At 42.1% G+C, this 121,896-nt stretch overlaps 1 protein-coding gene across 2 annotated transcripts; it reads left to right on the top strand.

The window, feature by feature from the left end:
- Positions 1-1,406: 1,406 nt before the first annotated feature.
- On the top strand, positions 1,407-69,492 carry SCARA3 (scavenger receptor class A member 3). Of its 2 annotated transcripts, none has more exons than XM_049865692.1 (6): positions 1,407-1,847; positions 32,588-32,644; positions 34,037-34,156; positions 54,121-54,219; positions 55,186-56,229; positions 67,628-69,492. In XM_049865692.1, exons 1-6 carry the CDS (start codon positions 1,841-1,843, stop codon positions 68,077-68,079), a joined length of 1,779 nt encoding a protein of 592 aa, XP_049721649.1. In that variant the 5' UTR covers positions 1,407-1,840; the 3' UTR covers positions 68,080-69,492. The 2 variants fall into 2 exon arrangements, with proteins under 2 accessions (XP_049721649.1, XP_049721648.1); XM_049865691.1 differs by having other exon boundaries at positions 32,546-32,644.
- Positions 69,493-121,896: the final 52,404 nt, after the last annotated feature.

Genomic DNA, 121,896 nt, shown 5'->3' with positions numbered 1-121,896 from the left:
TTAGTTGCTGTTCCATAATGTTATGTATGCAATGTAATGTAATCAACTTCCATAATGTAATCTAATGTAATGCAATGAATCAATCAGTTAGTTGCTAGGGGTGTTTTCTTAGATGTGGTCTGCCTCCAGATATTTTGGCAGAACTCACTCTTTCTCTCTCTCTACTCTGTATCCCCTGATCTACGGATTTTGGGATGTGAGCCTGCAAGAAGTTTCCAGCCTGCCACCTGAGCTACAGATTTTGAACTTGTCAGCCACCCCACAATCATGTGAGCCAATTCCTTGAAGTAAATTTCCATTCATTCATTCATTTATATATATCTATATCTGTATCTATATATCTATATCTCACTGGTTCTGGGGGCGGGATGAGGATGTGGAGAAGCGACTGGCCATAGCAATCAAAAGAGACCAGGCTGTGGTTTCTCCCTGAACCTTCCTGCCCTAACACTCATCTCACTTCAGTACCATTACTCGCTTAATTGTTGGCTTTCCCAGCCAGAATGAAACCCCATGAGGACAGGAACCATGTCGACTTGTTCAACACACTCCCCAGAGCTTAGGACACAGCCTGGTACATGGAAGGTGCTCAGTAAATGTTTGTTCTATCAATGAAGAATGACATAATGAGAACCCTGGAGGAGAACCTATGACAAGAGTCAAAACTCCTTGTTTGAAGACAGTTCCTCTTAGATGTCTCCAGAGAGGTCTGCAATAATTTTTTACACCAGAGGCCCCTCCATGGGCATAATCACAGAATTGGGGAGCGCTTGCTGCCCAATTCTTTCCCTTAGAAAACTGAGTCTTGGAGACAGGAAGTGCCTGGCCAAGGTCATTTAGCCAGGGAGCGGCAGATCTAGGGTGACCAAAAGTCCTGTATTGCCCCGGTTTGAGGGGTTTCCCGATGCAGAACTTTCAGTTCTAAAACCAGGACAATTTCTGGCAAACCGGGAAAGTTGGAGCTGAGGCTGGAACCCAGGAATCCTTCCTTCTCCCGCTCCCTTTCCCCTAGAGATAGGTGAGGAAAAAAAGCTCAGGGGTAAAATAACGGAGTTCCGCCTATTCACTACGACGGTTCCAATAGTGAAAACAGCTGCTCTAAGAAGACCCTTCCCAGCCAGTCGCCAGCGCAGCGGCGTCCTGGGGTTTTGTGGCAGCCAGGATTCCTGCAGCAGGGCGGGGAGGCGGCGCGGGGCTAGCGGGGTAAGGAGAGCCAGAGCTCGGAGCTCGAGTCTAGGCGTCTGGAGTGGAAAGCGCGGCCTCGGGACCAGGGTTCGAGGCCCTCCACCCGGGCCGAGGGCGCCGAGGGGCGGGCGGCGCTCGGAGCTGGCAGGGCGCGGCGGGGCGGGCCCGGGCGGGCCGAGGGGACCCGGCGGCGGCACAAAGAGGCCTGGCCGCGGCAGTTTTGAAAATACCAAGGAAGTTGATCTGGGCCGGGGCCCAAGAAGTGACGAGTTAGAGAGGGAGGAGAGGGAGGAAGCGCGAGGCGAGGAGGCCGGGCTCAGTCCTGGGATCGCCGGCAGCTAGTGGGAGGCGAGCGCTGTGGAGGGCTCCGGGCGGCGGGATGCGCGCCCTGGGCGGCGGGGTCCCGCGCTAGGCGCCCGGTGGAGGCGCCCCCAGGCGGCTAGACCCGCGGGACCCTCCCTCAGCCCTCGGCCTGCGACCCTGGGCCGCCGAGCATGACTTTGGCTTCGCACCCACCCACGCGGGCAGCGCTTAAGGGGCGGCGACCGGTTGCCCTTTAAGGACCCTCAGGATTCACTCTGGGTCACTCCATCGAGAAAGCCTCAGGCCGAGCAGCCTTCAGCGGGTCCCCCCTGAAGCCCCGGCAGAAGGGACCATGAAAGGTAAGCCCCGGGCTGGCCAGGGTGGGAATTACTAGGGTGAGATCCTCGGCGGCTGCCCCCACCCTCTGCCCAGGAGGCAGAACTGAGAGTAGGAGAAGACTCAGGGAAGAAATTTAGGGGTCATCCCCCGGCCTTTTTAATCATACTGAGAAAGTTAACTTATTGGGAGGAGAGGGCCCCGAAGTCAAGAGCAAAGGAGAGAGGAGAGGGAAGCTGCAGAAAGTCGACACACAACCCCCTTCACAGTGCTGTTCTCAGCGTGCATTTCTCTATGCCTCAAAAACAATTTTAAATCCCAAAGAAGTTTCCGATGCCTTTATCCAGTCAGTGCAGAAAGACATCACCAGCTCAACCTTCTAGCAGTGTAAATCCCCACTCATAGGACTGATCTCAGGGTCTCCAGCAGCCCCCACCTAGCCTTCTCCAAAATTCTGCTCAAGGAACTTCAACCCCTTCTTCCCCAAGAGAAGACTGCTGTGTCAGAGCTCCTCAGCCCAGGCCCTGCACTTCCCAACCTTTGAACCTTGGCTGACCCTCCCTCTGATTTCCTCAGGATGAAACAGCTGGGGAAGGCCTGTGGCCCAGACCTGAGATCTCCCCAGGGTACCTGAGTCATCACCAAAGCAGTCCTTCAGTGGGTTCTCAGGATGGAGACAAGAACCACACTTGGTTCCATGTGGTGTTCCTGGGCCTGGCTTTCTTGAGGCCCAGGCAAGCCTGCCTGGTCTTCAAATTCATTTTGAGTTTAGGGGAGAGGCAGGCTTTGGAGTCATCATATGTGGCAGGGAGAACCTTTGAGCTTTTTGCATGCTATCTTCCATGTGTTTTAAGAGAACTTCCGTAGCATCCCTGATGGATAATTATGCTCCTAGCAGTGAGAAGCTGACCACCTCATTAACTTTTCAAACGTTGGAACTGAAAAGGACCTTCAAAATTATCTGCAGGGCTTTAAAGTATATATACTCTCAGGTGTTGTTGAAGAATATATAGAGGGCAGAAGCGGTGGGACTGAGACCTCTCATCCCTGTTTCAACCAGAGCAACTCTGTTTGTCTCTTTTACATATAAGCTTCTAAAGGTTCATTGCAAATAGGAGTTCCACAGACAAAACTCTGATTGAATCTAGCTTCCATATTGTACAGTTGAGGAAACTGAGGCCTGAACAGCCAGGATGAGCTTCATGGCTGTGCAGCCTGTGCAGTCACGTGTAGCCACATGCTTAGAAGGGCCCCACATTTGTTTGAATGACCTGATGTTGTCTTCTTGAAATTCTTAGTAATTTTTATACTACTGGGCCTCACAAATTATGTAGCCAAACCTTTGGACAGGAGAAGTGACTTGTCCAAGATCCACATAGTGAGACTAGAGCCCAGGGTTCCTGACTTCTAGCCCAGAGCACTTTCTAATACACCCCTGCCTCTGTGTTGCTTCCTCCCCTCTGGCCTCTGGCATGTTTTGTCTGTGCTTTCTGATGGTCTTGCCATCTCTTGAACTGCCTGGGATGAGGCAAGCAAGTTATAGTCAACCCAGGGAGTTCCCTTGGCATACAGAGAGGAGCCTTACCCACCAAGCTCCTGATCTTAGCTACCATATCTATGGAGCAGTATACTCACCAGTTAGCAGGCCCTAGATTAGCAGTCTTTCCAGAAGCTTCAGGAAAGGTCTTAGACCCCATCTCATCACAGGCTTTGGGGTCACACTCCTCTGGACCTTAATGGTGATAGTAAGACATTACATATTCTCAGATTGGTTTTGGCTCTACCAACATTACAAACACTATAAGAGAAAATATTATGAGATAGACAGGCAGGGCCAAAATTCTCTGAAATTAAGGAGCTATACATCTCCCAAGGAGGAAGGAGTCAGTGATATACAGAGACTTACCTTTCTGAAACTCAGTGAAGCAATTCTATTCTTCTATAAGTAGGAGAAGGAGCCCTGGGGGAGCAATGGTTAAGTGCTTGACTGCTAATTGCAAGGTAAAGCAATGAACCTACCAGCGGCTCTGCAGGAGAAAAGACCTGACAATCTTCTTCCATGAAGATTACAGCCTAAGAAACCCTATGGGGCAGCTCCATTCTGCCGTATAAGGTCACTATGAGTCTGAATCAACTCAAAAGCACACACAATATAGTAGGAGTCCCTGGATGGCGCTAATCGTTAAGCACTGGACTACTAACCAAAAGGTTGGCGTTTCAAACTCACCCAGAGGCACCTTGGAAGTAAGGCCTGCTGATCAGCTTCTGAAAGGTCACAGCCTTGAAAACCTTGTGAAACAGTTCTATTCTGCACACATGAGGTCACAATGAGTCAAAATCGAATCAAAGGCGACTAACAACAACAATATGTGAGAGAAAAGAGCTGGTGTAAATGAGTATTCAGGAGGTGGTACCCAAGGACAGCTTGAAACATTCTGTCTAGTTCCAGGATCCTCCTTGCCTGGTGGTTGGGAAGCTTATGGGATTCTTTCTAGAAGCAAGTCCCGCCCCCCCCCCCCCCAGCTCCTTTTTCTTCACTCTGAACCAAAATCCTCACCATCCTGTGGGACAGGATTTTGAGTCCACTGAGGCCTTCAGGGCAACACTCCTGTATTTTTTTTCTGCGGTCCCTGGGAGACCTGCAATGATCTCCTGTTATATCCCTGAGGCTGAGGCTGCAGAGATGCCCAGGGGAGGCAGAGCACTGATTCCCAGGGTAACTCTCCCTAGAGAGCATTCCCTCAGTCCTCCTCGCCAGCCAGGAATTCTGCCACCTCTACCTGAAATGGAAACAGCAGAACAGACAGCAAATATTTGGCATTTGGATCTATAGAGTATGAAGAGTCAGGACTTTTTTCACCCTCATGGAAAAAGTAAAGTGTTTGGCAAAGCTGGGCAGCCTCTTCCAGAGCAGCCCTTCCCTGAGAGGAAGCTGGCTTCACATGTTCCTGGAAAGCCCCCGCCAATCTGCAGATTTACATCTGTTGGCAAAGAGTCAGTTCCCCGCTCAAAGCAAATACTGTGATGTTATGTTTTATGGGGAGAGGGGGCGTTGGTGGAGAAGGTACTTAGAACAAAAAAAACACGCTTGTCAAGGAGCACTGCCCCCCACTGCCCACGGCTGGGGCCACTCTATCAGCCAAGCTTGTTTCCAACCCAAGGCCCCTCCTGCCACCAGCAGCCCTCCCAGGCAGCCATCTCTTGAAGCAAACCTGCACCTGGCTCCAGCTGGTGCCCCTTTCACGAGTGCCCTCTCACACAGCAACTTGGTGAAGGGCCCACCCCAGAGTTTCCTGCTGGATTGTCTGAGCCATTGACAGCCACTCATGGAATTGTTTACACACCTCCCATGAGAGGGGCCTGAACTGGGAACCCTCCTAGCTAATATGAGGCTGCCACCCCCTCAAGAAGCAACCTGGTACTCTGTGAAGATCACTGATTTGAGAGTAGAAGACATGGGCTCTAGGCCCCATGGGAGGCTCTGTTCAAATCATTTTCCCTCTTTAGGTCCCATTGTCCTTCCGGGTGGTCCCCAGGCCCCTTTCCTGCTCTGATGTGCTGTGATTGACCCAGGAGTACCACTTGGAGACAGGATGTGACTTGGTAGAGATGGTTGGAAGCAGGTCTGCTCCATGGGCCACTCCTTTGCCCCTGAGAGATTTCTCCTCAGCTGCCATGAAGAGGGCAAGGCCATACCCTGCTTTTCTCCAAGAGTGGGTGTATTAATCCTGCCCAGCAACATCCCAGTGCAATGCCCATACCACGTGAGCAAAGGGCAAGCAGGGAGGGGAGGGGGCTGTAAAAAAAAAAATAAAGCAATGTTATCCCAGGAAAAATCTACCTTACACAGCTTGGCTGGAAGCAGATTATATCCAGTCATGAGTGGGCCCCATGATCTGCATTGGCAGACTGGGTATCCTTTGAAAGCCTGACCTCTACACCCAAACCTCAGGGCACTGGAAGAAACCTGGGGCTAGAAGAAAAGGAGTTGAGGTGGCAAAGACAGGGACAGGTTACCCAATAAGCAAGGTATGTGTGGGCTTACTTTGCTATGGTAAAAAAAAAAAAAAACAGGTAAAATTGTGCACTACGGATTAGTAAGTAAACAGAAGTAAGCCCATGTGTATCTTGCTTAATATACATATATGTATTTTTGTGTGTATATATATTTTTTCCCAGAACAAGACTGTAAAGTCCACAGGGTTGTATGAGACTAAGAGTTTCACAAGGATGGGAGCCTTGTCTGCTTTTTCACTGTTTCATTCCTGGCATTTAGGAGGTGTTTACTGAATTTGTTCAGTAAGTGAACATAACATATCTGATCCCCCACTGGGCTGAAATCCTTAGAGGCAAGAATCATAGCATTGCATATCCAGAACCTAACACAGGTATTCAATAAAGATCCAGGCTTCTATTTAACAAACATTTATTGAGCAACTGCCAAATACCAGGGCTTGTACAAATTGCTGTGAAAAATATAAAGAAGAGCTCAGACACTGCCTTTCTCTCAAGGCGTTTACTCTTTACTAGGATACTTAAAATATATGCACATACTGCTCAAGAAAGATTGAAAGTGGTGTCATAATAGAGGTCCCAATGAGAGAGTTTGTGGGTAGTATTGATTCTTTTCCTATCTCTCCTTTGCTGCCCTTCCTCTGGGAGAGTTTAGGGGTTTCAGCCACAGACTGCTTGTCTACTGGGCACCTGTTCCTTGAACAGTCTCATCCAGCCTTGTAGTTTTGACACATGGGATTAGGCCGATAATCCCAGATCTACTTCTCTGGGCTCCAGATCCATATTTTTTCCAAGAGTACTCTGAACATTTCTAGTTAGTGGCCTGCAGACACCTCCTTTAACAGATGAGATACCTTCACCTCCCCCTGAACAGAAGCTAAAAAATTGGATATTTTGGGATGTTGTTGCACACTTTTCAGTCAGCAAACATGTATTGAGCATCTGCTTTTTGAGAGAAGGCACACTAGCTCAAAAATAAGCAACGGTGGCTCCTGCCCTCAAGGCAGAAAAACACATGTACACCTAAGAAGAGAACTAAATAGTCAAGATAGATGAAGCAAAGGAGTATATGAGTGGTATCTACAATAGATATAATAGGAATTCCCAGGCGTGAGAGAAAGAGAGCATTTAAAGTAGAGGCAATTCAGAAAGGCTGAAGGGAGGAGTTGGTGGGGGGAGGGGAGATTGGGATTGAGTCAGTCAAGGGACAGTCAGGGGAGGCCAGAAATAGTGTGAGAGAAAGCTGGGCACTAGGACATCGTGTAGGACTCAGAGAGTGGTGGAGAGAGAGATTTGGCTGGAATAGATGGTTTGCCTAGAGATGCAAGGAGCCATGTGATTAGGAAGGTCTTGAATGCCAGGCTAAGAGCGTCCAATTTTGTCCTGTTGACAGTTGAGAGCCCCTGGCAGGATTTGAGCAGGAGAAGGCTGGTTTACCACCTCTCCCTTGAGACTTTCTGTAGTGATTTTAGCCCACATTGGGGAATCTCTACTCTTAGAGAGTGGGAGGAAGAAAATGAGCCTGTGAAGGCGCCAAGAGGATTGACTAGAGACACAGGTGAATTATGACGGCAGTGTCATGGAAACTGAGAAGAAAACATTTCAAAAAAGGAGGAAATGGTCAACAATGTTGAATGTTATACAGCAAGCATAGGATTATTTGATTATTAGAAAGTCAGATTGCATTGGGTAAATTTGAAGCAAAGGTATAGAGAAGGCTGTTGTTAAGTAAGTTTCAGAAAAAAGGAACTAAGGCATTAAAGTGAGAAGCAGGGCTGGATACAGAGAATTTTTCAATGTAGGGATGGCTTGTGCTTAAACTTGAAAGTATAGGAAAAGAAGAGAATGGAAATGGAGGGGGCACAGTGATAAGGAGGGAAAAGTGAGTGGGATTTGCGTTGGAAAGAGCAAAGGCTTCTCTTTCATTGAGACCTAAGGGGAATGAAGAAAGGCCTGGTAAGATTGTATTTAAGAAAACCCTACAGAGCAGTTCTACTCTGTAACACATTGGGTCACCTTGAGTCAGTATCAACTGGATTGCAACTAAGAACAACAACAAGGGAACAGAGAGAAGACTTTTTACATTACTAGTTGCATTTAATCTTTATGATTTTATGAATACATACTCATTGTCAAAGAAAAAATGTAAAAATTCAGAAAAGGAACATACGGTAAACATTCTTTCAGACATCTTTCTGGGTAAATTTGCACCCGGAGTTTTTGGGAAAACTATGGGATAGGGAAGATTATACTGTCCATGTTATTCTGTGGTATGTATTTTAAACTTTCAGCAATAGGGTATAGATATCTTTCCCAGGGAGTAAATATAGATCTACCGTATCCTTTTTAATAGTTGCATAGCATTCTGCAGTATGGCTCTATAATAATTTATTTAATCAATTATGGATGGGCATTTAAGCTCTTTACATTTTTTTCTTCAGGTTTATTATTGCATGCAATGATAATCTTTACAAATATATTTTTATGTAGTTATATAATTATCTCCTTAGAAATTTTCCTAGGAGGGGGATTGCTGAGACAGAGGACATGCTCATTTGAAGTTTTGGAATAAGTACCATACTGCCTTCCAAACTCATGAAAGGGTCTGTTTCCCGAGACCCTCACCCACACTGGGTGTGAGGCATGGGCATCTTCAGGAAGTGTCAAAGCTACAAGACTGGATGAGACTGTTTATAAGCATCATTAGGGGAAGGCAAAGAAGTTTAAACCTAATGGTTTTGATCTTTTCAGTAAAGTGGGTGGTGAGCTCATCTTTGGAGAATGAGGTGGGCTGAGAGGAAGAGAAACTCAAGAATAGCAAGTGAGGATTCAGATGGTAGGACTTTGTAGGGTCAAGACGCAACACTTTCTGACATGCTCCTACAGTGCTGTGCTTCCCTAACCCAGTGCAGAGAAAACAGGGTGAGGAGTGAATGAAAAAATGAGAAAGCTAAAGGCACCAGGGAATTAAAGCTGACCCTGGAGGCTTAGGCCGTTCTTGGAATTCAATGTAGCTGATAGCCTGGGTGAAGTAGGAAGTGTAAAAGTTTAATGCTGTGGGAATTAGGGAAAAAAAGCTGGGGAGATGTACAGAAAAAAGCTTGAAGGGCAGACTGATTCCCACCTGAATATAGACTTGCCACAAAGGAAGCTTGTGGGGAGGAGTTGCGGGCAGGAAGGTTCTAATGAAAACAATTTTGCAACCTTAATTATAGCATTCTCAGACCTTAAACTATAGCTATTCTGTAATTTTAAATATAGCATGGACTCCTGAGAAGACTCTGAAATTTTTATTTTTACTGACCCAATTGGCTGTTTTGAAAACCCACTCTGTTAACTCTACAGAAGATAATCATCAAAATATGTTCCTTGAAATTCCCAAGAAAGACCTTTTATTCAGTTCCTCGAATCTCTCCCCTTTTGCTGACTCTTATGGAAAAATGCAGTCCCAGAAAAGCTAAAGAGTGAATCAGCAACACATTTTTGGTCAACCAAAAGAAAGTCACACCTGGTGACCACAGTTGAGTTAGCAGTTGGTTAACAGCTCCAGGCTCTGGAGAGGTGAACCAAGCTCAACCCCAACACAATCAACAACCACACTTAGCAATGTGCCAAGACATGTACCTTTAATCAAGCTTTCTACGTAGCTCTGTGGGAAATGGAAAACACAGTAGTTCCCCTCTTGTGCTTGTCCTTCTGGTGTTTTAGTTGGATATTATGATCTTAGATACGAAAGGAACAGAGGCCCTTTAAAACCTTCAGTGGTTACCACTACATTATGGGCCTGGGCTTGCAACACTGGCGTTCGAAGGATATTTGTTTTTTTCCAAGGACATTGCCTGTGAATTTGGGCAGCAATCACTAGATAAAGAATAGGGCCTAACTGTGTCTTCACCAGGTAAATTGTAGGGCTGACTTCTTTATTACAGTATTATTGGTGTTGTTAACCACTGTTGAGTCAGCCCCTGACTCATGGCAACCTCATGCACAATGATATCAGACTGTTGTAATCCACAGGGCCTTCACTGGCTGATTTTCAGAAGTAGATCACCAGACCTTTTTTCCTAGTCTGTCTTAGGCTGGAAGCTCTGCTGAAAGGTGTTCAGCATTTTAGCAACACACAACCCTCCTCCGACAGATGGGTGGTAGTGCCACGTGAAGTGCGTTGGCTGGGAATCAAACCTGAAAGGCGAGAATTTTACCACGAAACCACCAATGACCCCCTTATTACAAGGACCAAAGCCCATTAACTCGCTCATCACCCTTGGGGCCTCTGATAAATGAGGAGGCAAAAACTGGATCATAAAGTCTTAGATATTTGCTTTGCCATAATTCCCAGAGCAGCGTGCTACCCCAAGTTTATCCCAAGAGAACCTTTCCTGGAGGTTTGTAGGCCCAGGCATTACAATTTCTTCTCCAGTGTCCTCTCTCAACTCCATCCCTCCTGTTGCAATAGGCTTTATTTTGGAACAAGCAGAATGAAAAATGGAAGAAAAAAAAACAAAAGTAGGCAACAGAGGTAATTCCTGATTTGGGTCCTCCTAGAAACTTAACTTCCCTTCAGACACTCATGTCTATAATATGACACCTTCACCCATTCCAGACACCCAACGTCCCATAACATTTTACACTAAGATGTTCTTCAGTTTTTAGCATATCAAAAGTCCTGCATTACATGGATTTTTGTATTTATGTATGACACAGGGAAGAACCAGGGCCTTATCTTAGAGGGCCATTCAAATGCAGGTAGTATTCTAAAGCAATTAACTGGAACACCAATGGAAAAAGATAAGGTCTTTTTCCCCCATTAACAATAGCTGTTATAGCTTTAGGAAAGGAATATCATATCCTTCATTCTGCTTCTGAGAAAGGGAGGGAAGCAGATCCAAAATTTTGCTGCATTTGTCTCTTCCCTCCTTAGTTCATCCCTTTTCGCTTCAAACATTAGACCTCTGTGCGTTCATTTTAAGTCCTTTGCATCCTCAATACATTAATATTCCCCAACACTCCCTGTTGTGGTTGTTGTTAGCTGTCATCAAGTTGGCCCCCGAATTCCCATGCACAAGAGAACTGGACCATTGTGAGCCATAGGGTTTTCATTGGCTGAGTTTTTGGGGAGTAGATTGCCAGGCTTTCTTCCTAGTCTGTCTTATCTGGAAGTTCCACTGGAAGCTGTTCAGGATCATAGCAACACACAGGCCTCTACTGTCAGACAGGTGGTGGTGGCTGCACATAAGAGGTACTGGCTAGGAATCAAATTCAGGTCTTCTGCATGGAAGGCAAGAATTCTCCGACTAAACCACCACGAGGAATTCTGAGAAAGACTAAACCATATTTTAAATCATGAATTTTACATGCACACACACACACAAACTCATAGCGACCCCATGTACAACAGAACGAAACACTGCTGGGTCATATGCCATCCTCACAATCATTGTTATGCTTGAGCCCTTTGTTGCAGCGACTGTGTCAATCCATCTTGTTGAGGGTCTTTCTCTTTTTCGCTAGCCCTCCTCTTTACCAAGCATGACATCCTTCTCCAGGGACTGGTCCCTCCTGATAACATGCCCAAATTATGTGAGATGAAGTCTCACCATCCTCATTTCTAAGAAGCATTCTGGCTATATTTCTTCCAAGACAAATTTGTTTGCTCTTTTGTCAGGCTTTGGTATATTCAATATTACTCGCCAACACAACAACTCAAAGGTGTCAATTCTCCTTCAGTCTTCCTTATTCATTGCCCAGCTTTCACATGCATTTGAGGCGATAGAAAGCACCATGGTTTGGGTCAGGCACACCTTAGTCCTTAAAGTTACATCTTTGCTCTTCAACACTTTAAAGAGATCTTTTGCAGCAAATTTACCCAATGCAATGCATCGTTCGATTTCCTGACTACTGCTTCCATGGCTGTTGATTGTGGTTTCAAGTAAAATAAGTCCTTGTCAACTTCAATCTTTTCTCCATTTACCATGATGTTGCTTATTGGTCCAGTCGTGAGTATGTGTGTTTTGTTTATGTTGAGGTGTAATCCATACTGAATGAAGTCTTTGATCTTCATCAGTAAGTGCCTCAAGCCTTCTTCACTCTCAGCGAGCAAGGTTGTGTCATCTGCATAATGCATGTTGTTAATGAGTCTTTCTCCAATCCTGATGCCCCTTTCTTCTTCATATAGTCCAGTTTCTCGGATTATTTGCTCAGCATGCAGATTGAATAAGTATGGTGAAAGGATACAACCCTGATGCACACCGTTCCTGATTTTAAATAACACAGTATCCCCTTGTTCTGTTCCAATGACTGCCTCTTGATCTATGTAAAGTTTCCTCCTGAGCACAATTAAGTGTTCTGGAATTCCCTTTCTTCTTAATGTTATCAATATTTGCTATCATCTACACAGCCAAATGCCTTTGCATAGTCAATAAAACACAGGTAAACATCTTTCTGGTATACTCTGCTTTCAGCCAGAATCCATCTGATATCAGCAATGATATTGCTCATTCCATGTCCTCTTCGGATTCTGGCTTGAATTTCTGGCAGTTCCCTGTCAATATGCTGCTGCAACTGTTTTTGAATGATCTTCAGCAAAATTTTCCTTGTGTGTGATATTAATGATATTGTTCCATAATTTCTGCATTCTTTGCAATGTGCATACCTTTCTTTGGAATAGGCATAAATATGGATCTCTTCCAGTCGGTTGGCGAGGTAGCTATCTTCCAAATTTCTTGGTATTGATGAGTGAGCACCTCCAGCACTGCATCCATTTGTTGAAACATCTCAACTGGTATTCGGTTGATTCCTGGAGTCTTGCTTTTTGCCAGTAACTTCAATGCAGCTTGGACTCCTTCCTTTAGTACCATTGGTTCTTAATCATATGCTACCTCCTGAAATGACTGAATGTCAACCAATTAGTTATGGTACAGTGACTCTGTGTATTCCTTCCATCTTCTTTTGATGCCTCTTGAGTAGTTCAGTATTTTGCCCATAGCATCCTTCAGAATTGCAACTTGAGGGTTGAATTTCTTCTTTAGTTCTTTCAGCTTGAGAAATGCCTTCTTCCTTTTTGATTTTCTAACTCCAGGTCTTTGCACACATCATTATAATACTTTGTTTTCTCGAGCTACCCTTCGAAATCTTTAGTTCAGCTCTTTTACTTCATCATTTCCTCCTTATGCTTTAGCTACTCTACATTCAAGAGCAAGTTTCAGTCTCTTCTGCCGTCCATTCTGGTCTTTTCTTTCTCTCCTGTCTTTTTAATGACCTCTTTCTTCATGTATGATGTCCTTCCACAACTTGTCTGGTCTTGGGTCATTAGTGTTTAATGAGTCTAATCTATTCTTTTTTATTTATTTATTTATTTTTAAATAACTTATTAAGCTTCAAGTGAACGTTTACAAATCCAATCAGTCTGTCACATATAAGTTTACATACATCTCACTCCCTACTCCCACTTACTCTCCCCCTCTTGAGTCAGCCCTTTCAGTCTCTCCTTTCTTGACAATTTTGCCTGCTTCCCTCTCTCTCTATCCTCCCATCCCCCCTCCAGACAAGAGTTGCCAACACAATCTCAAGTGTCCACCTGATATAAATAGCTCACTCTTCATCAGCGTCTCTCTCCCACCCGCTGACCAGTCCCTTTCATGTCTGATGAGTTGTCTTCGGGGATGGTTCCTGTCCTGTGTCAACAGAAGGTCTGGGGAGCATGGCCGCCGGGATTCCTCCAGTCTCAGTCAGACCATTAAGTTTGGTCTTTTTATGAGAATTTGGGATCTGCATCCCACTGATCTCCTGCTGCCTCAGGGGTCCTCTGCTGTGCTCCCTGTCAGGGCAGTCATCTATTGTGGCCGGGCACCAACTAGTTCTTCTGGTCTCAGGATGATGTAGGTCTCTGGTTCATGTGGCCCTTTCTGTCTCTTGGGCTTTTAGTTGCCGTGTGGGCTTGGTGTTCTTCATTTTCCTTTGCTCCAGGTGGGTTGAGACCAATTGCTGCATCTTAGATGGCTGCTTGTTAGCATTTAAGACCCCAGACGCCACATTTCAAAGTGGGATGCAGAATGATTTCATAGTAGAATTATTTTGCCAATTGACTTAGAAGTCCCCGCAAACCATGTTCCCCAGACCCCCGCGCTTGCTCCGCTGAGCTTTGAAGCATTCATTTTATCCCGGAAACTTCTTTGCTTTTGGTCCAGTCCAATTGAGCTGACCTTCCATGTATTGAGTGTTGTCTTTCCCTTCACCTAAAGCAGTTCTTATCTACTGATTAATCAATAAAAAACCCTCTCCCACCCTCCCTCCCTCCCCCCGTCGTAACCACAAAAGTATGTGTTCTTCTCAGGTTTACTATTTCTCAAGATCTTATAATAGTGGTCTTATACAATATTTGTCCTTTTGCCTCTGACTCATTTCGCTCAGCATAATGCCTTCCAGGTTCCTCCATGTTATGAAATGTTTCAGAGATCCGTCACTGTTCTTTATCGATGCGTAGTATTCCATTGTGTGAATATACCACAATTTATTTACCCATTCATCCATTGATGGACACCTTGGTTGCTTCCAACTTTTTGCTATTGTAAACAGAGCTGCAATAAACATGGGTGTGCATATATCTGTTTGTATGAAGGCTCTTGTTTCTCTAGGGTATATTCCGAGGAGTGGGATTTCTGGGTTGTATGGTAGTTCTATTTCTAACTGTTTAAGATAACGCCAGATAGATTTCCAAAGTGGTTGTACCATTTTACATTCCCACCAGCAGTGTATGAGAGTTCCAATCTCTCCGCAGCCTCTCCAACATTTATTATTTTGTGTTTTTTGGATTAATGCCAGCCTTGCTGGTGTGAGATGGAATCTCATCGTAGTTTTAATTTGCATTTCTCTAATGGCTAATGATCGAGAGCATTTTCTCATGTATCTGTTGGCTGCCTGAATATCTTCTTTAGAGAAATGTGTGTTCATATCCTTTGCCCACTTCTTGATTGGGTTGTTTGTCTTTTTGTGGTTGAGTTTTGACAGAATCATGTTGATTTTAGAGATCAGGCGCTGGTCGGAGATGTCATAGCTGAAAATTCTTTCCCAATCTGTAGGTGGTCTTTTTACTCTTTTGGTGAAGTCTTTAGATGAGCATAGGTGTTTGATTTTTAGGAGCTCCCAGTTATCGGGTTTCTCTTCATCATTTTTGGTAATGTTTTGTATTCTGTTTATACCTTGTATTAGGGCTCCTAGGGTTGTCCCAATTTTTTCTTCCATGATCTTTATCGTTTTAGTCTTTATGTTTAGGTCTTTGATCCACTTGGAGTTAGTTTTTGTGCATGGTGTGAGGTATGGGTCCTGTTTCATTCTTTTGCAAATGGATATCCAGTTATGCCAGCACCATTTGTTAAAAAGGCTATCTTTTCCCCAGTTAATTGACACTGGTCCTTTGTCAAATATCAGCTGCTCATACGTGGATGGATCTATGTCTGGGTTCTCAATTCTGTTCCATTGGTCTATGTGTCTGTTGTACCAATACCAGGCTGTTTTGACTACTGTGGCTGTATAGTAGGTTCTGAAGTCAGGTAGGGTGAGGCCTCCCACTTTCTTCTTCTTTTTCAGTAGTGCTTTGCTTATCCGGGGCTTCTTTCCCTTCCATATGAAATTGGTGATTTGTTTCTCTATCCCCTTAAAATATGACATTGGAATTTGGATCGGAAGTGCGTTAAATGTATAGATGGCTTTTGGTAGAATAGACATTTTTATTATGTTAAGTCTTCCTATCCATGAGCAAGGTATGTTTTTCCACTTAAGTATGTCCTTTTGAATTTCTTGTAGTAGAGCTTTGTAGTTTTCTTTGTATAGGTCTTTTACATCCTTGGTAAGATTTATTCCTAAGTATCTTATCTTCTTGGGGGCTACTGTGAATGGTATTGATTTGGTTATTTCCTCTTCGGTGTTCTTTTTGTTGATGTAGAGGAATCCAAGTGATTTTTGTATGTTTATTTTATAACCTGAGACTCTGCCAAACTCTTCTATTAGTTTCAGTAGTTTTCTGGAGGATTCCTTAGGGTTTTCTGTGTATATAATCCTGTCATCTGCAAATAGTGATAACTTTACTTCTTCCTTGCCAATCCGGATACCTTTTATTTCTTTGTCTAGCCTAATTGCCCTGGCTAAGACTTCCAACACGATGTTGAATAAGAGCGGTGATAAAGGGCATCCTTGTCTGGTTCCCGTTCTCAAGGGAAATGCTTTCAGGTTCTCTCCATTTAGAGTGATATTGGCTGTTGGCTTTGCATAGATGCCCTTTATTATGTTGAGGAATTTTCCTTCAATTCCTATTTTGGTAAGAGTTTTTATCATGAATGGGTGTTGGACTTTGTCAAATGCCTTTTCTGCATCAATTGATAAGATCATGTGGTTTTTGTCTTTTGTTTTATTTATGTGATGGATTACATTAATGGTTTTTCTGATATTAAACCAGCCTTGCATACCTGGTATAAATCCCACTTGATCAGGGTGAATTATTTTTTTGATGTGTTGTTGGATTCTATTGGCTAGAATTTTGTTGAGGATTTTTGCATCAATGTTCATGAGGGATATAGGTCTATAATTTTCTTTTTTTGTAATGTCTTTACCTGGTTTTGGTATCAGGGAGATGGTGGCTTCATAGAATGAGTTGGGTAGTATTCCCTCATTTTCTATGCTTTGGAATACCTTTAGTAGTAGTGGTGTTAACTCTTCTCTGAAAGTTTGGTAGAACTCTGCAGTGAAGCCGTCCGGGCCAGGGCTTTTTTTTGTTGGGAGTTTTTTGATTACCGTTTCAATCTCTTTTTTTGTTATGGGTCTATTTAGTTGTTCTACTTCTGAATGTGTTAGTTTAGGTAGGTAGTGTTTTTCCAGGAATTCATCCATTTCTTCTAGGTTTTCAAATTTGTTAGAGTACAATTTTTCATAATAATCTGAAATGATTCTTTTAATTTCATTTGGTTCTGTTGTGATGTAGTCCTTCTCATTTCTTATTCGGGTTATTTGTTTCCTTTCCTGTATTTCTTTAGTCAGTCTAGCCAATGGTTTATCAATTTTGTTAATTTTTTCAAAGAACCAGCTTTTGGCTTTGTTAATTCTTTCGATTGTTTTTCTGTTCTCTAATTCATTTAGTTCAGCTCTAATTTTTATTATTTGTTTTCTTCTGGTGCCTGATGGATTCTTTTGTTGCTCACTTTCTATTTGTTCAAGTTGTAGGGATAGTTCTCTGACTTTGGCTCTTTCTTCTTTTTGTATGTGTGCATTTATTGATATAAATTGGCCTCTGAGCACTGCTTTTGCTGTGTCCCAGAGGTTTTGATAGGAAGTATTTTCATTCTCGTTGCTTTCTATGAATTTCCTTATTCCCTCCTTGATGTCTTCTATAACCCAGTCTTTTTTCAGGAGGGTATTGTTCATTTTCCAAGTATTTGATTTCTTTTCCCTAGTTTTTCTGTTATTGATCTCTAGTTTTATTGCCTTGTGGTCTGAGAAGATGCTTTGTAATATTTCGATGTTTTGGACTCTGCAAAGGTTTGTTTTATGACCTAATATGTGGTCTATTCTAGAGAATGTTCCATGTGCGCTAGAAAAAAAAGTATATTTTGCAGCAGTTGGGTGGAGAGTTCTGTATAAGTCAATGAGGTCAAGTTGGTTGATTGTTGTAATTAGATCTTCCGTGTCTCTGTTGAGCTTCTTACTGGATGTCCTGTCCTTCTCCGAAAGTGGTGTGTTGAAGTCTCCTACTATAATTGTGGAGGTATCTATCTCGCTTTTCAATTCTGTTAAAATTTGATTTATGTATCTTGCAGCCCTGTCATTGGGTGCGTAAATATTTAATATGGTTATGTCTTCCTGATCAATTGTCCCTTTTATCATTATATAGTGTCCTTCTTTATCCTTTGTGGTGGATTTAAGTCTAAAGTCTATTTTGTCAGAAATTAATATTGCTACTCCTCTTCTCTTTTGCTTATTGTTTGCTTGATATACTTTTTTCCATCCTTTGAGTTTTAGTTTGTTTGTGTCTCTAAGTCTAAGGTGTGTCTCTTGTAGGCAGCATACAGATGGATCGTGTTTCTTTATCCAGTCTGTGACTCTCTGTCTCTTTATTGGTGCATTTAGTCCATTTACATTCAGGGTAATTATAGATAAATAAGTTTTTAGTGCTGTCATTTTGATGCCTTTTTATGGGTGTTGTTGACAATTTCGTTTTTCCACATACTTTTTTGTGCTGAGGCGTTTTTCTTAGTAAATTGTGAGATCCTCATTTTCATAGTGCTTGACTTTATGTTAGTTGAGTCGTTATGTTTTTCTTGGTTTTTATCTTGAGTTATAGAGTTGTTATACCTTTTTGTGGTTACCTTATTATTTACCCCTATTTTTCTAAGTAAAAACCTAACTTGTATTGTTCTATATCGCCTTGTATCACTCTCCATATGGCAGTTCAATGCCTCCTGTATTTAGTCCCTCTTATTGATTATTGTGATCTGTTACCTATTGACTTCCATGATTCCCTGTTATGTGTATTTTTTTTTTTAATTAATCTTAATTTGTTTGTTTTTGTGATTTCCCTATTTGAGTTGATATCAGGACGATCTGTTTTGTGACCTTGTGTTGTGCTGATATCTGATATTATTGGTTCTCTGACCAAACAATATCCTTTAGTATTTCTTGTAGCTTTGGTTTGGTTTTTGCAAATTCTCTAAACTTGTGTTTGTCTGTAAATATCTTAATTTCGCCTTCATATTTCAGAGAGAGTTTTGCTGGATATATGATCCTTGGCTGGCAGTTTTTCTCCTTCAGTGTTCTGTATATGTCGTCCCATTCCCTTCTTGCCTGCATGGTTTCTGCTGAGTAGTCAGAACATATTCTTATTGATTCTCCCTTGAAGGAAACCTTTCTTTTCTCCCTGGCTGCTTTTAAAATTTTCTGTTTATCTTTGGTTTTGGTGAGTTTGATGATAATATGTCTTGGTGTTTTTCTTTTTGGATCAATTTTAAATGGGGTTCGATGCGCATCTTGGATAGCTATCCTTTCCTCTTTCATGATGTCAGGGAAGTTTTGTGTCAGGAGTTCTTCAACTATTTTCTCTGTGTTTTCTGTCCCCCCTCCCTGTTCTGGGACTCCAATCACCCGCAGGTTATCCTTCTTGATAGAGTCCCACATAATTCTTAGGGTTTCTTCATTTTTTTAAATTCTTTTATCTGATTTTTTTTCAGCTATGTTGGTGTTGATTCCCTGGTCCTCCAGATGTCTCAGTCTGCATTCTAATTGCTCGAGTCTGCTCCTCTGACTTCCTAGATTTCTACATGTTGTCTCTCTATGGATTCTTGCAACTTATTAATTTTTCCAGTATGTTCTTGAATAATCTTTTTGAGTTCTTCAACAGTTTTATCAGTGTGTTCCTTGGCTTTTTCTGCAGTTATCCTAATTTCATTTGTGATATCATTAAGCATTCTGTAAATTAGTTTTTTATATTCTGTATCTGATAATTCCAAGATTGTATCTTCATTTGGGAAAGATTTTGATTCTTTTGTTTGGGGGGTTGGAGAAGCTGTCACGGTCTGCTTCTTTAAGTGGTTTGATATGGATTGTTGTCTTCGAGCCATCACTGGGAAACTAGTTTTTCCAGAAAATCCGCTAAAAAAAAAATGCAGTCAGATCCCTATCAGAGTTCTCCCTCTGGCTCAGGCTATCCAGATGTTAATGAAGCCACCTGGGGAGGGTGGGGGAGGGAACAGAGAGATAGGAGAGTAGCACCTCAGAATATAGCCAGAGTTGCTTGTCTTGCTTGGAATGACTATTATATCTGAGAATCCCGCGGGCGCGTCGCCTATGTGTGCTGGCTGTGTGGAGTTTGCCCCCGGGGGGTCTGGCCCACTGGAGTCACGGTCAGATCCTCCGCTTCCAGCCCCACGCCCAGCGTCAAGGCTCCCCTACTGGGACGGTGCACTCTCGTCTCCAAAATCAGTCGCTGCCTCCCGGGGACTTCTCGTCCCTCCAGCCACGTGGCCGTGCCACCCGCGAGAACCAGTTTGGCCTCCTCCCAGGGTTAGTTCAGATGGGTGGAGCAGCTCCCCGTGCTTGTGCCGTAACCAAGTGTCCCTGCTGGGATGCTGTTCTCCCCGCTCCAATACCAGTCGCTGCCTCCCGGGGACTTCTCCTACCGGCTGCGTCCCACGCCGCCCGCACGACCCGGCTGGTCCCCTTCCCGGGGTTAGTTCAGGGGGGTGGAGCAACTCTCCGTGTTTATGCCGTACCTGTGTCCAGTCCAAATCCCTGCGGGACGGTTCCCCGGCTCGGATGCTGCTCTTTCTGCTCCAAGACCAGTCACTGCCTCCCAGGGACTTCTCCTACCGGCTGCGTCCCACGCCGCCCGTGGAACCGGCTGGTCCCCCTCCCGGGGTTAGTTCAGGGGGGTGGAGCAGGTCTCTGTGTTTGTGCCGTACCTGAGTGGTACGCTGGCTCCAGGCTCTGGAAACAATCGCTGCTTCCCCGTATTAGTTCGTTCTCCATCTCTAAATCTGTGTTTGTTGTTCAGGGTTCGTAGATTGTTATGTATGTGATCGATTCACTTGTTTTTCCGTGTCTTTGTTGTAAGAGGGATCCGAGGTAGCGTCTGCCTAGTCCGCCATCTTGGCTCCGCCTCCTAATCTATTCTTGATATGGTCTCTAAATTCAGGTGGAATGTACTCAAGGTCATACTTTGGCTTTTGTGGACTTGTTCTAATTTTCTTCAGCTTCAACTTGAACTTGCATGTGAGCAACTGACGATCTGTTCCACAGTCAGCCCTGGCTTTGTTCTGACTGATGATATTGAACTTCTCCATTGTCTCTTTCCACAGATGTAGTTTATTTGATTCATCCATATTCCACCTGGCAAGGTCCATGTGTATAGTAGCTGTTTATGTTGTTGAAAAAAGATACTTGCAATGAATAAGTTGTTGCTTTTGCAAAATTCTATCATGGATGTCTGGTGTCATTTCTATCAACAAAATCATATTTTCCAGCTACTGATCCTTCTTCTTTGTTTCCAACTTTTTTCTTTTTTTAATTATTATTGTGCTATAAGTGAAAGTTCACAAATCAAGTCAGTCTCTCATATAAAAATTTATATACTCCTTGCCATATAATTCTAGTTGCTCTCCCCCTAATGAGACAGCACACTCCTTCTACTCCACCCTCTATTTCCGTGTCCATTCAGCCAGCTTCTGTTCCCTTCTGCCTTCTCATCTCCTCTCCAGACAGGAGCATCCCACATAGTCTCATGTGTCTACTTGATCGAAGAAGCTCACTCCTCACCAGTATCATTTTCTATCTTACAGTCCAGTCCCTATCTGAAGGGTTCGCACTGGGAATGGTTCCTGTCTTGGGCTAACAGAAGGTCGGGGACCATGACCTCCAGGGTCCTTCTAGTCTCAGTCAGACAAGTCTGGTCTTTTTACGAGAATTTGAGGTCTGCATCCAACTGCTGTCCTGCTCCCTCAGGGATTCTCTGTTGTTTTCCCTATAACCAATGACTGTCAGGGCAATCATCAGTTGTAGCTGGGCACCATCTAGTTTTCCTAGTCTCAGGCTGATGTAGTCTCTGGTTTATGTGGCCCTTCCTGTCTACTGGGCTCTTAATTACCTTGTGTCTTTGGTGTTTCTCATTCTCCCTTGTTCCAGGTGGGTTGAGACCAATTGATGCATCTTAGGTGGCCACTTCCTTATGTTTAAGACCCCAGACACCACTCTCCAAAGTGGCATGCAGAATGTTTTCTTAATAGATTTTATTATGCCAATTGACCTAGATGTCCCCTGAAGCCATGGTCTCCAAACCCCCACCTCTGCTACGCCGGCCTTCGAAGCATTTGGTTTATTCAGGAAACATCTTTGCTTTTGGTTTAGTCCAGTTGTGCTGACCTCTCCTGTATTGTGTGTTGTCTTTCCCTTCACCTAAAATAGTTCTTTTCTACTATCTAATTGGTGAATACCCCTCTCTCTCCCTCCCTACCCACTGGTGTAACCACGAAAGAATATTTTCTTCTCTGTTTAAACTATTTCTTGAGTTCTTTTAGTAGTGATCTCATACAATATTTGTTGTTTGGCAACTGACTAATTTCACTCAGCATAATGCCTTCCAGATTCCTCCATGTTATGAAATGTTTCATGGATTCATCATTGTTCTTTATCAATGCATAGTATTCCATTGTGTAAATATACCATGATTTATTTATCCATTCATCTGTTGATGGGCACCTTGGTTGCTCCCATCTTTTTGCTATTGTAAACAGTGCTGCAGTGAACATTGGAGTGCATATATCTATTCGTGTAAGGGCTCTTATTTCTCTAGGATATATTCCAAGGAGTGGGATTGCTGGATTGAATGGTAGTTCTATTTCTAGCTTTATAAGGAAGCACCAAATCGATTTCCAAAGTGGTTGTACCATTTTACATTCCCATCAGCAGTATATAAGTGTTCCAGTCTCTCCACAACCTCTCCAACATTAATCGTTTTGTGTTTTTTGGATTTCTTTTTTTCTAGCTTTCACATTCCAATCACCAGTAATTATCAATGCATCTTGATTGCATGTTTGATCAATTTCAGACTGCAGAAATAGGTAACAATCTCCAATTTCATCATCTTTGCCCTTAATGGTTAGTGTGAAAATCTGAATAATAGCTATATTGACTGGTCTTCCTTTTGTTGTTGTGTGCCCTTGAGTCGATTCTGGCTGATAGCGATCCTATAGGACAGAGTAGAACTGCCCTATAGGGTTTCCAAGAAGTGGCTGGTGGGTTCAAACAGCTGACCTTTTGGTTAGCAGCCTGAGCTCATAACCACCTTGCCACCAGGGCTCCATGGTCTTCCTTGTAGGTAGGCATGAGGTCTTCCTTGTAGGCATATGGATATTATCCTATCACTAACAGCTTTGTAGTTCAGGATAGATCTTGAAATGTTTTTTTGAAGATGAATTCAATACCATTCCTCTTCAATTTTTCATTCTTGGTGTAGTAGGCTGTATGATTGTCCAATTCAAAATGGCCAGTACAGCCCATTTCAGGTCACTAATCCCTAGGATATCAATGTTTATGCATCCCATTTCATTTTTGATGACTTCCAATTTTCCTAGATTCCCACTTCATACATTCTACATTCCTATTATTAATGGATGTTTGCAGTTGTTTCTTCTCATTTTGAATCACACCACAGGAGCAAATGGAGTTTCCAAAAGCTTGACTCCATCTACATAATTAAGGTTGACTCTACTTTGAAGAGGTAGCTCTTCCCCAGTGGTATTTTCAGTGCCTTTAAATCTGAGGGGCTCATCCTCTGGCACTATATTAGCCAATGTTTAGCTGCTCTTCATAAGGTTTTCACTGGTTGATTTTTCCAGAAGTAGACTGCCAGGTCCTTCTTCCTAGTCTGTCTTAATCTGAAAGCTTAACTGAAATCTGTCCACTATGGATGACTCTGTTGGTATTTAAAATACCAGTGGCATAGCTTCTAGCATCATAGCAACACACAAGCCACTGCAGTTCAACAAACTAACAGATTTTATATATATATATATATATATATATATATATATATATATATATATAAAAGCATTGCCATCAAGTTGATTCCAACTGATAGCAATCCTGTAGGACAGCGTAGAGAACTACCCCATAGAGTTTCCAAGGACCGCCTGGTGGATTCAAACTGCTGACCTTTTGGTTAACAGCCATAGCACTTAACCACTATACCACCATGGTTTCCGTATATATATATATATGTATATATGTGTATATATGTGTATATATGTATATATAATATAAATGTACTTTTGATTAAAACCAGCAAAACCTAACAATTAACTAATGATGCAGGCCTTCTCAATCAGTCGGTAGACTTACCTTTACTGAACACCCACTATGTGATCATCCCTGTGTTGAATGAGGCATAAGAAAGGTTTCCTGACCTTAAGGTGATGACAACCTGCTGGGGAGGCAAGACGTGTAAACAGATGTCAGGACTGGGTAGAAAGGATATCTCCTAGTTCTGTGGCCTTTCTGAGCTGGGGATGTGCAACTCAGCAAATACCCTGTGTGTACATTTGGATCATGCTTCAAATCCCTGTACATTGAGGAACCACTAACTAGCTGTCCAACCTTGGAAGTCACTTAACCTCTCCAAGCCGTTGTATCATGTCATAGTTGGATTATGTGATTTTTAAGTTCCCTTTCCACTCTCTCAATCTATGGTTCTCTATCACTATAAAAATGTTTTCAAAGTCCTGTGTGCCCAACACTGAATCGGATTGCCCAAGAAGACATGAGAATAGGCATGGGAGACGGTAGGAGGAGGAATATTCTTTTCCTCCCTCTGTCAGCCCTGCTTGACTCAATGTAAAGGGAAGTATGGAGGTGGGGCCAAGATGGCGGAGTAGTCAGACACTTCCGGTGGTCCCTCTTACAACAAAGACCCAAAAAAACAAGTGAATCCATTATGTATATGTCAGTGCAAAGGGAAGTATAGATTCCTGTCTAATCAACCATCCTCTAATCAGTTACTGCCTCTGTCTTCAAGCCAGGCTTTTGTCAGTTCTTTCTGACTGTGTCTTCATCCATACTCCGACTGTAACTATCTTGGTGTAATGTGAATGTAATAAGGCCAGCTTTTAAAGGAACCTCACAAATGCTTTGGATTATGTTCTTGTTAAAGTAAGCAAGACTACAGTGGAGAGTTGCTGCATCAGTCCAAATATAGGTAAATCAGGGGTCCCCAGGGCCTGTGGTTGGGTGCTGGTGAACAGGAAGTCCAAAGGATTAGAAGGAGGAGAATACCTTCTTGGGGGTAGGGGGGTGCCATGAGTAATGGAGCTGAGATGTCAGCAAAGGGAATACAGCCAAAATGTAGTCTAGAGAGAGCTGACATCCATGCTGGCAACTGTCATTTTCCTTCACATGGGCTGCTCCATGAAGTACCGGAAAAGAGTCTTTATTAATTCCCACTTGCTAATGGTTGCCAATTTTTCAGGCTCTCAGTGGAACACAAAGTTATGACAAAGCTGTGTGCTGTTTGAGGGGGTGTTTGGTGAAGGTCAGTGTCAGTCTTGCTTGATTTAAAGCTTCCCAGATTTTCTGCAAAGCCATAAACAGTAAAGTGACGAATTTGGCCCTGGAGCCAGAACGGGGGGAGGCCCAACTACAAGGGAGGTCAGGAAAGCACCACCAAGGAATGGAGAGAAACTAGAAACATGGACAGGAAGGAGGGGAGGCATTTCTGCTTCAAGGAAGGGAAGGAATACCTCCCCGAGGGGGACAGTGGCAGTGGTAAATGCGAGAGTCAGCAGAGCAGTTCTGGCTGAGATCATCTGGGGGTAAGAGAGCATGGCTCCTAGGGATGAGGTTTTGGTTAGGTAGAGCACAGAGGCACCAAGGAATTCCAGCCTGACTTAGCTGGGGCATTAGTTTGTGGGAAAGTGGAAGGGGTCGTAATCCTGGTAACATCCCAGGAAAAGCTGTCCTCATAAACTGTTGGCAGATTGATGATGGAATAGCAGCCTAGACACAAAAGAGGGCTGGAAAGTTTGGTTTCTTAGGATACATATAAAGGTTCAGTCATACCCCACACATCATCCTTCCAGTCCTCCTTCCATCTGCCTCTTTACTCACCCCTCCCCCCACACACATGCACACACACATGTACACATAGAGGCAAACACACTAGTTCTATCAGAGAGCAGCTACCTGGCATCTGTTGTTGTGGCAAGGAAAACTCAACCAGGATTCAGAAGGGCTCTGCCGCTAGCTGGCTCTCTGACTTTAGTCAGGCATTTATAGTCCTCTGCCCCCCAACTCAGTTCCCTCACCTATAAATTGGGAGAATAATTTCTCTCAGGCTAGTTGTAGGGATCAAATGGGATAATGGATGTGAAAGTGCTTTCGTAACTTTAAATTCCAAGTATCCACCTCCCCAAACTGAAATCAGAATCTCTGGGAATGGGCTCCTGGCCTTGGGATCATGAAAGCTCCTCCAAATAATTCTATGTGTAGGCAAAGAACCACTACCATAACGCACAATACAAAATCCTTCATAAGTTCATTTAAAGTTGTGTTCATTGAGCAATAACTTCCCTTGCCAGCCACTGTATGAGGTGCTTTGGATAAAGCAGAGAGCCAGGCAGACATAGTCCCTACCCTTAGAACATAAACAGTAGGAAAGATAGCTGTTGAGTAAATAATTAAAGGTATATTGTGCCTACAAAGGCAGAATACAGAGCATATGGAAGTATATAATAAGGGACTTAATCTAGTCTGGGAGGTCAAGGAAGATTTTGCTGTGGAAGTGATGTTTAAACCTTGACCTGGAGGATGAGCAGGAGACATTCCTGGTGATAACGATGGTATCTTTAACTTGGGGCCATCTCTAGTCACTGAGTTCACTCAGTGCTGCCTTAGCTTAGCAAGTATTCCTTTTACCTTCCGTGTTAAATAATGATCACAGCAGCAGTGGCTCAGCTGTACTTGGGAAGTGAGGTTGCAGGTGCTAAAGAGTCCCAGGATGCTAACAGGTCATTGTTAGACGGCTCTTAGGCTCCATGATATGCTCAGTCATTTGCAGGGCCCTCTTCATTTCTGCCCTCTCACGTTGTAGTTGCAGAAGCAAGACTTCTCAGCATTTAGAAGAGGCTTTGCTCATTACCTTGAAGTGGGAGTAACAATAGTAGAAAAGATTTCTTGGTTTAAATCTTGGCCTTACCACTTATAATATGTGTGATGTTAAGAAACATTCTTAACTTCTCTGAACCTCAGTCTTTTTGTCCACAAAAGTGATGCTTCAGACTGTAAATTTTATAGGGTTGTGTGAAGATTGCCTTGAGGCAAGTCCCAGCACTTCATTGTATTAAAGGCCAAAACAAAGAAAAAAAATTTTTTTAAACTTGGAGCTTCTACTTCTAGCAAGGTGGTTATTATTGTTAGGTCTGTCAAATCAATTTTTGACTCATAGAGACCTCATGTGACACGATAGTACTGCCATCGTGTTTTCTAGGCTATAATCTTTATGGGAGCTGATTGCCAGGCCTTTTTTCCTTGGAGCCATTGTGTGGGTTTGAACTGCCAACCTTTTGGTTAGCAGCTGAGCACTTAACTGTTGTAACACCAGGCTCCCTTCTAGCACTACAGGCTTAAAAATATTTTTGAATTATAAACTTTAGGTGCTAGATAAACTGCAAAACATACATAGCTTAAGTCAAAAGAAAACAGGAAAATCCCCAAGGACCAAATAAAACAAGCAAAACAAGAAATTCAGATTAAGAGCTGGAAGCAGACAAATAAATACAGAAGTTGGATATCGGGAACAGAGTCTTGGGTGCATGAGAGAACAGGGGAGAAAAGGCCATGAGTCATACAATGTAGGCAGCCAGACCAAAGCCCTCCAGCATCTAGCCAATACTCTGGAAGACACCTCTCCCAGGCTGCTGCTTCACCAGGTCACAATGGGACAGCCATTCTGGTTGTTATGGTCCTGCTCCTTTCTGAGCAGTCACAGCCTTTCTTCTGGTTGGTCAGTGCCCACAAATACCTGTTCAGCATTTTGACTCTTACCCGAGGCTAGTCTGCTTATTGAAAAAAAAGATAGATATAATTCATCTGCCAAAAAGAGCTGACAAGGAAACCTCGTATCTTCAGAGACTCCCTGTGAGAGAAGAGGCTGTCTTGGGTAAGCACAGGTCTGCCCTCACATGAGCCTGGGGCTCCAATTTATATACTCTGTGCACCCTTAGGTGATTCAACCTAAGAAACTAAACTGAAAGGGTCCCAGATTGGTAGCTTCCCAGGCCCTTGGCAAAAGTCAAGGAAATCCCCTCTGGAAGAACAAGTCTTAAGTACAGACCCCTCAGGATTCTACTCTTTAATCAGGGGTACAATGTGAATGCCTCCACCTTCCCCCAGTGTTGTGCACTGTGGGGGCCCTGGGAGCAGTGTACAAACAAGTTTTAGAAATGAATACATTGAAACATCTGCAAGATGTGAGATGAAATGTTATGTCATTGTAAAAATTTCACATAAAAAGAAAAGCCCACAACTCAACAGAAAAATGTTGTTGCTGTTAGGTGCCGTTGAGTCAGTTCCGACTCATAGCAACTGAACGCACAACAGAACGAAACACTGCCCAGTCCTGCGCCATCCTTACAATCATTGCTATGCTTGAGCTCATTGTTGCAGCCACTGTGTCAATCCACCTCGTTGAGGGTCTTCCTCTTTTCTGCTGACCCTGTACTCTGCCAGGCATGATGTCCTTCTCCAGGGAATGATCCCTCCTGACAACATGTCCAAGGTATGTAAGATGCAGTCTCACCACCCTTGCTTCTAAGGAAAGGAGCATTCTGGTTGTACTTCTTCCAAGACAGATTTGTTCATTCTTTTGGCATCCGTGCTATATTCAATATTCTTCACCAACACCACAGTTCAAAGGCGTCAACTCTTCTTCGGTCTTCCTTATTCATTGTCCAGCTTTCACATGCATATGGTGTGATTGAAAATACCATGGCTTGAGTCAGGCGCACCTTAGTCTTCAAGGTGACATCTTTGCTTTTCAACACTTCACAGAGGTCCTTTGCAGCAGATTTACCCAATGCAACGCGTCTTTTGATTTCTTGACTGCTGCTCCCATGGCTGTTATTGTGGATCTGAGTAAAATGAAATACTTGGCAACTTCAATCTTTTCTCCATTTATCATGATGTTGCTCATTGGTCCAGTTGTGAGGATTTTTGTTTTCTTTATGTTGAGGTGCAATCCATACTGAAGGCTGTGGTTTTGATCTTCATTAGTAAGTGCTTCAAGTCCTTTTCACTTTCAGGAGGCAAGGCTGTGTCATCTGCATAATGCAGGTTGTTAATGAGTCTTCCTCCTATCCTGATGCCCAGTTCTTCTTCATATAGCAAAGTTTCTCGGATTATTTGTTTAGCATACAGATTGAATAGGTACGGTGAAAGGATACAACCCTAACACTCATCTTTCCTGACTTTAAACCAATCAGTATCCCCTTGTTCTGTCTGAACAAGTACCTCTTGATCTATGTAAAGGTTCCTCATGAGCACAGTTAAGTGTTCTGGAATTCCCATTCTACTCAATGTTATCCATAATTTGTTATGATCCACACAGTCGAATGCCTTTGCGTAGTCAATAAAATGCAGGTAAACATCCTTCTGGTATTCTCTGCTTTCAGCCAGGATCCATCTGACATCAGCAATGATATCCCTGATTCCACATTCTCTTCTGAAACCAGCCTGAATTTCTCCCAGTTCCCTGTCAATATACTGCTGCAGCTGCTTTTGAATGATCTTCAGCAAAACTTTTCTTGCATGTGATATTAATGATATTGTTCTATAATTTCTGCATTCAGTTGGATCACCTTTCTCGGGAATAGGCTTAAATATGGATCTCTTCCAGTCAGTTGGCCAGGAAGCTGTCTTCCATATTTCTTGGCATAGACGAGTGAGCACCTCCAGCACTGCATCCGTTTGTTGAAACATCTCAATTGATATTCCATCAATTCCTGGAGCCTGGTTTTTCACCAATGCCTTCAGAGTAGCTTGGACTTCTTCCTTCAGTACCATTGGTTCTTGATCATATGCCACCTCTTGAAATGGTTGAACATCAACTAATTCTTTTTGGTGTAATGACTCTGTATATTCCTTCCATCTTCCTTTGATGCTTCTTGCATCGCTTAATATTTCCCCCATAGAATCCTTCACTATTGCAACTCGAGGCTTGAATTTTTTCTTCAGTTCTTTCAGCTTGAGAAACACCGACAGTGTTCTTCCCTTTTGGTTTTCTATTTCCAGTTCTTTGCACGTGTCATTATAAGCCTTTACTTTGTCTTCTCCAGCTGGCCTTTGAAATCTTCTGTTCAGGTCTTTTACTTCATCATTTCTTCCTTTTGCTTTAGCTGCTTGACATTCATGAGCAAATTTCAGAGTCTCCTCTGACATCCATCTTGGTCTTTTCTTTCTTGCCTGTCTTTTCAATGACATCTTGCTTTCTTCATGTATGATGTCCCTGTTGTCATTCCACAACTCGTCTGGTCTTTGGTCACTAGTGTTCAATGCATTAAATTGATTCTTGAGATGGTCTCCTAATTCAGGTGGGATATACTCAAGGTCATATTTTGGCTCTCGTGGACTTGCTCTGATTTTCTTCAGTTTCAGCTTGAACTTGCATATGAGCAATCGATGGTCTGTTCCACAGTGGGCCCCTGGCCTTGTTCTGACTGATGATATTGAGCTTTTCCATCGTCTCTTTCCACAGATGTAGTCAATTTGATTTCTGTGTGTTCAGTCTGGCGAGGTCCATATGAAAGAAGGTATTTGCAATGAAGAAGTCATTGGTCTTGCAAAATTCTATCATTTAATCTCCGACATTGTTTCTATCACCAAGGCCATATTTTCCAACTACTGATCCTTCTTCATTGTTTCCAACTTTCGCATTCCAATCACCAGTAATTATCAGTGCATACTGATTGCATGTTCAATCAATTTCAGACTGCAGCAGCTGATAAAAATTTTCAATTTCTTCATCTTTAGCCTTAGTGGTTGTTGTGTAAATTTGAATAATAGTCGTATTAACTGGTCTTCCTTACAGGCATATGGATATTATCCTATCACTGACAGCATTGTACTTCAGGATAGATCTTGAAATGTTCTTTTTGACGATAAACGTAACATCATTTCTCTTCAAGTTGTCATTCCTGACGTAGTAGACTATATGATTGTCTGATTCAAAATGGCCAATACCAGTCCATTTCAGCTCACTAATGCCCAGGATATCGATGTTTATGTGTTCTATTTCATTTTTGACAATTTCCAATTTTCCTAGATTCATACTTCATACATTCCATGTTCCGATTATTAATGGATGTTTGCAGCTGTGTCTTCTCATTTTGAGTCATGCCACATCAGCAAACGAAGGTCCCAAAAGCTTTACTCCTTTGAGGCCATTAAGGTCAACTGTACTTTGAGGAGGCAGCTCTTCCCCAGTCGTCTTTTGAGTGTTTCCAACCTGGGGGGCTCATCTTCCAGCACTATATCAGACAATGTTCCGCTGCTATTCATAAGGTTTTCACTGGCTAATGCTTTTCAAAAGTAGACTGTTGGGTCCTTTCTAGTCTGTGTTAGTCTGGAAGCTCAGCTGAAACTTGTCCTCCATGGGTGACCCTGCTGGTGTCTGAATACCAGTGGCATATCTTCCAGCATCACAGCAACACGCAAGCCCCCACAGTACAACAAACTGACAGACACGTGGGGGCAACAGAAAAATAGGTAAAGGCTAATATATACAATTCATGGAAAGGAATGGCTAGTAAGCATTTGAAAATGTGCAGTCTTACTAATAATTTTTAAATGTGCAATTTAAAATGCAGATGCTTTGAGTTAAACTTGTAAATATAATTATTTTTTATGATAATACTCAGGAGGGGGACACTAGTAAATTAGTATATATTCATACGCTGTGGGTAGAAGTATAAATTTGTATACCCTTTCCAGATGATGATTTATTCATTATTAGGGCATTAAAATGTTCTTCCACTCATTTCATTTGTTTAGGGGGCCATTTGTATATATCTTTTGTAATTTGTCTGTATATATCTTTTCATTTTTCTATACGATTTTTGTTCCTTTGTATCCTCAATTTTTAAAAGTTCTCTAAATTTGCTATATCAGCTCTTTATCTGTGATACCTGTTATGAATATATTCTCCCAGTTTGTCATTTGTCTTTTGGCTTTACTTATAGTGTTTTTTTTGCTTTTGCCCCATGCCAAAAAAAAAAAAAAAAAAAATTTTTTTTTAATGTAGTCAAGTGTGGTTTTTAAAATCCCCTCTACAGATACCTCTTAAACAAAGTAATTCTAATCATTCGCTTGCATCCCCCACTTCCTAGAGTCCAGCCAGCCTTTCATGCCTCAAACACCCTCCTGAGGATTTGGTTCATTCTGCTGTGTTTTATCCTTCTTCCTCCTCATAGTTCATAACAGGCCAGGTCTTCCAAGGAGGTGTGATGTGTATGGGGGCTAGAACAATCTCCTGAATGAAGGAATACATAATTTACATGTTATTATGACCCAAGAGAACAAGCACAGAACTGGGCTTCAGACTTGAGAGCTTCTTTTTCCTACAGCTCCTTCAGATACCCTGGCAGGTCCTGGGGGCAGTCAGAGGCAGAGGTCTGTGCCCCTCTTGTATCTGGTTGTGTCATTGGTTCTCGTCCCTGCAGCCCCACAGCTGGGTGGGACCCCGAGTCTTGGTGGGGTCTGTGCTAGGCCAGATTTGCCCTTCTTCTAGAGAAGAGGAGTTCTGCTTTAGTCACCATTGTGTTGGCAAATGGAAGGGAGTTGAGCAAGATCAAACAAACCAATTCTTTTATTTCTTACTCCACTCCAAGGGGTCTGAGCAAGGTGCAAAAAAAATACCTGGCCTGGCCTGTTTCTTTACCAGCTTGTGGGTGATCATGAAATCTTACCCAGAGGCGTTTGGACATCCCATTTCCTGAATCTTACCTCTTCACTGCTTTCCTCTGTTTATAGTCAAGTCACCTGGCACTTCAGTGGGCTGACTCAGACCCAGGGGAGGGGCGGGCATGTGGGTGAAGACCAGTCAATGAATGGGGCAGCTGGAGAGGGCTGGGTGTGGCTCAGGCTTGGGCCCCCAGGCTGGGGTCTGACGGCACTGGCTCCACCACAGTGAGGTCGGACAGCGGCGACGGAGATGCATTGTGTGTTACAGAAGAGGAACTGGCTGCTGAAGACGAGGATATGCCGCCCTTCCTGTGCACACAGGAAGGTAAGAGTCATGGGGGGCTTCCCTCTGCCTTCTGATCTCCCCTTCTTCCCTTCCCTGTTCCCAGGGAGGTCTCTGTATGTGACTTCAGAAGCCTGGCTGCCCTTTCCCCACTGCTTTCTGGAGGGTGAAGGGGCAGAGTTGGGTGGTCCTGGGTCTCACAGTACAGATGAAGTGAAAGCTTGACACAAGTGAAAGGGCTTCTATGGGGGCCTGTCAGTGACCTCTGTCCCCTCCACTAGCCAGGCATCCAGTCCCTACACCTATATTTTAGCTGGCCTAGAAATGTCCTCTTCATCATATCCCATGCCAACCAAGTGGACCATCTTTCTCCTCAGGCCCTCAGATCCCAGCCTGGCATTTAGTTAATCTGAGCTGTTATTTGGAGTAGGGACTCTCAGTACAGACTACAGCCATAGTTCCCAACCTTGGTTGCACATTGTAATTGCCCAGGGAGCTTTAAAAAAAAAAATACTGATTCCCAGGTCCAACCCTCAGAAATCTTTAATTTGATCTGGAGTGTGAACTGGGTACCAAGATTTCTAAATGCTCCAAGGTGATGTGCAACCAAAGTTGAGCTAGGCTTATGAATTTCATAGTTGGGGGCATTGCTGCATTTCTGGAGTCAACCTAATGGGCATTGGCTGTCTACCAGAGGAGCCAAGTGCACCTGGCTCTCTCCTTCCACCATACCAAGAACCCAACTGGTAGACTGTAGCCACTCATTTGGATTCCAGGAGAACTGCTGGTTACCTGCAAAATTTGAGAACTTGGTGAACAGCTTTCCTGATTTGCCCAGGACTGAGGGGTTCCTGTGACATGAGACCTTCAGTGCTAAAACCCAGGAAGTCTTGGACAAATTGGGACAAGTTGGTCACCTAAAGTGAAACAAGGCTGGCTACCTCGTTTTGTGAATTATAACCAGTTGCCATTGAATAGATTCCAATTTATGGTGACTCCGTGTGTGTCAGAGTAAAACTGTGCTCCATTATGTTTTCAGTGGCTGATTTATGGAAGTAGATCGCCAGGGCCTTCTTTCAGGCCTCTCTGGGTGGACTTGAACCTCCAACCTTTCAGTTAATAGTTGAGCACATTATAGGGCAAATCTAGAGGGTAGAGGTGTTTTCCCCCACTGTGGGCTGAATGATGATGACCCCATATAGAGAAAGTGGTAGGTGCAGGGGTAGATGGAGTTTTTTGAAGCCCCTGACTCTTGAAAGCTCTAGAACCTAGAGAAAAGGAAATAAGACTGAAGGTTGAGAACAACTCGCCTTCTGAGCCTGATGTGAAATGTGATGAGACAGGCCACAGCAGGAAGATGGAATTGATGACTCTTTAGCTGCTGCGGGCTCAGCTGCTGGCCTAAGCCCCTTCCCTCCGTCTGTCCCCCTAAAGGCCGACCGGGGCCCCACTGCAGCCGCTGCCAGAGGAATCTGTCCTTACACACGTCTGTGCGGATCCTTTACCTCTTCCTGGCCCTGCTCCTGGTGGCTGTGGCCGTGCTGGCCTCCCTGGGTAAGTGTGGCTCCCAGAAGCATCTAGCCGGCCTGGGGTTCACCACGCCAGGCTGGAGGGGAGTTTCTGTTCAGGGGTGAGGCACTGAAAACACCTTCAAAGACAAACTGACCTTGGTGGCTCAGGGCCTGAGAACCAGCTTCTTTCTGACTAGGGCATCTTAATGCCAAATCCAAACTGCAAAGACTGGCTTCTAATTTCTGTCAAGGCTGTGTGGCCTTCAGTGAGGCACTTCCCCTCTCAGGAACCCTGTTTCCCATTGTTAATGAGACCATAGAACAAGATCAGGGGTTCTCAATTTCAGTTGCACATTAGAGTTATTAGCTTTAAAAATATTGATGCCTGGTTCCCACCCTGAAACCCTGGTGGCGTAGTGGTTAAGAGCTACAGCTGCTAGCCAAAAGGTTGGCAGTTCTAATCCACCAGGCACTCCTTGGGAACCCTATGGGGCAGTTGTACTCTGTCCTATAGAGTCGCTATGAGTAGCAATCAACTCGACCCCAAGATTAACGGAATTATAACCTCTGAGGGTGGGGCCTAGGCATCAGTATTTTGAAGATGGTTCTATTAGTACATCCAGTATTGAAAATTCCTGGGTCAGGTGATTGCTAAGCCCTTTCTATGGTCTATGTGTGTGTTTCGCAAAGCACATTTAGAGGTCTAAACCAAAACCCAAAAACCAAACTTGCTGCTGTTGAGTTGATTCTGACTCATAGCGACTCTATAGGACAGAGTAGAACTGCCCCATAGGGTTTCCAAGGAGTGACTGGTGGATTCAAACTGCCAACCTTTTGGTTAACAGCCAAGCTCTTAACCACTGTGCCACCAGGGCTCCCTTAGAGGTCTACTTACATCAGAATCACCACCAGTATTTGTTAAAATGCAGATTCCTGGGCCCCACCCTGACTTTCTGAATCACAGTCCTACAGGTAAGGCCTGGGGATCTGAAGTTTGGTGCTTCTCACAGGTACTACAGTTTGTATGAACATGATAGCTGACCCAGGTGATGGTGTAGAGACAGATTCAGGTAACTTCTACCTTCTGGAAGCTGTTTATGGTAAACTGATTAAAACAAGTGTGGTGCTTTCTCACTGTAATCTCCTTCCATTTGTAGCTTCAAATCAGGGCTTCGAACTGGGTCGTTGTGGTTCAACACTCTGCTGAGAATTGCATTCCCACCAAGTTCCCAGGCAATGTTAATGCTGCTGATTAGGGAATCAGGACCAATTCTGAAAGCCACTGGTAGAGCAGTGGGTCTCACAATTTAGTATACATAAGAATCACCTGGGAATCTTGTTAAACTGTCGATTCTGATTCAGTATATCTGGGGTGGAAATGCAAGTTCTCAGCAGGGGTTCAAACTGGAAGTTCCTGTAAAGATAGTCAAAGGAGGTATTTTTTACTACTATTTACAGGTGAGAAAACTGACAAATTAATAGCAGGTGAGCAGGTTTAGAACTCAGGCCTCCTGATTCCTAAAAAAACCCATTGCCGTCAATTTGATTGCAACTCATAGCAACACTTGACTCCTAGAACAGGGTTTTTCCTTTATGTTATTCCCTAACCAGCAGCATTAGCATCACCTGGGAACTTGTTAGAAATGCAAATTCTTAGCAGGAGTTCAAACCAGAATGAACCTGGTCAGGTCCAAAGGCCAGTTTCAAATGTTGAAAATCTAGACTCCTTTACTTAGTTAAGCCAATAGGTTTGTTTGTTCCAATCTAATAGGTATTAGAGGCAAGGCTGGGACTAGGGTGAGGGAAGCAAAACACCAAGGGTGTCTCTCACTCTCTGGGGCAACCCTGTACTTCGGCAACCCTAAGTGTGAGTTTCTCCTTAAAATAAGACACCTAGCCCTGTCCCTGGTTAGAGATGTTCAATAACCAGCTTTTGTGGCTTGTAGGCCTAGGCAAAAGGCCAACACGTTAATGATTTGATAGACACTCTAGTCATCTCCCAGTAATCCCAAAGGCCTTGCTCAACCCAACAAACCAAAGACTTACTATGTGCCAAGTATTAAGAATATTAAGGTGAGGTCAGTTACATTTGCTACCTTCAAAGATTTCACCATCAAAAGGAGTGGTTCTCAAACTTGCCTGCACATTAGAATTTCTTGAAGAACATTTATAAAATACCCTATGCCAGAACCCCACTCCAGAAAAATTAAATCATAATCTCTAGAGTAGGGCCCAGGCCTTAACATTTTTTATGAGCACCTTAGGTGGCTCCAGTGTGGAACCAGGTTTACAGACCACTGATCTCAAGAATTTCCCAAGTACCTCACTCCCATTCATCCCCACCTTTCTCTGCTAATTCACCTCACAGGGCTTGATCCCCACTGTTGTCAAGTTGATTCCGACTCATAGGGACCCTATAGGACAGAGCAGAACTGCCCCATCGGGTTTCCAATGCTATAAATCTTTACAAAAGCAGATTGCCACATCTTTCTTCCAGTGGATGGTGGGTTTGAACTGCCAGCCTTTTGGTTAGCGGGCAAGCACTTCAACCACTGCCTTACCAGAGCTCTCTTCACAGGGCTTAGCCCTGCAGAAAATGGCCAACATCCTGTACCAGAGGAGGGGAGGAGCCACAGTCCTGGTAAAAGTTCCTGGTCAGCCCTTTCAGGGCCTCAGCACCTGGCAACTGAGGGACCTGGAAACACTAATAAAGTTCCAAAAGCCACCATCCAAGGGCCTAGAGAAGAGCATAGGCACCAATGCACTGCATAGGGGACAGACACTTAACTGAGTGCCCACAGTGTGCCACACTGTCACATACATGATTTCCTTGAATCATCTCAATAACCCCATGGAACAGAATTTCACGTATGAGGAAACAGATCTGGGAAGATGAAATAATTTATCATCTAGAGTGAATGGGCAGAGATAATAAGAATTGGGGGGTATTTATGCACCCAATGACAGAGCTGCAAGATACATAAAACAAACTCTATCAGCATTGAAAAGTGAGATAGACAGCTCCACAATAATAGTAGGAGACTTCAGCCCACCACTTTTGGTGAAGGACAGGACATCCAGAAAGAAGCTCAGTAAAGACATGGAAGATCTAAATGCCACAATCAACCAACTTGACCTCGTAGATATATACAGAACACTCCACCCAACATCAACCAACTATACTTTCTTTTCTAGTGCACATGGAACATTCTCTAGAATAGACCACGTATTAGGTCATAAAGCAAGCCTTAGCAGAATCCAAAACACTGAAATATTACAAAGCATCTTCTCTGATCATAAGGCCATAAAAGTGGAAATCAATAACAGGAAAAGCAGGGAAAAATAAATCAAACACTTGGAAACTGAACAATACCCTGCTCAAAAAAGACTGGATTATACAAGACATTAAGGATGGAATAAAGAAATTCATAGATCCAATGAGAATAAAAACACTTCCTATCAGAACCTTTGGGACACAGCAAAAGCAGTGCTTAGAGGCCAATTTATATCAATAAATGCACAGATCCAAAAAGAAGAAAGGGCCAAAATCAAAGAACTATCCCTACAACTTGAACAAATAGAAAGAGAGCAACAAAATAAATGCACAGGCACCAGAAGACAACAGAAAATAAAAATTAGAGCTGAACTAAATGAAATAGAAAACAGAAAAACAATTGAAAGAATTAACAAGACCAAAAAATAGTTTTTTGAAAAACTGAACAAAATTGATAAACCACTGGCCAAACTGACAAAAGAAAAACAGGAGAGGATGCAAATAACCCGAATAAGAAATGAGATGGGTGATATTACAAGAGAACCAACTGAAATTAAAAGAATCATATCAGATTACTGTGAAAAATTGTACTCTAACAAATTTGAAAACCTAGAAGAAATGGATGAATTTCTAGAAACACACTGCCTACATAAACTAATACAAACAGAGGTAGAACAACTAAAAAGACCCTTAAAAAAAGAGATTGAAAAGGTAATCAAAAAAACTCCCAACAAAAAAAAGCCCTGGTCCGGACGGCTTCACTGCAGAGTTCTACCAAACTTTCAGAGAAGAGTTAAAACCACTACTACTAAAGGTATTTTGGAGCATAGAAAAGGACGGAATACTACCAAACTCATTCTATGAAACCACCTTATCCCTGATACCAAAACCAGGTAAAGACACCACAAGAAAAGAAAATTATAGACCTATATCCCTCATGAACTTAGATGCAAAAATCCTCAACAAAATTCTAGCCAATAGATTCAACAACATATCCAGAAAATAATTCACCATGACCAAGTGGGATTCATAGCAGGTATGCAGGGATGGTTCAACATTAGAAAAACAATTAATGTATGTAATCCATCACATAAATAAAACAAAAGACAAGAATCACATGATTTTATTGATTGATGCAGAAAAGGCATTTGACAAAGTTCAACACTCATTCATGACAAAAACTCTCAGCAAAATAGGAATAGAAGGAAAATTTCTCAACATAATAAAGGGCATCTATACAAAGCCAACAGCAAACATCACCCCTAAATGGAGAAAGCCTGAAAACATTCCCACTGAGTTCGGGAACCAGACAAGGATGCCCTTTATCACCACTCTTATTCAACATTGTGCTGGAGGGCCTAGCCAGATCAATTAGGCTAGAAAAAGAGATAAAGGGCATCCAGATTGGCAAGGAAGAAGTCAAAGTATCTCTATTTGCAGATGACATGATCTTATACACAGAAAACCCTAGGGAATCCTCCAGAAAGCTACTGAAACTAATAGAAGAGTTCAGCAGAGTATCGGGATATAAGATAAACATACAAAAATCAGTTGGATTCCTCTACACCAACAAAAAGAACATTGAAGAGGAAATCACCAAATCAATGCCATTTACAGTAGCCCCCAAGAAGATAAAATACCTAGGAATAAATCTTACCAGAGATGTAAAAGACTTATACAAAGAAAACTATAGTACACTGCTGCAAGAACCAAAAGAGACTTACATAAGTGGAAGAACATGCCTTGCTCGTGGATAGGAAGACTTAACATTATAAAAATGTCTATTCTGCCAAAAACGATCTATACATTTAATGCATTTCCTATCCAAATCCCAAGGACATTCTTTAAGGAGATGGAGAAGCAAATCACCAATTTCATATGGAAGGGAAAGAGGCCCCGGAAAAATAAGGCGTTACTGAAAAAGAAGAACGAAGTGGGAGGCCTTACTTTACCTGATTTTAGAATCTATTATACCGCCACAGTAGTCAAAACAGCCTGGTACTAGTATAACAACAGATACACGGACCAATGGAACAGAATTGAGAATCCAGACATAAATCCATCCACATGTGAGCAGTTGATATTTGACAAAGGCCCCAAAACAGCTAAGTGGGGAAAAGACAGTCTTTGTAACAAAAGGTGCTGGCATAACTGGGTATCCATCTGCAAAAAAATGAAACAAGACCCATACCTCACTCCCTGCACAAAAACTAACTCAAAATGGATCAAAGACCTAAATATAAACTCTAAAACAATAAATATCATGGAAGAAAAAATAGGGACAACGTTAGGAGCCCTAATACGTGGCATAAACAGTATACAAAACATATGAGGAACGTAGAAGAAACACTAGATAACTGGGAGCTCCTAAAAATCAACCACCTATGCTCATCCAAAGGCTTCACCAAAAGAATAAAAAGACTACCTACAGACTGGGAAAAAGTTTTTAGGTATGACATTTCTGATCAGCGCCTGATCTCTAAAATCTACATGATACTGCAAAAGCTCAACTGCAAAAAGACAAATAACCCAATTAAAAAACGGGCAAAAGATACGAATAAAACACTTCACTAAAGAAGATATTCAGGTAGCTAACAGATATATGAGGAAATGTTCACTATCATTAGCCATTAGAGAAATGCAGATCAAAACTACAATGAGATTTCATCTCACTCCAACAAGGATGGCATTAATCTGAAAAACACAAAATAATAAATGTTGCAGAGGCTGTGGAGAGATTGGAACACTTATACACTGCTGGTGGGAATGTAAAATGGTACAACCACTTTGGAAATTAATTTGGTGCTCCCTTAAAAAGCTGGAAATAGAACTACCATATGATTGAGCAATCCCACACCTTAGAATACATCCTAGAGAAATAAGAGCCTTTACACGAACAGATATATGCACACCCATGTTTATTGCAGCACTATTTGCAATAGCAAAAAGATGGGAACAACCAAAGTGCCCATCGACAGATGAATGGTTGAACAAATTATGGTATATTCACACAATGGAATACTAAAAAAAAAAAAAAAAAACCCAGTGCCGTTGAATCGATTCCGACTCATAGCTACCCTATAAGACAGAGTAGAACTGCCCCATAGAGTTTGCATCGATAAAGAACAGTGAGGAATCTGTGAAACATTTCATAACATGGAGGGATCTGGAAGGCATTATGCTGAGTGAAATTAGTTGCAAAAGGACAAATATTGTATAAGACCACTATTATAAGAACTTGAGAAATAGCTTAAACTGAGAAGAAAACATTCTTTCGTGGTTACAAGAGGCAGGAGGGAGGGATGGTGGGAGAGGAGCATCCACTAATTAGATAGTAGATAGGAACTACTTTAGGTGAAGGGAAAGACAGCACACAATACAGGGGAGGTCAGCACAATTGGACTAAACCAAAAGCAAAGAAGCTTCCTGAATAAACTGAATGCTTTGAAGGCCAGCGTAGCAGGGGCAGGGGTCTGGGGATCATGGTTTCAGGGGACATCTAAGTCAATTGGCATAATAAAATCTATTAAGAAAATATTCTGCATCCCACTTTGAAGAGTGGTGTCTGGGGTCTTAAATGCTAGCAAGCAGCCATCTAAGATGCATTAATTGGTCTCAACACACCTGGAGCAAAGGAGAATGAAGAACACCAAGGACACAAGGGGATTACGAGCCCAGGAGACAGAAAGGGCCACATGAACCAGCGACTACATCATCTTGAGACCAGAAGAAATAGATGGTGCCCGGCTATAACCGATGACACCCCTGAGAGGGAACACAACAGAGAACCCCTGAGGGAGCAGGAGAACAGTGGGATGCAGACCCCAAATTCTCATAAGACCAGACTTAATGGTCTGACTGAGACTAGAAGGACCCCAGTGGTCATGGCCTCCAGACCTTCTGTTGGCCCAGGACAGGAACCATTCCCGAAGCCAACTCTTCAGATTGGACTGGACAATGGGTTGGAGAGGGATGCTGGTGAGGAGTGAGCTTCTTGGATCAGGTGGACACTTGAGACTATGTTGGCATCTTCTGCCTGGAGGGGAGATGAAAGGGTGGAGGGGGTTAGAAGCTGGCGAGAAGGACACGAAAAGAGAGAGTGGAGGGAGGGAGCGGGCTGTCTCATTAGGGGGAGAGTAATTGGGAGTGTGTAGCAAGGCGTATATGTGTTTTTGTGTGAGAGACTGACTTGATTTGTGAACTTTCACTTAAAGCGCAATACAAATTATTAAAAATAAAAAAGAATTGGGGAGGTGAGTAGTGTGTGTTTAAGAGAATCAAGGGAGACCTTTGTTGTTACTTTTAGTGGCCCAGACTCATGGCAGCCCCACGCACTATGGAACTGCCTCGTTCTGAGCCATCCCCACGATTTGTTGCAGATTGGGGTATTATGATCCATAGGGTTTTCATTGGCTGAAATTTAGAAGTAGATCACCAGGAATTTCCTTTTTTGTTTTCACCTCCAGCCTGGGTATCCCAAGCACCTAGAACAGGGCCAGGACCAACTTGGCCTGGTTGGTAGGTACTCGATGTTTGTTGGATGGGTGACTATAAATTTGTGGCATCATGATATGAATAGTCCTAGCCAATGCTTTGTGGTCAGGACTGTGGCCAAAGAAGGTTGGGTAAAATCGGTCTTTCTGTTATTGGACATAGAAAATCATTAATCAGTATTCATTTAATCAAGTATTTTTTGTATACCTACTACATATTACTACATATAGGCCAAGAACTATACTAGATAACTGGGCATATACTGCTTAATAAAACACAGGCCCTGCCTTCAGGGAGTTTTTAATCTAGAGAAGGGTTCGAGAAACTATTTCTTAAAAAGCTAGATAATAAATATTTTAGGCTTTTCAGACCATGCAATCTTTATCACAATGAAACTCTGCCACTGTCAAGCAAAAGCAGCCATAGACAATATATAAATGAATGGGGATGAGTGTATTCCAATAAAACAGGCATTGGGCTGGATTTGGCCTGAAGGGTGTATTCCTGACCCCTGATCTAGGGCAATTGGAAACCCTGGTAGCATAGTGGTTAAGAGCTATGGCTGCTAACCAAAAGGTTGGTAGTTCAAATCCCCCAGGTGCTCTTTGGAAGCCATATGGGGAGTGGTTCTACTCTGTCCTATAGGGTCACTATGAGTTGGAATCGACTCTACGGCAATGGGTTTTTTTTTTCTTTCTTTCTTTCTGGTTGGTCTAGGGCAATAGTTTATGAACTTTCTTGATTGTGTACCCCATCAGTAAAAAATTGATTTAAATTGTATTTAAAAAAACGAGGTGGATTGAGGAATGTTTAAAAGGGTAAAATAGATGAACAGGTATATGATAAAGCAAATAGAGCAAATGTTACTTGTAGAGTCTAGGTGGTGGACACATGGGTATTCCGTGTAAAAATCTTTCAAATTACCTGTTTGGAAAAGAAAAAAAAAAATTGATAGGCTCACACCTCTAAAATATACCTATTTATTTATAAATTATATGAGTACTATACAGTATACATTATAAAACACAGGCTTTTTAAAAGAATGATAAAAAAAAATAAGGTCTGGAGGTAGAGCCAACATGGCACCCTAGGCAGACATATCATGCCATCCCTCTGCAGCAGAGACCAGAAAAACTAAGTACAAGAGATAAAATGTCAATCCTGGAACTCTAAGCATCAAATGAAGGGGAAAAGAACTAGATCAAACACAAAATGGAAGATGAAACTGAAGGAAAACAGAGAATGAGGAGAGATACAGAGTGGATGTCCCCTGCCAACTAACACGGTACAGTGTCGCCATCTGAGAACACAGCCAGCAATAACCCCAGACAGAGAGTACAGAAAGGCAACTTCATGGAGCTCCCAACAGGAGACAGAGCACTTTGTAACAAGAGAAACATGCTTTCCCACCCGTCACCCTTCTGCTTCATACACTACACCCTTCCCAACGGGCGACGCTGTACTGCTCAGCTAGAGAACTACCAGCCCACCATCACCCAGGGTCCAACCAGCCCCCACTCACCGGCTCCTGCTGCACCATTTTTCCCCTTTCTTTCTCCCACCTAGACCATTTTTTCTTTTTCCCTCTTTTCTTTTCTTTCTTTCCCCCACATAGCCCTGTATGCCACCCCTCCTTCCCACTGTCTTCACTGTGCTGTCATAGATAGAGCGTCCCCAGCTCAGGCTAGCTGCCTCACTGGGCCTGCACTGCCCCTCCCTTTCTGCCACTTGACCAGCTGCTGAATAGTGGGAAGTGAGTCAGTACCACTCCCTGTCTGACACCTCTGCCTATCTGGGGAGGGGGATGTGAATGCTCCCACACAGCTGGACCAACAACAGGAGGCAGACAGCGCCTGCCCAGTCCGCCCTCAGCCATCTTGCCAAACTAACATACAGTGGACTGTACAAACAAACGAATGGACTCGTCCTGCCTGTTGCCCTCCTGCGCAACTGGACAGATTGGTGAGAGCTATCGGGCCCACAGATGTGCAATCAGCAATGTATGCCTGGCCCACCCACCCTGACATATCAAAACAAAACAAAGCAGCAGGATGAAACAAATAAACATACAATCAATAAAGAAAACAGTACCTTAATGTCTCGGAGACAGCAGACAATATCAACACATGTAAAAAAGCAGGATAAGATAGCTCCAGAGAGTGACCAAAATAAAGAATCAGATGACTTCTGGTAGAAGAAAAGGCAGTGGAAATACCTGATATGGAATTCAAAAAACTAATATTTAGGACTCTCCAAGAGATTAGGAAAGATATAAAGGAAAACTCAGATGAAACCAAGGAAAAAATAGTCAAGATCATGGAAAACACAGACAAAACCAACAAAAACATAGCCAAAATCAAGGAAAACACAGACAAAACAATAGAAGAATTTAGAAAAATAATACAAAAACAAAACATCAAATTAAGTAAACAACTAGAAATCACACAAAACAACTAAAAATCCAAAAGATAAACAGCAAAATTTCAGAAATGGACAACTCAATAGAAGGTTTTAAGAGCAAATTTGAAACAACGGAAGACAGAATCAGTGAGATTGTAGACAAATCCATGGAGCCTCTATGAGGAAAAATCAGAAAAAAGAATGAAGAAAACCTAAGAACTATGTGGGACACAATCGAGAGCAAAAATTTGAGCATCATCAGAGTTCCAGAACAGGAGAAGAAAATTGAAAACACAGAGAAGATTGTTGAAGATTTGCTGGCAGAAAACTTCCCAGATATCATGAAAGATGAAAAGCTGACATTCCAAGCTCAAAAAACTCTATATAGGATAGATCTCAAAAGAAAGTCACCAAGGCGTATCATAATCACATCTGCCGAAACCAAAGACAAAGGAAGAACCCTGAGAGCAGCTTGAGAACAAGGAAAATTCATTTACAGAGGGAAAACAACAAGACTAAGCAGCTATAACTCTGCAGAAACTATGCAGGCGAGAAGGCAATGGGATGACATATATAAAACTTTTAAAGGAAAAACAGCCAACCAAGAATAACATATTCTGTAAAACTCTTTTTCAAATACAATGGCAAAATTGGAATATTTCCAGATAAACAGAAATTAAGGGAATTCATAAAAAAACAAACCAAACTTACAAGAAATATTAAAGGGATTAAGAATCAACAACATCAGGTAGCAACTGGAGTCCAGGACACAGGACAGTATCAGCCAGATACCAACCTAGGTAAAGAACTCTCAATAATAACACAAAGAGAAACAGAGACGTCAGTCTGTAAATGATGACAACGTCAAAACAATAAAAGAGGGAATAAATGGTGTGGGAATAAAACTTTCAAATGGAGAGGAAGTCAAGCCAATATCAAATAATAAAAGACTGGTTCAAACTTACGAAGATAAGGGTAAATTTCAAGGTAACCACGAAGAAAGGTAACAAACCTAAAAATCATCAGAATAAAAAAGAAGTAAAACACAAAGTCTCAGTAAACACAAAATCTATAATAATGAAAGAAAAGAAAACAAAAGGAAAGTAAGAAAACAAAAGGAAAGTAAGAAGAACAAAGAAAATGTAAGCATAACAGTATGACACCAATAAGCATACCTACTGATAATCATACTGAATGTAAATGGCTTAAATGCACCTGTATAGAGACAGAAAGTGGATTTAAAAAAATGGATAAAAAAGTATGACCCTTCAGTATGCTATCTACAAGAGACACACCTTAGACACAAAGATATAATAATATTAAAAATCAAAAGATGTTGTATATCACACAACCAGTAACCAAAAAAAGGCAGGAGTGACAATACTAATCTCAGGTAAAATAGATTTTAAGGTAAAATGAACCATAAAGACAAGGAAAGACATTATATATTGATTAAAGGGACATTCTACCCAGAAGACCTAACCCCTAATAAATATCTACACACCCAAAAGCAGGGCTCCAAAATATGTAAAACAAATGCTAACAGCACTGAAAATAGAAATAGACAGTTCTGCAACAATAGTAGGAGACTTAAACACACCACTCTTGGTAAAGGACAGAACATCTAGAAAGAAACTCAACAAAGATACAGAAGATCTAAAGGTCAAAATCAACCAACTTGACCTCATAGACATATATAGAACACCACCTAACAGCAAAACAAAGAGCTGGGGATAGAAAACCAAGGGGGAAGAACACACTCTGCATTTCTCAAGCTGAAATAACTGAAGTAAAAATTCAAGCCTTGAGTTGCAGTAGTGAAGAATTCTGTGGGGAAAATATTAAATGTCGCAGGAAGCATCAAAAGAAGATGGAAGGAATACACAGTGTCACTATACCAAAAAGAATTGGTCGATGTTCAACCATTTCAAGAGGTGGCATATGATCAGGAACTGATGGTACTAAAGGAATATGTCCAAGCTCCACTGAAGGCATTGGTGAAAAACAAGGCTCCAGGAATCGATGGAGTATCAATTGACATGTTTCAACAAATGCATGCAGTGCTGGAACTGTTTACTCATCTATGCCAAGAAATTTGGAATACAGCTACCTGGCCAACCGACTGTAAGAGATCCATATTTATGCCTATTTCCAAGAAAGGTGATCCTGCTGAATGCAGAAATTATTGAACAATATCATTAATATCACACACAAGTAAAATTTTGCTAAAAATCAGTCAAAGGTGGCTGTAACAGTATATTGACAGGGAACTGCCAGAAATTCAGGCCAGATTCAGAAGAGGACGTGGAACCAGAGATACCACTGCTGATGTCAGGTGGATCTTGGCTGAAAGCAGAGAATACCAGAAAGATGTTTACCTGTGTTTTATTGACTATGCACAGGCATTCAACTGTGTGGATCATAACAAATTATGGATAACACTGAGTAGAATGGGAATTCCAGAACACTTAATTGTGCTCATGAGGAATCCGTATATAGACCAAGATACAGTTGTTCGGACAGAACAAGGGGATACTGTTTGGTTTAAAGTCAGGAAAGGTGTGCGTAAGGGTCGTATCCTTTCACCATACCTGTTCGGTCTGTATGCTGAATAAATAACCTGAGAAGCTGTACCATATGAAGAATGGGGCATCAGGATTGGAGGAAGGCTCATTAACAACCTGCGTTATGCAGATGACACAACCTCGCTGGGTGAAAGTGAAGAGGACTTGAAACACTTACTGATGAAGATCAAAGACCATAGCCTTCAGTATGGATTGCACCTCAACATAAAGAAAAAAAAAAAAACCCTCACAACTGGACCAATAAGCAACACCATGATAAACAGAGAAAAGGCTGAAGTTGTCAAGGGTTTCATTTTACTTGGATCCACAATCAACAGCCATGGAAGCAGCAGTCAAGAAATCAAAAGACACATTGCACTGGGCAAATCTGCTGTAAAAGCCCTCTTTAAAGTGTTGAAAAGCAAAGATGTCACCTTGAAGACTAAGGTGCACCTGATCCAAACTATGGTATTTTCAATAGCATCATATGCATGCAAAAGCTGAACAATGAATAAGGAAGACAGAAGAAGAATTGATGCCTTTGAATTGTGGTATTGGCAAAGAATATTGAATATACTATGGACTGCCAAAAGAACAAACAAATCTGTTTTGGAAGAAGTACAGCCAGAATGCTCCTTAGAGGCAAGGATGGCAAGACTATGTCTTACATACCTTGGACATGTTGTCAGGAGAGATCAATCCCTGGAGACGGACATCATGGTTGGCAAAGTACAGGGTCAACAAAAAAGAGGAAGACCCTCAACAAGATGGAGTGACGCAGTGGCTGCAACAATGGACTCAAGCATTACAATGATTGTGGGCATGGCACAGGACCAGGCAGTGTGTTGTTCTGTTGTACATGGGGTCACTATGAGTCAGAACTGACTCGACAGCACCTAACAACAACAACCCAACAACAGCAAAGTATACATTTTTGTCTCAAATGCACATGAAACATTCTCCAAACTAGACCATATTTTAGGCCCCGAAGCAGCCGTCAATAAAATTCAAAGCATCAAAATAATACAAAACATTCTCTCTGATCACAATGCCAGAAAAGTAGAAATCAATAACTGAGAGAGCAAGGAAAAAAAAAAAAAATCAAATACATGGAAACTGAATAACACCTTGTTTAAAAACAACTGGGTAATAGAGGAAATCAAAGAGGGAATAAAAAAATTCATAGAATTAAATGAGAATGAAAATACATCACACAAAAACCTTTGAGACACAGCAAAGGCAGTGCTCAGAGGTCAATTTATAGCAATAAATGCACACATCAAAAAAGAAGAATGGGCCAAAATCAAAACATTAGCCCTACAACTCAAACAAATAGAAAGAGAACAGCAAAAGAAGCCCACAGACGCCAGAAGAAGGGAAATAATAAAGGTCAGAACAGAAATAAATAGAGAACAGAAAAACAATAAAAAGAATCAACAAGATCCAAAGTTGGTTCTTTTGAAAAGATCAACAAAATCAACACACCATTGGCCAAATTGACAAAAGAAAAACAAGAGAGAAAGCAAAAAAACCCAAATAAGAAATGAGATGGGGGAAATTACAACAGACCCAACTGAAATAAAAAGGATCATAATAGATAGGTGAGATAGAAAATCTAAACAGACCTATAACAAGAGAAGAGACTGAAGAGGTAAAAAACAAAAAACAAAAAAAAAACTCCCCCACCACCCCCCACAAGAAAAAAAAACAGCCCTGGTCTGGAGGGTTTTACTGGAGAATTCTACCAAACATTCAGAGAAGAGCTCACACCAACACTACTCAAACTATTTCAGAGCATAGCAAAGGAAGGAATACTCCCAAATTCATTCTATGGAGTCAGCATAGCCCTGATACCAAAGCCAGGCAAAGACACCACACACAAAAAAGAAAATTACAGACTAATATCTCTCATGAATATAAATGCAAAAATTCTCAACAAAATTCTAGCCAATAGAATTTGGCATCATATAAAAAAATAATACACCATGACCAAGCGGGATTCATACCAGGTATGCAAGGATGGTCAACATTAGAAAATTAATCAATATAATCCATCACATAAATAGAACAAAAGAAAATAATCACATGATCATCTCAATCAACTCAGAAAAAGGCATTTGACAAAGCTTACCACCCATTCCTGATAAAAACTCTCAATAAAATATGAATAGAGGGGAAATTCCTCAACATAATAAAGGGCATCTATACAAAACCAACAGGCAATATCATTCTCAATGGAGAGAGGCTGAAAGCATTCCTCCTGAGAATGGAAACAAGACAAGGATGCCCGTTATCACCACTCCTGTTTAATATTGTACTGGAAGTCCTAGCTAGAGCAATAAGGTAAGAATAAGAAATATAAGGGCATCCAAATTGGAAAGGAAAAAGTAAAACTATCTGTAGTGCGATTAGTTACTTTTGTGTGTGGCCTTTCTAGCCATGGTCTTGTAACTCTCACACAGATGATTGTGTGATAGGGTAATTGTACCCTATCAAGAAGACTGTTCGGTCTTGCTTTAAAAGAGAGCCAATTCCAGAGCAGAGCAAGGGAGCCCACCATTACCAAAGAAGGAGAGGCCAGCAGGAGAGATCTGGCAGCAGGAGACAGTGCAGTGGGTTTCCCAGCCCACACAGGGAGAAAGCTGAATGCCTTTGGGCAGAGACATGCCTGTAAAACACGGCTGGAAAAAGGCTATCCTGAATGAAGAACTGTATCTCGAGTGTTCCTGAGTCTGAATTGTAACTGTTACTTCCCTAATAAACCCCGTAATTGTGAGTATGGTCTGTGAGTTCTGTGCGGCCATTGCAATGAATTATCGAATCCAGTAGAGAATGTTGTGGGAATGACAGTTGGTGTCAGACTTAATAAAGACAGTGGAAAGAGGAGGCTTGTCTGACCTCTGCCTCATAGGAATCAACCTTGAGCTATTCATCCTGAGTAGCAGGATATAGGATCAATATGTGAAAATCAGTTGAATTCCTATACACCAACTTCAAAAAGGAAATCAGAAAAATGATACCATTTATAATAGCCCCTAAAAAAATACTTAGGAATAAATCTAACCAGGGATGTAAAAGACCTATACAAAGAAAACTACAGAACACTATTGCAAGAAACAAAAAAAAAAGACCTACATCAATGGAAAAACATACCATGCTTATGGATAGTAAGACTCAACATTGCAAAAATGTCAATCCTGCCCAAAGCAATCTACAGATATAACACAAACCCAACCCAGATATCAACGGCATTCTTTAACGAGACGGAAAAACTAATCACCAGCTTTATATGTAAAAGAAAGAGGCCCCGGATAAGCAAAGCATTATTGAAGAAAAAGAACACAAAGTAGAAGGCCTCATACTGTCTGATCTCAGAACCATAGTCAAAATATCCTGGTACTGGTACAACAAAAACACATAGACAAATGGAACAGAATCGAGAACCCAGATATAAATTCATCCACCTACGGTCAGCTGATATTTGACAAAGGGCCAAAGTCCATTAAATGGGGAAAAGACAGTCTTTTTAACAAACGATGCTGGTAAAACTGGATATCCATCTATAAAAAAATGAAACAGGACCCATACCTCACCTCATACACAAAAACTAACTCAAAGTGAATCAAAGGCCTAAATATAAAACCTAAAATGGTAATGACCATGGAATTAAAAATAGAGGCAACACTAGAGGCCTTAATACATGGCATAAATACAATACAAAGTATAAATAACAGTAGACAAACACCAGAAGAGAAACTAGATAACTGGGAGCTGCTAAAAATTAAATATTTATGATCATTAAAAGATTTCACCAAAAGAGTAAAAACAGAAGCTACAGACAGGAAAAAATTTATTGGTTATGTCATATCCAACAAGGGTCTAATCTCTGAAGTCTACAAAATACTTCCATACTTCAATAACAAAAAGAGAAATAATCCAATTAAAAAATTGGCAAAGGATATGAACAGACATTTCACCAAAGAAGACATTCAGGTGGCTAACAGACACATGAGGAAATGCTCGCGATCATTAGCCAGCAGAGAAATACAAGTCAAAACTACAGTGAGATACCATCTCACCCCGACATTGCTGGGACTAAAAAAATTTTTTAAAATAACGAATGTTAGAGAGGTTGCAGGGAGTTTGGAACTCTTATGCCCTGCTGGTGGGAATAGAAAATGGTACAACCACTATGGAAAACAATATGGCATCTGCTTAAAAAGCTAGAAATATCATATGCTCCAGCAATCCTACTCCTAGGAATATATCCTAGAGAAATAAGAGCTGCCACACCAAAAGACATGTGCACATCCATGTTCATTGCAACATTATTCACAATAGCAAAAAGATGGAAACAAACTAAGCGCTCATCAGCAGATGAATGGATAAACAAACTATGGTACATACAACAATGGAGTACCACGCAATGATAAACAACAGTGATGAATCCACGGAACATCTTACAACATGGATGAATCTGGAGGGCTGGGTGAAATAAGACAATCATGAAAGGACAAATATTGTATGAGACCACTATTATAAAAACCCCTGCAAAAAAGGTTTACACATAGAAAAAAAAAATTTTGATGGTTTCAAGGGAGGGGAAATCACTAACTAGGTAGCAGACAAGTTAGCTTTGGTGAAGGGAAAGACAACACATTATATAGGGAAGGCAGCACAAATTGATCAAGGCAAAGTCATAGAAGCTTCCTAGACACATCCAAACACATTTAGGGGCCCAGTTACTGGGGCTGAGACTGGGCACTATGGTCTTGGGGGACATCTAGGTCAATTGGCATAACATAGTTCATAAAGAAAATGTTCTACATCCTACTTTGGTGAGAAGTGTCTGGGGTCTAAAAAGCTGCAAGCAGCCATCTAAGATACATCTATTGGTCACATCATGTTCAGAGCAGAGGAGAATGAAGAAAACTAAAGACGTAAGGAAAATATTAGTCCAAAGGACTAATGGACAACAGGAACCACAGCCTCTACCAGCCTAAGCCCAAAAGAACTAGATGGTGCCCAGCCACCACCACTGACTGTTCTGACGTGGATCACAACAGGGGGTCCCAGGCAGAGTGGGAGAAAAATCCAAATTCACAAAAAAGACCAGACTTGTTTTTACTGGTCTGACAAAGATTGGAGGAACCCTCGAGACTATGGCCCCCCGGACACCCTGCTAACTCAGAACTGAAGCCACTCCTGAAGTCCGTCTTTCACCAAAGATTAGGCACGTTTATAAGACAAACAGTAACACACATGAGGAACATGCTTCTTAGTTCAATCAAGTATATGAAACCAAGTATAAGAGCAAAGATGAGAGGGCAGGAGGAAACAGGAGAACTGGATGAATGGAAACGAAGAACCCGGGGTGGAAAGGGAAAGGGGGAGAGTGCCGACACATTGCAGGGATGGCAGCCAATGTCACAAAACAACTTGTGTATAAATTTTTGAATGAAAACTAATGTGTGCTGTAAATGTTCACCTAAAAGACAATAAAATTAAAAAAAAAAAAAGCTCTAAAAAGTAAGGAAAGGAACCCTGGTTGCACAGTGGTTAAGCTCTTGTCTGTTAACCAAAAAGTCAGCAGTTCAAACCAACCAGTCGCTTCAAGGCAGAAAGATGTGGCATCTGCCTCTATAAAGATCACAACCTTGGAAACCCTATGACGCAGTTCTACTCTATCCTATAGGGTCTCCTTGAGTTGAAATTGATTCCGTGGGGTTGGGCTGTTTTTGTTTGCTTTTTAAAGTAAGAAAAATAGACAAGCAAACAAATTAGTATGTAATTACAAATGGTGAAATGCGCAATGAGGAAGTGAGCACGGTGGAGTGTATGTACTGAACCCTTGGCTGTCGGCTCAGAGGTCAACATTACCGAGCCCTAGAATAGGAGTCAAAGTCATTCAGTCTCTCTACATCTCTTTTCTCCCATTATACATGAATCTTAATTGGCAGAATAATAAATATTGTAAACTGTAAAGCACTAGTCTAATATAACCATGTGTAATTATTTTTTAGGCTCTCTCAACATGTCGCTGTTGCTAGTAAACTCCTCGATATACAAACCCCTCTGAGATGTATGTTAATTAAAGCCCAGAGATCCCAAATAACTTGAAATCATAGAATTTTGGAGCCAACACGAACTTTAGATGTCATCTAGCTCCATACTCTCACTTTACAGATGATTAAGTTGAGCTCCAGAAAGCTTAATTGAGTTGCCCAAAGTTACCCAACAGATTTGAAGCAGATATGGAACTAGAATCTGTGTTGCCCAACTCTCTTGTTAGTGCTAACTCCATGCCCCCACACTTGACCTTCAGGAGAAGCACCTTGCCCTCCTCTCACTAACCAATCCAGCCAGGCAGCGGCTAGAGAAAGCCAGGAGTCCTGCTGCCTACCTGTGCTCCAACCACTGGCCAACACTGACCCTTTCCACTGGGTGTGAGGCTGCAGGTGGATGTAAACCAGTGTAACCGTTCGTGGGGGGCAATTTGGCGACTTGTATCAAGAACTTCAAAAATGTTAATACTCTTTGATTCAATAATTCTGCTTATAGCAATTTATCCTAAGAGAATAATCATATACACACATGATTATATACAATGATTATTTCCAGGATCAAGCCTGCTTATATTTACACATCAGGCTTTATTTATAGAATCAGAAAACAAGGCACCTCAAGTGTCCCCAACAATAAGAGATTTTTATATAATTTGCTGAATCATTTATATAGACTATGATACAGACATTCAAAGTAATGATTTTAAAGACTATTTTTAATTCTCATTGTGAAAAAGTACAATACCAAAAAAAAGCAAAATAAAAAAATAGACTAGTTATTCAGAAATCCCAATTTTAGTTTTTTTTTTTTTCTGTAAAAAAGTATATGCATCTATGTATGTGTGTGTGTGTGTAGAATGATTGTGGGTGTAAATAAAATTAGAATTACACGAAGATATTGATGGCAGTTATCTCTAGGTGGTAGGATTAAGGATATTTTTAAAATATTTTTTTCTGAATTTTCCCTTTTGTATCCTCTGATCAAGTCCTATTACTAAAATCTGGGGAGAAGAGTTTTGTTTCGTTTTGTTTTTTAAAGGGATATGTGGCAAACGTGGCCATAAGAAGCATGTTTCCTTATCGCCTCTAGGAAGCCTCATAAAAGAAGCTTGAATGGTTTTGGTGGCGGATAGAAATAGCTTCTCAGCACATGACTGTGGTTACTCTGAACTAGGACCCTGCTCAGTATCTCATCTGAATTTCCCTACAGTTTTTAGGAAAGTTGACTCTCTCTCAGAAGACATCTCCTTGGCCCAGTCCATTTATGACAAGAAGCTTCTGTCTATGCAGGAAAATCTCCAAGGACTGGGTAAGTGTCCAGTGTCCAGATGTACTAATGGCCATAATGTAAGGCCAGTATAAATTGGGTGGAGTGAGGGCTCCCCCTTCTCATGCACTGGCGCTCTAGAGAGCAGCACCCCACCAACCTTCTATGCACAGATGATGCACAGACAGCCACGGATCCATGTTTCCTTCTCCAACTGGAGAACCACTCATCTGAGGGGCTGCTGTCCTGGCATACACCAGGATTGGGGTAGGGGGTTTTGTGAGGGGCACAGCTAGCATCCCACAGACCCAGCGAGAATCCACAGGAAGAGAAGGAAGCCAAATATAGTCACATTCCCAAAATATCGTAATCATCTGAAATTATTTTTGAGGCCTCTCTATGCCTTCTTACAAGTCAGCCTTTGATTCATCACCGCCTTTAAGCTTTGCCTCAACTCATGATGCTTTGTATGTCCAGCTTAAACAGGGAAGCTGTTCAGAGAGATTGAGACAAATAAGCCATAAGAGAAGGGTTAGAAGTGGTCTTCTCTGATGAAAGTCCTGGCTCTGCCACTTCTCTGTGCCTCTGTTCCTTATCAGCCACAGGATGTAACTCCTGTACCACCTTTTCTGCCAGTTCACTGTAAGAGGATTGAATAAGATAACAAATATTAAAATATTTGGAAAAATTTTTAAATAAAGTGTAAATGGGAGATCCTTGGCAATCTCAGAAATGTTATGAAGATACATTCTTGAAAATTTGGTAGTGAGATGGATAAAATGTCCCGAATTCTACATTTCAGGTCATAGTAATGACATTTGATAAAAATGAGATTCCATAGAGATGGTAAGGCTTCCCCAAGAAGGATTTTACAGCGGGGTTTAGGAAAAGAAAGATGGTTGGGAAGCCACCTACCCACTCATTATGCTTTGAAATATTTAATTTAAAGAAGCAGTGTTTATCCCATGATTCCTTGACAACTCAAAATTTTGTCTGTTTTTCATGAAGATTCAAAATCCCTGAGCAACTGCTCTTTCTGCCATGAGGTTGGGCAGCTGGGGCAAGAGATCCGAAAACTGCAGGAGGAGCTGGAGGGAATTCAGAGGCTGCTTCTGGCCCAGGAGATCCAGTTGGACCAGACCTCAAAGGCCCATGAACTGCTGTCCACCACCAGCAGTCAGATCACCCAGCAGATGGGCAGTTGTTCCTTCTCCATCCATCAGGTCAACCAGTCCCTGGGGTTCTTCTTGGCCCAGGTGAGAGGCTGGCAGGCCACCACAGGTGGCCTGGACCTGTCTCTGAAGGACCTTGCCCAAGAGTGCTATGATGTCAAGGCTGCAGTGCACCAGATCAACTTCACCGTGGGGCAGACTTCAGAGTGGATCCATGGGATCCAAAGGAAGACAGATGAGGAGACCCTGACCCTACAGAAGATGGTCACTGACTGGCAGAACTATACCCGGCTCTTTAGCAGCCTACGCGCCACCTCAGCCAAGACAGGAGAAGTGGTCAAGAACATCCAGACCACCGTGGGGGCTTCCTCACAGCGCATCAGCCAGAATTCTGAGAGTATGCATGACCTGGTGCTGCAGGTCATGGGCTTGCAGCTGCAGCTGGATAACATCTCGTCCTCCCTAGATGACCACGAAGAGAACATGCACGACCTGCAGTACCACACCCGCTATGCCCAGAACCGGACAGTGGAGAGGTTTGAGACACTAGAAGGACGCATGGCTTCTCACGAGATTGAGATCAGCACCATCTTTGCCAACATCAATGCCACTGACAACCATGTGCACAGCATGCTCAAGTACCTGGACGACGTGCGGCTCTCCTGCACACTGGGCTTCCACACCCATGCCGAGGAGCTCTACTACCTGAACAAGTCAGTCTCCCTCATGCTGGGCACCACGGACCTGCTCAGGGAGCGCTCCAGTCTGCTGAGTGCCCGGCTAGACTTCAACGTCCACAATCTTTCCATGATCATGGAGGAGATGAAGGCAGTGGACACGCAGCATGGAGAAATCCTTCACAATGTCACCATCCTACGAGGTAAGACCCAGATCCAGGGCTGCTACAGAGGTCCCAGAGGGCCTTGGTGCTCCTGCAGCCTGGTTTTAAGCAAAAAACCATAGCAGGCTAATAAAATCCTGTAGCAAAAGCCTAGAGCAACTTGTAACTTTAAGAAAAATAGTTGCAGACCTCTCGTGTAAAGGGTGTTATGGCTCCTAACTGTGCCTCGCACACAAATTTGGATTTTAATATAGAGGATTTGTTTGTGTCCAGGTAGAGAAATAGGCAGACCTTGTGTTTGTGTTTCAGGGGAGTTCCTGGTTGGTGCAAACAGTTAATGTGCTTAGCTACTAACTGAAAGGTTGAAGCTTTGAGCCCACTCAGGGGTGCCTTAGAAGAAAGGCTTGACAGCCTACTTCTGAAAAATTAGCCATTGAAAACCCTGTGGAGCAGAGTTCTATTCTGACACACATGGGGTTGCCATGAGTCAGAGTGGACTCAATGGCAGTTGGTTTTAGCCTTTTGGAGACTCTGTCTCCTCTTACTTTCTCCCTTCCCATCCCCTTATTAGCACTCTCAACCATTCTGTCCCTGCCATGCTCATCAGCCTGATGCTGTCTTCTTCTCCCACACCTCCACATGCCTCCACTATCCAAATCTAATCTCAGCAAGAGACCTGATAATATCTTTCACACTTAAATTGAGAAGATAGAAAGTGATCAATGAGTTCCGCCCCCACAGGGGAATTTGTATTTTAGGTGAAGGGACGCTGAGTGGGGTTATATCTTGTAACTTTCAGGGATTAGCAAAATACATTTGGGGCAGGGGGGAGGGAAGCAAGAATTTCTTGATATTTTTCAAGCCCTGTCCAGTAAATGTTTTAATATAAGCCTGAAGACAATGCTATTCGTTTGATTGATATGGGTTTTCCTTCTGGACTAGATCATGGCCAACCACTTTTCTAAAGTTAGAAAGGTAAGGAAGAGAAGCAAGCAATTTATAGGTTCCTGTAATGTGCCAAGTACTTTACACATTAATTTATACATTTACTCAACAGGAAATGTGATGAACGCCTACTACGTGGTAGGCACTAGCTTGTGGAAGGGATCAAAGGGAAACAAGACAGCCTGGTCCTTACCTTCATGACTTGAAAATCTGGCAAGGGGCAAGTAATGAGGCAATCTTAATACAGTGATAGGGAAGCACATAGGATGAGCCCCAACCCATTCATATAAGGTGATCAAGTGATATGAAAACTAAGACCTAAAAGATGAGGAAGAGAAACTCAGGTGCAGGAAGGTGGGGTAGGTGGGCAGAGCAGTTCCCGGTAGAGGGGACAATACATGCAAAGGCCCCAAGCAGACAGTGTGTGGCACACACCGTCTCCTTTAATTCTCACTGACCCTGCAACTTTGAACCCAGAAAGCCACAGACGAAGAACTTGATATCAAATAATGAGGCCTAGCCAATCACATAGCTAGAAAGGAATGGACACAGGATTGAAATTTAAGGCAGTTTAGATCCAAAGTTCCAAGCTGCCTTGAGTGGCCCTCTTCTCCGAAGTCACATAAACTCCTGTCCCTCTTAAAGGACTTGAACAAACTCGATATCTGTTTCAGTGACAGTACAACTACGCTCCTGTCTACTCCCTACCAAATTCTCCAACAATGGGTTAACCTCTTCCTCCTCTTGGGGCAACTCTGCCCCCAACTGACCCGTAGATTCTGTGTTACAAGTGAGTTATCTGACCTATTCTTTTGGTTAAGTTACTTGAAATGCACTGTGGCTTCTAATTATGAGTATTTTACTCTGAGATAAACAACACTCATTACCTTTTCATTCTAGTCCTTCTCAGCAGGATATTCACTCTGTCTTTCCAAAAGTTTTCTTCCTGGAAAATGGTCCAAAATACTCCTAATCTGGATTTCTTTACATCAGAATTTGGACAGCTACACCCAGGTTCCATGGACCCCTTCCCCAGGAAGTGTGTATCTCTGTGGGAAGACAGGTCAGCAGATCTTGCTCTAGGGACTAGAATAAGTAGCAACTGACATTTGACAGTCCTAGAACCTGTAGTTTACATTTGGGGGCCCAAATATCTGGGCCTGACCATCTAGGGAACATCAAAGAAGTCTCTTACTAGAAGGAAGGAGACCTCATGATTCCAGACAGCTCTGTTCTCACCACAGAGCTCAGACTTGGAACCACCTCTTTGATTCTCTGGCTCTCTTTAACGATTTAGTACTAAGCCTTTTTGACTCCATTTTATGTCATTGAGCGTTTCTGCTGCCACCAGGGCTGATTTTTTCTTTAACCTAGGTTGGTTGGAAGGAAGATCCAGTCACCTTTGCCTGTTGTTACATTTTTGCAATTAAACCAGCTATTGCATATTTCTGTGGTAACCGAAGTCTTCTCACAGTATTTCACCTAAATGTGTATCTGCATGACCTCTAGTGCACACTGTTCCAACGAAGAGCATTATTAGATAATTCTTATGGTTCAAGCTCTGGCAATTTTGTGTTTTTGTTGCATTCATCCTAAGAATAAATTAATATAAAGCTTTCCTGTTGACGAAGCCTGTTCGCACACTTTGTTCCATTTCAGCCTCACAATGACCCTTGTACAGTCGACAACGCAGGTATTGGTATCTTCATTTTACAGATAGGTAGCCTGATACTGGGGGAGATTGAGGACTTAATTTAAAGGAGAGATTAGCTCTGGTGGTGGCAGCAGAAATGCTCAATGACATAAAGTGAAGTCTACAAAGGTTTGGGACTAAATAATTACAGAGAATCATATATGATTTAAAGCCCTGAACCCTCACCATGGCTCTGAGATGCAAAAGTCCAGTGCCAAGCCAGAACAGGAGACACTGAAAGTGTGAGCACACAAATACCCAAAGGACACCTCTGCTCAGGTTCTGCTTAGGCACAGGGTGCTAGATGGAGAGTAGAGGAGAAGAAGGAGTAGGTAACAAAATGATGGCAGGGTAACCATTTTTGATCCCCATTCTAAGTACAGCCCAACAACAGTCATGGGACTTTCTATGTGTTACAGCCCTGATATATGACAGTCTTCTTGGAAGGGTCTCAGCTTAGCTTGAGAGCACAGGTGGGACATCCATTTGGGCTCCATCTGACTCTTGGCTTGACCTCTGGCACATCTGCTTACATTGTGTCTTTGGCTAACATCCTTCCTGATCATTAAAGTCACAACATGTGAAATCTCTCACATCTGAAAGAAAATTTCAGGGGCCAAATGTGTGTCCTTCATCCTGCAAGGACAAACATTCATTCATCCACAGACAGGTGTTGACAGGCTCTGATGCTGGAGCTGGAAACGAGGTCTCCCGCTAGCCACAGCCAAGCTGCCTTTCTAGAATAAAGGGAGAGGGAGAGGGACAGGTCTGGCCACAGCCAAAGCAGAAGGTGCCAAGAGCTGACTGATGGGCTGTGACTATTAAACTGCCTGGGAAAGAAGCAGGCCTTCTAATTTGCTGTGAGTCTTTAGGCAGAATGCTTATCTCCAGGCCTCCTCTATTGTTGTTTGTTATTTTTATCTATAAATGAAAGAAAGAGCAGCTGATCTCTAAGACCTCTTCCAGCTCTGTGATTTATTATGAGCCTCCATTTGCTCAACAGGAAGCATGTGGCACTTTCGTAGTATTTGTGCCTCTCATATAACATTTATCTCTTCCTACTCTAGGATAAAGGATAAAAAAAAAAAAAATTTTTTTTTTTTTTGGAAGAGATAAATGGCTATGCTAGACAGTGTCTGTGCTAGGACTATCCTTTGGGAACTGGAGACAGACTTATTACCTGAGTCACCTTGGGGAAGGCTCTTGGCTATTTTCAGCTTAGTTTCCTCATCCACAAATAGGAATATTGATGCCTGCCCCGTCTATCCCATGGGGTGGTTGTGAGGATCAGTGGTAACAATGGATGTGAAAAAGTTTTTGTGAAATATAAACGGATGTCCTAATATAAGGGATTGGAGTCCCTGGGTAGTACAAATGGTTAACACACTCAGCTGCTAACGAAAAGGTTGGAGATTCAAGTCCACCCAGAGGCGTCTTGGAAGCAAAGTCTGGCAATCTATTTCTGAAAGGTCAGCCATACACAACCCTATGGAGCACAGTTCTACTCTGACACACCTGGGGTCACCACGAGTCAGAATTGTAGCAATTTTTTTTTTTTTTTTAATGTAAGGGATTATTATAAATCTAAATTGCTTGATGGCAGGGTTCTTGTCTTACTCATCAAATACCCAGCAAAGTGCCTGGCCTTTCGAGGTACTCAAAAAATGTTTGCTCAGTGAATGAAAGCGTGAATAAAGCTGAGGATAATCAAAAAGGGCTAGATTCAGAGGGGTTAAATCTGCAAGCTCGTTCCAGAAGCACCACCCTCTATCCCATTCCCACACCCCAGGTGTGTAGACGTTTTCATGTCAAAAAGGAAAAAGCAGAAAATGTCATATTATTCTCTGATTTAGACCTGCCTAGGGAGGTTTTTTTTTTTTTAGGGAGGTTGGTTTTTTGGGAGGGAGGTGGCAGTAAGAAAAATGCCTGCAGTGGAAGGTTAGTAGCTTTGCTTGTAGTTGAGCAGAAAAATTTTCGTTGGCACTTTCAGGTAGGTGCGGGAGACCTCATCATGAGACTTGGCCTATCTCTGGTACAACTGACTTGTAGGGCATAGCTCCTGAGAAGTGTTTACCAGGATCCCACCTCTTTGTCTGGTCTTGAACTTCCATTATTGTCCCCCCAGCACCATAAAATTGCCCCCTGGTCTACTCAGTATCTCCGTCCCATGCTGCTTAAAGCCAATGCATGCATGGCTGTCTTGTCTCTTGGATGGATCTTCAATGTCTCGGTGGCCCCGAACTCATTTTTGTCTCCCCAGCCTGTGAACCTGCTGAAATCTCTACTTAGCTTCTCAGCCTATTAGATGCAGCTTTTTGTTTGGCTTGTCAGCCTCTCTGTCCAATCCAGTTGTTGTTGTTAGGTGCCGTCAAGTCGATTTTGACTCACAGGGACCCCATACGACAGAGTAGAACTGCCTTATAGGGTTTTTTGGCTGTAACCTTTATGGAAGCAGGTCACCTGGTCTTTCTCCTGTAGAACCTCTGGGTGGGTTCGAACTACCAACGTTTTGGTTAGCAGCTGAGTGTTTAACAGAAATGCCTTGAGAGGAAAAGCTACATGGAATGTCAGGCTTCCTTCAATGAGTCTCCTTTCCCTCCAGAATCTCGGCCGTTGGTATCTCTCCAATGCCTTCAGGAAGATGGCTTGGAATTTTTTCTAACAATTCTAGTGGGAGGCTGCTACAACCTGGTCCACCACAGGCAGAAGTGGAAGTCCACTGATGTTTTTTAATGCTTCTCAGGTAACAGCAGCCAGGATTGAGAGTCCCTGACCCAGGCTAATATTCTTTATTAATAATGTTTTTATTTTATTTTATTTATTTATTTTGTTGTTGTTGAGAATATATAGGCTAATATTCTTACTGAACGAGGGGAGCTTGAGGTCCAAAGAGGGACAGAGACTTACCTAGCCACCCAATTTATTAATACCAGAGCTGGAACTCAGACGTGGGCCTCCTGATTTCCAGGCCATGTCCCTTCCATCGCATCAGGCCAGTCTCCCAAGAGTCCCCTTGTCAGTCTCCATTTCTCCTCTCCCCTTGTAAGCTGGCCAGCTGCCTCTGACTGTGTGATCCACTGGGGTCCCTTCTGAGAAGCTTGGCACTTCTGCCCAGCCCCCACCCTGCCCCATTCGGGTATACATGGAGCAGACCACCTACTTGCCCCAGACATGCAGTCAGTTGTGGCTCGACCCTAATGGGCTTGGATTGCTTAATTACAGCCTATGGCTTCCTGAGTAATTATGGACCTCCCCAGGACTCCAGCATGCTCTATTCCTCTCCCACCCTGTACCTCATCCACTGCTGCTGGCATTTCCTCCTTTGTCTTAAATGTCCCCTGAGGCTCAAGGCAGCAGTTAGACCTCCCTCCTTTGCCCTTTACCCATGTGGATATAAACATCTTGTTGGATGTGTCAGGGGCACTCTGTCCTGGGAGAGCCTTGGTCAGCCTCACTCCACATTCTTTCCGCCTTCACTAACCACTGAATTACAGTTGTTGACTTCCTCTTCAGCCAGACCCAGGTCCCTCCCAGCTCTCCAAGCTCTGACCGCATGATTCACAGCAGGCCTAGGGGGAGGCTCATCTCACCTGAAGAAGACAGTCCTTTAGATGACCCTTCCCTGCTCTGTAGGGAGCCCTCAGCACCCTTCAGAGAAAGGCTCTGAGGTTTTCTCCCTCTTTCAGGCAGCACCCAGGGCAAGAGGGCTCATGTATGAGAAAATGAGAGGCTGGGAAAGGGACAGGACCCCCTGCAGCTGGGTGTGTGGAGTGTGGGGGAAGGAGTACTGGGTTCAGAGTCACTACTTACTGACTGGGTGATCTTGGGCAAGTCGCCATCTCTCCACACCGCTGTTTCTCATCTGTAAAATGAAACAACAGTCTCAATGTACAGTACCTAGAACACAGTAAAAAAAAAAAAAAAAATTGTAGTGATATGCCAGATTCTGCGTCCAGGCTGCGAGTGGGAGGCATGGCCCCCACCTATCCTTCAAGGGCTCCACAGTCTTACAGGGTCCAATAGATAAGCACCTAGGGTTTGTTTTCAGTACACTCTCACTGTCAGAGTTAGACTGTGCTCCATAGGGTTTTCAATGGTTGATTTTTTGGAATAGACTGCCAGGCCTTTCTTCTGAGGCACCTCCGGGTGGACTCAAACCTCCAGCCTGTCAGTTAGCTCCTGAGCACTTAACAATTTGTACCACCCAGGGACTTCCAGGATGCAGTAGACACAAGTGTTAGCTGCTTTCATCAATCTTCCCCTCTCCACACTGTAGGAGAAGAGAGTAGGCAGGACATGGTGCAGATAGAGATTCAGGAGCTGAAGTGAGCCAAGGGCTGACTACTGTGAGGCCACTGTAAACACCCCAACAGGAGGTGGGCTCCATGACCAGCCTGTGAAATGGCAGAGGGAGGCTTCCGTCTGCAACATGAGTGTCTGTCAGTAGCCCACACAAGTGCCTGTGAGACTCAGGCCCTGGATGAACTCCACTGGGCTCTCAAAGGTGGGATCGGTGGTATCAGCTGTGACTCGAGGAAGTATGGATAGGAAGGTAAGCTTTTTTCTCACTCCACACCTACTCAGGGCTGTAGCCCCAGGCGAATGAGGTGCAAGCTGTCACAGTGGGCTTTTGCACAAACTTCCACCAGAAATATGTGGGGGGCTCAGCCTTTCCCATCCAGGGGAGGGGGCTACAGAGCTTCTCTCTCTTCAGAAAGAGAAGCTGGAGGGGGTTGGTGTGGAGGAGGGAAGAGAGAAGAGCTTTACGCTTCTACCTTTTCTCCTCTCTACCAACAAACCAGCCAACCAGTTGCCGTGGAGTTGATTCTGACCCACGGTGACCTCATGTGTGTCAGAGTAGAACTGTGCTTCACAGAGTTTTCGGTGACTGATTTTTCCGAAAGTCGATCACCAGTTCTTTCTTCTGAGGTGCCTTCGAGTGGACAAAAACCTCCAACCTTTCAGTTAGCAGCCAAGAGCATTAACTGTTTGTGCCACCCAGGGGCTTCTTTTCTACTAGGATAAAAACCCTTAGAGAGCCTCAAAGCTGGCTGCTGTGCTCCTCAGTAGGCCAGGAAGAGAGGTCACCTACTGAAGATGATGATATAGGAAGGAATGGGACCCCAAGGAGGAAGAAAGGGGCTTTAGCTGGACCCCAGGGCAGCAAGGGAAGGGCATCTTTGTAAAGACTTCTCTCAAGCTTTTCCTGAGTCAAAGCTGGAAATGGAGATGACTGACTCGTCTACCCAGAGGTCAATAGGTGAAGCCAAAGAAGTGGTTGGGCTCTTCTGTGAGTAGAGAGGGTGCAGAACCAGGGAGCTAGGAGCAAGCCCTGGGGAAGCCCACATTCTCAGAGCAGGCAGAGGAAGAGCCAAAAGAAGGGGATAGAAAAGAGCAGGCAAGTGCCTGTAAAACCAAGGCAGGAGCATGTCCGCAGGAAGGGTAGTCTTAGAGCTAGACCGGCCCTTAGAAGCTGTGAGGTCCAGTGCTCATATCTAAAGATGAAAAACTGAGCTCTAGAATGGGAAGGGACTCAGCTGGCGTGGCTCCACCACCCTCTGGCTCCCAGCTCTGTGCTCCTTGCACCACCCACACGCAGACCCTGGGGACCTTTCCACCTCTGAATAGCTCTCTGCTTTTCCAAACCTCAGCTGGCAAGGTGTCAGGACAAAGTTAGGGTGAAGACAGACTGTGGCATCACCAGTTCCCAGCAAGTCCTGCCAGTCTCAGGGAGGCAGTCCTTGTGAGGGCACCCCCATGTGCCATATGACTCTGGCAGCTGTACTCCCGGGAGGCTTGCTGTGGACCAAAGGGCAGATCCTGCTTCCTGGCTTCCCAGAGGCCAAGCTACTACCACCCCAGCCAGCCCCACCCCCTGCCCCCAGCCAACCTGATGACAGACAGAATTCCAGCCTTGGCTACTGGCAGGCCATGTGAGCCATGCGTTGCCACATCCCTGTGGGTGGGAGGTGGCGATGGGATGGGTGGTGGCAGGGAACAGACCTAAAGGTTTTTATTGGCTCTGGTGAGGCTGACTCTCTCTGGGCTCTGGTTTCCAGTTTAGGTCATAATAGAGAATAGTATTCACTGGCACACCATTGTGCTTAGAAACACCCTGAGAGGAGACAGAGAGAGGGAAGAGTAGACCCAAGGCAGGGGGAGGGGAGGTCGGGAGGGCAGCAGGTAGCTGGGCCACAATCTCCAGCTGCCATGTCTGCATCAGATGGGGAAGGGACCCTGGCGCCACAGCACTGGGTTATGGCACTCAGAGGGCTCCCCACTCACCCAGCACACAGAATCCCTGCTCTCTGAGAGACCCACCTGGGTTCTAGTTTCTGCTCAGAAAGACAGAGAGATATGATTTCACCTCTGTGGGCATTAGTTGCCTTCTCTGTAAAAGGAAAGAATTGAACCAGGTCCCATCTAGCTCAGAAAGAGTATAGGTCTCACAGAGGCCCAGGTGTGGGCACTTGGCTTCATCTCCCAGGCCAACCCTGTGGTTCACTGGTCTCAACAACTCTCCCCACTGATTCCTTGCCCAGATACCTGTAGAAAGCCAGGTCCTTGCTGTGCCTCTGCCTCATGACTATTAAAACCCTTGTTCTCCCACAACCACCATCCTCATGAAGCCAGGCAATTCTCTTTTCCTCTGTATCTAACATGCCTTTGGTAGAATGACAACCACAGGATTGATCCCGCTCTGGGAGATAGTGACCCTCAGACTTGTCCAGTGAGAAGAACATTAAGTTATCCGACATCTGGCTTGGCACTGAACTGGGTTCATTAAGGAAGGACCATATCTCCATCTTGGCATCTCCCACAGGCCCTAGTACAGAGCCTGGTCTGTAGCCAGTGTCTACAACTGTCTGAGGAATTGCCTTCACCAAACCCGAGTCACCTAGATTTTCTCCTACGTCATCTTCTAGAAGTTGTATAGTCTTTTATCTTACATTTGGGTCTATGATCTATTCATTTTGAGTTAATTTTCATGAAAGATGTAAGCTCTGTATCTAGATTCTTTTTTGTTTTTGCACATGGATGTCCAGTTGTTCCAGCACCATTTGTTGAAAAGTCTCTTCTTTCTCCATTGGATTGCCTTTGCTCCTTTGTCAAAGATCAGTTGACTATATTTGTGTAGGTTTATTTCCGGGCTCTTTATTCTGTTCTACTGACCTATTTGTCTACTCTTTTTTTTTTTTTTATTCACCAATAACACACTGTCTTGGTCACCGTAGCTTTATAATAAGTCTTGAAGTTGGGTACTATCAGTCCTCCAACTTTTTTCTTCAGTGTTTTGTTGGCTATTCTGGGTCTTTTGCCTTCCCATATCAACTTTAGTTTGTCAAAAGCCACAAAATAACCTGCTGGGATTTAAATTGGGATTGCACTGAATCTATAAATCAAGTTGGAAAGAGTTGACAGCTTAATAGTATTAAGTATTGCTGTATGTGAACATGGAGCCCTGGTAGCATGGTAGTTAAGAGCTATGGCTGCTAACCAAAAGGTCTGCAGTTCAAATCCACCAGCTGCTCCTTGGAAGCCATATGTGGCAGTTTTACTCTGTCCTATAAGGTAGCTATGAGTTGGAACCAACTCGATGACACCCAACAACAACAACACATGAACATGGAATATCTCTCCATCTATTTAGATGTTTTTTGATTTCTTTCATTAGTTTTGGTTTTGTTCATATTAATCTTCTGTGTATTTTGTGAATTTATACCTAAGTATTTAATTTTTTTGGTGCTAATGTAAATGATGTTGGTGTTTTTAATTTCAAATTCCAATTGCTCATTGATGGTATATAGAAAAGCAATTGACTTTGATCAATTTGGTATCTTGCAACCTTGCTATAATCACTTATTCCTGTTTTTTGTTAGTCTTTTAATTCTTTGGGATTTTCTTCATAGACAATCATATCATCTGCGAACAAAGACAGTTTTCTTTCTCACTTCCCAGAGTCACCCTCTACAAGCATATACTGAGCTCTCTGCCACATGCCAGACTCTGTGACCAGGCTGGGGATGGGCGGCGTGGCCCTCACCTATCCTTCAAGGGCTCCTCAGTCTTGCAGGGTCCAATAGATGAGCACCTAGGATTTGCTTTCAGTGTACTCTTACTTCTCTCTCTATGTACTAAATAAAAGATTCAGAAAGTAGTAGCCACAAGAGCTGAAAGAAGAGTCTAGAGAGATCAGGGTAGGCTTCCTGGAGGAACTGCCCTTTCTGTGAGCTGTTGTGTTCCCACATACTCAGACTGGTGTGCTTCTGCTTCTGACACCTCTCTTTCTTGGCTTTCTCCTCAATATCACCTAACTCCATCCCTGCTCCTGGATGCCTAAGTGGTCACAGATAGAGCCTGTGGGTGAGGTGGGGAAAGTACAATGGTCAAAGATCATGAGAAGAGGGAGAGGCCAGGCTGACCTCTGGAGCAGGAAAGGCAATGCTGGATAGCCTTGGCCTTTTCCCACAGTGGTCCAGCTTTCTCAGTCTCCAGCTCAGGTGCGTGTGTGTAACCATGGACAACCCTTGGAGTCAGAATAATATCTCATGGAATCCTCTCACTAGGCAGGTAAGTATTATCATCCCCACTTCACAGATGACAAAGCAGATTCAGAAGATCAAGGAATCTGCCCAAACTCCCAAAGCTAAGTGGTGCCAGGCCTGGGCTTTGTGTCAGTCTGGTCCTAGGGCTGTGGCTGTACCCCACTTCCTCTCTGTTTATAGAAAACCTCATGAGGGCAGGTTCATAAAGCAGCCCCACATGGAGTGACTTCTCCCCTTTTCTTTCCAATCATAGGTATCCCTGGCCCTCCAGGACCAAGAGGACTCAAGGGAGATATGGGTGTGAAAGGACCTGTTGGCAGCAGAGGACCAAAAGGAGACCCAGGCAGCTTGGGCCCCCCAGGGCCTCAGGGTCCTCAGGGGCAGCCTGGGGATGCTGGACCTGTGGGAGAACGGGGGCCAGTTGGCCTGCGAGGTGTCCCAGGCCTCAAAGGCTCAAAAGGCAGTTTTGGAACTGGAGGACCAAGAGGACAGCCAGGCCCCAAAGGGGATGTGGGGCCTCCAGGGCAAGAGGGGCCCCCAGGGCCAGAGGGGCCCCCAGGGCCTCAGGGAAAACCGGGGATTGCAGGGAAGACAGGGTCCCCAGGCCAGCAGGGGCCCATGGGGCCTAAGGGAGAGCCAGGGATCCAGGGTCCCCCTGGCCTCCCTGGGCCCCCAGGCCCACTAGGCAGCCAGAGTCCCTACTGAGGAGGGACAGCCCAGGACACTGCCACACAGAATGCCAGGAAGGGGGTGAGAGCAGCGTGATCCCCCACAAAGCCTCACCCAGAGAATAGCTGTGGTCCTTTGATCCCATTGGGGAGCCCCCCAGGGATAACCCTGCAACTTCGGGCTCCCCAGTAGTGACTGAACCATAGGAAAGCAGCCCCCCCACCACAAGTACACACACACACACACACACACACATTTCCTTGCAGGTCAGGGGTTGCTGACTGGGGTTCCCTGGCTGGGCAGGAGGCGAGGGCAGCAGAAGACCCCCTTCTCCTGTGATGGAGCCTACCAGGGAAGTGGCTACCTCGAGAAGGAGGTCTTGAATCTACCCCTATTCTACTCTTCCCAGCATCTTCACACCCATCCTAGCTAGCAGTTGCCTGGGGCTCACATTGTTTAAAAGACCCAGCAAAACCTTGCCAGGAGATTATGCTTAAAACTCAAGGGACAAGGTGGATTTGGCAACTGCAAGACCCTCTCCATCATCATGGGACCAGAGTCCTCAGGTAGTTGCCCCCTGCCTCACCTGGGACAGTAGGACCCCATCTGACTGACCATTCTCAGGCCCTGAACATGGTGCCCCCGACAAGTTCAGCATTTTGTCCATGTCTCTCAGGAGCAGCCCACAGGAAATCCAAGCAAGAGTTTCATTTGCACAAGGAAAATATCCAGGTCCTGGAACATTCTGCCAAAGTGGCAGCCAGCTCCCAAGAAAGGCCGCTGAAGCTGGAAGAAGGGAGGGAGGCCGAGGTGAGCATGTAGGTGCTGCGTCCATTGGGGCTCTCTGCACAGCTGTCTGCCCTGCCCCACAGAAGGCTGCCGCTTCACTGGGGAAGACCAAGCTGAAGAAGGCTGTCCCTGATCCCAGTGTGGCTATCCACACTGGTACCTGGGCTCTCCTTCTGCCCACAGCTGTATGCTGGCCTTTCCACACCCTGGCCCAGAATGGCCTGAACCCTCTTTATGAGCAGAAGACTGCTCTAGGAGTGGGAGGTCTCACCACACAAGGGCCTGAACTCCACCAGACGCTCACTCGATGTCAGCACCTCAGACTTCCTGCACAACTGGCAGAGGAGCCCGGGGACGCTCCCCATGGCAGGTGAAGGCCTGAGGGCCTGGTTCCCTCAGGCTGAACTCCCTATAGAGCTGCCCTGCCTTTAAGGTCAGATTCAGACCACCCCTGATGTGGGGGTAGGGAGCTGTCTCCTCCCAAACACTGACTCAGCAATGAGCCCTTTCTGCAGTTCAAAAAGCCTTCATGTCACCTTTGTTGTTGTAATGGATGTGCAACTGGTTTGTGTCACCCACCCACCCCCTACTGCCATGCAATTCTCTTGTCTACATATGATATCATACAGCATAGTATTACTGCCTCAATAAAGAACTGTTTCTATGAGCGTGGTGTCTTCTGGTCTTTTCTGCCCACTTAGGGGGTGGGCATGATGCCTTCAGGGGACCCTTGTCATATTGGCCTTTGAAGGGGAACCAGTGAAAGAAGGGTCCCCTACGTATTCAGTCTCACTCTGGAACCTGGGAGTAAGCCCCTGACCCCTCAGGCAAAAACACAATTCTGCTAGGAGTTCACAGAGATCATGTGGGGACCAGGGACCCGGAGTGCCCAGAGGGAGTTACACCTAGAGAACAGGAGCCACGTGAGGAACAAAGTGTGCCTTACTAATGGTGCACCATGGCCCTGTATCTCTCTTTGGTTAAAATGGGACTGGAGAACAGCACAGGCCTGGACACCTGGGTGATGCCTCTTGGTTCTTTCTTCCTTTCGTCTCTAAGACAGAGATAGAACTGAAAAGGAGGAATGACCAGGTCATACCTACCAAAGGGCCTGGCTCATCTGGTCTGCAGAAGAGAACAGAGGGACTGGGAGTCAGCGGGGCAGCAACAGGAAGCAGGAGCCCAGGAGGGAGCCCCACCCTAGGGTGCTGACTTTTGAAAACCAGTAACTTCTCTGGGTGATGTAAATGGTTAACATACTCAGCTGTTAAGCCAAAGGTTGGAGGTTTGAGTCCCCCCAGAAGTACCTTGAAAGAAAGGCCTGGCAATCTACTTCCAAAAAATCAGGCACTGAAAACTGTATGGAGAACAGTTCTACTCTGACGTACATGGAGTCGCCCGGAGTCAGAATCAACTTGATGGCAACTGGGTAACCTGGTTTGCTAGTAAAACATGGCCTAGTGCAAGCCCTAGGCTGTTTTTGTTCGTTTGTTTTTTGAGGGGGATACTTAGCAATGGAAGTGAGCAGAGGGGTAGAAGAATACGGATGGGGCAGAATGAAGGCACCACATACAGACTGCATAACTTAACCATCTGTGGTGTCCCTCCACCTCACCAAGCACCCATGATCCATGATGTGTTGAACACTGAGTTAGGCCCTATGGGGGTTACAGGGAAGAACGAAGCTAAAGCCTGCCTTGCTGGGCTCACCCTGTAGTAGGAGAGAAGTACGCATAGTAAAAGTAGCTACCCAACTAGAGCTGTGGGTGGTGGATGCTAAACTCCTGGAACAGACCAAAGGGCTGCAGGGGAAGGAGTCCTGTGGGCAAATCTGACAGATGAGACTGGGCAGGTCAGGGAAGGCATTGTGACAAAGGTGATAGGCCTGGAAGGATGGAAGCAATGCAGAGGCAGGAAGGCCATTCGAGTACTGCCAGTTCATAGTCTGAGTTGCCAAGCAAACATCTAGGAAACTCAAACTATTCCTTTTCCAGGGTGGGGTGAAGAGCATACCTGCCAGCAGCCATTTGGGGCAGGCCAGCATGAAGGTGGGTCCTGGGGTGCCAGGTCAGGTAACTAAGAGCAAGAAATGCCTGAGTTCAAAGGTCAATCCATCTCCTGGAGTCCAAATCCAGGAAAACTAGATTTGTAATCGATTTCAAGGAGTGACTTTGGGGTCATAGTGAGAGACAAGGCCATAAGGATCAAAAAATGAGTAGGTTCAAAAACATAAAAGTAAAGGCATAAGAAAAACTCATGAGTCCTGGACAATTGTCATAAACTAGTCCCTGGCCATGTGATCTGGGGGCATCGGCTTGATTTAAAGGCACAGGGTGGAACCAAATGCCATTGAACACACCTGTACAGTCACCCCACCCTAAGGCCCAGGCTTCTGATTTTTCTGGTCACAGAATTCCCTCAAGCTCAATCAATGAAATAAGGAAGAGGACATTAATGATAAGGATTAAACAAACAACAAAAAAAATTGTTGCTGAGTAGATTCTGACTCATGACCACCTCATGTGTGCATAGAACTGCTCCATAGGGTTTTCAAGGGTATGACTTTTTGGACACAGATTGCCAGGCCTTTCTTCTGAGGCATCTCTGGTTGGATTTGAACCTCCACCCTTTCAGTTAGCAGCCAAGTGCTTAGCTTTTCGGACCACCAGGGGCTAATGATAAGGATTGTTGTTGTTGTTGTTGTTGTTGTTAGGTGCCGTTAACTCAGTTCCAACTCATAGCAACCCTATGCACATAGAATGAAACACTGCCCAGTCCTGCGCCATCCTTACAGTCGTCGTTATGCTTGAACTCATTGTTGCAGCCACTGCGTCAATCCACCTCGTTGAGGGTCCTCCTTTTTTCCACTGACCCTGTACTTTGCCAAGCATGATGTCCTTCTCCAGGGACTGATCCCTCCTGACAACATGTCCAAAGTAGGTAAGACGCAGTCTTGCCATTCTTGCTTCTAAGGAGCATTCTGGTTGCACTTCTTCCAAGACAGATTTGTTCGTTCTTTTGGCAGTCCATGGTTTATTTAATATTCTTCACCAACACCACAATTCAAAAGTATCAATTCTTTGGTCTTCCTTATTCATCATCCAGCTTTCACATGCATATGATGTGATTGAAAATACCATGGCTTGGGTCAGGCACACCTTAGTCTTCAAGGTTACATCTTTGCTTTTCAACACTTTAAAGTGGTCTTTTGCAGCAGATTTACCCAATGCAATGCGTCTTTTGATTTCTTGACTGCTGCTTCCATGGCTGTTGATTGCGGATCCAAGTAAAATGAAATCCTTGCCAACTTCAGTCTTTTCACCAATGCCTTCAGAGCAGCTTGGATTTCTTCCTTCAGTACCATTGGTTCCTGATCATATGACACTTCTTGAAATGGTTGGGCATCGACTAATTCTTTTTGGTATAATGACTCTGTGTATTCTTTGCATCTTCTTTTGATGCTTCCTGTGTCGTTTAATATTTTCCCCATAGAATCCTTCACTATTGCAACTCAAAGTTAAATTTTTTCCTCAGTTCTTTCAGCTTGAGAAATGTTGAGTGTATTCTTCCCTTTTGGTTTTCCATCTCCAGCTCTTTGCACATGTCATTATAATACTTCACTTTGTCTTCTCCAACTGGCCTTTGAAATCTTCTGTTCAGTTCTTTTACTTCATCACTTCTTCCTTTTGCTTTAGCTGCTTGACATTCATGAGCAAATTTCAGAGTCTTCTCTAACATCCATCTTGGTCTTTTCTTTCTTTCCTGTCTTTTCAATGACCTCTTGCTTTCTTCATGGATGATGTCCTTGATGTCATTCCACAACTCGTCTGGTCTGCGGTCACCAGTGTTCAATGCATCAAATCGATTCTTGAGATGGTCTCTAAATTCAGGTGGGATATACTCAAGGTCACATTTTCACTCGTGAACTTGCTCTGATTTTCTTCAGTTTCAGCTTGAACTTGCATATGAGCAATTGATGGTCTGTTCCACAGTGGGCCCCTGGCCTTGTTCTGACTGATGATATTGAGCTTTTCCATCATCTCTTTCCACAGATGTAGTCAATTTGATTTCTGTGTGTTCCATCTGGCGAGGTCCATGTGTTTTGGTGGAAAAAGGTATTTGCACTGAAGAACTCATTAGTCTCACAAAATTTTATCATTTGATCTCTGGCATTGTTTCTATCACCAAAGCCATATTTTCCAACTACCAATCCTTCTTCTTTGTTTCCAACTTTCACCTTCCAATCACCAGTCATTATCAATGCATCCTGATTGCATGTTCGATCAATTTCAGTCTGCAGCAGCTGATAAAAATCTATTTCTTAATCTTTGGCCTTAGTGGTTGTTGCGTAAATTTGAATAATAGTCGTATTAACTTGTCTTCCTTGTAGGCATATGAATACTATCCTATCACTGACAGCATTGTACTTCAGGATAGATCTTGAAATATTCTTTTCGACGATGAACGCAACACCATTCCTCTCCAAGCTGTTGTTCCCAGCGTGGTAGACTATATGGTTGTCCAATTCAAATGGCCAATACCAATCCATTCCAACTCACTAATGCCTAGGATATCAATGTTTATGCATTCCATTTCATTTTTGACAATTTCCAATTTTCCTAGATTCATACTTCATACGTTCCATATTCCAATTATTAATGGATGTTTACAGCTATTTCTTCTCATTTTGAGTCATGCCACATCAGCAAATGAAAGCCCCGAAAGCTTTACTCCACCTATGTCATTAAGGTCAACTCTAGTTTGAGGAGGCAGCTCTTCCCCAGTCATCTTTTGAGTGCCTTCCAACCTGGGGGGCTCATCTTCCAGCACTATATCAGACAATGTTCCACTGCTATTCATAAGGTTTTCACTGGCTAATGCTTTTCAGAAGTAGACTGCTGGGTCCTTCCTAGTCTGTCTTAGTCTGGAAGCTCAGCTGAAACCTGTCCTCCATGGGTGACCCTGCTGGTATCTGACTACCGGTGGCATAGCTTCCCGCATCACAGCAACACGCAAGACCCCACAGTACGACAAACTGACAGACATGTGGGGGACTGATAAGGAAACAATAGGTAAAATCAGGGCCACAGAAACCGAAGTACAGCTAGGCCTCATGGTCACTAGAGGTAGAAAGCTGCCAGAGTCTAAAGCTTGTCTCTTGATTTCAGAGAACTGACTTGTGTCATCTCTGTCTCTCAGGGGCCTTTGATCTTTCCTTTCTGCATCACTTTGTCTCTTTCTCTTGACCAGCATCTTCTGTTTGCACTAAGTCCAGCATAACAGGTCTAATGTTCACCACCAATGGACTCAGCCCTTCAATTCCCATTTCCCAATTCCTGGGAGAAAAATCTGATTGCAACCCCTTGGGTCAGGGATCTACCTCTGATCCAATGAGCTGTGATCATGGGAGGAAAGGGGGAGGGAGAGGGTCATATGGTAAAAACAGACACAAGAGCAAGAGTATGAGCAAAGCTGGCAATGAAATCCATGGCTGGCAATATAGAAATAGGAGATTAATAATTACTATTATAACAACAACAGGAAAAATGATTGAGGAGTTACTTGTCAATAGAATACCATTCTAAGCATTTCATCCTCATTACAACTTTAGAATGTAGAGAGTATTGTTATCCTCACTTTATAGATGAGGAAACTAAGGTTTGGAGTAATTAATGAACTTCCCAAAGTCACATAGTGAGTTTTTAAACATACCTGTGTTGAAACTAAGAACCACCACTTATCAATGGAACTTTGGGAAAGTTATACAGCTTCTTTGTGTTTCTGTTTCCTCCTCTATAAAATGGGGATCATAATTTAACCTGCCCCACTGGGTTGATGGGAATATTAGGGGAGATGATTTTCTTGGCCAATTGCCTGGCAATGCTTAACACTCCATAAGCATCAGCCATTATCATTATCATCCTCGTCAAACGGACCTAAAGCTTCTTCAATTCCAGTGGGCACTCGCCACGCTTCTCTGCAGATGAGTGGCCATAGCTCAAGCCCTGCCCACTCGTACCCCTGCATTGTTAGAGCCAGGGGAGGCCTGGTCAATCATCAGGCTCAACCCTTTCACTTTTCAAGTGATAAACCAAAGGCTGAGTGAGGTTGAGGAGTCTGATGAACATCTAGGATTAGAACTCAGATCTTTGGGTTCCTGGGCAATGCAATTTCTCATGTCTCTCTCTGTGCAGCAACTCATGTTTCAGGCCACCATACTGTCAGTTATGACCACTGAGCAGCTCCTGTTGCACACTTCTCAGGAAATGTTCCCCATCTCTCTCTGTCCCATGTCATCCAGCAGCCTTTAGTACTAATGTGGCCCTTCAAAATATCTAGACAGTTGTTGGGACTGCTGGAAATCCAATGGGCTGACGAAGGGTGTTTGGAGGTGCAGTCAGAGCCATAAAGCTTGTAGCAAATGCTATGAATCGATATGTTGTTACAGGCACAGATTTTATGAAATGGATTCAACCTGCATCAGTGTGGGGTAGCTTGGCGGGCTCCATCACGGAAACCCCTCAGTGGACAGGGAACAGGGGCAGGTCATGTTTCTGCCCTGCTGTGCCCTTCGTTAGTCATGAAACCTTAGACACAACAGCTCCCCTGTCTGACCTTTAATTTCCTAGTTAGAAAACAAAGGGAGTGACAGACCTTGACTCCATCTAGGCCTGGTAGGCTGCATTCCTCTTTCCCTGCAATTTCAACCAAGTTTGCTTTCTCCTGCCCCACTCAGTTGCTTTCCTGAAACCTGCCAGGATTTACGGCAATGAAGTTTGAAGCCAGATTGAGAGGTAATAAAAACCAAAACCCAAACCAGTTACTGTTGAGTCAATTCTGTCTCATGGCAACCCATGTGTGCAGAGTAGAACTATTCCATACATAGGGTTTTCAAGGCTGTGGCCTTTTGGAAGCAGATCACTAGGCCTCTGGGGGTTCAAACCACCAACCTTACCATTAGTTGTCAAGGGCTTACCCATTTGCATCACCCAGGGACTCCTTGAGAAGTGATGCGTGTGGGATTTCAGTCCCTGGATTAGAACGATGGTCTTTGCCATTGGGTTTTTTTAAATCTACGCTAGATTTGCAAAGTCCTGAGGTAGCTCCTGGGCCTCCTTCTAAGGAGAGGTAGAGGTCTCTGAAACTGTAGTCTTGGGGCATGTCTTTGAGTGCCTCTAAAAATTCCAGGTTTGCCCACTCATTTTGCCACCAACCTCATACCTCTCCAGCCAAGGCAGAAAGGGGATGTGGGCAGAAACTCCAGCCCTTCCTCACCGCTCCTCTTCCCTGACCTATGCTGAGCTGGCAACTCCTGCTGCCCTGGCCCTGGATACACCTGTCAAAACAGAGCCATGAGAGAGGAGAGCAGGAAGCTGAAAACCATGGTGTGACCACACTGTGCTTTCCAGAGAAAGCAGTGGAGCAGGGTGGGGCTTGCCTGGCTACGACTGCCACTCCCCAAAACCTGACACACAGGCGGCACTCTGAGCAGACTTCCATCGGAATCATTCAACCCTGTGAGAGCCCAAGTCATTTATTTGCTTTTCTTGCCTTCATTTGTTCAGTGCTTTTGTTTTCTTTTGAACACTTCAAAGCACAAGGCTCCTTGCTTGATGTGGTAGGTGGTATACAAAGGTTGGTACAGTGCTTCTCAACCAGGACCACCTGCTGCATAAAATCACCCAAGGAGCTCATTCCAAGTGTAGATTCCTACACTCTACCCTCCACCCAGTGATTTAGAACCACAGAGATGGGATGGGATAGGAGTGAGGAGGAGGAATTTGTACTTTATCCAAGTTTCCCCAGGGAATTCTGACACCCTGTGTGGCATATGAGAACCACTAGCATAGGAGAGGAAACCCTGGTGGCATAGTGGTTAATAGGCACAGCTGCTAACCAAAAGGTTGCAGTTTGAATCCACCAGATGCTTCTTGGAAACCTTATGGGGCAATTCTACTCTGTTGTATAGGGTCACTAGTCGACTCCACGGCGACAGATTTGTTTTTTTTTTTTTTATTTTTAGTGTAGGAGATAAAGAAAAATGTTTTATCTCACTTAATCCTTTCAAACAAAATGTATTTGCATTTTATAGGTAAGGAAACAAGACTCAGAAAAATTAATTTTCTCAAGGCCATATAGATGTCAATTGGATTTGGACCCAGGATTTATGGAAGCTGATTATACTGAGCTACTTCTTAAAGAATTGCACGATTGAGATTAGATGGGGCCTATTAGCTTGGCTGCTAACAAAAAGGTTAGCAGTTTGAGTCCACCAGCCACTCCTTGGAAACCCTATGGGGCAATTCTACTCTGTCCTGTGGGGTTGCTATGAGTCGGAATCAACACAATGGCAACAGGTTTGGGCTTTATTTTTTGGCAATTGAAAAAGCCAAGGCCCACAGAAATTGACTTGCTCAAGGTCCCCGAGCAAGCTAGAGACAAAGCTGTGACAAGGTCCCAAATCCCAGGGCTATCAAGCTTCCCCCATCCCAGCTGCCATGTTACCAAACACCACTGATGAGAGCAATGTGGGAGTTACAGGAGCTGTGAGAACGGGAAGATTTCATGAAAGAAGTGGGATCTGGGCCTTGAAAGACAGCCAGATGCCAGAATCCCGGCAGCTTAGCTCTTCACCCTAAGTCAAAGTTCTCCAAAATGGGTGCTCAAGTAAATCTTTTAGGGCAAAGAATACTATTAAATATTAATCTTTCTTATTGTATTTCATCTGTCCCAGGTAATATTTTGTTTTACATAATCATACTGACAGAAGTCATCCAAAAAGTTTGTAATGACCAAGAATGCAATTTGAAAACTGAATTTATATTTAGGTTTTTTTTATCTTGAAAACCTTGGCGATGTAGTGGTTAAGATCTGTGGCTACTAACCAAAAGGTTGGCAGTTCGAATCCACCAGGCGCCCCTTGGAAACTCTATGGGGCAGTTCTACTCTGTCCTATAGGGTCGCTATGAGTCAGAATCGACTTGACGGCAATTTTTTTTTTTTTTTTTAATCTTTAATGAAGGAGCTCTGGTGGCACAGTGGTTAAGAGCTATGGCTGCTAACCAAAAGGTTGGCAGTTCGAATCCACCAGCCACTCCTTGGAAACCCTATGGGACGTTCTACTCTGTCCTATAGGGATGTTTAATGATGAACATCACCCTAGATGCATATTATGCTTAGAGACAAAGCTAATAAAAGCACATGAAATTAATTTATAACTAAATAAATTTACATATATTAGGGACATTGTCCTCCAATTTTTTTTTTTAACTAATGGAGGGTGTGATTGAAATATTTGAACAGCACTGCCCTCAGCCAAGGAGCCCTGGTGGCACAAATGGTTACCCACTCTGCTGTTAACCGAAAAGTTGGTGGTTCAAACCCACCCAGTGTCTCCATGGGACAGATACCTAGCAATCATATTTGTAATATGCCAGCTCCTTCTCCTGAACTCTAAGATCTTCTAAATATTCCAGACAAACTTGTCTCCCAAGTTTAGAATTTGGAACTTGCTTACTCCCCATTATGCTCATTGTCCTTATTTCAGCTTCATGGAGCGCACTTCTTCCAGACATGGAAACATTAAAAAACTTAATAGAGTGGAAAGCCCACTGAATTTATTTAATTATTGAGTTACAAGTAGCTGCCATTACACTGTTCTCAGTACAGGCAGGCAAGCTTCAGGTTCATTTCAGCTTCCCACATAGGGGTTCTCTCCAAACCACCTCACAGAGAAGTGGAGCCCAAGCAGAGAGCAGTGATCTCGCTGGATGGACAAAATAGAAATCAGAGTTCAGGGCCACTAAGGTAGATGGAATTGGGAACTAGACAGGGTACTGGAAAGGGTGGAGCTGTGAAGGAGTTCCAGATATCTGTATAGGGTTCTCCTTGGGTGGTTGACCAAATACTAAACTCTCATTTACTGGTCAAGAATCTGTGGGAGTTCTTACTGAAGGTTGCACAGTGCTGGGTGATTTTGGAGTTCTGACCAGCTAGGCTTTGCTAAACACAGCAAGCATCCAGTTAAGACTCCAGAAAAGCCATACTTTAAGAGTGAAACCACTATGTTGCTGTTGTTGTTAGTTGTCATTGAGTCAATTCCAAGTCATACCAACCCCATGTGTTAGAGTAGAACTGCTCCATAGGGCTTTCCAAGCTGTGACTTTTCAGAAGCAGATCACCAGGCCTGTCTTCCAAGGAGCCTCTGGGTGGGTTTGAACCACCAATCTTTCAGCTAGTAGTCAATCCTTAAACATTTGCACCACCCAGGGTCTCCTGAAGCCACTGTAACCCTAGAGTAAGAGTTACTCTAGACTCACAGTAACAAAGCCTAAAAATAACATTTCTCTTAAGAATTGATAAAATGAGTAAACAAAAAATCAGTAAGGGTATAGGAGACTTCAACAATACTATCAAACAAGTTGACTTAATTGATTTGTAGATAACACTGCAGCCAACAACAGTTGAATACACATTATTTTCAAGGGCACATAGAACATTTACCAAAATATAGATCCTGGGCCATGAAACAAGTCTCAATAAATTTTAAAGAATTCAAATCATACAGAGCATGTTCTCTGTCACAATGGAATTAAATTGGTATCAACATAAAAAAGATACCTATTAAATTCCCAAGTAACTGGAAACTACACACCACACTTCTAATTACTCATGAATCAAGGGAAAAAAATCACAAGGGAAATTAGAAAATATTTTGAACTTCATTAAAATGAAAACAAAACATATTAAAATTTGTGCGATACAGTTAAAACAGTGCTTAGAGGGAAATTTATAACACCAAACACTACACACTTGTATTAGGAAAGAAAAAAAAAAAGCTCTCAAATCAATGACCTGAATTTCTACCTTAAAAATTTAAAAAAAGGAGACCAAAGTAAACAGGAAAAAAAAAAGTATAACAAACATAAGAGAAGAAATAAAACAGAAAAAACAGAGAAAAATTAATGAAGTCAAGAGCTGTTTTTTTTGGCAAGATCAACAAATGCGTAAATCTCTAGTCATACTAACCAAAAACAAAAGAGAAAAGACACAAATTACCAATATCAAGAACAAGAGAGAGGCCATCACTACAGGTCCTACAGACATTGAAAGATATTAAAGGAACATTATGAACAATTTTATGTCAATAAAGCTGACATCTCAGATGATGTGGAAATATTTTCTAGAAAGATACAAACTATCAAGGCTCCCTCAAACAGAAATAAATAATGAGAATGGAATTCGTAGTCAAAAACCTACCCACAAAGAAACCTCCAGACCCAGATGGGTTCACTGGTGAATTCTGTCAAACATTTAAGTAATTAATTGTATTAAATAATAAAAATTCCACACAAACTTTTCCAGAAAATAGAAGTGGAGGAAAATCTTCCCAACTCATTCTGAGTCCAGCATTATTAGATTAAAACTTGATAAACATTACAAGAAAAGAAAAACTGTTTAAAAAAAAAAAAAAAAACAGATCAAGGTCCCTAATAGATTAAGAAGCAAAAAGTCTTAACATTTTAGCAAATCAAATCTAACAATATATAAAAAGGATAATATATCATGACTAAGTGGGGTTTAATCTCAGGGATGCTGGATTGTTTTAATGCTCAAAAATCAATATAGTTCATATTAGTAGAAAACAAACCAATATAATCATCTCAACAATGCATAAAACCCATTTCAAAAAATACAGCATCCATTTATGGAAAAGAAAAACAAAACCTCATAGCAAACTATGAATAGGACAGATCTTCCTCAGTCTAATAAGGGATATCCTAAAAATAAATAAACAAATAAAACTCTACAGTTAACATCATGTTTAATAGTGAAAGACATGATGTTTTCTCCCTAGGATCAGAAAAGAGGCAAGGATGTATGCTCTTACCACTTCTATTTAACCATGTATTTGGGATCCTAGACAGTGCAATAAAGTAAGTGTAAGGGAAAAAAAAGATTTCCAGATTAGAAAGGAAGGAGTAAAAAGTATCTTTATTTAAGGACAATTTGATTGTCTATATAAAATAACCTAAAGATCTACAAAAATTTTACTAGTACTCATGAGTGAGTACGTAAGATTATAGGACACAAAATCAAAATACAAATATAGATTGTATGTCATATACTAGCAAGGCACAATTTAAAATTTAAATAAAATGCAATTTCATTTAAAATATCATTAAAAATATGAAATGCTTAGGAGTAAATTTGACAAAAGATGGGTAAGGCCTGAAATTTACAAAATTGAAAATCATAAAGCAGTACTGTCAAGAATTGAGGCAGACCACGTTCATGGATCAGAAGATTCAATATTGTTAAGATATGAATTTTATCTATATGGTTCTATAAATTCAACATAATCCCAATCAAAATCTTCTAAAATTTTCATGGAAATGTAAAGGCTCTAGAAAAGCCAAAACAATTTTTAAAAGAACAAAGTTGGAAGACCAACACTATCTGATTTCAAGACTTGTTTTGAAACTACAGTAATCAAGATGATGTGGTACTGTTATAGAGTAGACATATAGATCAGTGGAACAAGACTTGTTATGAAGCTACAGTAATCAAGACAATATGGTATTCGTATAAAAAACCAAACCATTGCTATTGAGTCGATTTTGACTCATAGTGACCATATAGGTCAGAGTAGAACTGCCCCACAGGGTTTCCAAGGAACAGCTGTTGGATTTGAGCTGCCAATCTTTTGGTTAGCAGCTGAACTCTTAACCACTGTGCCACCATGGCTCTGGTATTAGTATATAGTAGACATATAGATCAATGGAACAAGATAGAGTTCAGAAACAGATCCACACATATATTGTCAATTGATTTTTGACACAGGGACCAAAGCAATTCAATGGATAAACGGTAATCTTTGCAACAAATGCTGCTGGAACAATTGGATAGCCATATGCAAAAATATGAACACTGACTCTTACCTAACAATATGCATACAAATTAATTCAAAATAGATTATAGACTTAAATGTAAGTGCTAAAACTACAAAATTTCTAGAAAAAACTCTTAGTGACCTTGAGTTAGGCAACGATTTCTTATACATGACACAAAAACACAAATATGTACTACTAAAAGAAAAATGTGATAATTTGGACTCCATCAAAATTAAAATTTTTGCTCTTCAAAAGACACTGTTTCAGAAAGGAAAATGTAAGCCATGCACTGAGAGAAAATGTTTACAAGAACATATACCTGAAAAAGGACTTGTATCTAGAATATATAAAAAATTCTTACAAATTAATAGTAAGACAAGTGTCTTAGGTTGGGTTCTCTAGAGAAGCAAAATGACTAAAGCATATAAATACATATAGAGAGAGAGAGAGAGAGAAAGATATCAAGGAAATGGTTCACACGATTGCAGACACCGGAACGTCCCAAGTCCGTGGGTCAGGATAGAAGTGTCTCCTGATTCACATAGCCACAGGGCCTGCAGAACCCAAGACTGGCAGGTTGGACAGCAGGGCTCTTGCTCAAGGGCTGCAAAGATGAATCCCAAGATTGGCAGGCAAGACTGCAGGTAAGCTGCTAGCTCAAGTCCCAAGAACCAGAGATCAAAGGAACAGGAGCCAGCTGCAGGATCCAAAGCAAGCAAAAGCCCACAAGAATTGCCAGAAAGTCCATTTATATATTTGACGTAGGCCACACCCTCAAGGAAACACCCTCTGAACTAATTGGCTACTCACAGCAGATCCTGTCATGGAAGTGATCACATTATATCAAATCTCATCACGGAAATGATCACATCATCATATGACTGCCAAACTACCTCATAACTGCCAAACCACTGAGAATCATGGCCCGGTCAATTGACACATAACATTAACAATCACAGTTCACCCGTTGTCAATTTGGCACCTGTACACATCTCTTTAAACCATACATAATCTCCGAAAAAAGAAAATTATAAAATCATACTTGCAACTAACATGTTACAACAAATACATATAAAAGGCAGAAATACTCATAACAAGTACAGTCCTCATTTCTGCAACTCGTCATGGGGTTATAACTGGTATTTAGAACTACCTTCTTCCACCACCCATTCCGTATTCCCTTTGTCCTCAGCAAGCAACTCAGCTGATCATGGTTCTTTGCCTGGTGGCATGACTCAGTCTTCATTCCTGAAGGGTCTAGGCCGTTAGTAGTCATGTCGGAATTGGGTTGCTGTAGTTTTCCATTGACTTTAATCACAGGGCATGGTAGTACTAAAAGATGTGCTAAGGGATCTCCTGCATTCCAGACATGCTTGTCATGGGTTGAATTGTGTGTCCCCAAAAATATGTGTCAACCTGGTTGTCCTCCATTTTGTGATTGTAATTTTATGTTAAAAGTATTAGGGTGGGATTGTAACACCCTACTCATGTCAGCTTCCTGATCCAGTGTAAAGGGAATTTCCCTGGAGTATGGCCTGTACCACCTTTTATCTCTCGAGAGATAAAAGGAAAGGGAAGTAAGCTGAGAGTTGGGGACCTCATACCACCAAGAGAGCACCACCAGGAGCAGAGTGCATCCTTTGGACCCAGGGTCCCTGTGCCTGAGAAGCTCCTCGACCAGGGGAAGTTTGAGGACAAGGAATCTTACTTCAGAGAAGACAGAGAGAGGGAAAGCCTTCCCCTGGAGCCGACACCCTGAATTTGGACTTGTAACCTGCTAGACTGTGAGAAAATAAATTTCTCTTTGTTAAAGCCATCCACTTGTGGTATGTCTGTTATGGCAGCACTAGATAACTGATTTAGGAAATAATATCGGAATCATTATTTCCTGTCCTTGAGCATAGAGAATGTGACCTAGCTGGAGTTGGGCTCACAAGAGCTCACAAGGACTCACAGGGACACATCAATTGGGCCCTGAGATAAAGACAATAGATAAAACAATCTTGGAAAATATCTTTTAGGGAACCTTTCACATAAGCCAGAACGCAAAAGACTTTCTACTCTTATCTTTTTCTATGGACATACAGTGAAGAGAGATTTGTTGGACCAATGAAGACTCTCCTGACTGTTGTTACTGAAACCTGTACCAATGATCTTTATGAAAGACAATTCAAAAAGTAGGATGACAGTTTATAGCCAATCTTTGAAAAGGAGATTTCAATGGTTTTGCCCATTTGTAATGTAATGTAATGTAATGTAATGTAATGTAATGTAATGTAATGTAATGTAATGTAATGTAATGTAATGTAATGTAATGTAATGTAATGTAATGTAATGTAATGTAATGTAATGTAATGTAATGTAATGTAATGTAATGTAATGTAATGTAATGTAATGTAATGTAATGTAATGTAATGTTAATATATACTGATGACTCTGTAACCTTCCTTGGACTTGGACAGACCTAGCTGTGGCAGCATGCTTGTCCATTTTCCCATTCTTGTTTGTTCTGTAATATTCTCTGGACTTGGGCAGACATGTCTGTGGCAGCATGCTTGTCCGTTTTCCCATTCTTGTTTGTTCTGTAACATTCTCTGGACTCGGACAGACGTGTCTGGCAACATGCTTGTCCATTTTCCCATTCTTGTGTATTCTGTAATGTTCCTTGAACTCGGGCAGACACGGCTGTGAAATGTTCTTGTCCATTTTCCCATTCTTGTTTACTCTGTAATATTTCCTCAGACTTGGGCAGACATTAGCTCTGGCAGCATGCTTGTCCGCTTCTCAGCTTATGTCTTTTTGAATATATGCCGAAAAAAACTTTTTTTGCTTTACTAAACTTTGTTATGTTTTTTCCCCTACAACAGTAAATGGCCTAGTCGTCAAGGATTTCTGAAGCTACAAATCCAGTCGAACTACTTGAGGAGACCTGGACTGTGAAGCAGAAGACAACAAAAAGAGAGGTCCTGTTTTCTGGACCCACGTGTTCCCACTCCACTTCCCTTCGACACCGACAGGATGAGTGCTCTCAGAAAACGAGCCTTTGCTTATTCCTTTTTGTTCTCTTTCTCATGTTTTCTTAAGCTTTGTTCAGCATATTTGTTTGGAAAACCGATTGGTTGATTAAGGAGAATCTTTCTTAGATTTTTTCTTGATTGTTTGGCTAAGACTGATATTTGGTAACTCTTTAGATAAACTGCAGTTTAGGTTTGGATTCAGGCATTTGAAACATTAAAGAGGTAATTCTATTTTCAAAGAGCTCTGGATCACCATGAGCAGCAAAGTTCTGGCCTTTTTGTGACTCAGAGAGAATCTGGAAAATAGTGCTCTGTTTTGCCAAATTTGCAGGGGGAGGTGGCAGCTTCTGACTTGTTTTGCCAGATTCTCAAGGGGAGGTGGCAGCTCCTGACCTGTTTTTCCAAATTTTCAGGGGGGTGGGGGAGGGACAGTGGCAGCTCCTGACCTGTGTTATGAAATTTGAAGGGAGAAGTGGTAGTTCTGTACCGTTTTTATGAGAGAGTTTCTCCACAAAAAATTACTAGTTAAAACTAAAATCGTCGGTAGCTGTAAACGAATCTTCAGTTGGAAGACTAGTATATTTAAGGTTTAAAATAAGAAACTAGGTCTCTAGCCAGCAGAATGAATTAAGTTCAAATGAAGGAAGCCAAAAGCTTAAACCTTAGAGCTTAATATCCTTGATAAATGAGCTTGTAATTCCCCCCTACTACTGAGACTGAGACACCATTTTTTTTTTTTTTTTTTTTTTTTTAACTGAGACACCAGTTTGGGGTTCATATTTCCAAATGCTATAAACTGAGTTTACCAGAGGTAATTTGGAATTTCAGTGACCACTTTGGGAAAATGACCTTTCATTTGTGATGTCCTTTCTTTCCTCTTTAAAGAACTTATGCTTGATGCTCGGGTCTTATCAAAAGGTCTAATATTCCTCCATCTGAAGCTCTGGAAGTTAATAAGTTTTATCTAGAACCTGTTTTTTCCACTGAATTGAGTTGATCTTACCAAAAAATGCTACATACACTTTTAGAAACTAGGATCCCCATATCCTGGTTTTGTGTGGTATTTCTCAGTGAGTTCAGGTGATTTTTCTGTCTCCTTTTGTTCTAACAGCTTGCTTCTGGTCTAGAATGTTGTGTCTAAGTTTCTGTCTTGTATCAGATTAGACGCTATGGCTAAAAATTGTTGGTTTTTTTAAGGCTGTTTTAGAACCTCAGTTCTTTCCTTGTTCAGAATACCTGCGTCTTGTGTCCATCTTATGATTTAGGCTTTTAGAAGCTACTTGGAGAAACTTTGATATAAATTGGTCTATTTGAAAAGTACACCAAGATCTTTATGTTCTTTATGTCAGTCTTAGAAGCAAAACCTTTCCAAGTAAGCTAGATATTATATGAAATGTGTTTCATTTAAAGAAAAAGGATAGTTTTGTCTTAAAGTAAAAGTAACAGTTCCAGAGCAGCAAAAGACAAAGAAATTATTACTTCTGCTTTTCAAAATGTCTAGGTGGACTTAAACATATGTAAATGAATTGAGATGACTCCCTCCTCAGCCCCCAGCTCTCAGTCTCTAAGGTCAAATAAAAATCACAATGAGACACACCTGAAATGTCCTGGGAGAATGTTTCCAATGATAAAACCCAAAAAAACCAAACCCAGTGCCGACGAGTCATTTCTGACTCATAGCGACCCTATAGGACAGAGTAGAACTGCCCCATAGAGTTTCCAAGGAGCACCTGGCAGATTCGAACTGCTGACCCTTTGGTTAGCAGCTGTAGCTCTTAACCACTACGCCACCAGGTTTCCTTCCAATGGTAGGCAGAGACTTAAGATTATATCCATATCAATGAATTAGTCAGTTGAACAGAGACTGTGATTTCCAAAGCCAGTTGATAAAATTAGATTGAAAAATATGAGAAATAGCAGAAGTCAAATGAAAATTTAGAATATTCAAAGAAACTTTTTTCAGTTAGTTACATTTTATGGTATATGGGCTTAAAATAATTTCTAAGACCTTTTAGGTAACTTTTTGATGTTGAATTGAGTTACTAGGTATTTATCATAATTTAAGCTTATATACTTTTTGCTTTTTGTACCACAAGAGAAAGGATATATATGTGTGTATATTTGGGTCACCTAATGAGTGAGTTCATTTTTGCCATTTAAAGGGATATAATACAACAAAGACAACTTTTAAGAAGTTTATTAAAAAGAAATTTATTTGATACGGTCAAAAGTTTTATCTGTCTGACTAAAGTTTAATGGTTTAATTTATGAGATTTTAAGGGCTTTTATAGCATATAAAACAAAGAATTAGGTTTCCTGCTGTTAAAATAACAAAATTTTCCTTTATTACTGAGTTGAAGAGTTAATCTATTCTTTGTGTAATCTGCCTCTAAAACAAAGGTTTGGCCTTTCATTAGAATAGGATTCCTGAGTCCGAAACCAAGCCACATGGCTTTAGGGAAAAAAAAGCTAAGGTTTTTATGTTAAGATCTTTGGTTAAATAACTTAAGTATTGTTTCATGGTAACATATGATAAACTCTTGATAAGCTTGAAACTTCGTGGAAAGCCACAAAATTTTATAAAGGAAGAACGCTAAAAAGGTTTATTTAACATGTTATGAATTACATGGAATGTGTTGGTAAAATCAAGAGAAGTGCTGATTCTTTTTCTTTGGGTTAAAATTTATAAGTTAGTATTTCCTCTTGTGTTTTTGCCTAATATTAGACAACAAATGCATAATATTATGTCATAATTTTATTATTATTTCTTAATTGCTAACTTGGTTCAAAATTTATTTTTTGAATCTAGCATCATTAAAGCCAATAGTTTGACTGGAGAATTCAAATCATTTACCTATGAAGTTATTTTTTATTACTATTCAGGTATTTAGCCTCTTGATAATCTTGGTATATTCTTAGTATATACTGAGTATACGGGATTATGGTTCAAGGTTATTATGTGTTACATCTGAAGTTCTTTAAAAATATGGTTAATGGTTATATTTAGACACATTTTTATCTAAAGTTTTTTTTTTTTTTTTAACTGATATTATTTGGCCTTTACATTATGCTTGTAATTAATTCTATCAGGTCTTTCACTATTAAGAGTTAAGTTTAAAAATTAGTCATGACCATATTAAGTTTTGTCATCTGCAGATAAGTTTTTACTTTGCTGATTTTCTGAACACATTTGAGCAGAATATCTCAACAAAAAAGATGGACTGTATTGAACTTGCAAAAAAGACTGTGACTAGACTCAATCAAGATTTCCAGAACTCTTATGCACAAGCGGATGGTTTCATAGATTGTGTTCGATCCAGAATCACATGGAACAGAAATTAACTACATAAGACTGAGTAAACCAAAGGATATTATGGGTTTTATGTGAGAATATTGCTGATGTTTTAAGGCCTTTCTTTCTGGAAATAAATGCTTTAAGGTCCTACTTTCTGGATATAAGAAACCATTTTTTTTTCTCCTAAGTTATCTAACTAATGGGGTTTAGTTATTTTAACTCTTGGATTAGAAGTTCCTGTTGGTAAACTTAGCAAAGTTGTAAATATCATAACCAGAGAAGTGCCTGAAATTTGAGCTATGATTTTACAAATTACAATAGCATTAGATTTCCTATTCTCTCAAGGAATAGTTTGTGCCTTAATAGATAAATGTGGCTGTATTTATATTAATACACAATCATAGGTTTTACAGAATGTGGTCGCTACAGAGGCACATGAAAACCAGTTACTGATGCCGCTTATGCAGAAATAAACACCCATGAGATTTGTTTCCTTGGTTCACAGACCTTAGGGTCGTGTTTTCTTCGATTATTTCAGACAATTGGCCTAGCGTTAGTGTTCCTACTCTACCTGCTGATTGGCTGTATGGTGCTTGGGATCTTAAAAACTAGATAGTGCCCAATTACCATTTATTGAGCATTTTTAATCAAAGATTCTGTAACAAGATCATGATCCAAAAGAGGGAACCATGAGAGAGTGTATATAATTCTCCTGGTATCCAGATTTCTGGCTTTCATAGAGGTTGGGGCAACCTACATAGCCCATTGCCTTTGAGTGTCCTTTTGAACTTCGAGCTTTGAGAAAAAAACTGATTTCTGAAGCCACTTTGTGTTCAACAATTGACCAGATAAACTAGCAAGACCCTTTTACTCTGGACATTGTGCCTTTTTTTTTTTTTGAAGAATTCAGTCTGTTTTGAGAAACTGACTCCAAAGATCACTAAATAGACTCATGTTTAGGGTAAATCAGTATAATCAGTATTCAAGATAATATTGTATGAAATACCTGTCTAATGTTTGTAATCAAATTCTTACCCTCTTGCTATACAGAAAATTATGTAACTTAAAGAAAACAGATTCTCGGAGGAGATCGACCTCATGGCTCAGGCTCCATTTTGTTTTAGATTCCACTTCTGCTTCTGAGTAAGTGACCCATGACTGTTAATAGGTAAACCAAGGTGAGGCAGCTTGCCCTCAGGGAAAATACTTAGTACGTTTTAGACAGATTAACTGGAGACCTCCAGCAGGAGAAGTCCCTCCTGTATTATCTTGCTAACCATGTATTCTTTAATAGAAACTTATTTATCACATGTAAATTTTTCTATACCTTCTGTTTTCTCTAGACAAATTTGAGTGCCCTTTATAGATACATGTTTTTGTGTGGCAGATCCAACTAAACAAATTTAGATGATACCTTTCCAACAGATAGTGAATTATATGGGCAATCTCTTGTTTAAATTCCTGGCAAATGCGTGGGCAATGCACTTTGGGAACTTTAGGATTATCTTTAGATATTCATAGTAAATACTACAAAGGTAATGTTAATTTGTTATCCATTGTAAAATGAGAGTCAGAAGAAAGCCCATTGGTCCAATACTCAGGATATAGTTGGTAGCTTCAATTCCTACTTATGGTATATTTGAATTGGAGAAATCTTTAAGAAATTTATCAATCACTATGGGGCAAATAACAGACAAAATTGTTAGAGGGATGGAAACACAACAATGATCTCTGACCTCATTAAGCCAAGGTGACATGAGATAACAAAATAGCCTTAGATTTTTGTTTATTTGTCCAAGAAAGTGTAATATGTGCTGTAGCAAATATCTCTTGTTGCATTTAGATAAATAACACAGGAGAAGAACAGGACATACACATAGAATTGGATGGCAAGCTATTTGGTTACATACTATAACACCCTTATGAACACTAGATTTATTTGCACTACTACAAGTAATATCCTTAGTCTACATCCTGATAGTATTAGGCATAATAAAATTTATCCTATATTGTCTTACACACCTAAAAGACAAAAGAAGGCCTCAGGCTAAAATGTTCATGTACATTGAATCTGCTCACTTTGGCAGGGCAGTTGATGATAACATCGCTCTTACTTAAGATTCTGGTGAAGAACCAGATGGTATCTGGTGGAAAACAAGCATGGTGAGTTTAGAGAGCCTGCCATGGTCACCATCTAGGAGCTTGACTAAGTCCAGGTATTGATCATTGATGTGTTATATCCAATCTCTGATAAAAAGGAAGAAATGATTTAGGAAATAATATTGGAATCATTATTTCCTGTCCTTGAGCATAGAGAATGTGACCCAACTGGAGTTGGGCTCACAAGAGCTCACAAGGACTCACAGGGACACATCAGTTGGGCCCTGAGATAAAGACAATAGATAGAACAATCTTGGAAAATATCTTTTAGGGACTCTGTCACATAAGCCAGAACACAAAAGACTTTCTACCCTTATCTTTTTCTATCGACATACAGTGAAGAGAAATTTGTTGGACCAATGAAGACTCTCCTAACTGTTGTTACTGAAACCTGTACCAATGATCTTTAAGAAAGACAATTCAAAATGTAGGACGACAATTTATAGCCAATCTTTGAAAAGGAGAAGCTTTTAATGGTTTTGCCCATTGGTAATGTTAATATATACTGATGACTCTGTAACCTTCCTTGGACTCGGACAGATGTGGCTGTGGCAGCATGTTTGTCCGTTTTCCTGTTCTTGTTTATTCTGTAATATTCTCTGGACTCAGACAGACATGTCTGTGGCAGCATGCTCGTCCATTTTCCCGTTCTTGTGTATTCTGTAATGTTCCTTAGACTCAGACAGACATGGCTGTGAAACGTGCTTGTCCATTTTTCCATTCTTGCTTACTCTGTAATATTTCCTCGGACTTAGGCAGACATTAGCTGTGGCAGCATGCTTGCCTGCTTCTCAACTTTCGTCTTTTTGAATATATGCTGAATAAAACTTTCTTTTTGTTTTACTAAACTTTGTGATGTTTTCCCCTACAACATAAAGAAGACAGAATTTGGTACTGAGAGAGTGGGGTGCTGTTCTAACAGATATCTAAAATGTGGAAGCAGTTTTGAAACTGTGAATGGAGAAGCCACAGCAGCAGAGGCCCTGCAGCAGCAGAGAAGCAGCAGCAGCAGAGGACCACCAGCAGCAGAACCAGGAGACCAGTGCAACACGGCGCTGGAGCTGACCCACAGAGCGAGAGAACTGAGTGCCTACAGCGCTGGAGCTGACCCACAGAGCGAGAGAACTGAGTGCCTGTGCGCAAGAGGCTTCCTGGCGGAGTGGGGTGCCTCTGGACACTTATTGGTGGAGCTAGGCTTTCCGATCCATGGAGCCCGAGAACTGAGTGCTTGTTTTCAGGAGGCTTCCTGGCAGAGTGGGGTGCCTCCAGGCACTTATCGGTGGAGCTACAGAGCTTTGGAACACTTGTCCCAGCAGAGCAGATGCGGGCATTAGGCCCGAGGAGCCGAGAGGCCAAGAAATCAGGAAGCAGAAGCTGAAGAGACATTGCAAGAAGCTGAGCTGCCTCAGTCTCGAAAGGTATGGTCCTGACCTCAGGGGTTTCAAAGGGTGGAGCCATGGCCTCTGGTGTTTCTAAGGGTGGAGTTACCACTCAGATGGACTAGGAGAATGGTGCTTCTAAAGCTGAAGGAGGAGAGTTGCTGCCCCAGTGGGCCTGGAAGGTGGAAGCGAAGCCCAAGGCCGAGGGGCCTCCACTCAGAATCTGGAGAGTGTGGCCAATACCTAGAGTCTGGAGGGCAGGGCTGTTGTGTAAATTGTCTCAGAGAACAGGGAGTTATTTTCAAAGCTTTGAGATCTAATGTAATGTGTTCTGCTGACTTGCTTGGTGGCTGTTATTCCTTCTTTCCCTCCAGTTTCTCCCATTTGTAATGGAAATGTCTAGCTTGTGCCTGTTCTGCCATTGTACCTTTGGAAGCAGGTGACTTGTGTCCTAAATTTTACAGATGAAGAGGAATTTTTGGACTTTGGACTTGGCGTTAAGACTTTTGCTATGATATGATGGAGTGAATATATTTTGCATGTTGCAAAGACGTGATTTGTGGGGGGCCGAAGGGTGGAATATCATGGATTGAACTGTGTCTCCCCAAAAATATGTGTCAACTTGATTAGGCCATGGTTCCCAGTATCCTATGGTTGTCCTCCATTTTGTGATTGTAATTTTATGTTAAAAGGGTTAGGGTGGGACTGTAATACCACCCTTACTCAGGTCAGCTCCCTGATCCAGTGTTAAGAGAGTTTACCTGGGGTATGGGCTGTACTACCTTTTATCACTCAAGAGATAAAAGGAAACGGAGGCAAGCAGAGAGTGGGGGACCTCATACCACCAAGAGAGCACCACCAGGAGCAGAGTGCATCCTTTGGAACTGGGATCGCTGCACCTGAGGAACTCCTCGACCGGGGGAACTTTGAGGACAAGGAATCTTACTTCAGAGCCGACAGAGAGAGAAAGCCTTCCCCTGGAGCCGACACCCTGAATTTGGACTTGTAACCTACTAGACTGTGAGAAAATTAATTTCTCTTTGTTAAAGCCATCCACTTGTGGTATTTCTGTTATGGCAGCACTAGATAACTAAGTCAATACTCTTCTTTACCTCCATTATGTAATATCAACTTGATTTTCTCTTGATAATCAGGAACAATCACACCAGCTAATATGGTAACTCCCTTCTTTGCCTGTCTGTTGATCCAGAAGCATAAGGAGCCCAAAGTGGCAAGGTGACATTCTTAGCCTGAAGTTCAACAGAATCAGTGATGTGTCTCCAGGTGGGAGCACTTCTCCCTTTGGAACTAAGGCCTCTACACCCACAAGGTTTGTGGGGACAGGAAGAAAAATTTTGCGAGTGAGTCACTAGGGGATGTAGTAAGTGGTGCCACTCCCATTTCCACCCCTTGATTCCTGGACCCATGAATCCTGGCTATGGGAGAAACAACACCACATATTGGATGCTGTTTTAGAGCATATACAGCTTCCTGAAGAACACTGCCCCAACCTGCAGGGTATTGCCACCTAGCTGGTACTGTAATTGTCTTTAGAAGGCCATTCCATCGTCCTATCAAGCCAGCTGCTTCAGGACGATGGGGAACTTGATAAGACCAGTGAATTCCATGGCATGGATCCATTGAGGTGCTTCATTTGCTGTGACTGAGTCCTTCGATCTGAAGTGATGCTGTGTGGGATACCATGAGGGTGGATAAAGCATTCTGTAAGTGCATGGGTGGCAGTTTTGGCAGAAGCATTTCATGCAGGGAAGACAAATCCATATCCAGAGTAAGTGTCTATTCCAGTAAGAGCAGCTTTTTCAATCATGGAAGTACTCCAATGTAATCAACTTTTCACCAGGTTGCTGGCTGGTCACCACGAGGAATGGTGCCATATCAGGGACACAGTGTTGTTCTCTGCTGCTGGCAGATTGGGCACTCACCAGTGGCTGTAGCCAAGCCAGCCTTGGCAAGGGGAAGTCCATGTGCCGAACCCATGCATAACATCCATCCCTGCCACAAAGGCCACTTTGTTCATGAACCCAATGAGCAATGACAGGAGTGGCTAGAGAAAGAGGATGACTGGTTTCCACAGAACACAACATCCTATCCACTTGTTTTTTTAAATTTTCCTCAGCTGAGGCCACCCTTTGGTGAGCATTGACATGGGACACAAATATCTTCACTTCTTTGACCCATTCAGAGAGGTCTATTCACATACCTCTTCCACACACTTACTTGTTTACTGTTTATCCAAGTCACTGACCATCCAGCCAAACTAATAGGCCACAGCCCATGAATCAATATACAATAGCATATCTAGCCATTTTTCCTTCTAAGCAACATGAACAAGCAGATGCACTGCTCGAAGTTCTGCTCGTTGGGAGGATTTTCCCTCAGTTCTGTCCTTCAGGGAGGTCCCAGAAAGGAGCTATAGTGCTACCACTGTTCACTTTTGAGTGGTGCCTGCATATTGCACAGAACCATCTGTAAACCAGGCACAATATTCTCTTCCTCAGTCAACTGATCATAAGGAATTCTCCATGAGGCCATAGGTACAGACTGGGATATAGAAGGTAATGTGACAGGAGTGGAGACCACGGGCATTTAGGCCACTTCCTCATGCAACTTACTGGTGCCTTCAGGTCCTGCGTGGGCCCAATCTCATGTATACTATTTCCATTTAATGATGGAGTACTGCTGTGCACATCCAACTTTATAACTCTGTGAGTTAGACAACACCCAGTTCATGATGTGCAGCTCAGGTAGCATGGTGCTTTGGTGGCCCACGGGTAAGCGTGCAATCTCTACCAAGGCCCACTAACAAGACAAAAGCTGTTTCTCAAAAGGATAATAGTTATCTGCAGAGGATGGCAGGTCTTTGCTCCAAAATCCTAAGACTCTTTGCTGTGCTCATCCATAGGGGCCTGCCAAAGACTCCAAATAACATCTCTATCAGCCACTGACAAGTCAAGTGCCATTAGATAAGCCAGATCATATGGCCCACGTGGCAGAGCTGCTTGCACGGCAGGCTGAACCTGTTGTAGACCTTCTCAAATCTAGCTGTTTTTCGAGTCACTTGATAAATAGGCTGGAGTAGCACAACCAAATGAGGAAAATGTTGCCTCCAAAATCTAAAGAAGGCCACTAGGTGTTGTATCTCCTTTTTAGTTATGGAAGGGGCCAGACGCAATAACTTATCCTTCAGTTCAGAAGGAATATCACAACATGCCACATACCACTGGACCCCTAGAAATTTCACTGAGGTGGAAGCTGCCTGAATTTTTGTTGGATTAATTTCCCATGCTCTAGCACACAAATGTTTTACCAATAAGTCCAGAGTCATTGACACTTCTTCCTTACTGTCCAATCAGAATAATGTCATCAACGTAATGGACCAGTGTGACCTCTAGGGGAAGGGAAAGATAATCAAGGTCCCTGTGGACTAAATTATGACATAACACTGGAGAGCTGATGTAGCTCTGAGGGAAGCAACTGAAGATGTGTTGCTGCCCTTGCCAGCTGAAGGCAAAGTGCTCCTGGTGTCATTTGAAACAGGTATGGAAAAAAGGCATTAGCCAGATCAACAGCTGCATACCAGGTACCAGGAGATGTATTACTTTGCTCAAGCAATGAAACCACATCTGGACCAGCAGCTGCAATCGGAGCTACCACCTGATTAAGTTTTCGATAATCCACTGTCATTCTCCAAGATCCATCTGTTTTTTGCACAGGGCAAATAGGCTAGTTGAACAATTGCCTCATCATATGACTGCCAAACTACATCATAACTGCCAAACCACTGAGAATTATGACCTAGACAAATTGAAACATAACCTTAACAATCACAATAAGTAATCGAAAACGAAGTAGACAAAGTTTACAAAATAAGATATATGAATGGTGAACAGCATAAAAAACAATGCTCAGTGTTACCAGTCATTAGGGGGATAAAGAATGAGACATCACTATATACCAAGTTTAAAAAGACTAATGATATCAAATATTGGCAAGAATGTGGAAAAACTAGAATTCTCATACATTGGTGGTGGCAATGGAAAACTGTTTGCAGGTTTTTTTTTTTTTTAAAGGTAAACATATACCTCCATATGACTCAGACACTCACACCTATGCATTTACATAAGAAAAATTCAAGCCTATGTGCACACACACACACATACACATGTACAGAAATGTTCATAACTATATTATTCATTGTACCCCCAATTTGGAAACAACCCAAATGTTCATCAGCAGGTGAATGGATAAACAGATAATGGCATGTTCATAATGTGGAACACTACTCAACAATTAAAAGAAATGAACTTTTGATACAAGTAACAACATGGATAAATCCCAAAATAATTATGCTGAGTGAAAGAAGCCAGCCCAGAAAAGAGAACATCCTATATGATTTCATTTATATAAAACTCTAATCTATCTAATTCTAATCTGTGTAATCTATAGTGACAGAAAGCAGATCAACTTCTGCCTTAGGATGGGGGAAGTGAAGTGTGGATCACAAAGGGACAGAAGGAAATTTTGTGAATGATGGCTTCAAAGTTATAGTGTATGTAAAAATTCATCTCACTGTAAAATTTGAATGTGTGCAGTTTATTTTACACCAGAAAAAGAACCAAATGAAAAATCCAGATATGAAACACAATTTCTAAAATGAAAAGTCACTGGATGAGCATAACAGCAGATTACACAATGCAGAAGCCTAGATTAGTGAATATGATCTTTCAGGGCAATAGAAACTACCCATATTGAAGCACAGAAAAAAAAAATAATAACAGAGCCTCAGAGATCTATGAGACTGGAATCTCAGAAGAAGGGAAGAAAGAGATTGAGACAGAAAAAAAAATTGAATAAATAATAGCTAAAGTGTTTCCAAATTTGATGAAAAACATCAACCCCACAGATCTAAGACGTTCAACAAACCCATGGAGGATGAATGCAAAGAAAACCACACCTAGCCAAATGATGGTCAGTTTTCATGAAATCAAAAATAAAGAAAACAGACACATTACATATAAGGGAACAAGAACAAGAACGACAGATTACTTCACATTAGAAACGCTGCAAGCTAGAAGGCAATGAAATGACATCTCTAAAGTACTAATATGAAAAAATGATAGTGAAATAAAGATATTTTCACAGAAACGAAGCTGAGCGAATCTGTCGCTAGTAGATGTGCGCAAAAAGAAGTGTTGAGGGAAGATCTTCGGGATGACAAGAAATTATACCACTTAGAAACTTAGATTCCACCCACACCACAAAAAATGAAGGATGCCAGAAATTATAAGTATATGGATATAAAATACTTTTTTTATCTCATTTCTTAATTTCATTAAAAGAAAATTGATTGTTAAAGAGGAAATAATCACAATTATCATGGGACTTATGACATGTAGATGTAAAATGAGTGACAACAGTGGCACAAGAGAAGGGAGGTAGATAAGTAGAATGTTCTTACATCATACTTGAAGAATAAATATTCATTCAAGGCAGGCTATAATGAATTTAGGGTACATAGTATAATTCCTAGAGCAACTTGAGGAATGTGGCTAAAGTAGTACTTGGAGTGAAATTAATAGCCTTAAACACATATATTAGGAAAGTGGAAAGTTCACTTAATGAGCTGAGTGTCCAGCTTAAGAAGTCTGAAAAAGTGTACCAGGATACACAGAAAGAAGGAAATAATAAAAGGCAGAAATTAACAAAATGCAAAAGTAAGTTTCGAATAGAGAGGATCAAACAAACAAAGCCAATAATTGGTTCTTTTAAAAGACTAATAAACCCTAGGTAATACTGATCAAGAAAAATGGGTGAAGAATAAATAAAGACTATATTTCTTATTGGGAATGAAAAAGATGACTTTAAAATGAGATATTATATAACTTTGATGCCAATAAATTTGAAAACTTAGATGGAACAAATTCATAAGAAAATATAATTCACCAAAAATGACTTGAAAAGTTGAATACCTGAATAGTCATAACTATTAAAAAAAAATTGAATCAGTAGTTTAAAATATCCCCACAAAAACACCAGGCCTAGGCAGAAAGACTTAAGGGTCCATTCTACCAAAATATTCAAAGAACAAAAATTTCAGTCCAAAACAAATGCTTCCAGACAACAGAAAAAAAAAATAGGGGAAAAAAAAAAAAAATCCCCAAACACATTCTGTGAGGAAAGAAAACTTTCTTACCAAAAGTAGAAAAGAAAATAAATGCAGAAAAAGCATTTAGTAAATTAAACACCTGTGATGGTTAAGGTTGTGTGTCACCCTGGCTGGGCCATGATTCTCAGTGTTTATATGTGATCACTCCCATGCCGGGATCTGCTGTGAGTAGCCAATCAGTTGAAAGGGAGTTTCCTTGGGCGTGTGGCCTGCATCCAAATATAAGAAGACGTTCTGGCTTTTTGTTCACTCTGAATACTGCGGCTGCCTCCTGTTCTGACCTCTGGTTCTTGGAACTTGAGCTATCAGCTTATCTGTCCATCTTGGGATTTGTTGATCTTCCCAGCCTGTGAGCAAGAAACCTGCTCTACGACCTGCTGATCTTGGGTTCACCAGCACCTGCAGCTACCTGAATCAGGAGAAGCCTCTACCCTGATCCATGGACTTGGGATGTTCCAGCCTCTATAAGAGCACAAGCCATTCCATTGATATAAATCTCTCTCTCTATATATTTATAGGCTATACTGGTTTTGCTGCTCTAGAGAACCCAACCTAGCAACATCCATTCGTGATTTAAAAAAAATTTTTTGGTAAACTAGGAATAAAAGAGAACTTTTTAACCTAATATATAGTACTGATCAAAAAAAATCCAGAGCAAACATACTTCAGAAAGGTTAAAAATGGAAAATATTCCCTTTAAGAAAACCAGACATCGCATGTCTCCTGATATGATGCAATGGAAAGTACACAGCACCGCATATGAAGTAGACTTGCCAAAATAAAGAAATAAAAATTAACCCTAAATGTAATCAAGCCTCTAGATCTATATTCCCATTTACAGGAAATATCCCCAAAGGGAGGAACACGTTAAGCAAGATGTTGATGATAATCTTCATAATATTGAGGTTTTGTCAGTCAAATCCTGAATGATCCAGTTTCTTCAACAAATAGATGGTATACACACACACACACACACAAAGAGTAGTAGGAATGTTACAGATTAGAAGAGACTTAAAATTAGACTTTAAATAAAGGTTTATTAGAGAGGCGGAGCCAATATGGCACTATACACAGAACCACCACACTGTCCCTCCACAGCAAAGACCTGAAAAGCCAAGTAAAACAGAGACAAAAGTCAACCCTGGAACCCTAAGCATCAAACAAAGAGAGAAAGAACTCAATCAAGCACCAGATGGAATAAGAACCCGACAGAGAACAGAGAGTGAGGAGATATATGAGCAGAGGTCCCCTATTAGCTAATGCAGCGGGATTCGCCATCTTGAACTCCTGTCAGAGATCGATGGACAGGGAGTATGGGAAAGCAGACTGATGGAACTCCCAGCAGGAGACAGAGCACCCAATAACCAGAGGTACATGATTTCCCACCTCCCACCCTTCCTCCTCCTACTCCACGTCTGCCACTTCCCAGCTGGCTGATCTGCTACTTCCTGGTGGACTTAGTGACTGCAGCCTGGGAGGCACCAGCTCAGTGCCACGTGGATTCACCCTACCCACACTGGCTGGCTCCTTCAGCTGTCATTTCTTTGTTGCTGGTGTTGCATTTTTCGGCTTCTTTTGGTTTCTTCTCTGCCTCTTATCTCCTCTCCCTCTCTTCTCTTGAACACCTGACTCCCTGTGCCATCCTTGCTTCCTTTTGACAGGCTGTGAAGTGCTGCTTGGCTGGGGAAATGCCTCCCCCATCTATACTGCCACATTGGTGGAATCTGTAAGCAATTTTTTTTTTTCTCTTTTTTTTGGTATGTTTATTTTCTCTTTCTTTTTTCCTTTTTATTTTTCTTCATTTCTCAGTTTCTTGTCTCTTTCTACTTACCTTCTTTTCCTGTCCCCTGAATACCTGGCACTGTGTGCCATCTCCACATCTTCTAGCTGGGCTGTATTGTGCTGCTTGGGAGCCACTTCCCCGGTCTAGGCAGTGATGTTTGTGGGCTCCCTGTGGGTATTTTTTTATTTTTGTTTATTTTCTTTTTTCCTTTTTGTTTTTCTTCATTTCTTGGTTTCTCATCTTTCCATTCCATTGGCAGGCTCCTTCTGCACTTTTTTTTTTTTTACTCCTATTTTTCTCTCCTCTCTCTCTTCTTTCCCATACCCAGCCTAGACCCACATAGTACAACCTCAGCTCTTCCCCTTCCTCCTGCCTATCTGCACCGTGCGCTGAACATCGCACCCCGAGCCACATAGGTACAGCCTACTGGAACCTGCTCTGCAATGACCCCCCAGCCCACATTGTTGGCCCCAGTATGTGCCAAAAACAACCCATCACAGCCCCTCCCCTTAAACTGGACCTGCCCTGCTGCACCATAGCTGAGTGACTGGCCCTACCCATTAGATAAGGAGGTGAAAAATATTTTGCCCACAGTTGAGCAAACAACAAAGAACACATAGTCTGCCTGCTCAGACAAAACAAAATCAAGCAAAAAAGCAGGGTAAAACAAACAAATCTACAATCAATAAATGAAGAAAATAACTGCTGAATTCCCAATGACAGCAGACAATATCAAAACATTAAAAAAAAAAAAAAAAAAGAGGGGGGAGCAGAATGGTTCCAGCAGGCATCCAAAATGAAACACCATATGACTTTCCAGTAGAAGAAAAGGGACAGGAACTACCTAATAGGGAATCCAAATCTCTAATATTCAGAGCTGTCCAAGAGCTGAAGTAAAAAGCAGACAAAAATGAGGAAAAAGTAACAAATTCAAGGAAAAGGCAGACAAAAAAAATGGAAGAATTCAGGAAAATCATACAAGAACAAAATGCCAAAATAAATTCACAACTAGAAACCATACAAAAACAACAACTAGAAATTGAAAAGATAAGCAACAAGATTTTGGAAATGGACAGTGTCATAGACCGGCTAAGGAGCAGGTTTGAAACAATGGAAAACAGGATCAGTGAAATTAAAGACAAACACTTCTTGGGTACAACTTTGTTTGAGGAAAAACCAGAAAAAAAGAACAACAAAAAAAAAAAAAAATGAAGAAATCATGAAACTTAAGTGGGATACAATCAAAAGCAATAATTTGTGACTGATTGGAGTTCCAGAACAGTGGGAGAAAACAGAAAACACAGAGAGGATCATTGAGTGATTTCTGACAGAAAATTTCCCTAAAATCATGAAAGATGAAAAGCTGACCATCTAAGAAGCTCAACAAACCCCCATTTAGGATAGACCACCAAAAGACAATCACCAAGGTATATCATAATCACACTCACTAAAACCAAAGACAAAGAAAGGATCCTGAAAGCAGCTCGAGAAAAATGAAAAGCTATGTACAGAGAGGAAACAATAAGACTAAGCTCTGATTACTCAGCAGAAACCATACATGCAAGAAGGCAATGGGATGACATATTTAAAAATTTGAAAGAAAAAAATTGCCAACCAAGAATAATATATCCTGCAAAGCTCTCATTCAAATATTATGGTGAAATTGGGACATTTCCAGATAAACAGAAATTAAGGGAATACGTAAAAGCCAAACCAAACTTACAAGAATTTTTACAGGGGGTCCTTTGAGAACAAACAACATCAGATGACAGCCTGAATCTAGGACGTGAGATCACACCAGTGAGATACCAACCTAGGAAATGAACTCTCAAGGACTAGTCAAAAACCAAGATTTACTAGAGAGGTTGATGTGTAAATGACAACAACGTCAGAACAATAAAAGAGGGAGTAAATGCTGTAGGTATAGAACTTCCTAATGGAGAGGAAGGAAAGGCGATACTAAGTAATAATAAAAAAAAATAATAATAATAGACTGGTTTAAACCTAGGAAGATAAGGGTTTATTCCAAGGTAACCACAAAGAAAGTTAACAAACCTATTCATCAAAATAAAGAACAAAAACATATAGTCTCAGTAAAAACAAAATCTACAAAAATAAATTTTAAAAAATCCACAAACAAAAGGAATTCAGCACAGGAGAGTAAGAGGAACAAAGAAAATGTCAGCACCACACACACACACAAAAAAAAACTACAAAATGACAGCAATAAGCTCACACCTATCAAATACTTACACTGAATGTAAATGGCCTAAACACACCCATAAAGAGACAGAGAGTGACAGAATGGATTAAAAAACAAGATCCATCAATATGCTGTCTAAAAAGACACATCTTAAAAACTAAGACAGAAATTTATCAAAAATCAAAGGATGAAAAAAAATATATCAAGCAAGTAGCCACCAAAAAAGAGTGGTGGTGGCATTACTAATCTCAGATAAAATAGGCTTTAAAACAAAATCCACCATAAAAGACAAAGAAGGGCACTATATACTGATTAAAGAGATTATCTATCATGAAGACATAACCATAATAAATATTTATGCACCCAATGACAGGGCTCTGAACTAGATAAAACAAACTCAAAAGCACTGAAATGAGAAATTGACAGTTCCACAATAATAGTAGGAGACTTTAACACACCCCATCACTCTTGGTTAAGGACAGAGCATCTAGACAAAAACTCAACAAAGATACAGAAGATATAAAGGACACAATCAGCTAGCTTGAACTCATAGACATATATAGAACACTCCACCCAGCAATTGCAAAGTACACATTCTTTTCCAATACATATGGAACCTTCTCCAGAATAGACCACATCTTAGGCCACAAAGCAATCCTCAACAAAATCCAAAACACTGAGATAATACTAAGTATCTTCTCTGATCACAACACCATCAAAGTAAGGAAAAGCAGGAAAAAAAATCAATTACATGAAAACTGAATAACACCTTGCTTAAAAAACACTGGGAAATAGAAGTCATCAAAGATGGAATCAAAAACTTCCTAGAATCAAATGAGAATGAAAACACATCAAACCAAAACATTTGGGACACAGCAAAGGCAGTGCTCAGGGCCAATTGATAGCAATAGATACACACATCAAAAAAGAAGAAAGGGACAAAATCAAAACATTAGCTACACAACTCAAATGAATAGAAAGAAAACAGCAAAAGAAGCCCAAAGCCACCAGAAGAAAGATAATAAAGGTCAGAGCAGAAACAAATGAAATAGAGAATAGAAAAACAATAGAAAGAATCATCAAAACCAAAAGTTGGTTCTTTGAAAAGATCAACAAAATCGACAAACGACTGGGCAAACTGACAAAAGAAAAACAGGAGAGGACACAAATAACTCAAATAAGGAATGTAATGGGGGACATTAAACCAGACCCAACTGAAATAAAAACGATCATATCAGAGTATTATGAAAAACTATACTCCAACAAATTTGAAAACCTGGAGGAAATGGACAAATTTCTAGAAACACAGTACCTACCCAAACTAATACAAAATGATGCTGAAAATCTGAACAGACCCATAACAAGAGAATAGATTGAAAAGGTAATAAAAAAAAACTCCAAACAACAACAAAAAAGCCCTGGCCCAGATGGCTTCACTGGAGAATTCTACCAAACATTCAGAGAAGAGCTTACACCAGTACTACTCAAACTATTTCGAACATAGACAAGAAAGGAATACTTACAAATTCATTCTATGAGCCCAGCATAACCTTGATACTAAAACCAGCCAAAGACACCACAAAAAAAGAAAATTACAGACCAATATCTCTCATGAATATAGATGCAAAAATTCTCAACAAAATTCTAGCTAATAGAATTCAGCATCATATAAAAAAAAAAAATACACCACAACCAAGTAGGATTCATACCAGACATGCAAGGATGGTTCAACATTAGAAAGCCAATCAATGTAATCCACCACATAAATAAAAGAACCACATGATCATCTCAATCGACTCAGAAGAGGCATTCGACAAAGTTCAACAACATTCCTGATAAAAACTGTCAATAAAATAGGTATAAAAGGGAAATTCCTCAACATAATAAAGAGCATCTATACAAAGCCAACAGCCAACATCATTCTTAATGGAGAGAGGCTGAAAACATTCCCCTTGAGAACAGGAAGGAAGAAGACAAGGATGCCCTTTATCACCATCCCATTTAACATTGTGCTGGAAGTCCTAGGTGGAGCAATATGGCAAGGAAAAGAAAAACAGGGCATCCAAATTTGTAAGGGAGAAGTAAAACTGTCCCCATTTGCAGACGATATGATACTATACATAGAAAACCCAAAAGACTCCATGAGAAAACTATTAGAACTATTAGAAAGATTCAGCAGACTAACAGGATACAAGATAACCATACAAAAATCAGTTGGATTCCTATACACCAATAAAGAGAATGATGAAAAGAAAATCAGGAAAACAATACCATTTATAACAGCCCCTGTCTTAGCTATCTAGTGCTGCTAGAACAGAAATACCGCGTGGATGGCTTTAACAAAGAGAAGTTTATTCTCTCACTGTTCCATAGGCTAGAAGTCTGAATTAAGGGCACCAGCTCCAGAGGAAGGCTTTCTCTCCCTGTTGGCTCTGGAGGAAGGTCCTTGTGATGTGTCAGTTTTCCTTTGATCTGGGAGCATCTCAGCACAGAAACCTCAGGTCCAAAGGATGCACTCTGCTTCTTGCCCTGGTTTCTTGGTGGTGTGAGGTCCCCCACTCTGCTTGCTCCCCTTTCCTTTTATTTCTTGTAAGATAAAAGGTGGTGGAACCCACACTCCCAGGAAACTTCCTTTACATTGGATCAAGGATGTGACCTTAGCGAGGGTGTTATAGCCCCACCCTAATCCTCTTTAACATAAAATTACAATTACAAAATGGAGAACAACCACACAGTATGGGGAATCATGGCCTAACCAAGTTGACACATATTTTGGGGGGACACAATTCAATCCATGATAAAAAAATAGCCCCTAAAAAAAAAATAAAATACTTAGGAATAAATCTAACCAGTGATGTAAAAGATCTATACAAAGAAAACTACAACACACTACTGCAAGAAACCAAGAGATCTACATAAATGGAAAAACATACCATGCTCATGCATAGGTAGACTCAACATTGTGAAAATGACAATTCTACCCAATGCACTGTACAAACACAATGAAATCCTGATCCAAATACCAATGACATTCTTTAAAGAGATGAAAAAACTAATCATTAACTTTATATGGAAAGGAAGAGGCCCCAGATAAGTAAAAGCACTGTTGAAAAAGAAGAGTAAAGTAGGAGGACTCACACTACCTGCCCTCAGAATCTTCTATACAGTTACAGTAGTCAAAACAGCCTGGTACTGGTACAATAACAGATGCATTGATTGATGGAACAGAATTGAGAACCCAGATGTAAATCCATCCACCTATGGTCACCTGATCTTCGACAAGGGCCCAAAGTCCATCAAATGGGGAAAAGATAGTCTTTTTAACAAACGGTGCTGGCAAAACTGAATGTCCACCTGCAAAAAAAGAAACAGGACCCATACCTCACACCATACACAAAAACTAACTCAAAATGGATCAAAGACCTAAATATAAAACCAAGAACTATAAAGATCACAGAAGAAAAAAATACGATCAATGCTAGAGGCCCTAATATACACCATTAACAGGATACAAATCATGACTAACAACACACAAACTCCAGAAGATAAGCTAGATAACTGGGATCTTCTAAAAATTAAACACTTATGCTCATCAAATGACTTCACCAAAAGAGTAAAAAGGGAACCTACAGACTGGGAAAATTTTTTTTGCTATTACAAATCCAACAAAGGTCTAATCTTTAAAATCTATAGGAAAATCCAACACCTGTACAACAAAAAGACAAAAAAATCCAATTAAATGGACAAAGGAAATGGACAGACACTTCACCAAAGAAGACATTCAAGCGGCTAACAGACACATGAGGAAATGCTCCCGATGCAAATCAAAACCACAAAGAGATACCATCTCACCCTGACATTACAGGCACGAATCAAAAAAGCAGAAAATAATAAATACTGGAGAGGCTCCGGGGAGATTGGAACTCTTTATGCACTGCTGGTGGGAATGCAAAGTGGTACAACTGCTTTGGAAAGCAATATGGTACTTCCTTAAAAAGCTAGAAATAGAAATACCGTATGATCCAGCAATCCGCCTCCTAGGAATATATCCTAGAGAAATAAAAGCCATCACATGAATAGACATATGCACACCCATGTTCATTGCAGCATTGTTCACAAAAGCAAAAAGATAGAAACAACCTAGATGCCCATCAGCAGATGAATGGACAAGCAAACTGTGGTACACACACACACTGGAGTACTACGAAACGACAAAGAACAATGATGAATCTGCAAAGCATCTCACAACATGGATGGATCTAAAGGGCATTATGCTGAGTGAAATAAATCAATCACAAAAAGACAAATATTGTATGAGACCACTCCTGTAAAACCTCATGAAAAGGTTTACACACAAAAAGAAACAATCTTTGATGGTTATGAGCAAGGGGAGGGGTGGGGATGGAAAAACACTAAATAGACAATAGATAAGTGGTTACTTTGGTGAAGGGTAAGACAGTACACGATACCGGGGAAGAGCACTACTTGTACAAGACAAGTCCTGGGAACTCCACAACCAAAAAACCCGTTGCCGTCGAGTCAATTCCGACTCCTAGTGACCCTATAGGACAGAGTAGAGCTGCCCCACAGAGTTTCTAAGGAGCACCTGGTGGATTCGAACTGCTAATCTTTTGGTTAGCAGCTGCAGCTCTTAGCCACTATGCCACCACATCCAAACTCCCTGAGGCACCGAATTACTGGGATGGGGGCTGTGGGGACCATGGTCTCAGGGAACATCTAGATCAATTGGCATAATATAGTTTATAAAGAAAATGGTCTATATTCTACTTTGGTGAGTAGCGTCTGGGGTCTTAAAAGCCTGTGAGCAGCCATCTAGGATACTCCACTCGTCTCACCCCTTCCAGAGCAAGGGAGAATGAAGAAAACTAAAGATACAAGGGAAAGATTAGTCCATAAGACGAATGAACCACAACTACCACAGCCTCCACAAATCTGAGTCTAGCACAACTAGATGGTACCCAGCTACCACCAGTGACTGCTCTGAGAGGGATCACAGTAGAGGGTCCCCGACAGAGCTGGAGAAAAATGTAGAACAAAATTCTTTCCAACTCACAAAAAAAGACCAGATTTACTGGCCTGACAGAGACTGGAGAAACCCCAACAGCATGACCCCTGGATACCCATTTAACTCAGTAATGAAGTTACTCCTGAGGTTCACCCTTCAGCCAAAGGTTAGACAGGCCCATAAAACAAAACAAGACTAAAGGAGCACACCAGCCCAAGGGCAAGGACTAGAAGGCAAGAGGGGACAGGATAGCCAGTTATAGGGAGCCCAAGGTCGAGAAGGGAGAGTATTGATATGTTATGGGGTTGTTAACCAATGTCATAAAACAATATGTGTACTATTTAATGAGAAGCTAATTCTGTAAACCTTCAACTTAAGTACAATAAATAAAGTTTTATTAAAGAGAGAGAGACTTAAGAGACAATCAACCAAATGCAATGTGTGGACCTTGTTTAAATCTTAATTCAAATAAACCAACTTATAAAGACACTTTGGAGACAATTATAGACATTAAACATAGACTTGTAATTAGGTAATATTGAGAAATTTTAGTTAAGTGTGATAATGCATTTTGATTATTATGTTAGAGGTGGAGTCCCTGGGTGGCGCAGATGGCTGAGGTGCATGACTACTAACCAAAAGGCTGGAGTTTTGAGTATACCCAGGCATCTCAGAAGAACGGGTTGATGATCTGCTTCCACAAAATTAGCCATTGAAAGTCCTATGGAGCACAGTTCTATTCCAACACACTTGAGTTCACCATGAATTGGAATTGACTCAATGACAAATAGTTGATTATATGTAGAGACATATACTGAAATATGTAGGGGTGAAATGGTTTGACATATGGGATCTGCTTTAAAATACTTGGTGGGGCAATATAAAACAAGACTGGCAAAACAATAATTGTGAAGCTGGGTGATGGGTACACTTGGGTTCATCCTCTAGTCTCTTTACCTTGGTGTTTGCTTAAAATTTTCCATACAAAAAATTTTTAAAACAAAGAGTGATAATAATATTAACAAATATTATTTTAAAAAGAAAACGAAGGGAACATGAGGCTTCTCTTCTTGTTCACCCTCATGGGGCCTCACAGGGGAAACAGGTTGCTAGTTAAACTTTGCCATTTCTTGAGGAATTCCCTTCCCGCTTACCTCTCTGGTTTAAATCCTGCCCATCCTTCAAGCCCAGCTCAAAGGCTACCTATAGCAGACAACAGTTGTGTTAGTTTACTGAATGTCTACTCTCTGTTCTTCAGGTAACAGCACCCTTATTTTCTTTTGGTAAAACACTTTTATTCATTTCTTGTAGTTCAAATGGGGCTGACTCACCATCCATATTCCCCAGAGATGAACAAGTGACTCAGGTTTTTTTGTTTTAATAATTTTTATAATATTTTTATCAATGCCCATGGAAGCAGCAGTCAAAAAATCAAACGCATTGTATTGGGCAAATCGGCCACAAAAGACCTCTTTAAAGTATTAAAAAGCAAAGATGTCACTTTAAGGACTAAGGTGCCCCTGACCCAAGCCAAGGTGTTTTCAATCACCTCATATGAATGTGAAAGCTGGACAATGAATAAGGAAGACCAAAGAATTGCTGCCTTTTAATTAGGGCGCTGGCAAAGAATATTGAATATACTATGGACTGGCAGAAGAATGAAGAAATCTGTCTTGGAAGAAGTACAGCCAGAATGCTCCTCAGAAGCAAGGATGGTGAGACTTCATCTCACATACTTTGGACATGGTATCAGGGGGGACCAGTCCCTGGAAAAGGATATTGTGCTTGGTAAAGTAGAGGGTCAGCAAAAAAGAGGAAGACCTTCAACTAGATGGATTGACACAGTGGCTGCAACAATGAGCTCAACCATAAAAACGATTGTGAGGATGGTGCAGGACCTGGCAGTGTTTTGTTCTATGAGTTGGAACTGACTTGATGGCACCTAACAATAACAATGACGATATTTTATTGTGTTTTGATAAAAGTTTACACAGCTAATTAGGTTCCCTTTTAACAGTTGCTATTTTTTTTTTTATAGAGTGCCTATGAGTTGGAACTGACTCGACAGCAATGGGTTTCATATATATTGTTTAGTGACATAGACTACATTTTCCACATTGTGTCTATGTTCTCATGATTTCCATTCTGGTTGTTTCATTTCCATTAATCTGACTTTCCTACCTCCCCTTACTTTCTCGTTTTTGCTTTAGGGTAACTGTTGACCGTTTGGTCTCATATACATGATTTTTTCAAAGGAGAACAGGACTCATGGGTGATATTGCTTATTTTAGGAGCCAATCTGCTATTCAGCTGAAAGGTGACCTCTGAGAGTGGTTTAAGTTCAAAGTTTAAAGGGCGTCTCAGGGCAATAGTCTCCAGGGTTCCACTAGTCTCAACCATCCAGTAAGTCTGGCCTTTTAAGTGACTCAGTTTTGATCAATGAGAATGTCACATAACTCTGGCCACTGTGATCCCAATGTTCAAGGAGTGAGCATGTTACACAAGTTGGACCGATTAGCCGAAGAGCATTAGCCCCCAGACTTTTGCTGGAAATATTAGAAAAGAGGCATTTTCTGCTCATGGGGTTGTTAAGTCAAAAGACTGAAAGTCTGGAGCTGCTCTTTGCCTAAAAACGACAGGGGACTCTGCATAAGAAAGAAGCCACTATAAAAAAGCTGAGACATAGAGCCTGATGGTAATATTAGAGTCCTGGGATGGGTACAGCCACACCTGAAGCTAGGCTCCCCTCAGCCTTCCAATACATAAATTAATAAAATATGTACGCATGAGAGACAGAGACAGAGAGAATGTATCCTTTTAGGATAAAGAGCAAGACGACAAGGGTCACCACTTCTATTCAAATTGAACTGTAAGTGCTATTAATTTCAATAAAGAAAAAGAAATAAGTGACGAAACGTATAAATCAGCTAACTTTCTCGTATCTGAGCTCTTTTTTGCCTCTCTCTTTTCTATGATGTCCTAACTCAGTCAAGATTCTCTGTTTTGCCATTTATCATGAACTTAATACACCCAGCTTCCATGTGGTTATATGCCCACCACTCAGAGGATTCTTACCCTTCCTTTCACTGTCCATCCTCCTCCACAATAACTCTGAGGAGATTTTCTTTGGCTCACTTTTCCCTACTTGTCTTAGTTACCTAGTGCTGCTGTAACAGAAATTCCGCAAGTGGGTAGCTTTAAAGAACAGAAATTTATTTTCTCACAGCTCAGGAGGCTAGAAGTCTGAATTCAGGGTGTGGCTGTAGCGGTTGGTCCTTCCTTGTCTATTACAGCTTCTAGTAAAACCCAAACCAAACCCACTGCCATCAAGTAGATTCTGACTCATAGCAACCCTATAGGACAGAGTGGAACTGCACCACAGATTTTCCAAGGAGCACCCGGCGGATTCAAACTGCCGACCTCTTGGTTAGCAGCCGTAGCACCTAACCACTACACCACCAGGGTTTCCTAGCATCTAGTAGCTGCCAGCAATTCTTGGCATTTCTGAGCTTGTAGATGCATCTGTCTCCATCTTCTATCTTCCTCTTCCACCTATGTGTCTCTGTGTCTATTCTGCTGTTTTTATAACTCGGAAGTGGTTTGAGCTAGGACCCACCCTATTCTGGCATGGCCTCATTAATATAACAACAACATAAACAGACCTTTATTTCCAAACAGGGTCGTATTTACAGGTACAAGGGTTTAGATTTGAACACATATCTTGGGGAGTGCAATTCAATCTATAACATTACTGTAACCTGGAAGCAGAGGAAGGACAAGGCAGCAGCCTGGTGGAGATATGGAAAAAGCAGATGCCTTGTGCCTAGATTTGAATCTCAGCTCTGACAGTACCAACTGTGTGATTTTCTGAGCCTCACTTTCCTCCACATAAAGTGAGGGTAATAGTAATACTTCCACAGGGTTGTTGAGAGATTTAAATGAGATGATAGATGTGAATATCCATGATGTCCTTCTTGGTACACTCTGGTCTTCCTTCCCCCATTCTTGCTGCTGTTCTTTACAGAGCAAGCAGGATAGCCTTTTGTTTTTGTATAAATTAGATCACATCCATTCCATGCCCGAAACCCTTCCTATTATTTCCCAACACACTTAGAATAAAATGTGAACTTTTTACCAAGGCCCGTGAGGCTCTATCTACTCTGGCCTCCACTGATTTCTTGAAACTCGTTATCACTCTGCCCTTCACACACTCCACCCCAGGCATATTGGCTTCCCTCATAGTCCTCACACAGGCCAGGTGGGTTCCAATCTCTGGATATGAACACTTGGTGATTTCACTGCCTGGAATTCTCTTCCCCATGATCTTCATACAGCTCACTCCTTCTCATCCTTCAGAACACTACTCAAATGTCACCTCCTCAGTGGTGCCTTCCCTGATCATCCCTTCTGAAATAGGAGGGAAATTGATAAGTATGCAGATAGATTAGCTGCAGATAGGGAACATTTCATGCTTACTACTTGCATCTGTAGTAATCTGTATTCATACGTGCTCCTCACTAGACTGTCAGTCCTTAATGGCAGGCACCATGTTTTATACACTCGTCTTTGCTTTTCCAGATACACAGAAGGTGCTCAGTTCATGTTTATTAAAATGGACTAGATCAGCCTCAGGGTAGTGGTCTCAGAGGAGCCAGCTCTGAGTTACCTTTCTGACCAACTGTGTCAGTTATTAAACTTTTGTACTCTGTTTCCTGCTCTAAGATGCAGGGCTGGGACTCTACAAGCCTCATTTCTTACCTGCCTGCTCATCTTTAGGCTCTGCCCATAGGGGGCACTAGAGGAAGACTGCAAAGCCAGAGGAGAGAGGAGTAAGTCCTTTCTGTCCGCTTCCTGTGGGTTTTGTTCCTGTGTGCATCACCCCCAGCCTCACTCTTCACCCTAGAATTGCACCTAAATCCAGTTTGCAGTTTTTCCAACTCAGAATCAGCCTTATTACATCTCCCCTTCCCTGTTGGAGACACCAGCACCAGTTGGCCGGCACCCCCTCCTCAGAGACGCAGATCTTGACCTCCAAGCTGAGCTGAGCACCTTCCTCGGAGGTCTGAGTTTCAGTTCCACGGGCCCCTCCTCCAATTTTTTAAACTTTAACAATTCAACATCTTCCCTTTGTTCTCCCAACCCTAGGGTGGTAGCTGCTTCCTGCCACTGCTACCTCCATGACACCTTAGATTTCTCTCCTTACCCCTTCAATTACCTAGTGGAGAACTGTTGTTGTTTTTATTTTTTTATTTGGAAAAATATATATAATACAACATTTGCCAATTTAATGTTTTTCATGTGTACAATTCAGTGACATCAATTACATCAATCATGTTGTGCAACCATCACCAATATCCATTGGCAAATTTCCTTTGGCAAATAAACAGAAACTCACTACTTCCTGAACAGTGATCCCACTCCCCCGATCAGCCACCCCTGGTAGCTATTGATAAACTTTGGTCACCATACATTTGCCTATTCTAGAAATTTCATATAAGTGAGATCATATAATATCCGTCATTTTGGGATTGACTTATAGTGGACAACTTTCTACCAGCTAACAAATTTTTGTACTAAAATCTCCCTGTTCAAATAACTGTTGTGGTTTCAGGGGGACCCTGAATGATACCACAACTCAGGAGGTAAAGAACGAAAATTCAAGCCATTCTGTCAACTCTGAGGCCAAGAGGGCTAGAGGACAGTCAAATTAGGCTACAAGGAGAAACCAGAAAAACCTAGGAATCTGGTAGGCTTCTTCAGGGTCCAGGAAGGAGAAAACTCTGAGACAGACAGGGCTGGCCTGGAAGGACTGGTCCCAGAAAATTTCATTCATTCAAAAATATTGACTATCCCGTATATTTCCAGTATTCTAAAAAATTAAGGAGCCCTGGTGGCACAACGGTTAAGTACTAGGATGCTAATCAAAAGATCAGTGGTTTGAACCCACCAGCTGCTCCATGGGTGAAAGCTGGGGCAGTCTGATTCCATGAAGATTACGGTTTTGGATATCTTATGGAGCAGCTCTACTTTGTCCTACAGGGTTGCTATGGGTCAGAATTGACTCAACAGCCAAAGGTTTGGTTTTTGGATTTTCTGGGACTAAAAATTATGGATAAGATTGGGCTCTGTAGCCAGGATTTGTGCCTGTGATTAGTAACCTGTGCATGATTTGTGCTCTAAAATGATTTCCATTTACAGGAGGGAATGTTTTGCATGCTCGTGACTGCTGGTCAGTGATAACTTGTGATGTGGAAGCAGAGAAGGAAGTGTAAGGGGGAGGGGGAGAGCTTACACTCGGGAAAAGGAAGATGCAGGGAGTGGTAACATTCCTCAATAAGACAATCCCGACAAAAGAAGAGACAGACGGGGTGGTGACATTCCTCAATAAGATGGTCCCTACATAGTTAAACTTTTTTTGGGGGGGGGTTTGATTTGACAGGAAGCCCTGGTGGGGTAGTGGTTAAGTGCTACAGCTGCTAACCAAAGGGTTGGCAGTTCAAATCAGCCAGGCACTCCTTGGAAACTCTATGGGGCAGTTCTACTCTGTACTATAGGGTCACTATGAGTCAGAATTGACTCGAGGGCACTGGGGGTGGGGTGGATCTGATAAAGTCCTTAGCTTGATAAAGACCCTAACTTGATAAGATCCCTCACTTGGTAATTGAACCTTGAGCCAAGGAAATAGTTTTTATAGGGGGGTCTTGTCCTGGCTTTTAAATGTTAACAGAGACAAAAAGGGTATAAAACCCTAAGAAAACAACTGTATCGGGGCACTCAGATTCTTTCTCTACCTGAATAGTCTGCTTGACGCTTCTAGTCAAGTATACTTTTACTACTAACCCTCTCCTTGCTAATAAACCTCTGCTCACTTTGCACTGTATGTCTCAGTGTTTAAATTCTTTCCTACACCGAAGACAAGAATGGAGGCCGTTCTCCGATAACAGAAGGACAAGATAAAGGGAAAGAACTGCCAAAGTCCTTGATATCAGCAAACCAACAACAAAGAACTTAAAAAAAAAAAAAAAAAGCATGCAAAGGGAAGATTTACCATGGAAGATTGCTTCTTTCTCACCTGTGTTTTTTAATTCTTTTATCACCTAATATGTCTTCCTCATACAATTGTGTGGTGGGGTGGAAGGCAGTGGTTAAGAGGACACAAAGTCTCAACGTTTCAGAGATTGGAGAGAAGACAGGAACATGACCAGATGCAGTGAACGTGGCTGTAGGGCCATTTGGGAAGGAACATATTAAGTCAGCGTTTTTCAGAATTGTTTATGAGGAGAAATATTACCTGCAACTTCAACATATAAAATATATCAGACAGAGCCACATGGAGTTTCTTGGGTACTGGCAATATTCTATTTCATTACCTTGGTGAAGGTTACATAAGTATTGGCTTTAATAATTTTAAAACTATATATTTTTGTACTTTTCTGCATGTATATTTCACAATTTTTTTGAAAAGAGGATGGGTTGAGACTCTGCAGTTACGGGGGCTCTCTTTAGCAGCCCCCCAGGTACCTCCTTAGAACCTGGAATTTCGAGGGAACTGCTCTGAAAACTTTACAGACACAGACAAGGTAACCAGAAAAGGCCTGTTCTGAAAACGTAAGTGACCAGAGGCAAGTCAATGAGAAAAGGCCTGGAAATCAGAAGCAGCAGCTTTAAAGGAGTATGTCTAGGCAGCTGAGAGGGTTCTGAGGGGAGTAATCAGTTCTGGAAGTGCCCTGGGGAAACAGAGCCACTGTCTGAGCTCAGGGGTCTATAGATACCCAGTTCCAACCAGGTATGGACTTGCGGGTACACAGGAACAGACTATTTCCCCAGAACCTGGTAAGCTCAGGTTGCGGGTGATAGCACAGGAGGAATGAGGAAGTAAAACTGGAGCTGCTGACAAAAAGCTTGATTATTCTGTGACGGTTCCAAGGTAAACTGAGTAACCAAATGCAATGTTTATAATGCACTGAGCTACGTCTCATTTTTACCTCATGATCTCTCCACACTGTCCAGGGGAAGCTCTGTACTCTGGTGTCTTCTGTTCAGAAAAGCACCAATGGGTGAGGGGGTTGGGCTAGAAGTAGGCAGAATGGGCTCCCCAAATCCCTGTCTTGGGAGACACAAGTCATGTTGTCTTTGGATGGGAGTGTGTGGGTACCCAGAAGACACCTACTTGCTCTAGAATCCAGGAAGCCCCATGTTTAAGAGTAGCCCAGTCGGTCAGCTCAGGGCCTCCGGGGTCTTGCAGAACCTGGTGAGATCAGAACAGGCTCAGGTGCACTCCCTCAGCTCTGCTCAATCTCACCTGGATTCAGCAGATGATCCTGTGCCCACCAGTTGCTATCAAGTCAATTTCGAATCATGGCAACCCCATGTGTTTCGGAGTAGAACTGCTCTACAGGGTTTTCAATAGCTGTGATCTTCAGAAGTAGATCACCAGGCCTTTCTTCTGAGGTGCCTCTGAGTGGACTCAAACGGCCAATCTCTCAGTTAGCAGCCAAGCAATTAACCATTTGTGCCACCTAGGGACATTCCCATGTCCACACCCAAGACCAATTTGGCCCAGAAAATCGATGCAGGTATTTATTATGAGGGATATGTATTTCTAGAGACACAAGATTTATGGCCTTTATCCAGAGAGATACTATCTTTCCAGTATTAGGTCACTAGAGAGACTTATCAGAAGTTGCTCAGTTACTTTGGAATTGCTGAACCTGACTCTCTTGCAAAATATAGGACTACTTACCTCCTTATCTCACAGCATTGTCGGAAGAGTGAAGGCAAATAATGTATATGATGGTGTTTCTGACTGGCTTCCTCCCATCAGTCAGGCAATCTCCAGGCCAGCTCCACCCATTCACAAATAAGCAGCCAGCATGCATTTAAAGAAGGGGACAAGCTTTCTTCATACTGTAGCTCTGCTTCTGTCTCTCTGTCTCACACATAGACACAAAATGATTTAAATTCAACAATTTTTATTTCACAAGTTTGTAAAAGCAAAAGATTGAAAATCAACCTAAATTTTCATTAATAGGAAATTATGATAAATCTATACAGATGGAAAATTATGCAGATGTTAAAAAGTAATAAGGCCATTGTCTATGTATTGACAAGGAATAATTTCCAAAATATAAAGTAAAAAAAAAAAAAAAAGCAAGGCACAAAAGAACATGTACAGTATCGTTTGTGTGAAATATATAAATACATACATTAAAAAAAAAGTTGCCATTGAGTTGATTCTGACTTCCCGGATGCCACAAATTGTTAAGTCCTCCAAAAGGCTGCCAGTTGGAACCCACCCAGAGGTACCTTGGAAGACAAGCCTAGCGATCTGCTTCCGAAAAATCACAGCCTTGAAAACCATAAGGAGAGCAGTTCTCCTCTGCACAGTGAGGTCACCATGAATATATACATAGATGTTTTTAAACACTGAGGATATCTTTGGAAACGTTCATAAGAGCCTGCTGAATAGAAATTGCCTCCAGAAAGTGGACCTGGGGAACAGAAGCAGGAAGGAGACAGACTTGTCCTTGTATACTCTTTTTGTATCTTCTGAATTTTGTGAATGTATTAACTGTTTTTATTTTAAAATATAAAAATGTAAAACTAGGCTATCTTTCCAAAGCAAGGAATGTCTACATTTACTCCAGGTGGGTGAGAAAATCATCAGTTCTCAGTAGACGGTACACCTCAGGGACCACATATTTGAATCCCCAGTCTCTCTCCCTTAGCTGCGGAGTCTGTGACAGATTTCTTACTTCCCTTTTCTCTTTTTCGAACTCTGACTTCTTCTCTTCCTCTTGTACTTGTCATGACATCATGCTTCATTTCAATATACTTTCATAACAGGCTAGCATTCACAACCCGACCCCTTATTTCACCCTGATTATAATTCACGTTGCCAGCCCCCTGCTGAGGCTGATTGCGTTCATCATGTTCCCATCTCCCAACACGTGAGCTTCTTCTGGGAAGGCTCTCCCTCTGCTGCATTAATCCTGCCCCCAGTTTAAGGATTCCTGTAAGCGTCAGTCATGGGTAACCCTTCTCTCACCTGAGTGTTCTGTTTGTCCTCCTTACCTTATCCTCAGTCCCATCTCCTCCTAGACTTTGTGAGCCCTATGATTCCCTTTCTGTGCCTTTCAGTTCTTTGTCTCTGACCCCTTCACAGCTAAGTTCCCCTGCCCTTCTTGTCAACCATTCTCCTGGGCCTGGTCACAAACCCTCCCAAATCACTCAAGCTGAAGGTAGGAGGTTTTAGTAAAGGACCTCTAAGATCCTACAATTTTCAATAAAGCAATGCTAGACTGTGGGCCTACTTTCCCATACAGCCTCTGCCCTTCATTCCAGTCTCATGAGTCAGGGAACTTTCATTCTTTGCTCTCACATTTCTTAACAGACATCTTTCTGGGGAAACTGTTGTATAGTGAAAAGAAACCATATTTGGAGCCAGAGAGATGTTGGTTTGAATCCTTGCTCTGCCACTTACCAGCTGTGTGGTCATGGACAAATTATTTTACCTCAGTGAGCTTCAGTTTCATTTCTGAATAATTAACCTAATTATCCTTACTACACAGGGTGGTAATAAATATTAAGTGAGATTATGTTTGTAAAGGATATTTTAGTACCTCCATCAGAACCCATGCTTAGTAAACGTAGTTTTCTCCAACCTTGCTTTAACAACTTCCTTCACCAAAACTATGTCACATACACGCTCACTAGCATATCCCTCCATCAGATATACACACACGCACACACGATTGCGATGGCTAAAGTTGTATGTCAGCTTGGCTGGGCCATGATTCTCAGTGGTTTGGCAGTTATGATGTAGTTTGGCAGCCATGTAATGACGTAATTACCTCAATAATGAGATCTGATATAATGTAATCATCTTCATGATTACATCAGCTATGAGCAGCCAATCACTGGAAAGGGATTTTCTTGGGGGCTGTGGCCTGCATCTAATATATGTGGACTTTCTGTCAAACCTAGCTAGCTTTTACTTGCTCTGGATCCTGCAGCTGACTTCTGTTCATCTGACCTCCAGTTCTTGGGACCTGGGCTAGCACCTTACATGCCAATCTTGGAATTCGTCAGTCTCCACAGCCTGTGAGCTAGCAACCTACCATCTGACCTGCCAATCTTGGATTTCATTGGTCTCTGAAGCCTGTGAGCCAGAGACCTGCTGTCTGACCTGCCGATCTTGCATTTGTCAGCCCCTGCAGCTACGTGAGTCAGGAGACACCTCCAGCCTGCCCCACAAACTTGGGAATTTCCAGCCTGTACAACTGCATGAGCAATTTCCTTTATATAAATCTTTCTCTCTTGATATATGTGTATATACGTATGTATGCATGTGTGTATATATATGTGTGTGTATATATATACACACACACACATACATGTGTATGCGCATCAGTGGTTTTGCTTCTCTAGAGAACCTAGCCTAAGACGTTTGGTACCAAGAGTGGTTCTAGAGAAACAAAATTGTAAGGATGAGTTTTCTAAATTTGTTCTCAAATCTGGTTAATCTTAGAAATGTTGATGACTCTACTTTCAGTAGTAAACAGGGCACTACTAATCCATGGTGTGAGGTGGCAACAGAAACATGCAAAGTATCGCCACCAATAGATCAGGTATTGATGAGAGGCAAGGATCTAGGTGACTGCATGTGTGATACCTTTTGACAATTCTGTCATAATGAGAAGTATAAGGAAGCTGGTGAGTTGATCCTACTTTCACTAGACAAAGTGGTGAAAGAAAGAGATGAGCTCAGGGCTTCAGAATCACAGCTCAAGTGATGCATAAACGACCTCAAAATTTCCTTGAGCCTTGACAGAAAGCCTTACTTCTTGTAGTAACAGAGCGGATATTGCTGAAAACCAAACCCAAAGTCTTATTGTAAGACTGGCTGAATTACAACGTCATTTGAATCCCCAACTTCGAATGGTGTCTGAAGTTAAAATGAGGGTGTTGATTGGGAAGAAATGGGATCCTGAAAGTTGGGATGGAAACACATGGGCAGATAATCAGGAAATTGGGGACACTTAGTCCCAAAGTTCCATTGAATCACTCCTGCCAACCGAACCAGCCCTCTCCCATCAGAAGAGATTACTCCATGTTTTTCTGCTAAGCCACCTTGCCCAGTAAAACTATTAGGCCCTCCATCTTCATATGATGAGATTAACCGAGCTGTGTCTGAAGAGCCTTTGTCTGAGTCATCCACTGGGGAGGTGTTTGACTCATTGTCTAGGGCATTGCCTGAGGCAGATGCCTTACAAGACATTGGTAAATGTTCTCAGAAAATATCCCCACCACCCATTTTTTGCTACTAGACCTATAACTAAATTGAAGTCCCAGCATGCTGCCAAAGTTGAAGTACAAAATGTGACCCAGGATGAGGTACACTACACTCCAAAAGAACTGCATGTCTTTTCTAATATATACAAATAGAAACCTGGAGAATATGTGTGTGAATGGCTATTAAAGTTGTGGGGTCATGGTCCAAGGAATATAAAGTTGGATCAGTCTGAGTTTATTGATATAGGCCCACTAAGCACAAAATCTTCATTCAATGTTTCAGCTCAGTAGGTTAGGAAAGGATCTAATAGTTTATTTGGTTGATTCACTGAAGCATGAATTATGCAGTGGCCCACAATAAACCAATGAAGCACCAGACCTACCTTGGTATAATGTAGAAGAAGGAATCCAAAGGTTTAAGAAAATTGGCAAGTTAAAGTGGATTTGCCAGGTTAGACACAGAGAGCTACACATAGACTGCCCAGAGGACATGCCTGTTTACCACAACAGTGAGGATCAGATTTCAAAGAGAGCCCCAGCATCCTTGAAGACTGCTGTGATTGCTGTTTTATGTAAGTTAGATTTGACTGGGGGACGGCCCTAATTGAATTAAGATATCTAATGACAATGGAAACCCTGGTGGTGCAGTGGTTAAGTGCTATGGCCGTGAACCAAAGGGTTGGCAGTTCAAATCTGCCAGGTGCTCCTTGGAAACTCTATGTGGCAGTTCTAATCTGTCCTTTGGGGTTTTTTCTGGGTTTTAACTACAATGGGGCTGATTGGACCCTGTGGTTGTAGAGGCCAAGTAGCAGCATTCAATGGAGAAACATGAGGTTGGTATGGTTACCATAATGGAGAGCAGAGTCAAAACAGTAATAATAATAGTCTAAGTCATATAAACTTATGGCATTGGCTACTTAGTCATAGATCAGAAATCTACTATTTACTTGATGTGTACAAATGGAAGAATTCTAGGTCAAATGAACAGCAGTCTAACTCAAACCACTAGGATAGACAGTCATGGCCCTTCAATCAATTCCTAGACAATCAGTTTACAGACCTACAACACCTTGAATGAAGGAGAGGCCAGATCCCTACAAGGAAGAACTCCAAGGCACTGCCAAAAACTTATACTGTTAATCTTTCTCCCAAAATTCCCAAAGGGGTCTACTGCCTTTTACAAGAGTGGCTGTTCATTGGGGAAAAGGAAGTAATCAAACTTTTCAGGGGTTACTGGATATTGGCTCTGAACTGACACTAATTCCAGGAGACCCAAAATGTCACTGTGGTTCACCAGTCAGATTGGGGGCATTTGGAGGTCAAGTTATTAATGGATTATTAGTTCAGGTTCTGCTCACAGTAGGTCCGGTGGGCCCCTGCACCCATCCTGTAGTGATTTCCCCAGTTCCGAAATGCATAATTGGAATTGATATACTCAGCAACTGACAGAACCTCCACATTGGATCTCTGACTAGTGGATAAGGGTTCTTACGGTAGGAAAAACCAAGTGGAAGCCATGAGAACTGCCACTACCTAGGAAAATAGTAAATCAAAAACAATACTACATTGCTGGAGGGATTGCAGAGATTACTGCCACATTCAAGGACTTGAAAGATGCAGGAGTGGTGATTCCCACCGCATCCCATTCAACTCATGTATTTGCCATGTGCAAAAAAACAAATGGATCTTGGAGAATGCAGTGAATTATCAAAAACTTAACAGGGTGGTGACTCCAATTATAGCTGCTGTTCTAGATGTGATTTCATTGCCTGAGCAAATTAATACATCTCCTGGTACCTGATAAAAAACGCAGTTATTAATCTGGCTAATGCCTTTTTGTCCATACCTGTTTCAAACCAGAAGCAGCTTGCCTTCAGCTGGCAAGGCCAGCAATACACCTTTACTGTCCAACCTCAGGGTATACCAACTCACCAGTGCTACATCATAATTTAGTCCACAGAGATCTTGATCACCTTTCCCTTCCACAATACATCACATTGGTCCATTACATTGATGACATTATGCTGATTGGATTTAGTAAGGAAGAAGTGTCAATGACTCTGGACTTAGCGGTAAGACATATGTGTGCTAGAGGGTGGGATATTAATTCAACAAAAATTCAGGTGCCATTCACCTCAGTGAAATTTCTAGGAGTCCAGTGGTGTGGGCCATGACAAGGTATTTCTTCTAAAGTGAAGGATAAGGTATTGCACCTGGCCCCTCCCACAACTAAAAAGGAGGCACAACACCTGGTGGGCCTCTTTGGATTTTGGAGGTAATATATCCCTCATTTGGGTGTGCTGCTCTGGCCTGGTTATCAAGTGACTGGAAAGCTGCTAGTTTTGATTGGGTCTAGAACAAGAGAAGGCTCTGCAACGGGTTCGGGCAGCTGTGCAAGACACTCTACCACTTGGACCATATTATCCAACTGATCCAAAGATGCTTGAAGTGTCAACGGCAGATAGAGATGGTGTTTGAAATCTTTGGCAGGCCCCTATTGGTGAACCACAGCACAGAACTTTAGGATTTTGGAGCAAAGCCCTGCTATCTTCTGCAGATAACTACTCCCCTTTTGAGAAACAGCTTTTGGCTTGTTACTGGGCCACCAAGTCAACATGTGGCCTCAGCTGCCCATCATGAACTGAGTGTTGTCTGACCCAAAGAGTCATAAAGTTGGGCGTGCACAACAGCATTCCATCATTAAATGGAAGTGGTATATATGAGATCAGGCCTGAGCAGAACCTGAAGGCACAAGTAAGTTGTGTGAGGAAGCGGCCCAAATGCCCATGGTCTCCACACCTGTCATGTTACCTTCCACATCCCAGTC

This window comes from Elephas maximus, chromosome 22 (assembly GCF_024166365.1).
Source record: "Elephas maximus indicus isolate mEleMax1 chromosome 22, mEleMax1 primary haplotype, whole genome shotgun sequence".
NCBI classification, from domain to species: domain Eukaryota; kingdom Metazoa; phylum Chordata; class Mammalia; order Proboscidea; family Elephantidae; genus Elephas; species Elephas maximus.
The sequence above is the reverse complement of the archived record's forward strand: the minus strand, read 5'-3'. Positions and strand labels throughout refer to the sequence as shown.

Bases quoted from the DNA above. Each gene is read 5' to 3' on its own strand.
- SCARA3 (XM_049865691.1), top strand. The intron at 32,645-34,036 runs GTAAGAGTCATG...GTCCCCCTAAAG, and splicing joins CTTCCTGTGCACACAGGAAG to GCCGACCGGGGCCCCACTGC. The intron at 34,157-54,120 runs GTAAGTGTGGCT...ATTTCCCTACAG, and splicing joins GGCCGTGCTGGCCTCCCTGG to TTTTTAGGAAAGTTGACTCT.